Source organism: Salvelinus fontinalis, chromosome 21 (assembly GCF_029448725.1).
Source record: "Salvelinus fontinalis isolate EN_2023a chromosome 21, ASM2944872v1, whole genome shotgun sequence".
Taxonomy (NCBI): domain Eukaryota; kingdom Metazoa; phylum Chordata; class Actinopteri; order Salmoniformes; family Salmonidae; genus Salvelinus; species Salvelinus fontinalis.
Window position 1 is genome coordinate 5419595 of NC_074685.1, and position 119688 is coordinate 5539282.

Genomic DNA, 119688 nt, shown 5'->3' on the forward strand with positions numbered 1-119688 from the left:
TAGACAACTAGCCTACAGCTAGATATCAATATCACAAGACAACTAGCCTACAGCTAGACACCAACATCACTAGACAACTAGCCTACAGCTAGACATCAATATCACTAGACAACTAGCCTACAGCTAGACACCAACATCACTAGACAACTAGCCAACAGCTAGATATCAATATCACTAGACAACTAGCCAACAGCTAGACACCAATATCACTAGACAACTAGCCTACAGCTAGATATCAATATCACTAGACAACTAGTCTACAGCTAGACACCAACATCACTAGACAACTAGCCTACAGCTAGATATCAATATCACTAGACAACTAGCCTACAGCTAGACACCAATATCACTAGAAACCTAGCCTACAGCTAGACACCAATATCACTAGACAACTAGCCTACAGCTAGACACCAATATCACTAGACAACTAGCCTACAGCTAGACACCAATATCACTAGACAACTAGCCTACAGCTAGACACCAATATCACTAGACAACTAGCCTACAGCTAGATATCAATATCACTAGACAACTAGCCTACAGCTAGACACCAATATCACTAGACACCAATATCACTAGACACCAATATCACTAGACAACTAGCCTACAGCTAGACACCAATATCACTAGACAACTAGCCTACAGCTAGACACCAATATCACTAGACAACTAGCCTACAGCTAGACACCAATATCACTAGACAACTAGCCTACAGCTAGACACCAACATCACTAGACAACTAGCCTACAGCTAGACACCAATATCACTAGACAACTAGCCTACAGCTAGACACCAATATCACTAGACAACTAGCCTACAGCTAGACACCAATATCACTCGACAACTAGACACCAATATCACTAGACAACTAGCCTACAGCTAGACACCAATATCACTAGACAACTAGCCTACAGCTAGACACCAATATCACTAGACAACTAGCCTACAGCTAGACACCAATATCACTCGACAACTAGACACCAATATCACTAGACAACTAGTCTACAGCTAGACACCAATATCACTAGACAACTAGTCTACAGCTAGACACCAACATCACTAGACAACTAGCCTACAGCTAGACACCAATATCACTAGACAACTATATAACTAACTGTAAAGAACCCCTAGGCCTCAACATCACGTCAAAGGACTAGACAAGAAACAGTATGTCTACCTGAGACGATAGGGTGCAGCCCATTTGAATGGGGGTTAAAATGCAGATAAGGTTCCTTCGGAGAGTAATCAGACCCCATTACTTTCCCCACATTTTGTCACATTACAGCCTTATTCTAAAATGGATTACATAATTTTTTCCCCCGCATCAATCTGCACACAATACCCCATAATGACAAAGCAAAAGCAGGTTTTTAGAAATGTTTGCAAATGTATTAAAAATAAAAACTGAAATATTACATTTACATAATTATTCAGACCCTTTAATCAGTACTTTGTTGAAGCACCTTTGGCATTGATTACAGCCTTGAGTCTTCTTGGGTATGACGCTACAAGCTTGGCACACCTGTATTTGGGGAGTTTTCCCCCATTATTCTCTGCAGATCCTGTCAAGCTCTGTCGCTGCACAGCTATTTTCAGGTCTCTCCAGAGATGTTAAATCGGGTTCAAGTCCGGGCTCTGGCTGGGCCACTCAAGGACATTCAGAGACTTGTCCCAAAGCCACTCCTGCGCTGTCTAGGCTGTGTGCTTACGGTTGTTGTCCTGTTGGAAGTTGAACCTTCGCCCCAGTCTGAGGTCCTGAGCTCTCTGGAGCAGGTTTTCCTCAAGGATCTCCCTGTACAGTGCTCCGTTCATCTTTCCCTCGATCCTGACTAGTCTCCCAGTTCCTGCCGCTGAAAAACATCCCCACAGCATGATGCTGCTACCACCGCACTTCACCGTAGAGATGGTGCCAGGTTTCCTCCAGATGTTACGCTTGACATTCAGGCCAAAGAGCTCAATCATGGTTTCATCAGACCAGAGAATCTTGTTTCTCATGGTCTGAGAGTCCATTAGGTGCCTTTTAGCAAACTCCAAGCAGGTTGTCATGTGCCTTTACTAAAGAGTGGTTTCCGTCTGGCCACTCTACCATTAAAGGCCTGATTGGTGGAGTGCTACAGAGATGATTGTCCTTCTGGAAGGTTCCCCCATCTCCACAGAGGAACTCTAGAGCTCTGTCAGAGTGACCACCCGGTTCTTGGTCAACTCCCTGACTAAGGCCCTTCTCCCCCAATTGCTCAGTTTGGCCGGGTGGCCAGCTCTAGGAAGAGTCTTGGTGGTTACAAACTTCAGTTCTTGGGGACCTTCAATGCTGCAGAAATGTTTTGGTATCCTTCCCCAGATCTGTACCTCGACACAATTCTGTCTTGGAGCTCTACGGTCAATTCCTTCGACCTCATGGCTTGGTTTTTGCTCTGACATGAACTGTCAACTGTGGGACCTTATATAGACAGGTGTGCCTTTCCAAATCATGTCCAATTAAATTAATTTACCACAGGTATTGAATTTACCACAGACTCCAATCAAGTTGTAGAAACATGTCAAGGAAGATCAGTGGAAACAGAATGCACGTGAGCTCAATTTCTAGTCTCATAGCAAATGGTCTTAATACTTTCCGAATGCACTGTAATTACCGTAAATCACTGAGATGATAGAAACAGCAAAGGCAAGGTTGACAAATGACTAGAACGTCAAGAGACACAATTTAGCTAAATGTTGCTATTTTTGACAGCAGCCCTTTAATATCGTAAAAATAATAATAGCATATCATTAATAATAAGTGACAGACAACGGTGCAAAAAATATAATTATTTAGCTTACGCTACTAAATTAATAAAAACCTCCTTTTCTATGTAGGAAGCATCCAGGCCAATGTTGGTTGACTGAATTGTAAATGGTATTTGACACCTTCCCTCAGCGGACCACACAAGCGCCGCCTGAAACTGTTAGAAGTAGCTGGCGTGACATCATCATCATCACCCACACGTTTACAATCATCGTATATGCAATTCATATACCCGAAATCTAACTCTGCAAAAAGTTTCAGCCCGTCTTTCCTTTAGCAACGGATCGTCGCGGACTGCTCCATTAACGATGAATGACTTCCGCCGGAACGTAAAAGGTTTGATGCATCTGGTTGTATCACGTGTCCAGCAGTCAAGCAATACATTCCGTTTATGACATGTTTTTTGTAATGTACCCTGACATTTAAAATATACTATTCTTTTAATATGTTGCCCCCCCACCCCCCAATATTTCTCACCCAAACAGGAGTTCCAACTAAGCGAGAAATAGTTGAACTGCACTAAATTCTTGTTGATGTTGCAAATTACTCTAATATATTACTGAATATATTGTAATGAAACAGCAGGGAGCAGGTCTCGAACCCTCGACCTCCTAGCCCGAGGTCCGGCGCGCTATCGACTGTGCCGCAAAAGCATGCTGAACGGCAGAGTCGATTTCCGTGCTTATAAACCCAGGGTCGTTACACTATGTAACCGATGTGAAATGTCTAGCTAGTTAGCGGTGGTGCGCGCTAATAGCGTTTCAATCGGTGACGTCACTCGCTTTGAGACCTTAAAGTAGTGGTTCCCCTTGCTCTGCAAGGGCCGCGGCTTTTGTGGCGCGATGGGTAACGATGCCTCGTGGGTGACTGTTGTTGATGTGTGCAGAGGGTCCCTGGTTCGCGCCCGGGTCGGGGCGAGGGAACAGACTAAAGTTACATATATACTACAGAGAGGATTTAGCATCGAATTGTAAATGATGTGTAGCAACCACAGTCTGAGGGGCAGATTTAATCATGTTATGGTTACATGATCAACAATAAACCTAGACTTTGTCCCAAATACACACCCTAATTCCCTATATAGTACACTACTTTTGACCAAAGTCTTATGTGCCCTGGTCAAAAGTATTGCAGGTCTATATGGAATAGGGTCCACGTGGGACACAGACAGAGACTGACTAACTAGACTGACAGTGATTTTAAATACAAATAAACCCAAATGCAGTACCATGATAATACCAACAAGATGCTTTTTGAATCTCTGGTTTCATTTAAAAAAAAAAAATCATGTTTGTGTTTTCAATCCAACAAATCTCAACACGTACCCAACTACTCCATACTATACCTTATTATTACAGTATAGATCAAATGAAGCTTGATTTGTTGGCTGTTAACATGCAACGAAGTAAATATTTAAAGTAAAGAATGGGGGCAGAACTAATATCACAGAGCCAGGACTCATTTTTACTGGGTTCTGAGTACTGTGTACCAGTACTTTCAGTTGTGATTCAAAATAGCCTTCCCAGGTACGACAATTCATAGGAAGGCCAATTCCATTCTAACCCATAACAGACGGGTTTCCCATAACCCAGGTGAAGGCTATTCCTGGATTAAAAAGCACTTTCAGTAGAGATTGCCCAAGTAGGGTTTAATCTGTGTCTGACGGGATAACAGTTAGGACCAGAGACAGACGATGAGCATCTATAATAACAGACTATACAACCCTGCCTAACCCTTGATGTGTCTGTCCCTAGTGGCACACTATATAGTGCACTAGTTTGACCAGAAGTGGCGCACTATATAGTGCACTAGTTTTGACTAAAAGTGACACACTATATAGTGCACTAGTTTTGACTAAAAGTGACACACTATATAGTGCACTAGTTTTGACCAGAAGTGGCACACTATATAGTGCACTAGTTTTGACCAGAAGTGGCACACAATATAGTGCACTAGTTTTGACCAGAAGTGGCGCACTATATAGTGCACTAGTTTTGACCAGAAGTGGCACACTATATAGTGCACTAGTTTTGACCAGAAGTGGCACACTATACAGTGCACTAGTTTTGACCAGAAGTGGTGCACTATATAGTGCACTAGTTTTGACCAGAAGTGGCGCACTATATAGTGCACTAGTTTTGACCAGAAGTGGCACACTATATAGTGCACTAGTTTTGACCAGAAGTGGTGCACTATACAGGGTTCCATTTAGGATACGGACTTCGTAATAAGAACAGTTCCTCCAGGCAGGTTTTAAATACATCGTCTGACTCTCTCACACCATGAGCTTTTCCCTGTAGAGCAGAAAGGTCATATTATGAAAGGCGTCACATATACCAGCAGAGGTTGGGGCTAGAAAGTTCTATCTACATATACTTCACAGTACTCTAAATACAATGTTCTCTACATATACTACACAGTACTCTAAATACAATGTTCTCTACATATATAGTACTCTAAATACAATGTTCTCTACATATACTTCACAGTACTCTAAATACAACGTTCTCTACATATACTTCACAGTACTCTAAATACAATGTTCTCTACATATACAACGTTCTCTACATATACTTCATAGTACTCTAAATACAATGTTCTCTACATATACAACGTTCTCTACATATACTTCATATTACTCTAAATACAATGTTCTCTACATATACTACTCTAAATACAATGTTCTCTACATATACTTCACAGTACTCTAAATACAATGTTCTCTACATATACAACGTTCTCTACATATACTTCACAGTACTCTAAATACAATGTTCTCTACATATACTACTCTAAATACAATGTTCTCTACATATACAACGTTCTCTACATATACTTCACAGTACTCTAAATACAATGTTCTCTACATATACAACGTTCTCTACATATACTTCACAGTACTCTAAATACAATGTTCTCTACATATACAACGTTCTCTACATATACTTCATAGTACTCTAAATACAATGTTCTCTACATATACAACGTTCTCTACATATACTTCATAGTACTCTAAATACAATGTTCTCTACATATACAACGTTCTCTACATATACTACACAGTACTCTAAATACAATGTTCTCTACATATACAACGTTCTCTACATATACTTCATAGTACTCTAAATACAATGTTCTCTACATATACAACGTTCTCTACATATACTACACAGTACTCTAAATACAATGTTCTCTACATATACTTCATAGTACTCTAAATACAATGTTCTCTACATATACTACATAGTACTCTAAATACAATGTTCTCTACATATACTACACAGTACTCTAAATACAATGTTCTCTACATATACTTCACAGTACTCTAAATACAATGTTCTCTACATATACTACTCTAAATACAATGTTCTCTACATATACTACATAGTACTCTAAATACAATGTTCTCTACATATACAACGTTCTCTACATATACTTCATAGTACTCTAAATACAATGTTCTCTACATATACAACGTTCTCTACATATACTTCATAGTACTCTAAATACAATGTTCTCTACATATACAACGTTCTCTACATATACTTCATAGTACTCTAAATACAATGTTCTCTACATATACTTCATAGTACTCTAAATACAATGTTCTCTACATATACTACACAGTACTCTAAATACAATGTTCTCTACATATACTACACAGTACTCTAAATACAATGTTCTCTACATATATAGTACTCTAAATACAATGTTCTCTACATATACTACATAGTACTCTAAATACAATGTTCTCTACATATACTACACAGTACTCTAAATACAATGTTCTCTACATATACTACATAGTACTCTAAATACAATGTTCTCTACATATACTATATAGTACTCTAAATACAATGTTCTCTACATATATAGTACTCTAAATACAATGTTCTCTACATATATAGTACTCTAAATACAATGTTCTCTACATACATAGTACTCTAACTACAATGTTCTCTACATATACTACACAGTACTCTAAATACAATGTTCTCTACATATACTACACAGTACTCTAAATACAATGTTCTCTACATATATAGTACTCTAAATACAATGTTCTCTACATATATAGTACTCTAAATACAATGTTCTCTACATACATAGTACTCTAACTACAATGTTCTCTACATATATAGTACTCTAAATACAATGTTCTCTACATACATAGTACTCTAAATACAATGTTCTCTACATATACTACATAGTACTCTAAATACAATGTTCTCTACATATACTTCATATTACTCTAAATACAATGTTCTCTACATATACTTCATAGTACTCTAAATACAATGTTCTCTACATATACTACACAGTACTCTAAATACAATGTTCTCTACATATACTACACAGTACTCTAAATACAATGTTCTCTACATATACTACACAGTACTCTAAATACAATGTTCTCTACATATATAGTACTCTAAATACAATGTTCTCTACATATACTACATAGTACTCTAAATACAATGTTCTCTACATATACTACACAGTACTCTAAATACAATGTTCTCTACATATACTACATAGTACTCTAAATACAATGTTCTCTACATATACTATATAGTACTCTAAATACAATGTTCTCTACATATACTATATAGTACTCTAAATACAATGTTCTCTACATATATAGTACTCTAAATACAATGTTCTCTACATACATAGTACTCTAACTACAATGTTCTCTACATATATAGTACTCTAAATACAATGTTCTCTACATACATAGTACTCTAAATACAATGTTCTCTACATATACTACATAGTACTCTAAATACAATGTTCTCTACATATACTACATAGTACTCTAAATACAATGTTCTCTACATATACTACACAGTACTCTAAATACAATGTTCTCTACATATACTACACAGTACTCTAAATACAATGTTCTCTACATATACTACACAGTACTCTAAATACAATGTTCTCTACATATACTACATAGTACTCTAAATACAATGTTCTCTACATATATAGTACTCTAAATACAATGTTCTCTACATATACTACATAGTACTCTAAATACAATGTTCTCTACATATACTACACAGTACTCTAAATACAATGTTCTCTACATATACTACATAGTACTCTAAATACAATGTTCTCTACATATACTATATAGTACTCTAAATACAATGTTCTCTACATATATAGTACTCTAAATACAATGTTCTCTACATATATAGTACTCTAAATACAATGTTCTCTACATACATAGTACTCTAACTACAATGTTCTCTACATATACTACACAGTACTCTAAATACAATGTTCTCTACATATACTACACAGTACTCTAAATACAATGTTCTCTACATATATAGTACTCTAAATACAATGTTCTCTACATATATAGTACTCTAAATACAATGTTCTCTACATACATAGTACTCTAACTACAATGTTCTCTACATATATAGTACTCTAAATACAATGTTCTCTACATACATAGTACTCTAAATACAATGTTCTCTACATATACTACATAGTACTCTAAATACAATGTTCTCTACATATACTACACAGTACTCTAAATACAATGATCTCTACATATACTACATAGTACTCTAAATACAATGTTCTCTACATATACTTCATATTACTCTAAATACAATGTTCTCTACATATACTTCATAGTACTCTAAATACAATGTTCTCTACATATACTACACAGTACTCTAAATACAATGTTCTCTACATATACTACACAGTACTCTAAATACAATGTTCTCTACATATACTACACAGTACTCTAAATACAATGTTCTCTACATATATAGTTCTCTAAATACAATGTTCTCTACATATACTACATAGTACTCTAAATACAATGTTCTCTACATATACTACACAGTACTCTAAATACAATGTTCTCTACATATACTACATAGTACTCTAAATACAATGTTCTCTACATATACTATATAGTACTCTAAATACAATGTTCTCTACATATACTATATAGTACTCTAAATACAATGTTCTCTACATATATAGTACTCTAAATACAATGTTCTCTACATACATAGTACTCTAACTACAATGTTCTCTACATATATAGTACTCTAAATACAATGTTCTCTACATACATAGTACTCTAAATACAATGTTCTCTACATATACTACATAGTACTCTAAATACAATGTTCTCTACATATACTACATAGTACTCTAAATACAATGTTCTCTACATATACTACACAGTACTCTTAAATACAATGTTCTCTACATATACTACATAGTACTCTAAATACAATGTTCTCTACATATACTATATAGTACTCTAAATACAATGTTCTCTACATATACTACATAGTACTCTAAATACAATGTTCTCTACATATACTACACAGTACTCTAAATACAATGTTCTCTACATATACTACACAGTACTCTAAATACAATGTTCTCTACATATACTACATAGTACTCTAAATACAATGTACTCTAAATACACTACGTATCTAGTACTCTACATACCACAATTCGTGTTAAGTTCCAAAGAATACAAGATTTAAAAAAAATAGCCAACACCTTTCAAACCAATGAGGGTTCAGAACTTTAAAGCCAATTATCTCAGAATGATCTTTTTGCAGATAGAGCCTTCTAGTCCCCAGCTCTCGATATGCTGTATAAGGCTTCAATACATCTTATTAGTTATACAGTAGTACCTTTCACCGGCTTTAAACATCCCCAATACAATATCTATGAAAATAACTCTCCATACAAACAGGCATTATTGTCAATCGTCTGTACACACACACACACACCAGTCGACGTATTCACAAACTCTCAGGTATGCAAACAGTGTATCTGTGTAACACAGTGTGTTTGTATATATTTTATCACAGTGTATCTCTTTTCCACTTTGTTACGTTACAGCCTTTTCTAAAAAATTTATTGAGTTTTTATTTCCTCAATCTACACAAGGTTTTTAGACATTTTTGCAAATGTAATAAAAATAAAAACAGAAATACCTTATTTACATAAGTATTCAGACCATTTGCTATGAGACTCAACATTGAGCTCAGGTGCATCCTGTTTCCATTGATCATCCTTGAGATGTTTCTACAACCTGATTGAAGTCTGTGCTAAATTCAACTGATTGGACATGATTTGGAAAGGCACACACCTATCTATATAAAGGTCCTACAGTTGACAGTGCATGTCAGAGCAAAAACCAAGCCATGAGGTTGAAGGAAATGTCCGTAGAGCGCCGAGACAGGATTGTATTAAGGCACAGATCTGGGGAAGGGTACCAAAACATTTCTGCAGCATTGAAGGTCCCCAAAAACACGGTGGCCTCATTCTTAAAATGGAAAAAAAGTCTGGAACCACCAAGACTCTTCCTAGAGCTGGCCGCCCGGCCAAACTAAGCAATCGGGGGAGAAGGGCCTTGGTCAGGGAGGTCACCAAGAACCCAATGGTCACTCTAACAGAGCTCCAGAGTTTCTCAGTGGAGATGAGAGAACCTTCCAGAAGGACAACCATCTCTGCAGCACTCCACCAATCAGGCCTTTATGGTAGAGTGGCCAGAAGGACAACCATCTCTGCAGCATTCCACCAATCAGGCCTTTATGGTAGAGTGGCCAGATGGAAGCCACTCCTCAGTAAAAGGCACATGACAGCCTGCTTGGAGTTTGCCAAAAGGCACCTAAAGGACTCTAAGACCATGAGAAACAAGATTCTCTGGTCTGATGAAACCAAGATTGAACTCTTTCCCTGAATGCAAAGCGTCACATCTAGAGGAAACCTGGCACCATCCCTACGGTGAAGCACGGTGATGGCAGCATCATGCTGTGGGGATGTTTTTCAGCGGCAGGGACTGGGAGACTAGTCAGGATGGAGGGAAAGATGAACGGAGCAAAGCACAGAGAGATCCTTGATGAGAACCTGCTCCAGAGCACTCAGGCCCTCAGACTGGGGTGAAGGTTCACCTTCCAACAGGACAATGACCCTAAGCACACAGCCAAGACAAGGCAGGAGTGGCTTCGGGACAAGTCTCTGAATGTCCTTGAGTGGCCCAGCCAGAGCCCGGACTTGAACCTGATCAAACATCTCTGGGGAGACCTGAAAATAGCTGTGCAGCAACGCTCCCCATCCAACCTGACAGAGCTTGAGAGGATCTGCAGAGAAGAAATGGGAGAAACTCCCCAAATACAGGTGTGCCAAGCTTGTAGCGTCCTACCCAAGAAGACTCGAGGCTGTAATCGCTGCCAAAGGTGCTTCAACAAAGTACTGAGTAAAGGGTCTGAATACTAATGTAAATGATTTTTTTATTTTTATACATTTGCAAAAAAAATCTAAAAAACTGTTTTTGCTTTGTCAATATGGGGTATTGTGTGTAGATTTCTTAAATATTTTTTCCCATCAATTTTAGAATAAGGCTGTAACGTAACAAAATGTGGAAAAAGTAAAGGGGCCTGTATACTTTCCCAATGCACTGTATCGGTATAACACAGTGTGTATCTGTATATATTGCCACAAGTCAGGTGTGATTATTGATCGGCATGTCGTCAATCGTCAATAAAAGTGAGCCGTCCCGGTCCTTCATTCTTCATCCACCGTCGGTACCTCTTCCACCTGGGATCCAGGGCCATCTTCGTCTTCATCTCTTCCTCCTGTTCTTCCTTGTACACCTGTACAACAACATCAGGCAATATAAATATATAAACACATGAAAAAAAAAAAAAGGCACCAAAGAGAAAGCATCAGTATTTTTTTAATGGAGATACTCTAATGAGCTTCTTTTTGTACCAGTACTAGGCTTAATCTCTGTCCAGGAAACCACACCTTGGGCTTTTACATCTCATTTTCCATAATATGAAAGTGGAATGCTTTGCAACAGATAATGTTCACGTATAGAATGTGTGTGTGTGTGTATTCACGTATAGAATGTGTGTGTGTGTGTGTATTCACGTATAGAATGTGTGTGTGTGTGTGTATTCACGTATAGAATGTGTGTGTGTGTGTGTATTCACGTATAGAATGTGTGTGTGTGTGTGTATTCACGTATAGAATGTGTGTGTGTGTGTATTCACGTATAGAATGTGTGTGTGTGTGTTCACGTATAGAATGTGTGTGTGTGTGTGTTCACGTATAGAATGTGTGTGTGTGTGTGTTCACGTATAGAATGTGTGTGTGTGTGTTCACGTATAGAATGTGTGTGTGTGTGTTCACGTATAGAATGTGTGTGTGTGTGTTCACGTAGAGAATGTGTGTGTGTGTGTGTTCACGTAGAGAATGTGTGTGTGTGTGTGTTCACGTAGAGAATGTGTGTGTGTGTGTGTTCACGTAGAGAATGTGTGTGTGTGTGTGTTCACGTAGAGAATGTGTGTGTGTGTGTGTTCACGTAGAGAATGTGTGTGTGTGTGTGTTCACGTAGAGAATGTGTGTGTGTGTTCACGTAGAGAATGTGTGTGTGTGTTCACGTAGAGAATGTGTGTGTGTGTTCACGTAGAGAATGTGTGTGTGTGTTCACGTAGAGAATGTGTGTGTGTGTTCACGTAGAGAATGTGTGTGTGTGTTCACGTAGAGAATGTGTGTGTGTGTTCACGTAGAGAATGTGTGTGTGTGTTCACGTAGAGAATGTGTGTGTGTGTTCACGTAGAGAATGTGTGTGTGTGTTCACGTAGAGAATGTGTGTGTGTGTTCACGTAGAGAATGTGTGTGTGTGTTCACGTATAGAATGTGTGTGTGTGTTCACGTATAGAATGTGTGTGTGTGTTCACGTATAGAATGTGTGTGTGTGTTCACGTATAGAATGTGTGTGTGTTCACGTAGAGAATGTGTGTGTTCACGTAGAGAATGTGTGTGTGTTCACGTAGAGAATGTGTGTGTGTTCACGTAGAGAATGTGTGTGTGTTCACGTATAGAATGTGTGTGTGTTCACGTATAGAATGTGTGTGTGTTCACGTATAGAATGTGTGTGTGTTCACGTATAGAATGTGTGTGTGTTCACGTATAGAATGTGTGTGTGTTCACGTATAGAATGTGTGTGTGTTCACGTATAGAATGTGTGTGTGTTCACGTATAGAATGTGTGTGTGTTCACGTATAGAATGTGTGTGTGTTCACGTATAGAATGTGTGTGTGTTCACGTATAGAATGTGTGTGTGTTCACGTATAGAATGTGTGTGTGTTCACGTATAGAATGTGTTCTGTTGTAATAACATTGTAATATCTGGTGCAAAGTGTTCCACTGTTTGTGTGTGTAGTCTACTACTACTACTGCTACTACTACCACTGCTGCTACTAATACTGCTACTACTACCACTGCTGCTACTAATACTGCTACTACTACCACTGCTGCTACTAATACTGCTACTGCTACTACTACTACTACTAATACTGCTACTGCTACTACTACTACTACTAATACTGCTACTACTACTAATACTGCTACTGCTACTACTACCGCTACTACTACTACTAATTCTGCTACTACTACTAATACTGCTGCTACTATTACTGCCCCCTCTACTACCGCCCCCTCTACTACCGCCCCCTCTACTACCGCCCCCTCTACTACCGCCCCCTCTACTACCGCCCCCTCTACTACCGCCCCCTCTACTACCGCCCCCTCTACTACCGCCCCCTCTACTACCGCCCCCTCTACTACCGCCCCCTCTACTACCGCCCCCTCTACTACCGCCCCCTCTACTACCGCCCCCTCTACTACCGCCCCCTCTACTACCGCCCCCTCTACTACCGCCCCCTCTACTACCGCCCCCTCTACTACCGCCCCCTCTACTACCGCCACCTCTACTACCGCCACCTCTACTACCGCCACCTCTACTACCGCCACCTCTACTACCGCCACCTCTACTACTGCCACCTCTACTACTGCCACCTCTACTACTGCCACCTCTACTACTGCCACCTCTACTACTTGTGCTACTACTACTACCACTAATACTGCTGCTACTACTACTGCTACCTCTACTACTTGTGCTACTACTACTACTACCTCTACTATGTTTGTTACTACAGACCTCATAGTTGTCTTTGATCCAGAGCTGCCTCTCCAGTAAGGTGTCTCTCTGCTCCTCCTCCAGACTGTCAAACTGAGACTGAGACATCTTCATGTTCTTCCTGATGACGTACAGCTTCTCCTCGTCTCCGTACTCCTCTCTGCAGATGGTGAACCTGTAGATCCACTTACAGTACCAGACCACATAGGCACACAGGCAGTAAGGGAACAGGACAATCTTACAGAGCAGGATGTCCAAGATTTTAGGCTTCTGGTAGCCTCCCTTGATGTCGATCTTGTTCTTGATGATGTCACGGATGATTTCTTCTTCCTGTTCCCGGATCTCCTCTTTGGACCGTCGGTTCTTGCCCTTCTCTTTTGTCTTGTTCAGGAGACCCAGCTGTTTGGCTATCTCTGTCGCCTGGATACGGTACTTGGGGACCGTTGATAGGTAGTTGATGGCTTCAGCGTAGCTGGCCCACCAACTGTAGTACTGAAGGAGGAAAATTAAGTCACAATCAGGCAGTGGTGTAAAGTAATGAAGTAAAAAATACTTTAAAAAGAACTACTTACTGTAAGTAGTTTCTGGAGGTAGCTGTACTTTAGTATTTATAATTTTTTTTAACGATTTAAAAATCAAAACATTAGAACACAGAGATAGAACGTCTGAAATAGTGGAACTGATGGAATGTTGGGGTTGTGTGTTGATATCCTGGGAGAGAATGGAATGAATAACCATGACAACAGCTCCAAGGCAGATACGGATCTATGTAAGAGACTACAGGGAAAATAGTGGATATGTGATGTGTGTCTGGACCGTTGCACGACCGACCGACACACACGGTTGAGAAAACTTTACTTCACTACGTTCCTAAAAAGAAAAGGATGTGCTTTTTACTCCATGCACTTAAAAGCACTCTTTACATTTTGAACGCTTAGCAGGAAAATAGTCCAATTCACACACTTATCAAGAGAACATCCCTGGTCATCTCTACTGCCTCTGATCTGGAGGACTCACTAAACAGAGAACATCCCTGGTCATCCCTACTGCCTCTGATCTGGAGGACTCACTAAACAGAGAACATCCCTGGTCATCTCTACTGCCTCTAATCTGGAGGACTCACTAAACAGACAACATCCCTGGTCATCCCTACTGCCTCTGATCTGGAGGACTCACTAAACAGAGAACATCCCTGGTCGTCCCTACTGTCTCTGATCTGGAGGACTCACTAAACAGAGAACATCCCTGGTCATCCCTACTGCCTCTGATCTGGAGGACTCACTAAACAGAGAACATCCCTGGTCGTCCCTACTGTCTCTGATCTGGAGGACTCACTAAACAGAGAACATCCCTGGTCATCCCTACTGCCTCTGATCTGGAGGACTCACTAAACAGAGAACATCCCTGGTCATCTCTACTGCCTCTGATCTGGAGGACTCACTAAACAGAGAACATCCCTGGTCATCCCTACTGCCTCTGATCTGGAGGACTCACTAAACAGAGAACATCCCTGGTCGTCCCTACTGTCTCTGATCTGGAGGACTCACTAAACAGAGAACATCCCTGGTTATCCCTACTGCCTCTGATCTGGAGGACTCACTAAACAGAGAACATCCCTGGTCATCTCTACTGCCTCTGATCTGGAGGACTCACTAAACAGAGAACATCCCTGGTCATCCCTACTGCCTCTGATCTGGAGGACTCACTAAACAGAGAACATCCCTGGTCATCTCTACTGCCTCTGATCTGGAGGACTCACTAAACAGAGAACATCCCTGGTCATCCCTACTGCCTCTGATCTGGAGGACTCACTAAACAGAGAACATCCCTGGTCATCCCTACTGCCTCTGATCTGGAGGACTCACTAAACAGAGAACATCCGTGGTCATCCCTACTGCCTCTGATCTGGAGGACTCACTAAACAGAGAACATCCCTGGTCATCCCTACTGCCTATGACCTGGCAGACTCACTAAACAGAGAACATCCCTGGTCATCCCTACTGCCTCTGATCTGGAGGACTCACTAAACAGAGAACATCCCTGGTCATCCCTACTGCCTCTGATCTGGAGGACTCACTAAACAGAGAACATCCCTGGTCATCTCTACTGCCTCTGATCTGGAGGACTCACTAAACAGAGAACATCCCTGGTCATCCCTCCTGCCTCTGATCTGGAGGACTAACTAAACAGAGAACATCCCTGGTCATCTCTACTGCCTCTGATCTGGAGGACTCACTAAACAGAGAACATCCCTGGTCATCTCTACTGCCTCTAATCTGGAGGACTCACTAAACACACATGATTCGTTTGTAAATTATGTCTGAGTGTTGGAGTGTGCCCCTGGCTATCCGTAAATAAATAAAAACAAGAAAATAGGTGCATTTTGGTTTGCTTAAAATAAGGAATTGGAAATTATTTATACTTGTGATACTTAAGGATATTTTAACAATTACATTTACCTTTGATACTTAAGTAGATTTAAAACAAAAATACTTTTAGACTTTTAATCAAGTGGTATTTTATTGGGTGACTGAGTCATTTTCTATTAAGGTATCTTTACTTTTACTCAAGTATGACAGTTGGGTAGTTTTTCCACCGCTCTGCAGTCAGCATAGTTATTCTGTAGCCTAAACAGTTACCACTGGAAAAAATGTATGCCATTTAGAGAGTTCATGGAGTGCATCCCAGGAGGAGGAAATGGGTTCCTATGGGTCCATCAGAACCATTCTGATTACTCACATACTGCTATGTACCAAACGGTGCCACTCGTAACCTCACATGACCAAACGGTGCCACTCGTAACCTCACATGACCAAACGGTGCCACTCGTAACCTCACATGACCAAACGGTGCCATTCGTAACCTCACATGACCAAACGGTGCCATTCGTAACCTCACATGACCAAACGGTGCCATTCGTAACCTCACATGACCAAACGGTGCCATTCGTAACCTCACATGACCAAACGGTGCCATTCGTAACCTCACATGACCAAACGGTGCCATTCGTAACCTCACATGACCAAACGGTGCCATTCGTAACCTCACATGACCAAACGGTGCCATTCGTAGCCTTACATGACCAAACGGTGCCATTCGTAACCTTACATGACCAAACGGTGCCATTCGTAGCCTTACATGACCAAACGGTGCCATTCGTAGCCTTACATGACCAAACGGTGCCATTCGTAGCCTTACATGACCAAACGGTGCCATTCGTAACCTTACATGACCAAACGGTGCCATTCGTAGCCTTACATGACCAAACGGTGCCATTCGTAACCTTACCAAACGGTGCCATTCGTAACCTTACCAAACGGTGCCATTCGTAACCTTACCAAACGGTGCCATTCGTAACCTTACCAAACGGTGCCATTCGTAACCTTACCAAACGGTGCCATTCGTAACCTTACCAAACGGTGCCATTCGTAACCTTACCAAACGGTGCCATTCGTAACCTTACACGACCAAACGGTGCCATTCGTAACCTTACACGACCAAACGGTGCCATTCGTAACCTTACATGACCAAACGGTGCCATTCGTAACCTTACATGACCAAACGGTGCCATTCGTAACCTTACATGACCAAACGGTGCCATTCGTAACCTTACATGACCAAACGGTGCCATTCGTAACCTTACATGACCAAACGGTGCCATTCGTAACCTTACATGACCAAACGGTGCCATTCGTAACCTTACATGACCAAACGGTGCCATTCGTAACCTTACATGACCAAACGGTGCCATTCGTAACCTTACATGACCAAACGGTGCCATTCGTAACCTTACATGACCAAACGGTGCCATTCGTAACCTTACATGACCAAACGGTGCCATTCGTAACCTTACATGTCCAAACGGTGCCATTCGTAGCCTTACATGACCAAACGGTGCCATTCGTAGCCTTACATGACCAAACGGTGCCATTCGTAGCCTTACATGACCAAACGGTGCCATTCGTAACCTTACATGACCAAACGGTGCCATTCGTAGCCTTACCAAACGGTGCCATTCGTAGCCTTACCAAACGGTGCCATTCGTAACCTCACATGACCAAACGGTGCCATTCGTAACCTTACATGACCAAACGGTGCCATTCGTAGCCTTACCAAACGGTGCCATTCGTAGCCTTACCAAACGGTGCCATTCGTAACCTCACATGACCAAACGGTGCCATTCTACTGCCGTTTCTCATGATTGGTATTAAAAAAAACACAGTGTGTTCCAAATGCCACCCTATTCCCCTTATAGTGCACTATGTGATTATGTGTGTGTGAAAATAAATATGATCCTACCTGGAAAATGGATATAGCAACCACAGTGACCAGAATGACTATCCGTACGTCCACTTTAGGTGCCAGTCGTCTCCTGTAGTAGGTGTAGTAGTGGCTGTAGTACTCTTCAGGGTTGTCCAGCATGTAGTCATAGTCTCTACGGGAGTCCTCATCCTGAAACACAGGAGGAAATTACCCGTATAAAACTATTATTACTATTAGCTATAGGCCTAGTACTAAAGACACAAGAAGATATCTCCTTATCAGAATGATTGAGGGCAGCATGTTCAGTACTAATCAAAGGTGTGGACACACCTACTCATTCAAGGGTTTCTCTGTATTTTTGTACTATTTTCTACATTGTAGAATAATAGTGAAGACATCAAAACTATGAAATAACACATGTGGAATCATGTAGTAACCCCCCCCAAAAAGTGTTAAAACAAAATCAAAATATATTCTCTATTCTAGAATCTTCAAAGTAGCCACCCTTTGACTTGATGACAGCTTTGCACACTCTTGGCATTCTCTCAACCAGCTTCATGAGGAATGCTTTTCCAACAATCTTGAAGGAGTTCCCACATATGCTGAGCATTTGTTTGCTGCTTTTCCTTCACTCTGCGGTTCAACTCATCCCAAACCATCACAATTGGGTTGAGGTCGGGTGATTGTGGAGGCCAGGTCATCTGATGCAGCACTCCATGACCCGCCTTCTTGGTCAAATAGCCCTTGCACAGCCTGGAGGTGTGTTTTTGCCCATTGTCCTGTTGAAAAACAAATGATAGTCCCACTAAGTGCATACCAGATGGGATGGCGTATCGCTGCAGAATGCTGTGGTAGACATTCTGGTTAAGTGTGCCTTGAATTCTAAGTAAATCACTGTCAGTTTCACCAGCAAAGCACCCCCCACACCTCCTCCTCCTCCATGCTTCACGGTAGAAACCACACATGCAGAGATAATCCATTCACCTACTCTGCGTCTCACAAAGACAGGGCGGTTGGAACCAGAAATCTCACATTTCCACCGGTCTAATTTCCATTGCTTGTGTTTCTTGGTGCAAACAAGTCTCTTCTTCTTATTGGTGTCCTTTAGTAGTAGTTTCTTTGCAGCAATTCGACCATGAAGGCCTGATTCACACAGTCTCCTCTGAACAGTTGATGTTGAGATGTGTCTGTTACTTGACCTCTGTGAAGCATTTATTTGGGCTGCAATTTCTGAGGTGCAGTTAATTGACCATTTCTGAGGCTGGTAACTCTAATGAACTTATCCTCTGCAGCAGAGGTAACTCTGGGTCTTCCTTTCCTGTGGCGGTCCTCATGAGAGCCAGTTTCATCACAGCGCTTGATGGTTTTTGTGACTGCAGAAATGTTCAAAGTTCTTGAAATGTTCCTTATCGACTGACCTTCATGTCTTAAAGTATTGATGGACTGTTGTTTCTCTTTGCTTATCTGAGCTGTTCTTGACATAATATGGACTTGGTCTTTTACCAGATAGGGCTATCTTCTGTATACCACCCCTACCTTGTCACAACACAACTGATCTAACTGCTCAAACGCATTAAGGAAAGAAATTCCACAAATGAACATTTAACAAGGCACACCTGTTTATTGAAATGCATTCCAGGTGACTACCTCATGAAGCTGGTTGAGAGAAAACAAAGACTGTGAAAAGCTGTCATCAAGGCAAAGGGTAGCTACTTTGAAGAAAAAACAAATATAAAATATATTTTGATTTGTTCCAACAATTTTTTGGTTACTACATGATTCCATATGTGTTATTTCATAGTTTTGATGTCTTCACTGCTATTATACAATGTAGAAAATAGTACAAAATAAACAAAACATATGAATGTTCTAAAAGTTGACTGGTACTGTATGTATCAAGCCTATCAGAGTTGGAGTGCAGTTTCGCCTTTAAGATAACATGCACATTTCTGCGTCAGACCGAGGCTCTGCATCTGTCCTCGTGCTACTAGACCTTAGTGCTGCTTTTGATACCATCGATCATCACATTCTTTTGGAGAGACTGGAAACACAAATTGGTCTACACGGACAAGTTCTGGCCTGGTTTAGATCTTATCTGTCGGAAAGATATCAGTTTGTCTCTGTGAATGGTTTGTCCTCTGACAAATCAACTGTACATTTCGGTGTTCCTCAAGGTTCCGTTTTAGGACCACTATTGTTTTCCCTATATATTTTACCTCTTGGGGATGTCATTCGAAAACATAATGTTAACTTTCACTGCTATGCGGATGACACACAGCTGTACATTTCAATGAAACATGGTGAAGCCCCAAAATTGCCCTCGCTAGAAGCCTGTGTTTCAGACATAAGGAAGTGGATGGCTGCAAACTTTCTACTTTTAACTCGGACAAAACAGAGATGCTTGTTCTAGGTCCCAAGAAACAAAGAGATCTTTTGTTAAATCTGACAATTAATCTTGATGGTTGTAAAGTCGTCTCAAATAAAACTGTGAAGGACCTCGGCGTTACTCTGGACCCTGATCTTTTGACGAACATATCAAGACTGTTTCAAGGACAGAAATTTGATCATATTACTCCAGTGCTAGCCTCCCTACACTGGCTTCCTGTTAAGGCAAGGACTGATTTCAAGGTTTTACTGTTAACCTATAAAGCATTACATGTGCTTGCTCCTACCTATCTTTCCGAGTTGGTCCTGCCGTACATACCTACACGTACGCTACGGTCACAAGACGCAGGCCTCCTAATTGTCCCCAGAATTTCTAAGCAAACAGCTGGAGGCAGGGCTTTCTCCTATAGATCTCCATTTTTATGGAATGGTCTGCCTACCCATGTGAGAGACGCAGACTCGGTCTCAACCTTTAAGTCTTTACTGAAGACTCATCTCTTCAGTAGGTTATATGATTGAGTGTAGTTTGGCCCAAGAGTGTGAAGGTGAACGGAAAGGCTCTGGAGCAACGAACCACCCTTGCTGTCTCTGCCTGGCCGGTTCTCCTCTCTCCACTGGGATTCTCTGCCTCTAACCCTATTACAGGGGCTGAGTCACTGGCTTACTGGTGCTCTTTCATGCGTCCCTAGGAGGGGTGCGTCACTTGAGTGGGTTGAGTTACTGACGTGATCTTCCTGTCTGGGTTGGCGCCCCCCCTTGGTTTGTGCTGTGGTGGAGATCTTTGTGGGCTATACTCAGCCTTGTCTCAGGATGGTAAGTTGGTGGTTGAAGGAATCCCTCTAGTGGTGCGGGGGCTGTGCTTTGGCAAAGTGGGTGGGGTTATATCCTTCCTGTTTGTGTATCCTGACCCCTCCTGTCTCAGCCTCCAGTATTTATGCTGCAGTAGTTTATGTGTCGGGGGGGCTAGGGTCAGTTGGTTATATCTGGAGTACTTCTCCTGTCTTATCCAGTGTCCTGTGTGAATTTAAGTATGCTCTCTCTAATTCTCTCCTTCTCTCTTGGAGGACCTGAGCCCTAGGACCATGCGTCAGGACTAGGCATGATGGCTCCTTCCCGGGCATGATGACTCCTTGCTGTCCCTAGTCCACCTGGCCTTGCTGCTGTTCCAGTTTCAACTGTTCTGCCTGCGGTTATGGAACCCTGACCTGTCCACCGGACGTGCTCCCTGTCCCAGACCTGCTGTTTTCAACTCTCAATGATCGGCTATGAAAAGCCAACTGACATTTATTCCTGATTATTATTTGACCATGCTGGTCATTTATAAACATTTTGAACATCTTGGCCATGTTCTGTTATAATCTCCACCAGGCACAGCCAGAAGAGGACTGGCCACCCCTCATAGCCTGGTTCCTCTCTAGGTTTCTTCCTAGGTTTTGGCCTTTCTAGGGAGTTTTTCCTAGCCACCGTGCTTCTACACCTGCATTGCTTGCTGTTTGGGGTTTTAGGCTGGGTTTCTGTACAGCACTTTGAGACATCAGCTGATGTAAGAAGGGCTATATAAAATAAACTTGATTTGATTTCTCTCTGATAACTCATGTAAAACATAAGTCTTGCATGTCACTGTGAAAAAGGGTATTCGCTTTGCCCTCTCATAACGCCTCTGTGTGATCGACAGTGTCATTGCAATTTGGTACACCAGAATTACATTAATGTCCAGTGGAACGCCTTGTAGCATTGCGTTGCAGCGTTGCGTTGCAATGCGTTCTGTGTGGTTCATACTTTGGATTTATCGAACGTATGCGTCAAACTGCGCAGACGAATTGTCTTGAACTGTTTCATAAGATAAATGTTGAACATTTGTCACACACATATCTAGATGATGCTGCGTACCATTTTCCAAAATAACACCGTAGTGGTTATCGAAGCCAAGGACACACAAAAAACGGATACTGTTTTTTTTAAAGGCCAAGGTTGAGTTTCCGACTTTTCTGTACCCCGCTTTTCGGCGGCGCAAAATAGGCAATAGGAACTTTAAAAAAAAATACCTACCACTTCTTTATGAAAGGACCCTCTCCCATGCCTCACGAGTCAACGTAAAATCACTATTATCTGGAGTGGTAAGCATGAACCCTCCAAACATTGCCTTATCTGACAAAACACACTTCAGTGGATCCTGTCTTATTAGATACGGATCATTTGATTCAGAGATGACCATGTCAACATCCAGTTACATTCTGCTTATCTGATTCAGTTGTCATAAGAGTTTACGATTTCCTCATCGGATAAACCGATACAACAACTTTTCCCAACATCTGAAATTTCACTGCATGCGGGGAAAAAAACCCATCACAATGATAACTTGACTTTGAACCTGTTCAGGTCTATAAACACAGTCATTGACAGTATTTGTACACTATGAGACAAAACGGTCAAATTGACTGAAGGCCTCTTTGACGGAGTTGAGAAAAGTGCCACATTGGCATACAACATAAGTTGACGTCAGCGAGCGCCGCCGGTAAGCTAACTGGCCAGAGAAGAAATCGGCGTTTTACTTTGGAAAGGTTAGCTGAAACGAATCAAACGTGAGGTTTCTCCACTTACCTTCAGAGTTTCATACGCAGTCGCAATGAGCAGAAATTTTTGATGAGCACTTTCTCGAGTCTCGCCTGCAAGACTTGAGAATCTGTCCGGGTGATACTTTCTGGCTAGCTGTCTGTAAGCCCGGGCTATGTCCGATTTAACCGCTTCCCTCGATACTCCGAGCACATCGTAACAAATCTCGGTGCCACAATACAGTCCCTCGATAAGCGCCGTGGCAGAGGGTACGAAAACCACCACAATGAATATAATGCCTATCCATTGACCAGAGTGTCGGCCGTACTCAGTGAGTACAGCCATTTCACCACTTGATGAGTCGCAGAATTTGATCCGCGTCTCGTCAGCAACATTTAAAAAAGTACTTCCGGGTTACGGATTTCGGAAACGTTCCCCCAAAAGTTCCACACGTAATGGTTGAAAAGTTTCAGTAACCTGTATTTATTAATGATATATGACAAATAATTACACTAAACATGAATAATGATTCATATGTGTTAATATTTAAGTTACATTTGCATGACATTTCGGTTTTAAAACATGTTCCAATGCAAATCACTGTATATGGAATAGAGCAAGAACTATTGTAATTTTGCTGCAAAAGTATTGTAGGGAATACTCAGTAGGGTCTGTCGACTGTATATATGGTGTCATTTCATGGGACTCTGAATAATCCGGAGTGTTGCTGGCCTTTTACTGTGGTCAAAGTACAGGAAAACCGATTATATGTGCCAATGGAGAGTACCTAGTAGGGTCTGTAGAATGGATATATGGTGTCATTTCATGAGGGGACTGAAGTCTATATTCCCAGCAACACTTTTTACTCCACCCACTCCATTGGTCCCAATGCAATACACTGTAGGCCAATACAAGAAACAATTCTATGTGCAGAGGTTTAAAATGTGGTTGGGAGTACTCAGTATAGTCTGTAGAAACCACCTTCAAATGACTCGGTACTATCCATGGTCCTGAACATACATTCAACTATTCATGGTCCTGAACATACATTCAACTATTCATGGTCCTGAACATACATTCAACTATTCATGGTCCTGAACATACATTCAACTATTCATGGTCCTGAACATACATTCAACTATTCATGGTCCTGAACATACATTCAACTATTCATGGTCCTGAACACACATTCAACTATTCATGGTCCTGAACATACATTCAACTATTCATGGTCCTGAACATACATTAAACTATTCATGGTCCTGAACATACATTAAACTATCCATGGTCCTGAAGTCAGTACCTCTATATACTGTACATTCAACTATTCATGGTCCTGAAGTCAGTACCTCTATATACTGTACATTCAACTATTCATGGTCCTGAAGTCAGTACCTCTATATACTGTACATTCAACTATTCATGGTCCTGAAGTCAGTACCTCTATATACTGTACATTCAACTATCCATGGTCCTGAAGTCAGTACCTCTATATACTGTACATTCAACTATTCATGGTCCTGAAGTCAGTACCTCTATATACTGTACATTCAACTATTCATGGACCTGAAGTCAATACCTCTATATACAGTCGTGGCCAAAAGTTTTGAGAATGACACAAATATTAGATTCCACAAAGTTTGCTGCTTCAGTGTCTTTAGATATTTTTTGTCAGATGTTAATATGGAATACTGAAGTATAATTACAAGCATTTCATAAGTGTCAAAGTCTTTTATTGATAATTACATGAAGTTGTTGCAAAGAGTCAATATTTTCAGTGTTGACCCTTCTTATTCAAGACCTCTGCAATCCGCCCTGGCATGCTGTCAATTAACTTCTGGGCCACATCCTGACTGATGGCAGCCCATTCTTGCATAATCAATGCTTGGAGTTTGTCAGAATTTGTGGGTATTTGTTTGTCCACCCGCCTCTTGAGGATTGACCACAAGTTCTCAATGGGATTAAGGTCTGGGGAGTTTCCTGGCCATGGACCCAAAATATCGATGTTTTGTTCCCCGAGCCATTTAGTTATCACTTTTGCCTTATGGCAAGGTGCTCCATCATGCTGGAAAAGGCATTGTTCATCACCAAACTGTTCCTGGATGGTTGGGAGAAGGTGCTCTCGGAGGATGTGTTGGTACCATTCTTTATTCATGGCTGTGTTCTTAGGCAAAACTGTGTGAGCCCACTCCCTTGGCTGAGAAGCAACCCCACACATGAATGGTCTCAGGATGCTTTACTGTTGGCATGACACAGGACTGATGGTAGCGCTCACCTTGTCTTCTCCAGACAAGCTTTTTTCCGGATGCCCCAAACAATCGGAAAGGGGATTCATCAGAGAAAATGACTTTACCCCAGTCCTCAGCAGTCCAATCCCTGTACCTTTTGCAGAATATCAGTCTGTCCCTGATGTTTTTCCTGGAGAGGTGGCTCCTTTGCTGCACTTCTTGACACCAGGCCATCCTCCAAAAGTCTTTGCCTCACTTTGTGTGCAGATGCACTCACACCTGCCTGCTGCCATTCCTGAGCAAGCTCTGTACTGGTGGTGCCCCGATCCCGCAGCTGAATCAACTTCAGGAGATGGTCCTGGTGCTTGCTGGACGTTCTCGGGCGCCCTGAAGCCACAACAATTGAACCGCTCTCCTTGAAGTTCTTGATGATCCGATAAATGGTTGATTTAGGTGCAATCTTACTGGCAGCAATATCTTTGCCTGTGAAGCCCTTTCTGTGCAAAGCAATGATGACGGCACGTGTTTCCTTGCAGGTAACCATGGTTGACAGAGGAAGAACAATGATTCCAAGCACCACCCTCCTTTTGAAGCTTCCAGTCTGTTATTTGAACTCAATCAGCATGACAGAGTGATCTCCAGCCTTGTCCTCATCAACACTCACACCTGTGTTAAAGAGAGAATCACTGACATGATGTTAGCTGGTCCTTTTGTGGCAGGGCTGAAATGCAGTGGAAATGTTTTGGGGGGATTCAGTTCATTTGCATGGCAAAGAGGGACTTTGTAATTAATTGCAATTCATCTGATCACTCTTCATAACATTCTGGAGTATATGCAAATTGCCATCATGCAAACAGAGGCAGCAGACTTTGTGAAAATTAATATTTGTCTCATTCTCAAAACGTTTGGCCATGACTGTACATTTAAACTATCCATGGTCCTGAAGTCAATACCTCTATATACAGTAAACTATCAGAACTCAAAAAACAATCACATAAGGCAAATCTTTTAGTCAAAACGAAAATCTCAATTATTTACAATTTAATCGTAATGAATATCAACCAGGCTATAGGTACACAGTCACCACAGTCACCACTACAGTCACCACGACAGTCACCATAGTCAGCACTACAGTCACTAGTCACCACTACAGTCACCACTACAGTCACCAATTTGTAAAATAAAAATTCATGGTTTAACACACTTTATGATACATTCATTAGTTGCAATCCCTCATCAAATAAATCTATTCTATTAGTGATGGGCACCGATATGGAAAATCTATACACATATCAGTTGCATTTTACGATTCCATATTGATAACATATAGTTTTGTAGAAAATACATTGCAACTGTGTAAATGTTCACTTTTCTGGACCAGACGACTGCTTTTAATACAATGGGAAGCCCATCCACAATTCATGGACCATCAGTAGGCAATTAAGTATGCTAAGCAGCCTGTTTTACTGTGTTTTTTATAGTATGCTAAGCAGCCTGTTTTACTGTGTTTTTTATAGTATGCTAAGCAGCCTGTTTTACTGTGTTGTTTATAGTATGCTAAGCAGCCTGTTTTACTGTGTTGTTTATAGTATGCTAAGCAGCCTGTTTTACTGTGTTTTTTATAGTATGCTAAGCAGCCTGTTTTACGGTTTGTTGTTTATAGTATGCTAAACAGCCTGTTTTACTGTTTGTTGTTCATAGTATGTGTAACGGCTTGTGCTCTCCTCATCCTCGGACGAGGTGAGGAGAGAAGGATCTTCAGACCAATACGCAGCATTTGGGAAATAAGCCATCTTTATTATAAATGCGATAGCAACACGAAACGAAACAAAACACTTTCCAAACTACAAAACAAGAAAACGACGTTGACGAAACCTGAACATAAACTTACATAACTAAACATAAACTTACGTACAGGAAACAGACGACATCGAAAACGAAACGAAACAAACAAACGCTACAGTCCCATGTGGTACGAACATACATACAGACACAGGAGACAATCACCCACAAACAAACAGTGAGAATGCCCTACCTAAATATGACTCTTGATTAGAGGAAAACGCAAACCACCTGCCTCTAATCAAGAGCCATACCAGGCAAACCAAAACCAACATAGAAACAAATAACATAGACTGCCCACCCAAAACTAACGCCCTGACCATAAACACATAAAAACAACATAAAACAGGTCAGGACTGTTACAGTATGCTAAGCAGCCTGGTTTACCGTTTGTTTTTTATAGTATGCTAAGCAGCCTGGTTTACTGTTTGTTTTTTATAGTATGCTAAGCAGCCTGGTTTACAGTTTGTTGTTTATAGTATGCTAAGCAGCCTGGTTTACTGTGGTTTTTATAGTATGATAAGCAGCCTGTTAGAAGGTCTATGAGAGGGCTATGTGCCTGCAGAAACAGTCATGTATGCTTTATTACAGAATAGTGTACGTCAACAGGAAGAATAAAGCAATATCACAATACGCCATGATCATATCGATATCAAACAATAGCAATATTATATATAATCATCTATATTAGTGCCCACCACTATATGAAATAAATAAGACATTTATATTTAAATAAATACTGAACAAAAATATAAACGCAATGTAAAGTGTATGTAGTGTATGTAAAGTGTTGGTCCCATGATTCATGAGCTGAAATAAAAGATCCCAGAAATTTTCCAAGCTTACTTCTCTCAAATTTGTTTACATTCATTAGTGAGCATTTCTCCTTTGCCAAAATAATCCATCCACCTGACAGGTGTGGCATAACAAGAACCTGATTAAACATGATCATTACACAGGTGCACCTTGTGCTGGGGACAATAAAAGGCCACTCTAAAATGTGCACTTTTGTCAAACATGTCTCAAGTTTTGAGGGAGCGGGCAATTGGCATGCTGACTGCAGGAATGTCCACCAGTTGTTTCCAGAGAATTTAATGTTAATTTCTCTACCATAAGCCAATGTTGTTTTAGAGAAGTACGTCTAACCGGCCTCATGACCACAAACCACGTGTAACCACGCTAGCCCAGTACCTCCACATCCGGCACCTTAACCTGCGGGATCGTCTGACACCAGCCTCCCGGATAGCTGATGAAACTGAGTATTTCTGTCTGTAATAAAGCCCTTTTGTGGGGAAAAACTCATTCTGATTGGCTGGCCTGGGAGGGCATAGGCCCACCCACTGGGGAACCAGGCCTACCCATGGCTGCGCTCCTGCCCAGTCATGTGAAATCCATAGATTAGGGCCTAATTTATTTATTTCAATTGACTGATTTCCATATGAACTTTAACTCAGTAAAATCGTTGAAATTGTTGCATGTTGCGTTTATATTTTTGTTCAGTATAATTTAATTATCAAGCATATATCTTCATTTCATCAGTCTGCTGTATCATTCAAGCTTAACATTTTAACTTCTTTCCACAAAGTAATTTCCTCTCTGATAACTAATGTAAAACATAGTCTTGGATGTCATTGTGAAAACGTGTATTTATACTGCCCTCTCAGAAGACTGCTTTAGAGAACAAGCACACAATCACCAACTGCTACTGGTTTCTAAAAGGCCGAGGCTGCGGATCCGACCTTTCTGGACCCCGCTTTTCAGTGGTACAAAATAGGCCGTAAGAACTCTTTAAAATACCTACCACTTCTTTCTGAAAGGACCCTCTCCTATTCCTCACGAGTCTGAACACTTTCCGAATGCACTGTATGTCCAATATGAAAGAACTGTTGGATTTAAGATGATTTGCCACTTTTAAGGGCCGCACAATGAGAAGCCACGGTCCTCTGGGTGTAAACTCGGTGGATTTGGAAACTAAAAGTTTTCCAGACTAGAATGGACCCCCCTTTTACCGTGACAAAAAGTACAGAACATAGTGTACGGTGCAATATATATATATATGTCCAATATACATTTTAGGGCAGATTTAAACTGATTGTACAAGATGGGTTGCAAGATGACCCTTTTACCGTGACAAAAAGTACAGAACATAGTGTACGGTGCAATATATATATATATGTCCAATATACATTTTAGGGGAGATTTAAACTGATTGTACAAGATGGGTTGCAAGATGAGCAGTGACTCTCCTCGGTGTGGAAACTCTGGATTTGGAACATAGAATAGCTCCTGAGTAGAATGGACCCCACTAGCTCCTGAGCAGAGTGGACCCCACTAGCTCCTGAGCAGAGTGGACCCCACTAGCTCCTGAGCAGAATGGACCCCACTAGCTCCTGAGCAGAATAGACCCCACTAGCTCCTGAGCAGAATAGACCCCACTAGCTCCTGAGCAGAATGGACCCCACTAGCTCCTGAGCAGAATGGACCCCACTAGCTCCTGAGCAGAATGGACCCCACTAGCTCCTGAGCAGAATGGACCCCACTAGCTCCTGAGCAGAATGGACCCCACTAGCTCCTGAGTAGAATGGACCCCACTAGCTCCTGAGCAGAATGGACCCCACTAGCTCCTGAGCAGAATGGACCCCACTAGCTCCTGAGTAGAATGGACCCCACTAGCTCCTGAGCAGAATGGACCCCACTAGCTCCTGAGCAGAATGGACCCCACTAGCTCCTGAGCAGAATGGACCCCACTAGCTCCTGAGTAGAATGGACCCCACTAGCTCCTGAGTAGAATGGACCCCACTAGCTTCTGAGTAGAATGGACCCCACTAGCTCCTGATTAGAATGGACCCCACTAGCTCCTGAGTAGAATGGACCCCACTAGCTCCTGAGTAGAATGGACCCCACTAGCTCCTGAGCAAAATGGACCCCACTAGCTCCTGAGCAGAATGGACCCCACTAGCTCCTGAGTAGAATGGACCCCACTAGCGCCTGAGTAGAATGGACCCCACTAGCGCCTGAGTAGAATGGACCCCACTAGCTCCTGAGTAGAATGGACCCCACTAGCTCCTGAGTAGAATGGACCCCACTAGCTCCTGAGCAAAATGGACCCCACTAGCTCCTGAGCAAAATGGACCCCACTAGCTCCTGAGCAGAATGGACCCCACTAGCTCCTGAGTAGAATGGACCCCACTAGCGCCTGAGTAGAATGGACCCCACTAGCGCCTGAGTAGAATGGACCCCACTAGCTCCTGAGTAGAATGGACCCCACTAGCTCTTGAGTAGAATGGACCCCACTAGCTCCTGAGTAGAATGGACCCCACTAGCTCCTGAGCAGAATGGACCCCACTAGCTCCTGAGCAGAATGGACCCCACTAGCTCCTGAGTAGAATGGACCCCACTAGCTCCTGAGTAGAATGGACCCCACTAGCTTCTGAGTAGAATGGACCCCACTAGCTCCTGAGTAGAATGGACCCCACTAGCTCCTGAGTAGAATGGACCCCACTAGCTCCTGAGCAGAATAGACCCCACTAGCTCCTGAGCAGAATGGACCCCACTAGCTCCTGAGCAGAATGGACCCCACTAGCTCCTGAGCAGAGTGGACCCCACTAGCTCCTGAGCAGAGTGGACCCCACTAGCTCCTGAGCAGAGTGGACCCCACTAGCTCCTGAGCAGAATGGACCCCACTAGCTCCTGAGCAGAATAGACCCCACTAGCTCCTGAGTAAAATGGACCCCACTAGCTCCTGAGCAGAATGGACCCCACTAGCTCCTGAGTAGAATGGACCCCACTAGCTCCTGAGTAGAATGGACCCCACTAGCGCCTGAGTAGAATGGACCCCACTAGCGCCTGAGCAGACTGGACCCCACTAGCTCCTGAGCAGAATGGACCCCACTAGCTCCTGAGCAGAATGGACCCCACTAGCTCCTGAGCAGAATGGACCCCACTAGCTCCTGAGCAGAATGGACCCCACTAGCTCCTGATTAGAATGGACCCCACTAGCTCCTGAGCAGAATGGACCCCACTAGCTCCTGAGCAGAATGGACCCCACTAGCTCCTGATTAGAATGGACCCCACTAGCTCCTGAGCAGAATGGATCCCACTAGCTCCTGAGCAGAATGGACCCCACTAGCTCCTGAGCAGAATGGACCCCACTTTCACTGCGACAGCAGAGGCAATTATGTACAGTGCAATAAATGAAGCGTATACACACAAAAAATATTGACCATTTAGGCTTGAAAAAGTGTATACATGAATTACATATCTAAAAGAGATTGAATTATTCTTTGTATGGTAACGAGTATAAAATATACAGATAATTTTGCAAAATTTCTCCCCTAAGGATTCATTTACAAACAGGAGTTGGGTAAATTACCTTCTAAATGCAATCTGTTACAGTTACTAATTACCTGTCCAAAATGTTCATCAGTAATGTAACGTTTGGATTACTCAAACTCTGTAAAATAAATCAGATTATTTTGTTACTTTTAGATTACAGAAGACGAAAAGGAATACTACCAATTGAAAGATCAATCAATAGAGTTTATATGCACTACATTGACAAAAGTATGTGGACACCTGCTCGTCGAACGTCTCATTCCCGAAATCATGAGTATTAATATGGAGTTGGTCTCCCCCTTTGCTGCTATAACAGCCTCCACTCTTCTGGGAAGGCTTTCCACTAGATGTTGGAACATTGCTGCTATAACAGCCTCCACTCTTCTGGGAAGGCTTTCCACTAGATGTTGGAACATTGCTGCTATAACAGCCTCCACTCTTCTGGGAAGGCTTTCCGCTAGATGTTGGAACATTGCTGCTATAACAGCCTCCACTCTTCTGGGAAGGCTTTCCACTAGATGTTGGAACATTGCTGCTGTAACAGCCTCCACTCTTCTGGGAAGGCTTTCCACTAGATGTTGGAACATTGCTGCTATAACAGCCTCCACTCTTCTGGGAAGGCTTTCCACTAGATGTTGGAACATTGCTGCGGGGACTTGCTTCCATTCAGCCACAAGAGCATTCGGCAGGTCGGGCACTGATTTTGGGCAATTAGGCCTGGCTCGCAGTCGGCGTTCCAATTCATCCCAAAAGTGTTAGATGGGGTTGAGGTCAGGGCTCTGTGCAGGCCAGTCAAGTTCTTCCACACCGATCTCAACAAACCATTTCTGTATGACCTCGCTTTGTGCACGGGGACATTGTCATGCTGAAACTGGAAAGGGTCTTCCGAACGGTTGCCACAAAGTTGGAAGCACAGACTCATCTAGAATGTCATTGTATGCGGTAGCGGAAAGATTTCCCTTCACTGGAACTAAGGGGCCCGAACCATGAAAAACAGCCCCAGACATTTATTCGTCCTCCACCAAACTTTACAGTTGGCACTATGCATTCGGGCAGGTAGCGTTCTCCTGGCATCCACCAAACCCATATTCGTCCGTCGGACTGCCAGATGGTGAAGCGTCATTCATCATTCCAGAGAGCGCGTTTCCACTGCTCCAGATTCCAATGGCGGCAAGCTTTACACCACTCCAGCCGACGCTTGGCATTGCGCATGGTGATTTTAGGCTTGTGTGCAGCTGCTCGGCCACGGAAACCCATTTCATGAAGCTCCTGATGAACAGTTCTTGTGCTGACGTTACTTCCAGAGGCAGTTTGGAACTCGGTTGTGAGTGTTGCAGCCGGGGACAGGCGGTTTTTACGTGCTTCGCGCTTCAACACTTGGCGGTCCCGTTCTGTGAGCTTCTGTGTCCTACCACTTCGTGGCTGAGCCGCTGTTGCTCCTTGATGTTTCCACTTCACAATAACAGCACCTACCCTTGACCGGGGAAGCTCTAGCAGGGTAGAAATTTGACTAACTGACTTGTTGGAAAGGTGACATCCTATGACGGTGCCACGTTGAAAGTCACTGAGCTCTTCAGTAAGGCCATTCTACTGCCAATGTTTGTCTATGGAGATTGTGTGGCTGTGTTCTCGATTTCATACACCTGTCAGCAACGGGTGTGGCTGAAATAGCCAAAATCCACTAATTTGAAGGGATGTCCACACAAATACACCTGTACATTTGTGAACAGCCACAATCTGTAAAAGCGAGAATAATTGAGAGCATGAGATCCACATCACTGCCATGTAGATATCAATAACATGTCTAAAAGTGATACTTGCGTGTCGGCCGTGTCCTCCTTACCGCCAAGCATTTATTCAAGTTTGTTGTATAATCTTTAGATGAAGACAGAAGTCGCATAATTTAAAGACATAGCTTGCACTATAGCCCAAAAGAATTTGGCGTCACCATCTCTGATTTATGGTCGGGAATCACTCGGAAACAAACGTAAAACTTTGACAGTGGAGAAAACAAAAGTAATCAAAGTAGCAATGTAGTTGTTCAAAAGTATTGGTCATCTGATTACAATAGTTGTCTGGTACCGTTAAACCGTTAATCCCCAACCCTGTTTACAGGACGGGACTCTTATTCTGAAAATCCGCGACCAGGAAGTGCTTAGTTATTCTTGTCTCCTTCATAACGGTCACAAGTTTGTGTCAACTTTCTGTGGCCACCCCAAAACAACGGCCTACCCCGGCCAAACCCTCCCCTAACCCGGATGACCGTGGGCTAATTGTGCGCCACCCTCTGGGACTCTCGATCACAGCCGTTTGTGATATAGCCCGGGATCGAACCAGGGTCTGTAGTGACTCCTCTAGCACTGAGATGCAGTGCCTTAGACCGCTGAACCAGGGTCTGTAGTGACGCCTCTAGCACTGAGATGCAGTGCCTTAGACCACTGCGCCACTCGGGAGCCCAACCATAAGGCCTAAAATGTAACCAGATTTTCACAAACATTTCAATCTGACCGATGTGTATTGCCATTGTTGATCTTACGATTAGTATTTCCTCTGCAAACCAGCAGAAAGTACAGGGTAAAACCCGTTTAATGTAAAGTGAATCAATCCAACCATCTTTTACTCAAACTGACGACAGTAGTAAAACACTCAATAGTATTTAATTTTCTTTTGTACAAAACAGTCATCCAAGACAAGCGATACCTTATTCCCCGCCCCCGACAAACATTGCAGGTTCTCTAAACTTTCCAGCACTGATTGGAATCTCGGTTTAAACTTCAGAAAGGAAAAGGGATTGATCTAGACATAACAACAATATTGCTTTTTACTTCCAGATCAGACAAACACAAGAAAAAACAACAACAAAATGGCTTGAAATTAAAAAAAGGCGAAAAGAGGGACTGGCAACAACACTGCCAGTCAGATTCAACACAATTTTAGTAGAGATCTTCATTTGAACCACGTACGATCATGAACAGCACAAAGACAAAATGTGACAAGTGCAGGATCAATCCCTTCTTAAAAAAAAAAAAAATACACGCAAAAGACTGGCATTAAAAACTGAAAGTCGGGGACAGGAAGAAGAAACGAAAACCAGCTCCAAATAGTTAAATGCTCTTAACCGCGTCTCCTCCAAAATAAGATGAACTAAAAATGTGTATTTTGGGTTGTTAACCCCCCCCCCCCCCCCTCCAGTTAGTTCAGTTACACTGCATGCATGATAGACATGAGGCGACTTCACAGCACGATGTAGAACAGAACACAATCACTCAGAACAGAACAGTTCAGCTTCTTTAAAAATAAAAAATAAATGTGAGGGAAAAAAAATTAAAAATTAAAATGAAAAAATAAAAATACTAGGTCAGAGAAACTACCACAGGACGTGCTGTTTGATTTGATTTAGTTAGTCCCTGATTATCTCCTGTAGCGCCCCCTCTCCCTGTCCCTGATCCTGTCTCTCTCTCGGTCACGTTCGCGTCCGCGGTCTCTGTCGCGGTCCCGGCGGGCATCCCGGGGCCGTTCTCGCTCCCTCTGCCTGTCTCGTTCTCGGGGGCGGCTGCGGCGACCTGTTACCACGGCCTGGGTCCGTCTCAGGAAGTCATCCACCCGCATGTCATAGTCATGCTTCAGAGGGAGAGAGATGGCGGTGTTCAGGTTATACAAAGGCTACGTCCCCAATGACTCCCTATTCCATGTATAGTACACTACACATTTAACTTCTTTGGGATAGGGGGCAGCATTTTCACTTTTGGATGAATAGCGTGCCCAGAGTGAACTGCCTCCTCTGTCCCAGATGCTAATATATGCATATTATTATTAGTACTGGATAGGAAACACTCTGAAGTTTCTAAAACTGTTTGAACGATGTCTGTGAGTATAACAGAACTCATATGGCAGGCAAAAACCTGAGAAAAAAATCCAAGCAGGAAGTGGGAAATCTGAGGTTTGTAGTTTTTGAACTCAGCTCCTATCGAATACACAGTGGGGTTATTTTTCACTTCCTAAGGCTTCCACGAGATGTCAACCGTCTTTAGAAAGTTATTTCAGGCTGCTCATGTGAAGGGAGGCCGGTTGAGAGATGTTTGACTAAGGGGTCTGCCTACAGCCTCGTTCTCAGTCACGCGCTTTCACTTGAGAGGTAGCTCTCGTTCCATTGCTTTTCTACAGACAATGGAATTCTCCGGTTGGAACAATATTGAACATTTATGATAAAAACATCCTAAAGATTGATTCTATACTTAGTTTGACAAGTTTCTTCGACCTGTAATATAACTTTTTGAACTTTTGGGCCGACTGGACCTGAACGCGCTTTTGGATTTGTTTACCTAACGCCCTAAAAAAAGAAGCTATTTGGACATAATTGATGGACTTTATGGAACAAATCAAATGTTTATTGTCGAACTGGGATTCCTGGGAGTGCATTCTGATGAAGATCATCAAAGGTAAGTGAATATTTATAATGCTATTTCAGACTAATGTTGACGGCGCAACATGGCGGATATTTCTTCTGGCTGTTTTGGGCTGTGAGCGCCGTAGTCAGATTACGCTTTTTCCGGAAAGTTAAAAAAAAAAATCTGACACAGCAGTTGCATTAAGGAGAAGTTTATCTATAATTCCATGTATAACACTCGTATTTTCATCAACATTTATGATGAGTATTTCTGTGAATAGATGTGGTTTTCTGCTAATTCACAGCATGTTTTTTAACTACTGAACGTAACGCGCCAATGTAAAATGAGATTTTTGGATATAAATATGAACTTTACCGATCAAAACATACATGTATTGTGTAACATGAAGTCCTATGAGTGTCATCTGATGAAGATCATCAACGGTCAGTGATTCAGTTTATCTCTAATTGTGCTTTTTGTGACTCTTCTCTTTGGCGGGAAAAATGGCTGGGTTTTTTCTGTGACTTGGTGGTGACCTAACATAATCGTTTGTGGAGCTTTCGCTGTAAAGCATTTTTGAAAATCAGACACTGCGGCTGGATTAACGAGAATGTTAATCTTTAAAATGATGCCTAATACTTGTATGTTTGAAAAATTAGATTTATGAGATTTCCTTTGATTTGTATTTGGCGCCCTGCAATTTAATTTGCTGTTGGCGAGGGGTTCCAGTCCTAAACAGGTTAACCAGGACAGAAAGGAGCTGTACCAGGGTAGAGCTGAAGGACCGTACGACTCTCTTCTCCCTGAAGCGGGCGTCGTGTGGTACAGGGTGGTGCCCGGTGTACGGGGGATGTGCCTGGGGAGGAGGAGGATGGTGCTGGTAGAACGGGTGATGAGGTGGCTGCTCCATCCCAGGGTACGGTGCCTACAGGGGAGATGGTTTGTAAATGACACTATGAATGAAATCAGTGGCAAGAAAACCTCTTATAATGGCAGGTAGGATCAATTAAAAATAAAAAGTTCTTGCTATGTAACTACGGTATACAACAATTGAAGAGCCGTGTATATAAAATGTGTGGCATGTAAATTTAACAAAATAAATATTAGCTATTGTCTTCTGAAGAGATGAGCCAATAACAATAGAGACTATGATGAAACTTCAGAGAACTATTCACCCAAAATATTGACTAATATACAGACAGGAGCAGATCAGTGTCACATATTAACAGGTGATAAATGGTAACGTGTTTCGACCAGACAGGTATTTCTCAGATCAGTGTCACATATTAACAGGTGATAAATGGTAACGTGTTTCGACCAGACAGGTATTTCTCAGATCAGTGTCACATATTAACAGGTGATAAACTGTAACGTGTTTCGACCAGACAGGTATTTCTCAGATCAGTGTCACATATTAACAGGTGATAAACTGTAACGTGTTTCAACCAGACAGGTATTTCTCAGATCAGTGTCACATATTAACAGGTGATAAACTGTACCGTGTTTCAACCAGACAGGTATTGCTCAGGTAGCGTTAATAGGTATTTTAGTCTTATGTCTATATTAAACCATATTACTTAGAGGGCTCTATAGCTCTATGAACCAAACTTCTAGAACATACCATTCCTTGCCAAGGAGGAGGCGGCCCGATGGTGTGGTGGAACTCTCGCATGTAATCGTTGTAGGACTGGGGATCACAAACCACATGATAATATCAATAGGACTGAATCAAATTAACTCTATGTTAATATCAATGACTACACACACAACATATACAAAAGTATGTGGACACCCTTTCAAATTAGTGGATTCAGGAGAATGCTATCTGCCACTAATGAATAGTGCCAACTGTAAAGTTTGGTGGAGGAGGAATGATGGTCTGGGGCTGTTTTTCATCGTTCGAGCCCCTTACGCTATAGCATACAATGACATTCTAGATGATTCTGTGTGTCAACAGTTTGGGGAAGGCCCTTTCCTGTTTCAGTATGACAATGCCCCCGTGCACAAAGCGAGGTCCATACAGAAATGGTCTGTCGATCGGTGTGGAAGAACTTGACTGGCCTGCAGAGAGTCCTGACCTCAACCCCATCGAACACTTTTGGGATGAACTGGAACGCCGACTGCGAACCAGGCCTAATCGCCCCAACATCAGTGCCCGACCTCACTAATGCTCGTGGCTGAATGGAAGCAAGTCCCCGCAGTAATGTTCCAACATCTAGTGGAAAGCCTTCCCAGAAGAGTGGAGGCTTTTAATAGGACTAAAGGGAGGACCAAGTCCATATTAATGGCCGTGATTTTGGAATGAGATGTTTGACAAGTAGGTGTCCACATACCTTTGGTGATGTAGTACACTGCTCAAAAAAATAAAGGGAACACTTAAACAACACAATGTAACTCCAAGTCAATCACACTTCAGTGTTCCCTTTATTTTGTGTATATTTACTGAACTCACCCCATTGAGGAACACATCTCTTCTCACTCCAGCTGGGAAGCGCCTGGGGAAATGAAGTTACTAGTTAATGTCTGGGGAGGGGGGAGCGCCTGGGGAAATGAAGTTCCTAGTTAATGTCTGGGGAGAGGGGAGGGCCTGGGGAAATGAAGTTACTAGTTAATGTCTGGGGAGAGGGGAGCGCCTGGGGAAATGAAGTTACTAGTTAATGTCTGGGGAGAGGGGAGCGCCTGGGGAAATGAAGTTACTAGTTAATGTCTGGGGAGAGGGGAGCGCCTGGGGAAATTAAGTTACTAGTTAATGTCTGGGGAGAGGGGAGGGCCTGGGGAAATGAAGTTACTAGTTAATGTCTGGGGAGAGGGGAGCGCCTGGGGAAATGAAGTTACTAGTTAATGTCTGGGGAGAGGGGAGGGCCTGGGGAAATGAAGTTACTAGTTAATGTCTGGGGAGAGGGGAGGGCCTGGGGAAATGAAGTTACTAGTTAATGTCTGGGGAGAGGGGAGCGCCTGGGGAAATGAAGTTACTAGTTAATGTCTGGGGAGAGGGGAGGGCCTGGGGAAATGAAGTTACTAGTTAATGTCTGGGGAGCGCCTGGGGAAATGAAGTTACTAGTTAATGTCTGGGGAAAGGGGAGGGCCTGGGGAAATGAAGTTACTAGTTAATGTCTGGGGAGAGGGAAGCGCCTGGGGAAATGAAGTTACTAGTTAATGTCTGGGGAGCGCCTGGGGAAATGAAGTTACTAGTTAATGTCTGGGGAGAGGGGAGGGCCTGGGGAAATGAAGTTACTAGTTAATGTCTGGGGAGAGGGAAGCGCCTGGGGAAATGAAGTTACTAGTTAATGTCTGGGGAGCGCCTGGGGAAATGAAGTTACTAGTTAATGTCTGGGGAGAGGGGGAGCGCCTGGGGAAATGAAGTTACTAGTTAATGTCTGGGGAGGGCCTGGGGAAATGAAGTTACTAGTTAATGTCTGGGGAGGGCATGGGGAAATGAAGTTACTAGTTAATGTCTGGGGAGAGGGGAGCGCCTGGGGAAATGAAGTTACTAGTTAATGTCTGGGGAGAGGGGAGCGCCTGGGGAAATGAAGTTACTAGTTAATGTCTGGGGAGAGGGGAGCGCCTGGGGAAATGAAGTTACTAGTTAATGTCTGGGGAGGGGGGAGGGCCTGGGGAAATGAAGTTACTAGTTAATGTCTGGGGAGAGGGGAGCGCCTGGGGAAATGAAGTTACTAGTTAATGTCTGGGGAGAGGGGAGCGCCTGGGGAAATGAAGTTACTAGTTAATGTCTGGGGAGAGGGGAGCGCCTGGGGAAATGAAGTTACTAGTTAATGTCTGGGGAGAGGGGAGCGCCTGGGGAAATGAAGTTACTAGTTAATGTCTGGGGAGAGGGGAGGGCCTGGGGAAATGAAGTTACTAGTTAATGTCTGGGGAGAGGGGAGCGCCTGGGGAAATGAAGTTACTAGTTAATGTCTGGGGAGAGGGGAGCGCCTGGGGAAATGAAGTTACTAGTTAATGTCTGGGGAGAGGGGAGCGCCTGGGGAAATGAAGTTACTAGTTAATGTCTGGGGAGAGGGGAGCGCCTGGGGAAATGAAGTTACTAGTTAATGTCTGGGGAGAGGGGAGGGCCTGGGGAAATGAAGTTACTAGTTAATGTCTGGGGAGAGGGGAGGGCCTGGGGAAATGAAGTTACTAGTTAATGTCTGGGGAGAGGGGAGCGCCTGGGGAAATGAAGTTACTAGTTAATGTCTGGGGAGAGGGGAGCGCCTGGGGAAATGAAGTTACTAGTTAATGTCTGGGGAGAGGGGAGCGCCTGGGGAAATGAAGTTACTAGTTAATGTCTGGGGAGAGGGGAGGGCCTGGGGAAATGAAGTTACTAGTTAATGTCTGGGGAGAGGGGAGCGCCTGGGGAAATGAAGTTACTAGTTAATGTCTGGGGAGAGGGGAGCGCCTGGGGAAATGAAGTTACTAGTTAATGTCTGGGGAGAGGGGAGCGCCTGGGGAAATGAAGTTACTAGTTAATGTCTGGGGAGAGGGGAGCGCCTGGGGAAATGAAGTTACTAGTTAATGTCTGGGGAGAGGGGAGCGCCTGGGGAAATGAAGTTACTAGTTAATGTCTGGGGAGAGGGGAGCGCCTGGGGAAATGAAGTTACTAGTTAATGTCTGGGGAGAGGGGGAGGGCCTGGGGAAATGAAGTTACTAGTTAATGTCTGGGGAGAGGGGAGCGCCTGGGGAAATGAAGTTACTAGTTAATGTCTGGGGAGAGGGGAGCGCCTGGGGAAATGAAGTTACTAGTTAATGTCTGGGGAGAGGGGAGGGCCTGGGGAAATGAAGTTACTAGTTAATGTCTGGGGAGAGGGGAGGGCCTGGGGAAATGAAGTTACTAGTTAATGTCTGGGGAGAGGGGAGCGCCTGGGGAAATGAAGTTACTAGTTAATGTCTGGGGAGGGCCAGGGAAGGACTGGTGGAGAGAGGGAGGGCCAGGGAAGGATTGGTGGAGAGAGGGAGGGCCAGGGAAGGATTGGTGGAGAGGGGGAGGGCCAGGGAAGGATTGGTGGAGAGGGGGAGGGCCAGGGAAGGATTGGTGGAGAGGGGGAGGGCCAGGGAAGGATTGGTGGAGAGGGGGAGGGCCGGGGAAGGATTGGTGGAGAGGGGGAGGGCCGGGGAAGGATTGGTGGAGAGGGGGAGGGCCGGGGAAGGATTGGTGGAGAGAGGGAGGGGGAGGGAAGGATTGGTAGAGAGCCAGGGAAGGGTTGGTGGAGAGGGAGGGCCAGGGAAGGATTGGCGGAGAGAGGGAGGGCCAGGGAAGGATTGGTGGAGAGAGGGAGGGGGAGGGCTAGGGCGGTCATTACATTTTGTCAGCCGGATATTGTCATACAAATGACTGCCGGTCTCACAGTAATTTACCGTTAATTAACCAACACATCTCCCAGCTTCCACACATAGCCTACAAGCCACTGATGCAGATCTCTGTAAAATCTACGTTTAAAAAATAGTCACTTTATTTTACAACATCACAATAAATCCATTATTTTAGGCAGGTTTAAAGAAACTTTATGATTTGAAGAAAATGTATATCAGAAGAACAGAATATGAGTTGGCGTACAGTATGTTATCTGGCTATGATATAGGCTGTAGACTTGTTCATTTATCAGACTAGATACTGTATGTTATCTATGATATAGACTGTAGACTTGTTCATTTATCAGACTAGATACTGTATGTTATCTGACTATGATATAGACTGTAGACTTGTTCATTTATCAGACTAGATACTGTATGTTATCTATGATATAGACTGTAGACTTGTTCATTTATCAGACTAGATACTGTATGTTATCTATGATATAGACTGTAGACTTGTTCATTTATCAGACTAGATACTGTATATTATCTATGATATAGACTGTAGGCTTGTTCATTTATCAGACTAGATACTGTATGTTATCTATGATATAGACTGTAGACTTGTTCATTTATCAGACTAGATACTGTATGTTATCTGGCTATGATATAGACTGTAGACTTGTTCATTTAGCTGAAATGCTCATAAATCCCCGTAACATTATCTTATAGTATTTGTGCGCATATGAAGTGGCTATGTTGAGCCTCAAAGTGATAATTTGAAACGGGTCCTAAACATTAGATTTAGAGTTATTTGGCAACTTTATTATTGAACGATTACAAACCTCAGTATGTCTTAGAAATCAAAACAGAAATGGGCTGCATGATGCGACCAAAATCGGCTATTTGAAAAAGGTTGCAAAAAAAAATAAAAGAAGCTTGTGCCTTGCCTCAAGTGATCACCTTTTCACCCATCAACCTATACTCAATTTAATCTCTTCTTTACTCATATGTACAATTTGTTTGGATTTAGGGGGAAAATGGCCCATTATCAAATAGGGGGGGGGGGGGGAGCATGTCACCCGTATGCACGGGGAATGGAGGCCGCTTTCCATTGTAAAATCATGCTGGGTCGGGGCGTGATATTAAAGAGCGCCGAGCATGCTGGGTCGGCTACTCCGGTTCATAGAGGAGCAGCTGAACTAACTATAGTAGCAGCTGGGATTCTACGGTTGCTTATGGCAACCACCAAAACTCTGCTTTCACTCGTTACGCCACAGGTGATATTCCCGCCCAAACTCTGTATGCCATGGGCTCTCCAACCCTGTTCCTGCAGCTACCCAGTACTCTGTATGCCATGGTCTCTCCAACCCTGTTCCTATCCAGTACTCTGTATGCCAAGGTCTCTCCTACCCTGTTCCTGCAGCTACCCAGTACTCTGTATGCCATGGGCTCTCCAACCCTGTTCCTGCAGCTAACCAGTACTCTGTATGCCATGGTCTCTCCAACCCTGTTCCTGCAGCTACCCAGTACTCTGTATGCCATGGGCTCTCCAACCCTGTTCCTACCCAGTACTCTGTATGCCATGGGCTCTCCAACCCTGTTCCTGCAGCTACCCAGTACTCTGTATGCCATGGTCTCTCCAACCCTGTTCCTGCAGCTACCCAGTACTCTGTATGCCATGGTCTCTCCAACCCTGTTCCTGCAGCTACCCAGTACTCTGTATGCCATGGGCTCTCCAACCCTGTTCATGTAGCTACCCAGTACTCTGTATGCCATGGGCTCTCCAACCCTGTTCTAGTAGCTACCCAGTACTCTGTATGCCATGGGCTCTCCAACCCTGTTCCTGCAGAGAGTGTAGAGAGTGTAGAGTGTAGGGACGGCAGGTAGCCTAGTGGTTAGAGTGTAGGGACGGCAGGTAGCCTAGTGGTTAGAGTGTAGGGACGGCAGGTAGCCTAGTGGTTAGAGTGTAGGGACGGCAGGTAGCCTAGTGGTTAGAGTGTAGGGACGGCAGGTAGCCTAGTGGTTAGAGTGTAGGGACGGCAGGTAGCCTAGTGGTTAGAGTGGAGGGACAGCAGGTAGCCTAGTGGTTAGAGTGGAGGGGCGGCAGGTAGCCTAGTGGTTAGAGTGGAGGGGCGGCAGGTAGCCTAGTGGTTAGAGTGGAGGGGCGGCAGGTATCCTAGTGGTTAGAGTGGAGGGGCGGCAGGTAGCCTAGTGGTTAGAGTGGAGGGGCGGCAGGTATCCTAGTGGTTAGAGTGGAGGGGCGGCAGGTAGCCTAGTGGTTAGAGTTAGGTTAGGCAAGTCAGTTATTTCATTATTATTATATATATATATATATATATATTTTTTTTTAATTTTTTTTTTTAAATGACAGTTAATTAACAAACACATTTAGCATCTCCTGGCTTCCACACAGAGCCACTGATGAAGACCTTTGGGACATCTACATTTTAAAAAGTCTAATAAATCCATGTAATATAGTCTACACCTTCACAATACATACATTATTTATTTTAGACAGGTCAAAAAAAAAAAAAAAGTTTTATTTAATTTTTTTTTAAACCATGAAGAAAAGGTAGTGTATTTCAGAAGAAACAGAATAGCGTACTCTGAGTTGTCTTAATGTTAGGTCCTGATCTGGCTGTGGGCTACACTAGTTCATTTAGCAGGTCCTGATCTGGCTAGGCCATATGGCTGTGGGTTACACTAGTTCATTTAGCAGGTCCTGATCTGGCTGTGGGCTACTCTAGTTCATTTAGCAGGTCCTGATCTGGCTATGCCATACGGCTGTGGGCTACACTAGTTCATTTAGCAGGTCCTGATCTGGCTGTGGGCTACACTAGTTCATTTAGCAGGTCCTGATCTGGCTGTGGGCTACACTAGTTCATTTAGCAGGTCCTGATCTGGCTATGCCATACGGCTGTGGGCTACACTAGTTCATTTAGCAGGTCCTGATCTGGCTGTGGGCTACACTAGTTCATTTAGCAGGTCCTGATCTGGCTGTGGGCTACACTAGTTCATTTAGCAGGTCCTGATCTGGCTGTGGGCTACACTAGTTCATTAAGCAGGTCCTGATCTGGCTGTGGGCTACACTAGTTCATTAAGCAGGTCCTGATCTGGCTATGCCATACGGCTGTGGGCTACACTAGTTCATTTAGCAGGTCCTGATCTGGCTGTGGGCTACACTAGTTCATTTAGCAGGTCCTGATCTGGCTGTGGGCTACACTAGTTCATTTAGCAGGTCCTGATCTGGCTGTGGGCTACACTAGTTCATTTAGCAGGTCCTGATCTGGCTGTGGGCTACACTAGTTCATTTAGCAGGTCCTGATCTGGCTGTGGGCTACACTAGTTCATAGAGCAGGTCCTGATCTGGCTATGCCATGTGGCTGTGAGCTACACTAGTTCATTTAGCAGGTCCTGATCTGGCTGTGGGCTACACTAGTTCATTTAGCAGGTCCTGATCTGGCTGTGGGCTACACTAGTTCATTTAGCAGGTCCTGATCTGGCTGTGGGCTACACTAGTTCATTTAGCAGGTCCTGATCTGGCTGTGGGCTACACTAGTTCATTTAGCAGGTCCTGATCTGGCTGTGGGCTACACTAGTTCATAGAGCAGGTCCTGATCTGGCTATGCCATGTGGCTGTGAGCTACACTAGTTCATTTAGCAGGTCCTGATCTGGCTGTGGGCTACACTAGTTCATTTAGCAGGTCCTGATCTGGCTGTGGGCGACACTAGTTCATTTAGCAGGTCCTGATCTGGCTGTGGGCGACACTAGTTCATTTAGCAGGTCCTGATCTGGCTGTGGGCGACACTAGTTCATTTAGCAGGTCCTGATCTGGCTATGCCATACGGCTGTGGGCTACACTAGTTCATTTAGCAGGTCCTGATCTGGCTGTGGGCTACACTAGTTCATTTAGCAGGTCCTGATCTGGCTATGCCATATGGCTGTGGGTTACACTAGTTCATTTAGCAGGTCCTGATCTGGCTGTGGGCTACACTAGTTCATTTAGCAGGTCCTGATCTGGCTGTGGGCTACACTAGTTCATTTAGCAGGTCCTGATCTGGCTGTGGGCTACACTAGTTCATTTAGCAGGTCCTGATCTGGCTGTGGGCTACACTAGTTCATTTAGCAGGTCCTGATCTGGCTGTGGGCTACACTAGTTCATTTAGCAGGTCCTGATCTGGCTGTGGGCTACACTAGTTCATTTAGCAGGTCCTGATCTGGCTATGCCATATGGCTGTGGGTTACACTAGTTCATTTAGCAGGTCCTGATCTGGCTATGCCATATGGCTGTGGGTTACACTAGTTCATTTAGCAGGTCCTGATCTGGCTGTGGGCTACACTAGTTCATTTAGCAGGTCCTGATCTGGCTGTGGGCTACACTAGTTAATATAGCAGGTCCTGATCTGACTATGGGCTACACTAGTTCATTTAGCAGGTCCTGATCTGGCTGTGGGCTACACTAGTTCATTTAGCAGGTCCTGATCTGACTATGCCATGTGGCTGTGGGGCTGCACTAGTTCATTTAGCAGACAAGATTATTTTATAGAATTAAGAATACAATTGAACAAAGCTGAATAAATAAGAAAGGTTAAAAGAAACAGGTCCTCCTAAATGCTTAATAGAGTTATTTACGCAACTTTAGTTTATGTTTGGATGTTTAACACATTGCAAGGCTGCATGATGCCATTAACGATGACTTGAAAAAAGTTGCATGATAGGCATGAGCTCTGCTTTGTTGTTTTGGCGCAGGCTGTACACACTTCATCAGTCTCTCACTCACAATTTGACAAGCACTTTGATAATGCCTTGAATTTCCCGGAGACATCCCCTTTGTGTAATGTCCCCCCCCCCCCCCCCCAAAAAAATCCATGCCTTTTGTGGCCAGTGGCCGCAATATAAATCATGATAATTCCCTTCTCCCCTGAGTGCTGTGCGCTACTAAGCACCACTCACATGGCTCTCCATCACGTAACTGGTCTTTCCTCACAGGCTACGAGTGAATACAGACACGTCGGGGACCGAACGGTGCACGTCCTTATCCAATTCCGAGGCTCATATTGAAGATATTGGTAGAACCACAGCACAAAAAAAAGTTGTCCTATTCTAGTCGACGCAATAAATTAATATTCAAAACAGTCTGGGACAGTTGTGGGACGCTATAGATCCCATATTAATATAACCACTAGCATCAACAACAAAAAAACTTTAAGCAATGAGGTTCGGTATGAATACGTGTACTGTATTCGGATATCACTTATTGATATCTACATAACGCATTGATGTGAATTGCTGCTTTTTCATTTAGCTATTTGTGTCTAACGAATTGTGGTTGTTGTGGCCAAAATCTAAATGTGTATTTTGAACCCAATTAAATGGTTGAATTCAAGGAGTTTAAGGTGCCTATCAATCATTGTTTTTAAAACCAGCGGATAGTCAATGAAAAATGCGCTCTTGAAAACAGCCTATGGAATAAAAGTCTGGCTTTTATTTGCTCAATCTAATTTACGCTAATAGAAAATACAAAAATGGCCTAATGAACACATGCTCAAACTCACACTTTAAGTCTATCTGTAGTTGCTACATCCATTTTTGGACACCTACTTATTCAAGGGTTTTTCTTTATTTTTAAAAAACTATTTTCTACATTGTAGAATAATAGTGAAGACATCAAAACTATGAAATCATGTAGTAACCAAAAAAAGTGTTAAACCAAAATATATTTTAGATTCTTCAAAGTAGCTACCCTTCGCCTTGACAGCTTTGCACACTCTTGGCATTCTCTCAACCAGCTTCATGAGGAATGCTTTTCCAACCGTCTTGAAGGACGTATCAAAGTGTCACCAACTAAAAGGTAAATAGGCCCTATAGCATAAGACATTCATTTTCCACATGTAAGTAGCACTTTTCAGTAGTGCTCAAAGCCATTCCATGAGCGTAGCATTTATTTTTCAACTTGAATCAATGAGCACAATCAGCCCTCCATGCCAACTAAATCATAAACAACAGAGTAGGGCTGGCTAAAACATTCCTAGTTTTGGCTTTATGCTCAGGTAAAACAATTTGGCTGATCTATACTTCCATATTTCCAAGTCCTATTCTTGAAAATCAAGGGGTTTAACATTTATTGGAATGACTAATTCTGATAGACTTTGGTTTTTAATGTAAAGATGTAATTTAATCATATTATTATAATGTAGTAGAAAGTGATGGGTTAGATGAAGCCTACATAACTAACCCAATTTAACATCCATATATAGCCAGCTATTTAAACTTTAACATTGATTTATCCTGCAAGAGATGTCGTTCAATTGGTACCATGCATTAGAAAACGACAAATGTCTCTTAAAGGGGATAGTAATCTAAAAGTGAACGTAATCAGATTACCTTACTGAGTTTGGGTAATCCAAAAGTTACGTTAATGATTACAATTCAGAAAGTAACCTAGCCAACCCTGATGCTAAATAAATAGGATAAAGACGGCATTGGGGCTAAGTAATAGGATAAAGACGGCATTGGGGCTAAGTAATAGGATAAAGGCGGCATTGGGGCTAAGTAATAGGATAAAGACGGCATTGGGGCTAATAGGACAAAGACGGCATTGGGGCTAAGTAATAGGATAAAGGCGGCATTGGGGCTAAGTAATAGGACAAAGACGGCATTGGGGCTAAGTAATAGGACAAAGACGGCATTGGGGCTAAGTAATAGGATAAAGACGGCATTGGGGCTAAGTAATAGGATAAAGACGGCATTGGGGCTAAGTAATAGGACAAAGGCGGCATTGGGGCTAAGTAATAGGATAAAGGCAGCATTGGGGCTAAGTAATAGGATAAAGGCGGCATTGGGGCTAAGTAATAGGACAAAGACGGCATTGGGGCTAAGTAATAGGATAAAGACGGCATTGGGGCTAAGTAATAGGATAAAGGCGGCATTGGGGCTAAGTAATAGGATAAAGGCGGCATTGGGGCTAAGTAATAGGATAAAGACGGCATTGGTGCTAAGTAATAGGATAAAGACGGCATTGGGGCTAAGTAATAGGATAAAGACGGCATTGGGGCTAAGTAATAGGATAAAGACGGCATTGGGGCTAAGTAATAGGATAAAGACGGCATTGGTGCTAAGTAATAGGATAAAGACGGCATTGGGGCTAAGTAATAGGATAAAGACGGCATTGGGGGTAAGTAATAGGATAAAGGCGGCATTGGGGCTAAGTAATAGGATAAAGACGGCATTGGGGCTAAGTAATAGGACAAAGACGGCATTGGGGCTAAGTAATAGGATAAAGACGGCATTGGGGCTGAGTAATAGGACAAAGACGGCATTGGGGCTAAGTAATAGGATAAAGACGGCATTGGGGCTAAGTAATAGGATAAAGACGGCATTGGGGCTAAGTAATAGGACAAAGACGGCACTTCTAATTTGCAAGATACATTTTCATTTGGTTTTCGGGCACAAATGAAAACGTGTCACTGACTTGCCCATGGATTGATGTTTCAGCATTGTCTCAATGAAGAGTTTGGCGCTCGACTAACCATGACCGAAACACACACACGCAGTTACAAGACTGCTAGTTAGCGGCAGGCGGACGAGTGACATCCACCGTCGTAGTACAGATGAAGCCGTAGCTGGAATGCGAAGCTAACCGAAGCGATCATCGATCTACACTAGAGCCTAGAGGGTTTAGATTTTGGGGTCCCCGCGGTCATCGATCTACACTAGAGCCTAGAGGGTTTAGATTTTGGGGTCCCCGCGGTCATCGATCTACACTAGAGCCTAGAGGGTTTAGATTTTGGGGTCCCCGCGGTCATCGATCTACACTAGAGCCTAGAGGGTTTAGATTTTGGGGTCCCCGCGGTCATCGATCTACACTAGAGCCTAGAGGGTTTAGATTTTGGGGTCCCCGCGGTCATCGATCTACACTAGAGCCTAGAGGGTTTAGATTTTGGGGTCCCCGCGGTCATCGATCTACACTAGAGCCTAGAGGGTTTAGATTTTGGGGTCCCCGCGGTCATCGATCTACACTAGAGCCTAGAGGGTTTAGATTTTGGGGTCCCCGCGGTCATCGATCTACACTAGAGCCTAGAGGGTTTAGATTTTGGGGTCCACGGTGAGTGATGTCAGGTACTTACCGGTCAACTGGTGGGTTACGTGGAACTGGCATAAAGCCTGTATAAAGAGAGAAAGATGACTTACTCCGACTGGTGAGTCATGTCCCTATGGAACATCTGTGTTTACAGACACACAAGTTGCCCTTTCAACATGTTTTGTTCTAACACGGTTACATCAGTAGTCAATAAGTCAAATCAATACTTTACCTACGAGTCGCCACTTACAACCTCCTACTCTTGATTCATAACATCCAAAGAGGAAAATATCACACAGAAATTGGGACATTAAATCTAACCTCTTGCCACTACAGTAAACTGATAGTTGTTAACAGTAATACGTTAACTAGGCAAAACATCAGTCATCTGGATCTGAACTCTGTTCGTATGGATCCAAAATGAGCTTTACTTGGAAACTCAAAAAAGCATTTTTTTTTCATTAGCACATTCTATCGTTCAAACACCATTCCAATAAAAAAAAGGACAAGACGGACCAAAACAAACGTCGGCCGTGCATATGCGGCCGTACTATCACCTCTGAACACAATGGCCGTCATTTCCTGTTCATTTCCAGACGTTTCTTCACGTTTGATCAGAACCGTTCGTCAACACCCAGCAGGTGATCTACTGCACACGGCCGACGTTCCCGTTGGTCCAGCTCGGCCTTATAACTGACATTGACTGGTACCAAAACAATTACTAGTTCCCAGTTCCATATATATATATGGCACCCTACCCTATTATATATATATATATATATATATATATATATATATATATATATATATATATATATATATATATATATATATATATATATATATATATATATATATATATATATATATATATATATATATATATATATATATATATATATATATATATATATATTAGGAAACTGCTTTTAACCAGAGCCATTTGGACCCTGGTCAAAAGTAGTGCACTATATAGGGGAATAGGGTTCCATAGGGCTCTGGTCTAAAGTAGTGCACTATATAGGGAATAGGGTTCCATAGGGCTCTGGTCTAAAGTAGTGCACTATATAGGGGAATAGGGTGCCATAGGGCTCTGGTCAAAAGTAGTGCACTATATATGGAATAGGGTGCCATAGGGCTCTGGTCAAAAGTAGTGCACTATATAGGGGAATAGGGTGCCATAGAGCTCTGGTCAAAAGTAGTGCACTATATATGGAATAGGGTGCCATAGGGCTCTGGTCAAAAGTAGTGCACTATATATGGAATAGGGTTCCATAGGGCGCTGGTCAAAAGTAGTGCACTATATATGGAATAGGGTGCCATAGGGCTCTGGTCAAAAGTAGTGCACTATATAGGGGAATAGGGTGCCATAGGGCTCTGGTCAAAAGTAGTGCACTATATAGGGGAATAGGGTGCCATAGGGCTCTGGTCAAAAGTAGTGCACTATATATGGAATAGGGTGCCATAGGGCGCTGGTCAAAAGTAGTGCACTATATATGGAATAGGGTGCCATAGGGCTCTGGTCAAAAGTAGTGCACTATATATGGAATAGGGTGCCATAGGGGATACATTTCCATGCTGTACCAATACATATGGTAGTAATAGTAACCTGGTCTCTGTGGGAACTCGGCCGGATAGTCAATCCTCGGGCGTTTCCTGTTGCGAATGTCATATTCCTCGGGCCGACGCCTACATGAATTAGGTAAACAATTGAGACAAGCACCACAGCACAGCGTCCTAGTAGAACAGTCTAAAACATCTAGTATCATCTGAAAAGCATATCTACACACCAAAACATTTACATGAAGAAAAAAAAAAAATCACCTATTGACAGATTGAGAAACAAATTGATTTAAGCCATATCACCATTCTGATCTCATCCATCTCCATAAAGGGGGAAACTTAATTTATGAGCAAAATTCAGGATGCATTTCATTGAATCTGGACATTATTTCCAAATACTTCTTAAAAAAAAAAAATACTAAACATGTATATACAATTATAATGAGCAGACTGCATCAATCAACCATTATATTCTGAATGATATCTTACTGCTTGACCAACCATTATATTCTGAATGATATCTTACTGCTTGACCAACCATTATATTCTGAATGATATCTTACTGCTTGACCAACCATTATATTCTGAATGATATCTTACTGCTTGTGGACAGTTACATTATATTCTGAATGATATCTTACTGCTTGTGGTCAGTTACATTATATTCTGAATGATATCTTACTGCTCGTGGACAGTTACATTATATTCTGAATGATATCTTACTGCTTGTGGACAGTTACATTATATTCTGAATGATATCTTACTGCTCGTGGACAGTTACATTATATTCTGAATGATATCTTACTGCTTGTGGACAGTTGCATTATATTCTGAATGATATCTTACTGCTCGTGGACAGTTACATTATATTCTGAATGATATATTCTGAATGATATCTTACTGCTTGTGGTCAGTTACATTATATTCTGAATGATATCTTACTGCTTGTGGACAGTTACATTATATTCTGAATGATATATTCTGAATGATATCTTACTGCTTGTGGTCAGTTACATTATATTCTGAATGATATCTTACTGCTCGTGGTCAGTTACATTATATTCTGAATGATATCTTACTGCTCGTGGACAGTTACATTATATTCTGAATGATATCTTACTGCTTGTGGTCAGTTACATTATATTCTGAATGATATCTTACTGCTTGACCAACCATTATATTCTGAATGAGATCTTACTGCTTGTGGTCAGTTACATTATATTCTGAATGATATCTTACTGCTTGTGGTCAGTTACATTATTGACCAGTAGGTTTTTGTTCAGATTGGTCGGATGATAGTTCAACTCATTCTGTAGCTCAAACAGGATATTTACAATACTGTAACTATTGGAAGTGGCACCCTTGTTATATTACCTGTTTGGGGATAGTTTGAGGCAACATCTGTCTCCAATAGGGAGCTAGACCTCTATTCTAAAAGCTTCTGACTAGCCATCAATAACCACCTTAGCACTAAAGTGAATGATCATTACTCCACAACACAACGTTCCATGTTCAATTCAAAATCAAAACCAGAGAGTGAAATGTTTTTTTTGTTTTGTTTTCACAGCTGGGATAAATGACTGTCTACAGGGAAATAAAAGGAAAGAGCCGGGTAAAATTGTAACATACCGCGTTCTTGTAGTTTTGTGACCTGTTACCGTTGACATATATATTAAGATATCAAAAAGAGTTCATATAGACAGTCCATCTTATGGTTTAGGGTCTACAGCCACAAAGACATTACAAGGAGGGGCCGGGCTGCGAGGGCAAAGGGGGATGATTGATAAGGGTGATTGATGCAGTCCATTGCAATCGAAAACGAAAAGACCAGGGGATGAACTTCACTTCGGCCATTTTATAAAAACCAAAAAAAGGTGACGGACCCCCCCCCCCCCCCCCCTTTTGGCTTAGAACTTCCCGTCCTCGCGGTGTCATTCTCAGTCCATTGAGGCCTTTAAAAGGGAAGGAGTGGGTTTGTATCATTCTGCCAGTGGGTTTCCTCCTACTTTATTCTCAGTCCTTTAGGTTAGGGTATGGAAACACTCCTGTCCTTTAGGAAACACTCCTTACCTAGTCCTTTAGGTCAGGGTATGGAAACACTCCTGTCCTTTAGGGAACACTCCTTACCTAGTCCTTTAGGTTAGGGTATGGAAACACTCCTGTCCTTTAGGAAACACTCCTAACCTAGTCCTTTAGGTTAGGGTATGGAAACACTCGTCCTTTAGGGAACACTCCTTACCTAGTCCTTTAGGTTAGGGTATGGAAACACTCCTGTCCTTTAGGAAACACTCCTAACCTAGTCCTTTAGGTTTGGGTATGGAAACACTCCTGTCCTTTAGGAAACACTCCTTACCTAGTCCTTTAGGTCAGGGTATGGAAACACTCCTGTCCTTTAGGAAACACTCCTTACCTAGTCCTTTAGGTTAGGGTATGGAAACACTCCTGTCCTTTAGGAAACACTCCTAACCTAGTCCTTTAGGTTAGGGTATGGAAACACTCCTAACCTAGTCCTTTAGGTTAGGGTATGGAAACACTCCTGTCCTTTAGGAAACACTCCTAACCCCCTAACCACCTACCACCAGATGCCATTCCTTCCAGATGAAGACATTTTAACAAGGAACGGCTGGCAGGCTCTCTCAGCACCACAACCATCTTCAGTCCTGTTGGGTTGTGGGGGAGGGCAGTGACCGACCGACCGCTAGCCAAAATGTTATTTTTTTTGCGGGTATATGATTTCTTGGAGGGGATGTTGGGGGATTTGGATTGCTGGTGTAAATGGAGCATTGAAACAGGAAGTAGTGAGAAGCACACAGCAGAGCCAAGCCCTCTCTCTCTCTCTCGCGCTCTAGGTTGTCGTCAGGTCTCCCAAAGGCCAACGATTCTTTTTCCCCCACTTTGGCCTACCGCTTTCCAGAACTTTCCAACGCTTTATTACTCCCTTTCCAGCAGCTTTGTAGATAGACACCCACCCCTCCCACTCTGAGGCTACAGGGCACACACAGCAGTAGTGTAGATATCACCACAGGTATACGTGATGTATATTCAATAGATGGCCCATGGAGGGAGAGAAAAGTCCTCTGGAAGCATTTAAGACAGCATCATCATTCTCCCCCCCCCTCCTCAAATCCATGTGCCATCTTCTGTTTAAAATAGAACGGCTCCTTCTAAGTCCAATATATGACTAGGGTTTTTAACTCCCCAGGATACTCCTGAAAGAAAAAGGCTTCGGGAAACAAATTTAAAAACAACTTATCTAGACAAATTCATTCAAGCAACCGAAAAGACAATGTATTGGTGTATTAAACTCAACTACAACTTAAAATGGTTTTAAGTATATGACGGTTCAAAATGAAATTGAAAATGAAATCAATATCCTTATATTGAGAGATCAAACTAAACCTGTTTCTATACATTGAATTTAACCACCGTCACCTGCAGAGAGACAAGCCACACTCAGCCGACTACCACTGGCCCCGCCCATAGATACAGGGGTTAGCAATGGCCCCGCCCATAGATACTGGGGTTAGCAATGGCCCCGCCCATAGATACTGGGGTTAGCACCGGCCCGGCCCATAGATACTGGGGTTAGCACCGGCCCGGCCCATAGATACTGGGGTTAACACTGGCCCCGCCAATAGATACTGGGGTTAACACTGGCCCGGCCCATAGATACTGGGGTTAGCAATGGCCCCACCCATAGATACGGTGGTTAACACCGGCCCGGCCCATAGATACTGGGGTTAACACCGGCCCGGCCCATAGATACTGGGGTTAACACCGGCCCGGCCCATAGATACTGGGGTTAACACCGGCCCGGCCCATAGATACTGGGGTTAACACCGGCCCGGCCCATAGATACTGGGGTTAACACTGGCCCGGCCCATAGATACGGTCGTTAACACCTGCCCGGCCCATAGATACGGTGGTTAACACTGGCCCCGCCCATAGATACGGTGGTTAACACTGGCCCCGCCCATAGATACTGGGGTTAACACTGGCCCGGCCCATAGATACTGGGCTTAGCAATGGCCCCGCCCATAGATACTGGGGTTAGCAATGGCCCCGCCCATAGATACTGGGGTTAGCAATGGCCCCGCCCATAGATACTGGGGTTAGCACTGGCCCCGCCCATAGATACTGGGCTTAGCACTGGCCCCGCCCATAGATACTGGGTTTAGCAATGGCCCCGCCCATAGATACTGGGGTTAGCACTGGCCCCGCCCATAGATACTGGGCTTAGCAATGGCCCCGCCCATAGATACTGTGGAGCTGTGGTACGGGGTTCCTTAGCAACAGCCCAGAGGATGTCAGCCGGTTTCCCTCTTCGCTGGGATGTGACGAGAACATTCTGGGAGGGACGGTTAGACCATCGGATCAGAACCCTGCTCCGGCATCATGTCACGCCGACACAAGTAGCTCACTAGCAGGTCCAAAGAACATTTCTAACCTTCCCGGGTCGCCTCGGGCGGGTTCTCTGTGCGGCGGGCGCCCTCGAGAACGCGGCTCCGAAGGCATCCTCCGCTTGTGACGCATTTTATGAATAACTTGATACAAGTCAATGCTCTCGTCCTGGGGGAACAGCATGCACAGCTGCATCCCACACCCCGGTTCGATCTCCTGACGGTCCCGAGGAGGGGGGGGGGGGGGGGGGGGGAGAGGGGACAGATTAGTAGATAAAACTCAATTAGAGTTAGTGTGAAAATATAAATATATAATACAGAGCATTCAGAAAGTATTCAGACCCCATTCACATTGTTACGTTACAGCTTTATTCAAAAACATTTATTAAATAACCCCCCCCCCCCCCCTCAATACCACATAACGAAAAAGCAACTGGTTTAGACATGTTTCACATTTAAATTAAAGACAGAAAAACCTTATTTACATAAGTATTAAGACCATTTGCTATGAGACTCAACATTGAGCTCAGGTGCATCCTGTTTCCATTGATCATTCTTGAGATGTTTCTACAACTTGATTGGAGTCCACCTGTGGTGAATTCAATTGATTGGACATGATTTGGAAAGGCACACACCTGTCTATATTAGGTCCTACAGTTGACAGTGCTTGTCAAAGCAAAAACCAAGCCCTGAGGTCGAAGGAATTGTCCATAGAGCTCCGAGACAGGATTGTGTCGAGGTACAGATCTGGGGAAGGGTACCAAAACATTGATGCAGCATTGAAGGTCCCCAAAAACACGGTGGCCTCATTCTTAAATGGAAAAAAGTCTGGAACCACCAAGACTCTTCCTAGAGCTGGCCGCCCGCCCAAACTGTGAAATCGGGGGAGAAGGGCCTTAGTCAGGGAGTTGACCAAGAACCCGGTGGTCACTCTAACAGAGCTCCAGAGTTCCTCAGTGGAGATGGGAGAACCTTCCAGAAGGACAACCATCTCTGCAGCACTCCACCAATCAGGCCTTTATGGTAGAGTGGCCAGACGGAAGCCTCTCCTTAATAAAAGGCACATGACAGCCTGCTTGGAGTTTGCTAAAAGGCCCCTAAAGTCTCTCTGACCATGAGGAACAAGATTCTCTGGTCTAATGAAACCAAGATTGAAATCTTTGGCCTGAAGGCCAAGCGTCACGTCTGGAGGAAACCTGGCACCATCCCTACGGTGAAGCATGGTGGTGGCAGCATCATGATGTGGGGATGTTTTTCAGCGGCAGGGACTGGGAGACTGGTCAGGATCGAGGGAAAGATGAACGGAGCAAAGTACAGCGAGATCCTTGATGAAAACCTGCTCCAGAGCGCTCAGGACCTCAGACTGGGGCGAAGGTTCACCTTCCAACAGGACAACGACCCTAAGCACACAGCCAAGACAAGGCAGGAGTGGCTTTGGGACAAGTCTCTGAATGTCCTTGAGTGGCCCAGCCAGAGCCCGGACTTGAACCCGATCTAACATCTCTGGAGAGACCTGAAAATAGCTGTGCAGCGACACTCCCCATCCAACCTGACAGAGCTTGAGAGGATCTGCAGAGAAGAATGGGAGAAACTCCCCAAATACAGGTGTGCCAAGCTTGTAGCGTCATACCCAAGAAGACTCGAGGCTGTAATCGCTGCCAAAGGTGCTTCAACAAAGTACTGAGTAAAGGGTCTGAATACTTATGTAAATGTGATGTTTCTGTTCTTTTGCTAATATTTCTCAGAACATGTTATTGATTTGTCATTATGGGGTATTGTTTGTAGATGAGGTGGGAAAACGATTTAATCTATTTTTAGGATCGGGCTATAACGTAAAACAAAATATGTGGAAAAAGTCTGGGGTTCTGAATACTTAGCGAACGCACTCATATGCCATTCAGTAGATGCTTTTATACAAAGCAACTTAACAAAATGTATGCACACATGGATTGTATGATTGACCCCAGCAGGAATCAAACCCACAATCCTAGAGTGACGAGCTCTAGAACGTGATCGACGCAGAACCAAAAGACAAGGATAGTTTTCACAAATGAAGAAAGTTTACCTGTCCGTCTCGGCCGATCTTTACAGGTTTGTGTTCGTTCCAAGGGTTGGAGAGGTGAGCCGTTTTAGTGAACGGTAACTCCCGTCTGAAAACAAGAGATTTAAGATTATTCGTTTACACCGGATCATGGGATGCACAAGTCTTAAAACAGATCTGAGATGACAAAAACACTGAACTGGCTGAAGAAACAAAAAAATCATCATATTCATATTTCTGGCTGCTACCACAATGCCAGTAAAGACATGAGACGCGTTCCAAATGGCACGCAAAACTCCCTATGCAGTGCACTACTTTTGACCCAAACCTTATGGGCCCCGGGGCAAAAGTAGTGCACTATATAGGGAATAGGGTGCCATTTGGAACGTTCCCACGTCTTTTGAGGATAAGCCAGAAGCAGCGCGTTTACCTGCAGATCCAGTGGATTTTGAACACCCCACCCAGCATTTTGGCGTTCATCCCAGCAGGCAGGACCCAGTGGATGGGAGACCCTCCGTGATGGGACTCAGAGGACAGCCTGGCAAAACCTACACACACAGGAGGACAGGCCATATTCACTACACACAGGAGGACAGACCATATTCAGGACGCTACCCACAGGAGGACAGACCATATTCAGGACGCTACACACAGGAGGACAGACCATATTCAGGACGCTACACACAGGAGGACAGACCATATTCAGGACGCTACACACAGGAGGACAGACCATATTCAGGACGCTACACACAGGAGGACAGACCATATTCAGGACGCTACACACAGGAGGACAGACCATATTCACTACACACAGGAGGACAGACCATATTCACTACACACAGGAGGACAGACCATATTCACTACACACAGGAGGACAGACCATATTCACTACACACAGGAGGACAGACCATATTCACTACACACAGGAGGACAGACCATATTCAGGACACACAGGAGGACAGACCATATTCAGGACACACCACACAGGAGGACAGACCATATTCAGGACACACAGGAGGACAGACCATATTCAGGACACACAGGAGGACAGACCATATTCAGGACACACAGGAGGACAGACCATATTCAGGACACTACACACAGGAGGACAGACCATATTCAGGACACTACACACAGGAGGACAGACCATATTCAGGACACACAGGAGGACAGACCATATTCAGGACACACAGGAGGACAGACCATATTCAGGACACACAGGAGGACAGACCATATTCAGGACACACAGGAGGACAGACCATATTCAGGACACACAGGAGGACAGACCATATTCAGGACACTACACACAGGAGGACAGACCATATTCAGGACACACCACACAGGAGGACAGACCATATTCAGGACACACCACACAGGAGGACAGACCATATTCAGGACACACCACACAGGAGGACAGACCATATTCAGGACACACAGGAGGACAGACCATATTCAGGACACACAGGAGGACAGACCATATTCAGGACACACAGGAGGACAGACCATATTCAGGACACTACACACAGGAGGACAGACCATATTCAGTACACACAGGAGGACAGCCCATATTCAGGACACACAGGAGGACAGACCATATTCAGGACACACAGGAGGACGGACCATATTCAGTACGCTACACACACAGGAGGACGGCCCATATACAGGTCGACCTCCGCGCGGGGCGATAGCGTACATCGACCTCCGCACAGCATGATAACATCAGGGATGTGATCCAAGATAGAAAATCAAAATGCTGTCTAAGGTAGGGCTGTTAATTCCTGGAAGATCCGGGGGGTCTGCAGGTTTTGGCTCCTCCCTTGTACTTGCGTGATTTCTAAAGGTTATTGATTAGTTAGGAAGTACAATAGGGCTCTGGGGGCCTCATCAACCGTGTCTGGACGGCATTATCATGAGCCTACCGTCATTATAAATACTGTGCGTTCAACACCTCCGTTTCCCTCAAAATAAACTATATTTGGTTGCAATACAATTGATCAACAACAACAAGCTGAGATTGGTGTGGAGATACGCACACTTTTCCCCCGTCGAGTTCAAAAAAATGGACCAATCCCAAACCTTTGTGGGGGGAAAACCGTCTCGCGCGCTAGCTTTAGAGTCATATTTGTGCCCGCGCACCTTTGAACGAGGCTCCTAGAGGCTCCTAAAACGAGGCTCCTAAAACGAGGCTCCTAGTGGCTCCTAAAACGAGGCTCCTAGTGGCTCCTAAAACGAGGCTCCTAGTGGCTCCTAAAACGAGGCTCCTAGTGGCTCCTAAAACGAGGCTCCTAGTGGCTCCTAAAACGAGGCTCCTAGTGGCTCCTAAAACGAGGCTCCTAGTGGCTCCTAAAACGAGGCTCCTAGTGGCTCCTAAAACGAGGCTCCTAGTGGCTCCTAAAACGAGGCTCCTAGTGGCTCCTAAAACGAGGCTCCTAGTGGCTCCTAAAACGAGGCTCCTAGTGGCTCCTAAAACGAGGCTCCTAGTGGCTCCTAAAACGAGGCTCCTAGTGAAAAGTAGTGCACTATTAATAGGGAATAGGATTCCCCTTTAAGACGTAGCCTTGTTTACCTTGGAACTTTCCGCTCTCCCTGACGGAGAAGACCAGGATGACGCTGCGGGCAGAATGGAAGGCGGCGTTCAGCTTCTTCTCGTTAACGGGCAGAGTGGACCACACTCCCTGGAGACAACAACCGACATATAACAGCTGACTTGTTTGTTTGTGTTCAGCATCAGTTAACAGTACCGTGTACAATAACAGACAATTCGATTTTGGGCGGTAATTTGTGTTTTGTACATTCAGAAATTAAATCTTTTTTTACTAAAGCCCTTTTCACATCAGAAGTTATCACCACATGCTTAACCGTTACACAGCCTAGAACCAAACAGCCGGGCAAAGCAGAAGTCAAAGCACAGTGGCTAGGAAAAACTCCTTAGAAGAAACCTAGAGAGGAACCAGGCTCTGAGGGGTGAGCCAGTCCTCTACTGGCTGTACCAGAGGAACCAGGCTCTGAGGGATGGGCCAGTCCTCTACTGGCTGTACCAGAGGAACCAGGCTCTGAGGGATGGGCCAGTCCTCTACTGGCTGTACCAGAGGAACCAGGCTCTGAGGGATGGGCCAGTCCTCTACTGGCTGTACCAGAGGAACCAGGCTCTGAGGGGCGACCAGTCCTCTACTGGCTGTACTGGGTAGAGAGGAACCAGGCTCTGAGGGGCGACCAGTCCTCTACTGGCTGTACTGGGTAGAGAGGAACCAGGCTCTGAGGGGTGGCCAGTCCTCTACTGGCTGTACCAGAGGAACCAGGCTCTGAGGGATGGCCAGTCCTCTACTGGCTGTACTGGGTAGAGAGGAACCAGGCTCTGAGGGGTGACCAGTCCTCTACTGGCTGTACTGGGTAGACCAGAGGAACCAGGCTCTGAGGGGTGACCAGTCCTCTACTGGCTGTACTGGGTAGACCAGAGGAACCAGGCTCTGAGGGATGACCAGTCCTCTACTGGCTGTACTGGGTAGAGAGGAACCAGGCTCTGAGGGATGACCAGTCCTCTACTGGCTGTACCAGAGGAACCAGGCTCTGAGGGGTGAGCCAGTCCTCTACTGGCTGTACCAGAGGAACCAGGCTCTGAGGGGTGAGCCAGTCCTCTACTGGCTGTACCAGAGGAACCAGGCTCTGAGGGATGGGCCAGTCCTCTACTGGCTGTACCAGAGGAACCAGGCTCTGAGGGATGGGCCAGTCCTCTACTGGCTGTACCAGAGGAACCAGGCTCTGAGGGGCGACCAGTCCTCTACTGGCTGTACTGGGTAGACCAGAGGAACCAGGCTCTGAGGGGTGACCAGTCCTCTACTGACTGTACTGGGTAGAGAGGAACCAGGCTCTGAGGGATGACCAGTCCTCTACTGGCTGTACTGGGTAGACCAGAGGAACCAGGCTCTGAGGGGCGACCAGTCCTCTACTGGCTGTACTGGGTAGACCAGAGGAACCAGGCTCTGAGGGATGACCAGTCCTCTACTGGCTGTACCAGAGGAACCAGGCTCTGAGGGGAGACCAGTCCTCTACTGGCTGTACTGGGTAGACCAGAGGAACCAGGCTCTGAGGGGTGACCAGTCCTCTACTGACTGTACTGGGTAGAGAGGAACCAGGCTCTGAGGGATGACCAGTCCTCTACTGGCTGTACTGGGTAGACCAGAGGAACCAGGCTCTGAGGGGTGACCAGTCCTCTACTGGCTGTACTGGGTAGAGAGGAACCAGGCTCTGAGGGATGACCAGTCCTCTACTGGCTGTACTGGGTAGAGAGGAACCAGGCTCTGAGGGATGACCAGTCCTCTACTGGCTGTACTGGGTAGAGAGGAACCAGGCTCTGGGGGATGGGCCAGTCCTCTACTGGCTGTACTGGGTAGAGATTGAGAGACTCTAAGTTAAGATAGAGAAGTGCACCTTCGCCTTGGCCAGGGAGACATTCTCATGGTTGTTGCTCTTGATCAGGAAGAAGCGTGCGTCTCGCAGGATGTACTTCAGCTTGCTGGTCTGGTCCTTGCGGACGGCTCGGACAGAGGACGATAGTTTCTCATGCTTCTTCTCAGAACCTGAAGAACAAAAATAAACAAAAATCACATCATAAAATCAAAGTAATTACAGCAGCAATGCCAAGCGTCGGCTGGAGTGGTGTAAAACTCGTCGCCATTGGACTCTGGAGCAGAGGAAACACGTTCTCTGGAGTTGACGAATGACGCTTCACCATCTGGCAGTCCCGACGGACAAATCTGGGTTTGGCCGATGCCAGGAGAACGCTACCTGCCCCAATGCATAGTGACAACTGTAAAGTTTGGTGGAGGAGGAATAATGGTCTGGGGCTGTTATTCATGGTTTGGGCCCCTTAGTTCCAGTGAAGGGAAATCTTAACGCTACAGCATACAATGACATTCTAGATGATTCTGTGTGGCAACAGTTTGGGGAAGGCCCTTTCCTGTTTCAGCATGACAATGCCCCCGTGCACAAAGCGAGGTCCATACAGAAATGGTTTGTTGAGATTGGTGTGGAAGAACTTGACTGGCCTGCACAGAGCCCTGACCTCAACCTTTGGGATGAATTGGAACACCAACTACGAGCCAGGCCTAATCGCCCCAACATCAGTGCCCGACCTCACTAATGCTCGTGGCTGAATGGAAGCAAGTCCCCGCAGCAATGTTCCAACATCTAGCGGAAAGCCTTCCCTGAAGAGTGGAGGCTGTTATAGCAGCAATGTTCCAACATCTAGTGGAAAGCCTTCCCAGAAGAGTGGAGGCTGTTATAGCAGCAATGTTCCTACATCTAGTGGAAAGCCTTCCCAGAAGTGTGGAGGCTGTTATAGCAGCAATGTTCCAACATCTAGTGGAAAGCCTTTCCAGAAGAGTGGAGGCTGTTATAGCAGCAATGTTCCTACATCTAGTGGAAAGCCTTCCCAGAAGAGTGGAGGCTGTTATAGCAGCAATGTTCCAACATCTAGTGGAAAGCCTTCCCAGAAGAGTGGAGGCTGTTATAGCAGCAATGTTCCAACACCTAGTGGAAAGTCTTCCCAGAAGAGTGGAGGCTGTTATAGCAGCAATGTTCCAGCATCTAGTGGAAAGCCTTCCCAGAAGAGTGGAGGCTGTTATAGCAGCAATGTTCCAACATCTAGTGGAAAGCCTTCCCAGAAGAGTGGAGGCTGTTATAGCAGCAATGTTCCAGCATCTAGTGGAAAGTCTTCCCAGAAGAGTGGAGGCTGTTATAGCAGCAATGTTCCAACACCTAGTGGAAAGTCTTCCCAGAAGAGTGGAGGCTGTTATAGCAGCAATGTTCCAACATCTAGTGGAAAGCCTTCCCAGAAGAGTGGAGGCTGTTATAGCAGCAATGTTCCAACACCTAGTGGAAAGTCTTCCCAGAAGAGTGGAGGCTGTTATAGCAGCAATGTTCCAGCATCTAGTGGAAAGCCTTCCCAGAAGAGTGGAGGCTGTTATAGCAGCAAGGGGGGGGGGGGGGGGGGGGACTCCATATTAAATACCCATGATTTTGGAAAGAGATGTTGGATGAGCAGATGTCCACATACTTTTGATCGTGAAGGCATCTGGATTGACGAGAGGCGTGTTTCAGAAAGCATGTTGATGAGTTCATTCTTAACTAACACGGCCTTCCTTTATAAAGAACAGGTGGGTTTCAAGATTTTTGTTACAAAAACTCCTAATATAATGTGAGCAGTGGCTCGATATGCATAGTATTTTACTAGACCCCCCCCTGTACAAATAGTTAGAATGCCACAAACTCCCTAAAAGCATGATCTTGTTTCTCTCACTGCTAAACTAGTTTGGGTTCTTGTGAAGTTTTGAACTTCTGCTCCACGGGAGGTTTCTGTCCTCCCTGAGCTCGCCTTAGGACACCTGCGTTACCGTTTGACAGGTGTACCGCCCCAGTCAAACTCCCCACCTGCCACTGTGTCATTAGATAGCAGAAAACTAATTATTCAGTTGATATTCATACGGCTTATAGACTATGGGGATATCATTTATATGAATGTAGCTGCCACTGTATTGAAAGCTAGCAGTTCATGATAAACACACTAGGCTTTTACGACAGGGCACCAGGTTTAGGACACATCATAGCTTTCTGTATCAGAAAGTAGCCTGGTCCTCTTTGAAAGCAAGATTGATGAATTGCACTGTTTATGTAAATCCCTCCTACATAAACCTCTGCGGTACCATCATAGGACAGAGATACCAGACCCAGTTGAGAGATGTCTAACTCTGGAGACACTTTCCATATCCAACCAGTTAGGTACATCTGCTGTTAGAGTTTTGGCACCTTACTGGTGGAATAATCTCCAAGGCTCTCTAAATGGGATGGATTGGTGTCTCTAGGACAGTCCAAGGCTCTCTAAATGGGATGGATTGGTGTCTCTAGGACAGTCCAAGGCTCTCTAAATGGGATGGATTGGTGTCTCTAGGACAGTCCAAGGCTCTCTAAATGGGATGGATTGGTGTCTCTAGGATAGTCCAAGGCTCTCTAAATGGGATGGATTGGTGTCTCTAGGACAGACAGTCCAAGGCTCTCTAAATGGGATGGATTGGTGTCTCTAGGACAGACAGTCCAAGGCTCTCTAAATGGGATGGATTGGTGTCTCTAGGACAGTCCAAGGCTCTCTAAATGGGATGGATTGGTGTCTCTAGGATAGTCCAAGGCTCTCTAAATGGGATGGTTTGGTGTCTCTAGGACAGACAGTCCAAGGCTCTCTAAATGGGATGGATTGGTGTCTCTAGGACAGACAGTCCAAGGCTCTCTAAATGGGATGGATTGGTGTCTCTAGGACAGACAGTCCAAGGCTCTCTAAATGGGATGGATTGGTGTCTCTAGGACAGTCCAAGGCTCTCTAAATGGGATGGATTGGTGTCTCTAGGACAGACAGTCCAAGGCTCTCTAAATGGGATGGATTGGTGTCTCTAGGACAGGCAGTCCAAGGCTCTCTAAATGGGATGGATTGGTGTCTCTAGGACAGACAGTCCAAGGCTCTCTAAATGGGATGGATTGGTGTCTCTAGGACAGACAGTCCAAGGCTCTCTAAATGGGATGGATTGGTGTCTCTAGGACAGTCCAAAAGGCTGATTGAGGACCATTTCACTGAAGAATGTGTCTGTTTTCTAAGACTTGTGTTTTGCTTTTAGTGTATTGATGTTTGATACAGGGTTATCTGTGAAAGAGACCTTGGTCTCAGCATGACTCTGTCAAAATAAAGGCGACATAAATACACGGGGCCTCCCGAGTGGCACTGCATCGCAGTGTTACGGAGTCACTTCAGCCTGGGGTTTCCATCCCAGGCACTCGTTCACATACGAATCAACATTGGATCGGTGTAGACGTGGGCTAGAGAGGCCGTTTCACCCATTTTCTGATACCAGTCATTTCCTTCTTAATCCATGAAGGGAAGTGAACAGACGTCGGGAGAATGAGATGCAACCAGGATAGTGAAAAGAGAAACAAAATGTGTTGAGCGGATGTTTGTTTACCTGAGGCGTCAGAACCAGACCCAGAGTGAACCGACTCCCCCTCAGAGAACGACACGGAATCAGACTGGGAATCGCTGGCTTCACTGCGAGTGTCGTAATCAGGCGGTTCATTCACAACTCTCTGATCCCCTTCCTCCTGTTCGTACTCTTCCTCCTCCTCTTCCTCGTCTTCCTCTGGGCCCTTCTCTCCCTCCTCCTCCTCTTCCTCTTCCTCCATCACCTCTTCTCCCTCCATGTTGGACCTGTCTCCCTCGGAGGAGTCGGCCGTGCTGCCCGTCTCCTGGTCTGATGCCTCTTCTTCTGCCTCTTCCTTGGAGGTGCTGACCCTGCTAACGTTCCCCTCGATGGGACGCATCAGCTTCTAGACAAGAGGAGAACAGAAAGGCATCAGGGTCTGTATCGCAAATGGCACCCTATTCCCTATATAGTGCACTACTTTTGGCAAAGGCCAACAGGCTTTGGTAAAAAAAAAAAAGTGGACCATAGGACTCTGTTCAAAACCAATGCACTTTAAGTGTTTTCCGTAAGTAGAAAAGCAGCAAGGCAGGGAGTCGTCCCCCCCAGACATGTTTTTTTTTGCAGAACGAGCTCCATTTGTGACGGCCTCTTGTCTTCCAATGGCTTGATTCACAGCTAAATTATAATAGACTTTAACGACTTCACCTCCCAAATTGGTACAATTAGTTGTGGTATTTAGAAAGACATGACGTCAGTGTGTTGGTTGTTTTGGATATGGACTAGGGCCTATATGACTTCAGTGTGTTGGTTGTTTTGGATATGGACTAGGGCCACTATGACTTCAGTGTGTTGGTTGTTTTGGATATGGACTAGGGCCTATATGACTTCAGTGTGTTGGTTGTTTTGGATATGAACTAGGGCCACTATGACGTCAGTGTGTTGGTTGTTTTGGATATGGACTAGGGCCTATATGACTTCAGTGTGTTGGTTGTTTTGGATATGGACTAGGGCCTATATGACTTCAGTGTGTTGGTTGTTTTGGATATGAACTAGGGCCACTATGACGTCAGTGTGTTGGTTGTTTTGGATATGAACTAGGGCCACTATGACGTCAGTGTGTTGGTTGTTTTGGATATGGACTAGGGCCTATATGACGTCAGTATGTTGGTTGTTTTGGATATGGACTAGGGCCTATATGACTTCAGTGTGTTGGTTGTTTTGGATATGGACTAGGGCCACTATGACTTCAGTGTGTTGGTTGTTTTGGATATGGACTAGGGCCTATATGACTTCAGTGTGTTGGTTGTTTTGGATATGAACTAGGGCCACTATGACGTCAGTGTGTTGGTTGTTTTGGATATGGACTAGGGCCTATATGACTTCAGTGTGTTGGTTGTTTTGGATATGGACTAGGGCCTATATGACTTCAGTGTGTTGGTTGTTTTGGATATGAACTAGGGCCACTATGACGTCAGTGTGTTGGTTGTTTTGGATATGAACTAGGGCCACTATGACGTCAGTGTGTTGGTTGTTTTGGATATGGACTAGGGCCTATATGACGTCAGTATGTTGGTTGTTTTGGATATGGACTAGGGCCTATATGACGTCAGTATGTTGGTTGTTTTGGATATGGACTAGGGCCACTATGACGTCAGTGTGTTGGTTGTTTTGGATATGGACTAGGGCCACTATGACGTCAGTGTGTTGGTTGTTTTGGATATGAACTAGGGCCACTATGACGTCAGTGTGTTGGTTGTTTTGGATATGAACTAGGGCCACTATGACTTCAGTGTGTTGGTTGTTTTGGATATGAACTAGGGCCACTATGACGTCAGTGTGTTGGTTGTTTTGGATATGGACTAGGGCCTATATGACGTCAGTGTGTTGGTTGTTTTGGATATGGACTAGGGCCACTATGACTTCAGTGTGTTGGTTGTTTTGGATATGGACTAGGGCCACTATGACGTCAGTGTGTTGGTTGTTTTGGATATGGACTAGGGCCACTATGACGTCAGTGTGTTGGTTGTTTTGGATATGGACTAGGGCCACTATGACTTCAGTGTGTTGGTTGTTTTGGATATGAACTAGGGCCACTATGACTTCAGTGTGTTGGTTGTTTTGGATATGGACTAGGGCCACTATGACGTCAGTTTGTTGGTTGTTTTGGATATGAACTAGGGCCACTATGACTTCAGTGTGTTGGTTGTTTTGGATATGAACTAGGGCCACTATGACGTCAGTGTGTTGGTTGTTTTGGATATGGACTAGGGCCTATATGACTTCAGTGTGTTGGTTGTTTTGGATATGGACTAGGGCCACTATGACTTCAGTGTGTTGGTTGTTTTGGATATGGACTAGGGCCTATATGACTTCAGTGTGTTGGTTGTTTTGGATATGAACTAGGGCCTATATGATCACTAAGATAACCTTTACAATTAAACCAGCCTTCAAGATTATAGTCATGTTTACAGTTCCATGAATTGCCACAATTGTGTTTGTTTGTCAAATTCTGTATTTTATTGGCTCTGCTGCTGTGGACACTTGGGGGCTAAGGAAACGAATGTCATTTTCTTTATTTGTGTGAACTATCCCTTTAACAGTTTGGCCTGTCAATCAAATACTGTGGGTGAGAATGTCAGGGAAAGGATAGGATGTTTAAGATAAACTGGTAGGGTTTCAAACCCATCAATCAAACCCTGTGGGTGGGACTTTGAGGGAAGGCAGGAAATAAGTAATCTAGTCAGAAACGAATCTAGTCCTTCCATTTAGTTTATTGTGGCAAAAAAACTAAGACAAAAGCTTGAATTCTATCAAGTAAACATATATCCCCTGTTGAGAAACAATATAGAATTGAAGGAAAATGGTGTAAAAATATATTTTGAGGGGGAAGGACCCCCAGACCCCACGCTAGATTGTATAAAAGTGGGGGGAGTGCACAAAGTCAGTCACCCGTACACCTATAGGTCTGATTAATGCATGAAGCCGGGTGTAAAAACGTGCTTTGTTACACAGACAACAGCAGTTGACTACTACTCTAGTTGACCCTACATCAATCTCTTTAATAATACCATACAGATACAATGACATCAGCTTTTATAACCTTCAAAATAGTTTTTTTCCCCTTCTTTCTTTCATCCTATTTTGCACCAGAATGAGGTTCTCCACGACCTATTGTTCCAGCAGTGATGATTCACCTTCTTTATCAAAATGATTCTCTAAATGTATCTGCTGATATCCACCAAGAAGCAGTAGTAGCCTACCAGTACGCAAATTAGGGAGCCGAATGAACGGCTCTCTCACCGATTCGATTCACCTTCAAAAGATCAGCTCAAAAAGAAAAGAGCCGTTCATTCGCAAACAACCAATCACTAGGCTACGCTGACGAGTCACTTCAGCGGTCACTGGCAAGTCTCGACACGGTGCTTTGAATACTAGGAAAAATACAAGATTTTTGGTTTACTGTCCTGATACGACATAATTACGTTGTACGATTTGGAGTTTGTCTTTATTTCAGTCAGTAATGCACCTTCTATAAAACTAGTCACCACAAGCTGATCAGCTGCCAATCAAAGAACCGGGGAATATGAATAGAATCAAAGGAATCGTAAATAGCCTCCATATCCCGACTCCGCGGTGGAAACACATAAAAATAAATTCACGTGCCAGAAAACAATAATGAAGTGGACCTCAACTCATCGTTCCCAGTTACATAACATGGGATGTGGAAATTCACTGACAGAAGATACAGCATCATGTCCTCTCCTCCGTTCATTTCTATTGTTGACTGCAGCCAACCACAGTGCACAAAAATAGCTACCGAGAAGCGGGACAGACTGACAAACCAGTAGTGTTTCCCCGTCGTCGCTGGCTTTGTGACCGACAGGGGACCTGTCCTACAAACCAGCAGTGTTTCCCCTGTCGTCGCTGGCTTTGTGACCGACAGGGACCAGTCCTACAAACCAGTAGTGTTTCCCCGTCGTCGCTGACCTGTCCTACAAACCAGTAGTGTTTCCCCGTCGTCGCTGGCTTTGTGACCGACAGGGACCTGTCCTACAAACCAGCAGTGTTTCTCTGTCGTCGCTGGCTTTGTGACCGACAGGGACCTGTCCTACAAACCAGTAGTGTTTCCCCGTCGTCGCTGACCTGTCCTACAAACCAGTAGTGTTTCTCTGTCGTCGCTGGCTTTGTGACCGACAGGGGACCTGTCCTACAAACCAGTAGTGTTTCTCTGTCGTCGCTGGCTTTGTGACCGACAGGGACCTGTCCTACAAACCAGTAGTGTTTCTCTGTCGTCGCTGGCTTTGTGACCGACAGGGACCTGTCCTACAAACCAGTAGTGTTTCTCTGTCGTCGCTGGCTTTGTGACCGACAGGGACCTGTCCTACAAACCAGTAGTGTTTCTCTGTCGTCGCTGGCTTTGTGACCGACAGGGGACCTGTCCTACAAACCAGTAGTGTTTCTCTGTCGTCGCTGGCTTTGTGACCGACAGGGACCTGTCCTACAAACCAGTAGTGTTTCTCTGTCGTCGCTGGCTTTGTGACCGACAGGGACCTGTCCTACAAACCAGTAGTGTTTCTCTGTCGTCGCTGGCTTTGTGACCGACAGGGGACCTGTCCTACAAACCAGTAGTGTTTCTCTGTCGTCGCTGGCTTTGTGACCGACAGGGGACCTGTCCTACAAACCAGTAGTGTTTCTCTGTCGTCGCTGGCTTTGTGACCGACAGGGGACCTGTCCTACAAACCAGCAGTGTTTCCCCCTGTCGACGCTGGCTTTGTGACCGACAGGGACCTGTCCTACAAACCAGTAGTGTTTCTCCGTCGTCGCTGGCTTTGTGACCGACAGGGACCTGTCCTATCTATAGATCACTAGAAGATGCATCTCATTTCATTATAACAAGAAAAGGCTATACTGACTAGCGAAGTGAAAAGACATTTACATTTACGTCATTTAGCAGACGCTCTTATCCAGAGCGACTTACATTTAACCTTTTTTAATTTAACTAGGCAAGTCAGTTAAGAACAAACTCATATTTTTCAATGACGGCCTAGGAACAGTGGGTTAACTGCCTTGTTCAGGGGGCAGAACGACAGATTTGTACCTTGTCAGCTCGGGGATTTGAACTTGCAACCTTTCGGTTACTAGCCGAACGCTCTAACCACTAGGCTACCCTGCCTCCCCGAGCTGGACTACAACAGCCCTGCAGATATGCTAAAGTAACTTCCCCTCGTGACCCCTTAGTTTAGCCGCTCCTACCTCTGTGGTTAGCTCAGGCATGAGGGGCTTGATCCTGTGTCTGTCTGGCTCTCTCCTGCGGCCCAGAGGCTTGTCAAGGTGGGATGCTTTGGGAGGGTCCCCCCTCTGCGCCCCACCAGCTCGGATGGAATGGGTCTTCCGGTCGTCGTAGTAATCTTCAGTCTTGTATTCGGAGAGGTGCCGTCCCCCCCTGAGGTGGACCAGCTTTTTCCCGCTGGCGCCAGCCGAGGGGGCAGATCTTTTAGTGGCCTGCCTGGTGGTGGTGTGAGCCGAGGGCCGAAGACGTTTCAGCTCGTGGTCATCCCCTCGGTCATTCTTCCTCTTAGATCCTGCAGGAGGGGGGAAAGTCATATTAAATCTTCAATATTACATTTTGAAAATGTGTCCATGTTCTTAAACCCTTCTGCCTTGGACTGTCTTAAAATCTCACTTTATTTTTTCCACCGGAGAAGCATCTGTTCTGACTTTGTGGCTGTGTTATGTGATAGAAAAAATTACATCCACTACCATTAAAACGTTTGGGGTCACTTAGAAATGTCCTTGTTTTTTGAAAGAAAAGCTCATTTTTAATCCATTAAAATACAGTCAAATTGATCAGAAATACAGTGTAGACATTGTTTATGTTGTAAATGACTATCGTAGCTGGAAATTTTTTACTGGAATATCTACATAGGTGTACAGAGGCCCATTATCAGCAACCATCACTCCTGTGTTGCAATGGCACGTTGTCTTAGCTAATCCAAGTTTATAATTTTAAAAGGCTAATTGATCATTAGAAAACCCTTTTGCAATTTTCATAGAACGATACAGGTGTCTCATGTTGAGGGATTGGCACGCGGACTGCAGGAATCAAAAACCAGAGCTGTTGCCAAAAAATGTAATGTTCATTTCTCTACCATAAGCCGCCTCCACATAATTTTTGAGAATTTGGCAGTAAGTGCAACTGGCCTCACAACCGCGTGTAACCACGTCAGTCCAGGACCTCCACATCAAGCTTCTTCACCTGCGGGATCATCGGAGACCACCCACCCAGACAGCTGATGAAACTGTGGGTTTGCACAACCGAAGAATTTCTGCACAAACTGTCAGAAACCGTCTCAGTGAAGCTCATTTGCACGATCGTAGTCCTCACCAGGGTCTTGACTTGACTGCAGTTTGATGTCGTAACCGATTTCAGTGGGCAAATAGCCACTGACACGCTGGAGAAGTGTGCTCTTCACGGACGTAGTTCGGTTTCAATTATACCGGGCAGATGGCGTTGTGTGGGTGAGCTGTTTTCTGATGTCAACATTGTGAACAGAGTGCCCCATGGTGGCGGTGGGGTTATGGTATGGGGCAGGCATAAACCACGGACAACGAACACAATTGCATTTTATCGATGGCAATTTAAATGCAGAGATACCGTGATGAGATCCTGAGGCCCCATTGTCGTGCCATTCACCCGCCGCCATCACCTCATGTTTCAGCATGATAAGTCACGGCCCCATGTCGCAAGGATCTGTACGCAATTCCTGGAAGCTGAAAATGTCCCAGTTCATCAACGGACTGCATACTCACCAGATTTGTCACCCATTGAGCATGTTTGGGATGCTCTGGATCGACGTGTACAACAGCGCGTTCCAATTCCCGCCAAAATATCCATCAACTTCACACAGCCATTGAAGAGGAGTGAGACAACATTCCACAGGCCACCAATCAACAGCCTGATCAACTCTATGTGAAGGAGATGTGTCACGCTGCATGAGGCAAACGGAGGTCACACCAGATACTGACTGGTTTTCTGATCCACACCCCTACCTTTTCTTTAAGGTATCTGTGTCCAACAAATGCATATATGTATTCCCAGTCACGAAATCAATAGATTCATTTATTTAAATTGACCAGTATCCTTATATGAACTAAATAAAATCTTTAAAATTGTTGCATTTTGCGTTTATATATATATATATATAATTGTTCAGTGTACATTGCAAAAAGGGATGACAAAGAGTAAGTGATTTGGACATGATGGTACAGATTGTCAATGAGGCTCGCTCATATAACCTTTTAACCTTTTAAAAATGACCAGAAGTGCACTGTTAAAGCGGTACCTTTTTTCTGGTTGACGTGCTGTTCACTCTCAGGGTTATAGAGCTCGTCATCCTGGTCAGGGGCCTCGGTGAGGATGTCATCCAGGACGTTGAGTTCTCCCTCTGGGACGACAGATTCAACCACGGTTAGACATAGCAAATTACAACTTAACAGAGTGCAGAGTCCATTTAGGGCAAATTACAACTTAACAGAGTGCAGAGTCCATTTAGGGCAAATTACAACTTAACAGAGTGCAGAGTCCATTTAGGGCAAATTACAACTTAACAGAGTGCAGAGTCCATTTAGGGCAAATTACAACTTAACAGAGTGCAGAGTCCATTTAGGGTAGCTAACTTGGACCAAAGCCCATAGAGCTATAGAGCTCTGGTAAAAACAAGTGCACTGTGGAGGGAATAAGATGCCGTAGCTAGCATAAATGTTTTTAAATCAACTTTGAGAATTAAGAGTTGAGTGGCTAGACTTGTTAGAGCCGACTAAACTCAACGAGTTATGGAGTTGAGCGGGCAAATATTCTGGGTGGAGCTCCGACCAGGTCCCGGATGATCAAATCATAGGGCCAGGGGGCTTTGGGTGATGAAATCAGTATTTTACATGTGTGACGTCAGAGCTCCAGTCCGCCAACACTAGTCAACGCTCAACTCCATCATAAAATGGTGAAGTTGAGTTTAGTCAGCTAGTTAGAGGCATGATTGTACTTGTTATCCCCCGTGCATCTAAGCCACTAGTCTCAGATAGTACTTTTCACTCATCGTCCAATCAAAATGACGTTTAGAACACTAGCGTTTGATTTTAGTGTGAATATAGAAGTTTGTTATCGTATGTAGTAGAAAGCAAAGCTTTTTGTTGATGATCAGACCTGAAATTGCTTTATAGTAGTTGGCAGGGTGAATGAACGAGCTGCTCCATTCACTAAGGAAGCTTTTCTAGAGCACCTGGTTCAATTGTGAATTGGAGAATAAAAAACAAAAAAAAACTCTAACTGGTTCAACTAGTGAGAAAAATGTGATTGTGGCAAGAATGTGTGGGTGGGAAACACTGTCAGCCCATGTCCAATCAATTGAATTTATCACAGATGGGCCTCCAATCAAGTTATAGAAACATCTAAAAAGGAGGATCAATGGAAACAGGATGCACCTGAGCTCAATGTTGAGTCTCGTAGCAAAGGGTCTGAATACTTATGTAAATAAAAGCATGTCTAAAAACCTGTTCTTGCTTTGTATTATGTAGTGTGTGTAGACGAGGGGGAAATAAGTCATTTAAATCAATTTTAAGAATAAGGCTGTAACGTATCAAAATGTGTAAGGGTATGAATACATTCCAAAACGCACCGTACATATAATTAGCGGATTCTGTGTTTTTTTTCTAAGGTTAGTTAGAACAGGACAGGAAATGCCTAATTACCCAACATCAGTGCCGGGCCTCACTAACGCTCGTGGCTGATTGGAAGCAAGTCCCCGCAGCAATGTTCCAACCCCATAGTGGAAAGTCTTCCCATTAGAGTGGAGGCTGTTATAGCAGCAATGTTCCAACATCTAGTGGAAAGCCTTCCCAGAAGAGTGGAGGCTGTTATAGCAGCAATGTTCCAACATCTAGTGGAAAACCTTCCCAGAAGAGTGGAGGCTGTTATAGCAGCAATGTTCCAACATCTAGTGGAAAGCCTTCCCAGAAGAGTGGAGGCTGTTATAGCAGCAATGTTCCAACATCTAGTAGAAAGCCTTCCCAGAAGAGTGGAGGCTGTTATAGCAGCAATGTTCCAACATCTAGTGGAAAGTCTTCCCAGAAGAGTGGAGGCTGTTATAGCAGCAATGTTCCAACATCTAGTGGAAAGTCTTCCCAGAAGAGTGGAGGCTGTTATAGCAGCATTGTTCCAACATCTAGTGGAAAGCCTTCCCAGAAGAGTGGAGGCTGTTATAGCAGCAATGTTCCAACATCTAGTGGAAAGCCTTCCCAGAAGAGTGGAGGCTGTTATAGCAGCAATGTTCCAACATCTAGTGGAAAGTCTTCCCAGAAGAGTGGAGGCTGTTATAGCAGCAATGTTTCAACATCTAGTAGAAAGCCTTCCCAGAAGAGTGGAGGCTGTTATAGCAGCAATGTTCCAACATCTAGTGGAAAGTCTTCCCAGAAGAGTGGAGGCTGTTTTAGCAGCAATGTTCCAACATCTAGTGGAAAGTCTTCCCAGAAGAGTGGAGGCTGTTATAGCAGCAATGTTCCAACATCTAGTGGAAAGCCTTCCCAGAAGAGTGGAGAAACTCCATATTAATGGCCATGATTTTTGGAATGAGATATTCGACGATCAGGTGTGCACATAATGTTAATCGTGTCGGGTACATTATCTTTTCTACATAAGTTATATGACTAACACCAGATATAAAGTAACAAAGCATTTTTCCATTGTGAAATAAATATACAAACACTGGACTTAGGTGTCCCGGGGGGAAAAAACTGTCTTGAGAGGTGTTAGCCTAGTTCGAGAAGCCAAATAGCGTATGTTTGATGTGCGCGTGAAAAGATAAGACTAACGAAAACACTAAATGATGCTAATTAACCAAATCTATTTTCTGCAGCTAACCGTTAACTTCCCTAATGTGTAGGTAGTTTGTGATATATTGAAAACATTAAAATTGACTGTTTCGGCATATTGATTACGAGACATTCGTAAAACAGTCCTAATGATGGAAAAATGCATCACCCAGAGACACATGTTAATTTTGCAAGCTATAGCACTCAATATTGTACTGCAAGCAATACCACACTATATTTTACAAAAGTAGGATTGAAAAGGACCATAGAGTTTAGTCTGCTTTGTGTTCTTTTTTTTTTTTGCCAAGGAAAATCTGGTATGCAGCTGCATGGACCGATTCATAACTAAAACATTGTCCATTCAAGGTTTAGTCGATTTCCTCCTAAACTAAAACGCACCATGTAAAGTGTGGGTCCCATGTTTCATGAGTTGGAATATTAGATCCCAGTAAATGTTAATATGCAGAAAAAAGCGTATTTCTCTCATTTCGTGCCCAAATTTGTTTTCACATCCCTGTTAGTGAGCCGTTCTCTGATTAAAAAGCATGATCAATACACAGGTGCACCTTGTGCTAGGGACAAAAATGCAATTGGCATGCTGACTGCAGTAATCTCCACCAGAGCTGTGTCATTGAATTTAATGTTCAAGCTGAATCCAATGCCGTTTTAGAGAATTTGGCAGTAAGTCCAACAGGCCTCACAACCACATGTAACCACGCCAGCCCAGGACTTCCACATCTGGGTTCTTCACCTGTGGGATCATCGGAGACCAGCCACCCGGAAAACTGTGGAGTATTTCTGTCTGTAATAAAGCACTTTTGTTTGGAAAAACTAATTCTGATTGGTTGGGCCTGGCTCCCAAGTGGGTGGGCCAATGCCCTCCCAGGTCTATCCATCGCTGCGCCTCTGCCCAGTCATGTGTGAAATCCATAGATTAGGACCTAGTGAATTTATTTCAATTGACCGATTTCCTTATATGTAACGAAATAAAATAATTGAAATTGCTCCATGTTGCGTTTATATTTTTGTTCAGTATAGATTTAAAATGACGAGTAGGCTGAAAAAAAGGGGTTAAATATGCGTACTTTCTTTGGGAAACATAGGTTTCCACCGCCATGCTAGAGACTAATGTTACTTCCTGATGTCGCACGGCTGCGTTCTGTCAGGGGTAAACAGACTGCTGAAACCTGATTGGCTTAAACAGATAAGCGACATCCCTGACTAGCATTCCTAGGCATTAGCCATTTTAGCGTTGTGTTGGAAAATGTCTCAAAGAAAGCGCACATATTTTGCCCGCCATAAACTATTGTTAAGGAGTTACTCGAAGACTTTGCAGCATGAATGGATCATGTACGTACCGGTACACCGGGGATAATAGTAGAATTTCGCTACACACGCAATAACATCCGCTAAATATGTGTTTGCGATCAATAACATCTGCTAAATATGTGTTTGAGACCAATAACATCCGCTAAATATGTGTTTGAGTACCAATTGTATTAATGCAATTCCAGATGTGTTTGGATCGTAAGATATCGCCATACGCCGGAATATTAATCGAATATAACGTTACATTTAACTTTCATCATACATTTCCAATAGTATTCTACTTAATTAGGTCAAAACTGCTGAATGAGTCCAATAACGTGATTTATTTTGGTGATCTACCATATTTATATTTAACTAGGCAAGTCATTTAAGAACAAATTCGTATTTCCAATGACGGCCCTGGAATGGGGGTTGACTTGGCTACTAGAGCCAGGTAAGGGGTGCACAAATCGGGTACTTGAATTCAGTGCACAATTCTGCTTGATAGCTAATGCGACATACTAGCGGTTAACCATCGCTGTAGATAACGTTACCTAATACCTCAATAGTTAGCTAGCTATGGCCCGAGTGTATAAACATGGGTGTACTTTTAGCTATCAATAGTTAGCTACCAAGCTATGGCGATGTCGTTAGCTAATGTAGCTAACTAGTAAGACGTGGTCGCGTTAACCTAGCTAATGAGCTAACTGGCTGTGTCCAAATTAATTTGATAAAGTTTAAATTAACCACTCTTTTTAGGCAAATTGTGAGTAACTGGACTACTGTCAACGATGGCTTTCTAGCTAGCATAATTGACAAAGGAATAGGAGGGCCACACGGGACAATGGTTAGCAAGTTAGAGGCGTTGCTAGCTAGCCAACGTTACTGCGACGAACGCGCCGTACCTTTCTCGTCTCGTCTGTCGACCGCCATCTTCCGCCCCTTTCCCTGCTTTCCGCTAACCTTTAGAGGACTCGTTTTGTCACCTCTCACGGTTGCCCTATACCTAACTACTAAAAAAAATGGGTAAATTGATGGTCCCCTCTCAATGTTAACTGGAAGTAGGTCTCATCGTAGCTACTGAAATGGCGGATTACTGCATCCCTCCTGCTGCAAAGGGTCGTTACCACAGCCACAAAGTCTTAGACCCCTCCTATTTCGGCACGTTATCGTCTTTAAATGTGATGAAACCTAACATTAAACACAACCTTATTAGCCCTAACGTTGACCACACTGGTAACCTTATATTAAAAACATAAAGAAGATGTTTGTGTTCAAGAATTGTTAAGATATCGTTAACTTTGAGACTGTGCTATCTAGTGGACCGCTACAAAGCGTTTTACCCACAATTCCGAGGGCTGGGCGGTAAGCAACTGTACACCGATTATCCATATCTAAGAGGAAGAGAGAGGCCCAACTTGTTTCCCTCCACCAGGTGGCGTATTTTCGCCCACCAAGCAAGGAATTAGTTTTTGTATGGAGATCAATAAGTGTTGAATTTGGTCAACAACAAAAATGAATGGCTTTTTTTTTTTTTTTTTTTTGCTACGTGAGGTTTATTTGATCGAATAGAAGTTTCATAATGCTCAAACAGTTAGGCGTGAAACGCCACCTTCGTTTTTACACTGCTGCTACTCGCTGTTTATTATCCATACATAGTCACTTTACCCCTACCTACATATACAAATTACCTCGACTAACCTGTACCCCGCACGTTTACTCGGTATCGGCGCACCCTGTATATAGGTCCGTTATTGTTATGTAATTATACTGTGTTACTTTATATTTTTATTGATTAAATATTATATCTTAACTCCATTTCTTCGACTGCACTGGTGGTTAAGGGCTTGTAAAGTAAGCATTTCAGGAAAGTTATATTCCGCGCATGTGACAAATAAACACATATGGGCGGATTGATTTCCACATTTTTAGAATACATTTTTTCCAGATGAGTTATGAGAAGAGAATCGTCCAGCCCTTTGCCTATCTCACTACACCCCTATATGCCATGTTTTGAATTATGCAGATTGTAATATTACATTCTATACATTAGTTTATACTGGATTAAGTGTACATTTTCGTTAGCTGTAATTTTCGTTAGTTATGCTCCAACTTCCCCTCCATCTTGTGTCAACATCAGTTCTTTTTAAGTCTTGGTTCCGATAGCTTATATATTTTTTCTAAGTGATCGTCAGTTGGATATGCTCTCTGCAAGGTTTTATATAGCTTACCTATCATATGAACATCCTTTTCGGACTCAAATAAGATTACCTCAAGGTTGCTTTGATGTCCAAAATATTTCAAATCGAAATTGTGATGTAACTTTTAAGTTAAATGTAATTCGTTTTAATTCTACAGGCTTTCAATAGTGTGGTACCTAATTCCTTTTAAAAAGTCGGTTCTGTTTGGCAACGTTGATTAGTTTGTCACTGCCTCTACTTTAGTACCTTAATTTCCCATGGATTGTGTATCCACACATTGATAGGATCTCATTGATTTAACAATATTGATGTGATTTCTTGCCCAACGGATCTGTTTTAACAGAAAACAGAATGATAGTTTCTCAGTCAACACATTTATGGACTGAAATTATTCGTTTACCATGTACTCAAAAGTTTGGGGCCAGCTAGAAATTTCCTTGTTTTTGAAAGAAAAGCACAGTGCTTTTATTTAAAACACACGGACATTTCTAAGTGACCCCAAACTTTTGAATGGTAGTGTACGTATCCATGTCTTTAACACTCAATGGAGCTTCTCCTGGCCGGTCCTTTCCTTACCTCCACCCTACTACAACACCTGGAACTTCCAGGAGTTCTGGTCTTTGTAGTCCAGGCAGTCAGCTGCATTGAAGTTGAGTTTCCAGGAGGCAGCTTGGTCCTTGTAGTCCAGGCAGTCAACTGCATTGAAGTTGAGTTTCCAGGAGGCAGCTTGGTCCTTGTAGTCCAGGCAGTCAACTGCATTGAAGTTGAGTTTCCAGGAGGCAGCTTGGTCCTTGTAGTCCAGGTAGTCGTCAGCCCAGAAGCCCAGCGAGGAGATGAAGGGGAGATGAAGGCATGGCTCCAGATGAACACGGTGGCGTTGGCACTGCTAGAGCTGGGGATAATGGAGGGCTCCAGATGAACACGATGGCGTTTTGTACTGCTAGAGCTGGGGATAATGGAGGGCTCCAGATGAACACGATGGCGTTGGCACTGCTAGAGCTGGGGATAATGGAGGGCTCCAGATGAACACGGTGGCGTTGGCACTGCTAGAGCTGGGGATAATGGAGGGCTCCAGATGAACACGATGGCGTTGGCACTGCTAGAGCTGGGGATAATGGAGGGCTCCAGATGAACACGGTGGCGTTGATACTGCTAGAGCTGGGGATAATGGAGGGCTCCAGATGAACACGGTGGCATTGGCACTGCTAGAGCTGGGGATAATGGAGGGCTCCAGATGAACACAGTGGCGTTGGCACTGCTAGAGCTGGGGATAATGGAGGGCTCCAGATGAACACGGTGGCGTTGGCACTGCTAGAGCTGGGGATAATGGAGGGCTCCAGATGAACACGGTGGCGTTGGCACTGCTAGAGCTGGGGATAATGGAGGGCTCCAGATGAACACGGTGGCGTTGGCACTGCTAGAGCTGGGGATAATGGAGGGCTCCAGATGAACACGGTGGCGTTGGTACTGCTAGAGCTGGGGATAATGGAGGGCTCCAGATGAACACGGTGGCGTTGGCACTGCTAGAGCTGGGGATAATGGAGGGCTCCAGATGAACACGGTGGCGTTGGTACTGCTAGAGCTGGGGATAATGGAGGGCTCCAGATGAACACGGTGGCGTTGGCAGAGTGGTGGTTAAAGTACCCAATTTTTATACTTGAGTAAAAGTAAAGATCCTTAATAGAAAATAACTCAAGTAAAAGTCATCCAGTAAAATACTACTTGAGTAAAAGTCTAAAAGTTTTTGGTTTTAATTATTCTTAAGTATCAAAAGTAAATGTAATTGCTAAAATATTCTTAAGTATCAATAGTAAATGTATATATCATTTCAAATTCCTTATATCAAGCAAACCAGATGGCGCGATTTTCTTGTTTTTTTATTTACGGATATCCAGGGGCACACACCATTTACAAACAAAGCATTTCTGTTTAGTGAGTCCTCCAGATCAGAGGCAGTAGAGATGACCAGGGATGTTGTGTGTTTAGTGAGTCCTCCAGATCAGAGGGAGTAGGGATGACCAGGGATGTTCTCTGTTTAGTGAGTCCTCCAGATCAGAGGCAGTAGGGATGAGCAGGGATGTTCTCTGTTTAGTGAGTCCTCCAGATCAGAGGCAGTAGGGATGACCAGGGATGTTGTCTGTTTAGTGAGTCCTCCAGATCAGAGGCAGTAGGGATGACCAGGGATGTTCTCTGTTTAGTGAGTCCTCCAGATCAGAGGCAGTAGAGATGACCAGGGATGTTCTCTGTTTAGTGAGTCCTCCAGATCAGAGGCAGTAGGGATGACCAGGGATGTTGTGTGTTTAGTGAGTCCTCCAGATCAGAGGCAGTAGGGATGACCAGGGATGTTGTGTGTTTAGTGAGTCCTCCAGATCAGAGGCAGTAGGGATGACCAGGGATGTTCTCTGTTTAGTGAGTCCTCCAGATCAGAGGCAGTAGGGATGACCAGGGATGTTGTGTGTTTAGTGAGTCCTCCAGATCAGAGGCAGTAGGGATGACCAGGGATGTTCTCTGTTTAGTGAGTCCTCCAGATCAGAGGCAGTAGGGATGACCAGGGATGTTGTGTGTTTAGTGAGTCCTCCAGATCAGAGGGAGTAGGGATGACCAGGGATGTTGTCTGTTTAGTGAGTCCTCCAGATCAGAGGCAGTAGGGATGACCAGGGATGTTCTCTGTTTAGTGAGTCCTCCAGATCAGAGGCAGTAGAGATGACCAGGGATGTTCTCTGTTTAGTGAGTCCTCCAGATCAGAGGCAGTAGGGATGACCAGGGATGTTGTGTGTTTAGTGAGTCCTCCAGATCAGAGGCAGTAGGGATGACCAGGGATGTTGTGTGTTTAGTGAGTCCTCCAGATCAGAGGCAGTAGGGATGACCAGGGATGTTCTCTGTTTAGTGAGTCCTCCAGATCAGAGGCAGTAGGGATGACCAGGGATGTTGTGTGTTTAGTGAGTCCTCCAGATCAGAGGCAGTAGGGATGACCAGGGATGTTCTCTGTTTAGTGAGTCCTCCAGATCAGAGGCAGTAGGGATGACCAGGGATGTTGTGTGTTTAGTGAGTCCTCCAGATCAGAGGCAGTAGGGATGACCAGGGATGTTGTGTGTTTAGTGAGTCCTCCAGATCAGAGGCAGTAGGGATGACCAGGGATGTTGTGTGTTTAGTGAGTCCTCCAGATCAGAGGCAGTAGGGATGACCAGGGATGTTGTGTGTTTAGTGAGTCCTCCAGATCAGAGGCAGTAGGGATGACCAGGGATGTTCTCTGTTTAGTGAGTCCTCCAGATCAGAGGCAGTAGGGATGACCAGGGATGTTGTGTGTTTAGTGAGTCCTCCAGATCAGAGGCAGTAGGGATGACCAGGGATGATCTCTGTTTAGTGAGTCCGCCAGATCAGAGGCAGTAGGGATGATCAGGGATGTTCTCTGTTTAGTGAGTCCGCCAGATCAGAGGCAGTAGGGATGACCAGGGATGTTCTCTGTTTAGTGAGTCCATCAGATCAGAGGCAGTAGGGATGACCAGGGATGTTCTCTGTTTAGTGAGTCCACCAGATCAGAGGCAGTAGGGATGAGCAGGGATGTTCTCTGTTTAGTGAGTCCTCCAGATCAGAGGCAGTAGGGATGGCCAGGGATGTTTTGTGTTTAGTGAGTCCTCCAGATTAGAGGCAGTAGAGATGACCAGGGATGTTCTCTGTTTAGTGAGTCCTCCAGATCAGAGGCAGTAGGGATGACCAGGGATGTTCTCTGTTTAGTGAGTCCTCCAGATCAGAGGCAGTAGAGATGACCAGGGATATTCTCTGTTTAGTGAGTCCTCCAGATCAGAGGCAGTAGGGATGACCAGGGATGTTGTGTGTTTAGTGAGTCCTCCAGATCAGAGGCAGTAGGGATGACCAGGGATGTTGTGTGTTTAGTGAGTCCTCCAGATCAGAGGCAGTAGGGATGACCAGGGATGTTCTCTGTTTAGTGAGTCCTCCAGATCAGAGGCAGTAGGGATGACCAGGGATGTTGTGTGTTTAGTGAGTCCTCCAGATCAGAGGCAGTAGGGATGACCAGGGATGATCTCTGTTTAGTGAGTCCGCCAGATCAGAGGCAGTAGGGATGATCAGGGATGTTCTCTGTTTAGTGAGTCCGCCAGATCAGAGGCAGTAGGGATGACCAGGGATGTTCTCTGTTTAGTGAGTCCATCAGATCAGAGGCAGTAGGGATGACCAGGGATGTTCTCTGTTTAGTGAGTCCACCAGATCAGAGGCAGTAGGGATGAGCAGGGATGTTCTCTGTTTAGTGAGTCCTCCAGATCAGAGGCAGTAGGGATGGCCAGGGATGTTTTGTGTTTAGTGAGTCCTCCAGATTAGAGGCAGTAGAGATGACCAGGGATGTTCTCTGTTTAGTGAGTCCTCCAGATCAGAGGCAGTAGGGATGACCAGGGATGTTCTCTGTTTAGTGAGTCCTCCAGATCAGAGGCAGTAGAGATGACCAGGGATATTCTCTGTTTAGTGAGTCCTCCAGATCAGAGGCAGTAGGGATGACCAGGGATGTTGTGTGTTTAGTGAGTCCTCCAGATCAGAGGCAGTAGGGATGACCAGGGATGTTGTGTGTTTAGTGAGTCCTCCAGATCAGAGGCAGTAGGGATGACCAGGGATGTTCTCTGTTTAGTGAGTCCTCCAGATCAGAGGCAGTAGGGATGACCAGGGATGTTGTGTGTTTAGTGAGTCCTCCAGATCAGAGGCAGTAGGGATGACCAGGGATGATCTCTGTTTAGTGAGTCCGCCAGATCAGAGGCAGTAGGGATGATCAGGGATGTTCTCTGTTTAGTGAGTCCGCCAGATCAGAGGCAGTAGGGATGACCAGGGATGTTCTCTGTTTAGTGAGTCCTCCAGATCAGAGACAGTAGGGATGACCAGGGATGTTCTCTGTTTAGTGAGTCCTCCAGATCAGAGGCAGTAGGGATGACCAGGGATGTTTTCTGTTTAGTGAGTCCTCCAGATCAGAGACAGTAGGGATGACCAGGGATGTTCTCTGTTTAGTGAGTCTGCCAGGTCAGAGGCAGTAGGGATGACCATGGATGTTCTCTTTAAGTGCGTGAATTGGACCATTTCCCCATCATGTTAAGCATTCAAAATGTAACGAGTACTTTTGGGTGTCAGGGAAAATGTATGGAGTAGAAAGTACAATATTTTATTTCGGAATGTAGTGAAGTAAAAGTTGTCAAAAATATAAATAGTAAAGTACAGATACCCCAAAAAACAACTTAGGTAAAAATCTTTGAAAGTACTACTTAAGTACTTTCCACTGCTGGAACTGGGGGTAATGGAGTAGCTCGGAGTAATGGAGGTGTCAGGGGTAGAGGTGCTGGGCTGTAGGACCCATTGGTGTTGATAGTTGCCTCAGAGTTGGCCTCCCCGGATGGAGAGGCCTTCTTCTTGGGTGGATGAGGTTTAGACTGGCCAGTGATCTGCTGTGCCTGCTGGCTGCATGTATTTAGAGCCAGTGGGGGGAATACTACTGATTCAAATAGTTCAAATGTGAGCTGTGAGCGTTCAGGCAGAAAAGCCGCTAGAATCAACAAAAAGGAAAGCCGAAAGGAATTCGCCCCCAGTTGTGAGTCTCTACTGGTGTGGATGGAATGAGAGGAGAAGGCTACATCATTTAGGGAAGGGTGGACGTGCTACCACCCCCCCCCCCCCCCCCCCCCCCCCAGAATCCCAAAAGGCATTGTAAGAAAATAAATAAGGCCATGCCTGTGCAGGTGACTTTGCCCACAGTCCTGTTAGACAGCTGAGAAGGGGAGAAATCACCCTATCACAGCCTCCTGGTTTCCACCAATCAGAATGTCCGAATGCACATTTGAACTTTGCCCCCCGGCAGATGAAGACTCAAGTTTGGTTGCCGAGCAACTTCAGTGTGTTTTCCTAACCCTAAACCACAAAGATCACGTCAATGTGTGCGCGCTAATGTATGGCGGTGAACTAAAGAATACAACTCTGAATATGGACACATCTGACTGGTTCTTTTCCGACCGCGTGTAGTGGGTCAGACGAAAATAGAGTCAGCATTAAGTACTAGCGAGTGAGGGCATTCATAGCCGACCACTCAGACGATGTCCAGCTAGCCGTTTTTACAGGCCTCCTTTCTGGTTCGATCTGGTTCATGTTGAATTACAATTCGTCTCTAGTGTGCGGGGCTCGTAGTCCTCCGGTCGGGTCCATGCCGCAGCTGTAAATTCCATCCACAGGTGCTCTCAGGGGTGCCGCCAGAGATTTTGGGCCTCCGCCACAGGCCACACCAACCCTGTGCAATTGCTGTAACCACACACCTCCAAAACCCAATCGACCCATTCCACCTCCAAAACCCAATCGACCCGTTCCACCTCCAGAACCCAATCGACCCGTTCCACCTCCAGAACCCAATCGACCCGTTCCACCTCCAAAACCCAGTCGACCCATTCCACCTCCAGAACCCAATCGACCCATTCCACCTCCAGAACCCAATCGACCCGTTCCACCTCCAAAACCCAGTCGACCCATTCCACCTCCAGAACCCAATCGACCCATTCCACCTCCAGAACCCAATCGACCCGTTCCACCTCCAGAACCCAATCGACCCGTTCCACCTCCAGAACCCAATCGACCCGTTCCACCTCCAGAACCCAATCGACCCGTTCCACCTCCAGAACCCAATCGACCCGTTCCACCTCCAAAACCCAGTCGACCCATTCCACCTCCAGAACCCAATCGACCCATTCCACCTCCAGAACCCAATCGACCCGTTCCACCTCCAAAACCCAGTCGACCCATTCCACCTCCAGAACCCAATCGACCCGTTCCACCTCCAGAACCCAATCGACCCATTCCACCTCCAGAACCCAATCGACCCGTTCCACCTCCAAAACCCAGTCGACCCATTCCACCTCCAGAACCCAATCGACCCGTTCCACCTCCAGAACCCAATCGACCCGTTCCACCTCCAGAACCCAATCGACCCGTTCCACCTCCAGAACCCAATCGACCCGTTCCACCTCCAGAACCCAATCGACCCGTTCCACCTCCAGAACCCAGTCGACCCGTTCCACCTCCAGAACCCAATCGACCCGTTCCACCTCCAGAACCCAGTCGACCCATTCCACCTCCAGAACCCAATCGACCCGTTCCACCTCCAGAACCCAATCGACCCGTTCCACCTCCAGAACCCAATCGACCCGTTCCACCTCCAGAACCCAATCGACCCGTTCCACCTCCAGAACCCAATCGACCCGTTCCACCTCCAAAACCCAGTCGACCCATTCCACCTCCAGAACCCAATCGACCCGTTCCACCTCCAAAACCCAGTCGACCCATTCCACCTCCAGAACCCAATCGACCCGTTCCACCTCCAGAACCCAATCGACCCGTTCCACCTCCAGAACCCAATCGACCCGTTCCACCTCCAGAACCCAGTCGACCCGTTCCACCTCCAGAACCCAATCGACCCGTTCCACCTCCAGAACCCAATCGACCCGTTCCACCTCCAGAACCCAGTCGACCCGTTCCACCTCCAGAACCCAGTCGACCCGTTCCACCTCCAGAACCCAATCGACCCGTTCCACCTCCAGAACCCAATCGACCCGTTCCACCTCCAGAACCCAATCGACCCGTTCCACCTCCAGAACCCAATCGACCCGTTCCACCTCCAGAACCCAATCGACCCGTTCCACCTCCAGAACCCAATCGACCCGTTCCACCTCCAGAACCCAATCGACCCGTTCCACCTCCAGAACCCAATCGACCCGTTCCACCTCCAGAACCCAGTCGACCCGTTCCACCTCCAGAACCCAGTCGACCCGTTCCACCTCCAGAACCCAGTCGACCCGTTCCACCTCCAGAACCCAGTCGACCCGTTCCACCTCCAGAACCCAGTCGACCCGTTCCACCTCCAGAACCCAGTCGACCCGTTCAAAGCTTTAAATATCTCTACCTTTGCAGGCTTTCAACTCTCTTGTAGTCCAATATTTACTGGATGATATTTACTGACGGTGAGCAGTGAAAATATAACACTGTGCAGACAGACATGTAACATTCTGCATACAGTGGAATTCACTCTTTGATGGAAGACTGATAACCTCTAAGAAATGTGCTAAAAGCCATCTTTTACAGTCTACGTGTCATTTTTAATGGTACAATTCTCTTAACGTTAATGAATAACTTAAAATAAATATAATTTAAATATACATTAACCTCTTCGATTAAAATAAAATTAACATGATCATCTATAGAATGATATAACAAACAAAATAATAAAATCTGCAGCAGTTATTTTAACTAAGTATACGTACCAACGAGACAATAAGCAGCTGGAAAAGTGGAAATGGAAAACAACATGGAAATGAAAAGGCCTGATGGTGGCGCTAGAGGAAAGGTCAAGAGGTCACCAAATCAACAGGTTTCTTCCACTTGGGGTCTTGATTGTGCACAACAAATGTTATGTCAATCCAGCCATTACTTTGAGATATATCTTGTTCTCAGTCTCGTTCTCAGCCTGTGGGCATCGTGTGTAGTATTTTACGCCTAAGTATTTTACGCCTAAAAATCATGTAATTTTTTTTTCAATTTATGGGTGATTCACGATACAGTACCAGTCAAAAAAATTGGACACACCTACGGTACTCATTCAAGGGTTTTTCTTTATTTTTTACTATTTTCTACATTGTACTATAAGTGAAGACATCAAAACTGTGAAATAACACATGGAATCACGTAGTAACCAAAAAAGTTTTAAACAAATCTAAATACTTTATATTTAAGATTCTTCAAAGTAGCCACCCTTTGCCTTAACAGCTTTGCACACTCTTGGCATTCTCTCAACCAGCTTCATGAGGAATGCTTTTCCAACAGTCTTGAAGGAGTTCCCACATATGCTGAGCATTTGTTTGCTGCTTTTCCTTCACTCTGTGGTCCAACTCATCCCAAACCATCTCAATTGGGTTGAGGTCGGGTGATTGTGGAGGCCAGGTCATCTGATGCAGCACTCCATCACTCTCCTTCTTGGTCAAATAGCCCTTAAACAACCTGGAGGTGTGTTTTGGGTCATTTTCCTGTTGAAAAACACATGATAGTCCCACTAAGCACAAACCAGATGTGATGGCGTGTCATTGCAGAATGCTGTGGTAGCCATGCTGGTTAAGTGTGCCTTGAATTCTAAATAAATCAACGACAGTGTCACCAGCAATGCAGCCCGATACCATCACACCTCCTCCTCCATGCTTCACGGTGGGAACCACACATGCAGAGATCATCCGTTCACCTACTCTACGTCTCACAAAGACACAGCGGTTAGAACCAAAAATCTCAAATTGTGACTCATCAGACCAAAGGACAGATTTCCACCGGTCTAATGTTCATTGCTCGTGTTTCTTGGCCCAAGAAAGTCTCTTCTTCTTATTGGTGTCCTTTAGTTGTTGTTGTTGCAGCAATTGGACCACGAAGGCCTGATTCACGCGGTCTCTCTGAACAGTTGATGTTGAGATGTGTCTGTTACTTGAGTCACGTGGGTCGCGTCAGCATGACTAGTTAATCACAGCAACCAGAATCAAATTCAAGTCTAATGTTTCTGCGAAAAATCTAACCCACCATGCCTGGAGTATCCATGCAGACGTGGAGACTGTCAGACTATCTTGACCCCATTCTGTCTGGTCCACTTAGCCTTCTGGATCGTGGTCTCTATGTACTCCACATACTGGTTGGTCAGCCAGATGTTGTTCAGCCACTTAGTCATTTGACTGTTATGAGCACAAAGTATACAATTCATTATAAATTCCTTTTAACAAATCCGATTTTAAAATAGACAAAATCTTTCAACATGTACCTGGCAAGACCCGCCGACTGCTCAGTGCTTGGTGTGTCCACAGTCCTATGTATTCGTGTGTGTGTGTGTGTCCCAAGGACCTCCCCCTCATGTATAACAAAAAGATGTTTACAGAATATTCACTGCGTGAATCAGAGGTGCGGAGGGGCTGCCTTAAATCGACATCCACGTCTTCAGTACCCGGGGAACTGTTGTTGTCGGGGGTTAACTTGCCTTGTTCAAGGACAAAAACTGCAGATTGTTCCACATAGCGGGTTCGGGGAGTCGAACCAGCGACTTATCAGTTACTACTGGCCCAATGCTCTTAACTGCTCGGATCTAGGGGAGGGGGAGGTGTTAAGGGAAAAGTTTTCACCCACGGGCTGCAGTAGCTTCCAGGTTAGAAAGACAGGCCGTTATTCAAACCACCAAGCTGCCTGCAGGGAAATCTGAAAACTGACAGACTCATTTATTCGACATGAACAGCGAGGTGATTTCGAGGTAAGAAATCCTTCCATTGACCAATAGCCTGTGGGAATAGGCTACTGAGGATGGGGTCGTAATTCCAATCACCGAATCAAATATGAATAACATGGATATGAAGTGAATAGGCCTATGCTGAGTGTTCTACTAAGCTAACATATGTAATTGGTCATACCAGGGATCATGTAGCCATTTTGATTGGTGGATGCGGTGGATTGAGGCGTATAAAACTCGTAGCTGCCACGATCTTGAACGTGTCATAGCGCTCACTCCACAGTCAGCAGAAAGTCATACCGCTCACTCCACAGTCTCTCCAGCAGCTCTGATAACAGCACTTCCTGGTTCTGTCTCACACCAAACATCTATCACGGCCTTGACCTTCACTGACGACTGGAATAAATTGTCATTGGGCATATCGTATTTCCAGTATCTCAGCATCTTATCCATGTACCCCTGGACTTCCTGCCTGGTGGAGGGAACCTGGAGGATAGCCGTCGGGGGAAATGTTGCTGATGGTGGACTCTCCGTGACAGCTCCTCCACCAGGGTCTTCAAGTTAACTTTAAAGTTACCAAATGTTGTGTATAAATAAGATTTCCCATTATATTTTCATACTGAGCACGTGTTCTCAATTTCAGTGGCACATTCACTGACCAAAAGTTTATTTACAATTCAAAACATATAGCATCATGTCAATCTGGGAGCAACTTCAATTGTGTTGATCCGAAGCACTGTCTGTGGTTGCTCAATAACTGAAAAAGGGTGTATCGTCAAGAGTGGGTGGATCGTCACGAGTGGGTGGATCGTCACGAGTGGGTGTATCGTCACGAGTGGGTGGATCGTCACGAGTGGGTGGATCGTCACGAGTGGGTGGATCGTCACGAGTGGGTGGATCGTCACGAGTGGGTGGATCGTCACGAGTGGGTGGATCGTCACGAGTGGGTGGATCGTCACGAGTGGGTGGATCGTCACGAGTGGGTGGATCGTCACGAGTGGGTGGATCGTCACGAGTGGGTGGATCGTCACGAGTGGGTGTATCGTCACGAGTGGGTGGATCGTCACGAGTGGGTGGATCGTCACGAGTGGGTAGATCGTCACGAGTGGGTGGATCGTCACGAGTGGGTGTATCGTCACGAGTGGGTGTATCGTCACGAGTGGGTGTATCGTTACGAGTGGGTGGATCGTTACGAGTGGGTGTATCGTCACGAGTGGGTGTATCGTCAAGAGTGGGTGTATCGTCAAGAGTGGGTATATCGTTACGAGTGGGTGGATCGTTACGAGTGGGTGGATCGTTACGAGTGGGTGGATCGTTACGAGTGGGTGGATCGTTACGAGTGGGTGGATCGTTACGAGTGGGTGGATCGTTACGAGTGGGTGGATCGTTACGAGTGGGTGTATCGTCAAGAGTGGGTGTATCGTCAAGAGTGGGTGTATCGTCAAGAGTGGGTGTATCGTCAAGAGTGGGTGTATCGTTACGAGTGGGTGGATCGCTACGAGTGGGTGGATCGTTACGAGTGGGTGTATCGTTACGAGTGGGTGTATCGTCAAGAGTGGGTGTATCGTCAAGAGTGGGTGTATCGTCAAGAGTGGGTGTATCGTCACGAGTGGGTGTATCGTCACGAGTGGGTGTATCGTTACGAGTGGGTGTATCGTCAAGAGTGGGTGTATTCTCCCGGCCAAATCCGCACCTTGGTCCCCGGGTACACACAGACTGGAGCAGGCCCAGTGCAGGCAACAGCAGCACCAACATAGCAGGCGTGATGAGGCAATGAGAAAACACCGACTGAGGAGACCTGGGTACTTCATGACTAATAAGACAGCGTCCCAAACAGAGCCCCTATTCCCTGAACATAATGTCCACTCCCAATATAGTGCACTACTTTTTGACCAGAGCCCATTAAAAAAGTAGTGCACTATTTAGGATGCAGACATGATGTAAAGACTTGTCACATGGTCTGAGACAAACACTACTGGCAGACCTATAGCAATATCAGGACTACATAATCTCTCCCATTCAGGAATGTTTTGAAGGGAAAACCAGCATACCACGTAAAGGTAGCCTTAAAAATGCATTTTTTGGGGCCTCCCGGGTGGCGCAGTGGTCTAGGGCACTGCATCGCAGTGCTAACTGCGCCACCAGAGTCTCTGGGTTCGCCCCCAGGCTCTGTCGCAGCCGGCCGCGACCGGGAGGTCCGTGGGGCGACGCACAATTGGGCTAGCGTCGTCCGGGTTAGGGAGGGTTTGGCCGGTAGGGATATCCTTGTCTCATCACGCTCCAGCGACTCCTGTGGCGAGCTGGGCGCAGTGCGCGCCAACCAAGGGGGCCAGGTGCACGGTGTTTCCTCCGACACATTGGTGCGGCTGGCTTCCGGGTTGGAGGCGCGCTGTGTTAAAGAAGCAGTAAGGCTGGTTGGGTTGTGCCTCGGAGGACGCATGGCTTTCGACCTTCGTCTCTCCCGAGCCCGTACGGGATTTGTAGCGATGAGGCAAGATAGTAATTACTAGCGATTGGATACCACGAAAATTGGGGAGAAAAGGGGATAACATTTATTTATTTAAAACAAAAATAAAAAAATGCCTTATTTTTTTTAGGTGTTTTTTTTATTTAATGAAGTTGCTAAAACCATGAAATACAGCAACGTATAGATCAGGATACATTTGGTGTAGTATAGAAAACAGTTCCATGTGCTGTGTACCAACTATACAGTCATGCACAGCATTTTGATTCTAATCAAATCAAACTTTATTAGTCACATGCACCCGAAAACAAAAAGTGTAGACCTTACAGTGAAATGCTTACTAACGAGCCCCTAACCAACAATGCAGTAAACAAAATAAGATGGATAAGAATAAAAAATAAAAGTAACAAGTAATTAAAGAGCAGCAGTAAAATAACAATAGCAAGACTATATACAGGGTGTTACGGTACAGAGTCAATGTGGAGACTATATACAGGGAGGTACCGGTACAGAGTCATTGTGAAGGCTATATACAGGGAGGTACCGGTACAGAGTCAATGTGGAGGCTATATACAGGGGGTACCGGTACAGAGTCAATGTGGAGGCTATATACAGGGGGTACCGGTACAGAGTCAATGTGGAGGCTATATACAGGGGGTACCGGTACAGAGTCAATGTGGAGGCTATATACAGGGGGTACCGGTACAGAGTCAATGTGGAGGCTATATACAGGGTGTTACGGTACAGAGTCAATGTGGAGGCTATATACAGGGGGGTACCGGTACAGAGTCAATGTGGAGGCTATATACAGGGGGTACCGGTACAGAGTCAATGTGGAGGCTATATGCAGGGTGTTACGGTACAGAGTCAATGTGGAGGCTATATACAGGGGGGTACCGGTACAGAGACAATGTGGAGGCTATATACAGGGTGTTACGGTACAGAGTCAATGTGGAGGCTATATACAGGGGGTACCGGTACAGAGACAATGTGGAGGTTATATACAGGGTGTTACGGTACAGAGTCAATGTGGAGGCTATATACAGGGGGTACTGGTACAGAGTCAATGTGGAGACTATATACAGGGTGTTACGGTACAGAGTCAATGTGGAGACTATATACAGGGGGTACCAGTACAGAGTCAATGTGGAGCCTATATACAGGGTGTTACGGTACAGAGTCAATGTGGAGGCTATATACAGGGGGTACCGGTACAGAGTCAATGTGGAGGCTATATACAGGGGGTACTGGTACAGAGTCAATGTGGAGGCTATATACAGGGGGTACTGGTACAGAGTCAATGTGGAGGTTATATACAGGGTGTTACGGTACAGAGTCAATGTGGAGACTATATACAGGGGGTACCGGTACAGAGTCAATGTGGAGGCTATATACAGGGGGTACCGGTACAGAGTCAATGTGGAGGCTATATACAGGGGGTACTGGTACAGAGTCAATGTGGAGGCTATATACAGGGTGTTACGGTACAGAGTCAATGTGGAGGCTATATACAGGGTATTACGGTACAGAGTCAATGTGGAGCCTATATACAGGGTGTTACGGTACAGAGTCAATGTGGAGGCTATATACAGGGGGTACCGGTACAGAGTCAATGTGGAGGCTATATACAGGGGGTACTGGTACAGAGTCAATGTGGAGGCTATATACAGGGGGTACTGGTACAGAGTCAATGTGGAGGTTATATACAGGGTGTTACGGTACAGAGTCAATGTGGAGACTATATACAGGGGGTACCGGTACAGAGTCAATGTGGAGGCTATATACAGGGGGTACCGGTACAGAGTCAATGTGGAGGCTATATACAGGGGGTACTGGTACAGAGTCAATGTGGAGGCTATATACAGGGGGGTACTGGTACAGAGTCAATGTGGAGGCTATATACAGGGTGTTACGGTACAGAGTCAATGTGGAGGCTATATACAGGGGGTACCGGTACAGAGTCAATGTGGAGGCTATATACAGGGGGTACTGGTACAGAGTCAATGTGGAGGCTATATACAGGGTGTTACGGTACAGAGTCAATGTGGAGGCTATATACAGGGGGTACCGGTACAGAGTCAATGTGGAGGCTATATACAGGGGGTACCGGTACAGAGTCAATGTGGAGACTATATACAGGGGGTACCGGTACAGAGTCAATGTGGAGGCTATATACAGGGGGTACTGGTACAGAGTCAATGTGGAGGCTATATACAGGGTGTTACGGTACAGAGTCAATGTGGAGGCTATATACAGGGGGTACCGGTACAGAGTCAATGTGGAGGCTATATACAGGGGGTACCGGTACAGAGTCAATGTGGAGGCTATATACAGGGGGTACCGGTACAGAGTCAATGTGGAGCCTATATACAGGGGGTACCGGTACAGAGTCAATGTGGAGGCTATATACAGGGGGTACCGGTACAGAGTCAATGTGGAGGCTATATACAGGGTGTTACGGTACAGAGTCAATGTGGAGGCTATATACAGGGGGTACCGGTACAGAGTGAATGTGGAGGCTATATACAGGGGGTACCGGTACAGAGTCAATGTGGAGGCTATATACAGGGTGTTACGGTACAGAGTCAATGTGGAGCCTATATACAGGGGGTACCGGTACAGAGTCAATGTGGAGGTTATATACAGGGTGTTACGGTACAGAGTCAATGTGGAGGCTATATACAGGGGGTACCGGTACAGAGTCAATGTGGAGACTATATACAGGGGGTACCGGTACAGAGTCAATGTGGAGGCTATATACAGGGGGTACCGGTACAGAGTCAATGTGGAGGCTATATACAGGGTGTTACGGTACAGAGTCAATGTGGAGGCTATATACAGGGGGTACCGGTACAGAGTCAATGTGGAGGCTATATACAGGGGGTACCGGTACAGAGTCAATGTGGAGGCTATATACAGGGGGTACCGGTACAGAGTCAATATGGAGGCTATATACAGGGGGTACCGGTACAGAGTCAATGTGGAGGCTATATACAGGGGGTACCGGTACAGAGTCAATGTGGAGGCTATATACAGGGTGTTACGGTACAGAGTCAATGTGGAGGCTATATACAGGGTGTACCGGTACAGAGTCAATGTGGAGGCTATATACAGGGGGTACCGGTACAGAGTCAATGTGGAGGTTATATACAGGGGGTACCGGTACAGACTCAATGTGGAGGTTATATACAGGGGGTACCGGTACAGACTCAATGTGGAGGCTATATACAGGGTGTTACGGTACAGACTCAATGTGGAGGTTATATACAGGGGGTACCGGTACAGACTCAATGTGGAGGTTATATACAGGGGGTACCGGTACAGACTCAATGTGGAGGCTATATACAGGGGGTACCGGTACAGAGTCAATGTGGAGGCTATATACAGGGTGTTACGGTACAGACTCAATGTGGAGGCTATATACAGGGGGTACTGGTACAGAGTCAATGTGGAGGCTATATACAGGGGGTACTGGTACAGAGTCAATGTGGAGGCTATATACAGGGGGGTACCGGTACAGAGACAATGTGGAGGCTATATACAGGGTGTTACGGTACAGAGTCAATGTGGAGGCTATATACAGGGTGTACCAGTACAGAGTCAATGTGGAGGCTATATACAGGGGGTACTGGTACAGAGTGAATGTGGAGGCTATATACAGGGGGTACCGGTACAGAGTGAATGTGGAGGCTATATACAGGGGGTACTGGTACAGAGTCAATGTGGAGGCTATATACAGGGGGTACTGGTACAGAGTCAATGTGGAGGCTATATACAGGGTGTTACGGTACAGAGTCAATGTGGAGGCTATATACAGGGGGTACCGGTACAGAGTCAATGTGGAGGCTATATACAGGGGGTACCGGTACAGAGTCAATGTGGAGGCTATATACAGGGGGTACCAGTACAGAGTCAATGTGGAGGCTATATACAGGGGGTACCAGTACAGAGTCAATGTGGAGGCTATATACAGGGTGTTACGGTACAGAGTCAATGTGGAGGCTATATACAGGGGGTACCGGTACAGAGTCAATGTGGAGGCTATATACAGGGGGTACCAGTACAGAGTCAATGTGGAGGCTATATACAGGGGGTACCGGTACAGAGTCAATGTGGAGGCTATATACAGGGTGTTACGGTACAGAGTCAATGTGGAGGCTATATACAGGGGTTACGGTACAGAGTCAATGTGGAGGCTATATACAGGGGGTACCGGTACAGAGTCAATGTGGAGGCTATATACAGGGGGTACTGGTACAGAGTCAATGTGGAGGCTATATACAGGGGGTACCGGTACAGAGTCAATGTGGAGGCTATATACAGGGTGTTACGGTACAGAGTCAATGTGGAGGCTATATACAGGGTGTTACGGTACAGAGTCAATGTTCGGGGGCACCGGTATCAAGGTAATTGAGGTAATATGTACATGTAGGTAGAGTTATTAAAGTGACTATGCATAGATGATAACAACAGGGAGTAGCAGCGATGTAAAGAGGGGGGGGGAGCAATGCAAATAGTCTGGGTAGCCATTTGATTAGATGTTCAGGAGTCTTATGGCTGGGGGGGTAGAAGCTGTTTAGAAGCCTCTTGGACCTAGACTTGGCACTCCGGTACTGCTTGCCGTGCGGTAGCAGAGAGAACAGTCTATGACTAGGGTGGCTGGAGTCTTTGACAATTTTTAGGGCCTTCCTCTGACACCGCCTGGTATAGAGGTCCTGGATGGCAGGGAGCTCGGCCCCGGTGATGTACTGGGCCGTACTCACTGCCCTCTGTAGCGCCTTACGGTCGGAGGCCGAGCAGTTGCCATACCAGGCAGTGATGCAACCGGTCAGGATGCTCTCGATGGTGCAGCTGTAGAACTTTTTGAGGATCTGGGGACCCATGCCAAATCTTTTGTCTCCTGAGGGGGAAAAGGTTTTGTCGTGCCCTCTTCACGACTGTCTTGGTGTGCTTGGACCATGTTAGTTTGTTGGTGATGTGGACGCCAAGGAACTTGAAGCTCTCAACCTGCTCCACTACAGCCCCATCAATGAGAATGGGGACATGCTCGGTCCTCCTTTTCCTGTAGTCCACAATCATCTCCTTTGCCTTGATCACGTTGAGGGAGAGGTTGTTGTCCTGGCACCACACGGCCAGGTCTCTGACCTCCTCCTATAGGATGTCTCGTCGTCGTCGGTGATCAGGCCTACGGTTCTGGTCTGGGTTGTTTTATGGAACACTGCATATTTCTCATCTGTCTCATCATGTCAAAGCTTTTATTCATTTTAAAAGTTGGGAGTTGTCAGCTGATGAGCATAGCCTGGTCTCAGATCTGTTTGTTCTCTTGATAACTTCAATGCGGTCATTGTCAAGCTAAATGAGTGACAAGGAGTTGGCATGATAGCACAGACAGACTGGCACTCAGGCTAGAACTCAGGCTAGCATGATCGTGGTTCCCTTCAACCACGATGACAAAACTCAATCCAAAGGAAAGTAAGATACAATTTGTTGGCAAATCAATGATTCCTGAAACACAAGAGGCATAAAATATATACAATATGAACATAATGTCCACTCCCAATGTAGTGCACTACTTTTGGCTCTGGTCTAAAGTAGTGCACTATGTAGGAAATATGGTGCAATTTGGGACACACACAATAATCAAGTTCAGTCCGTGGTCATCACCACCACCTAGCACTTCAAGTAACCAAGGCCATAATAACTCGATATCAAGTAACCAAGGCCGTAATAACACAATATCAAGTAACCAAGGCCGTAATAACACGATATCATGTAACCAAGGCCGTAATAACACGATATCATGTAACCAAGGCCGCAATAACCCGATATCAAGTAACCAAGGCCGTAATAACACAATATCAAGTAACCAAAGCCATAATAACACGATATCAAGTAACCAAGGCCGTAATAACCCGATATCATGTAACCAAGGCCGCAATAACCCGATATCAAGTAGCCAAGGCCATAATAACACGATATCAAGTAACCAAGGACGTAATATGGTCTTACCCTGGGCCTACCCAACATGTCAGTAGTAATAGTAATGTCAGTAGTAATGTCAGTAGTAATAGTAATGTCAGTAGTAATGTCAGTAGCTATGTCAGTAGTAATGTCAGTAGTAATGCCAGTAGTAATGTCAGTAGCTATGCCAGTAGTAATGTCAGTAGCTATGTCAGTAGTAATGTCAGTAGCAATGCCAGTAGTAGTGTCAGTAGCTATGTCAGTAGTAATGTCAGTAGCTATGTCAGTAGTAATGTCAGTAGCTATGTCAGTAGTAATGTCAGTAGCTATGTCAGTAGTAATGTCAGTAGCTATGTCAGTAGTAATGTCAGTAGTAATGCCAGTAGTAATGTCAGTAGTAATGTCAGTAGTAATGTCAGTAGTAATGTCAGTAGTAATGTCAGTAGTAATGCCAGTAGTAATGTCAGTAGCTATGTCAGTAGTAATGTCAGTAGCTATGTCAGTAGTAATGTCAGTAGCTATGTCAGTAGTAATGTCAGTAGCTATGTCAGTAGCTATGTCAGTAGTAATGTCAGTAGCTATGTCAGTAGTAATGTCAGTAGCTATGTCAGTAGTAATGTCAGTAGCTATGTCAGTAGCTATGTCAGTAGCTATGTCAGTAGCTATGTCAGTAGCTATGTCAGTAGTAATGTCAGTAGTAATGTCAGTAGCTATGTCAGTAGCTATGTCAGTAGCTATGTCAGTAGTAATGTCAGTAGCTATGTCAGTAGTAATGTCAGTAGCTATGTCAGTAGCTATGTCAGTAGCTATGTCAGTAGTAATGTCAGTAGTAATGTCAGTAGCTATGTCAGTAGTAATGTCAGTAGCTATGTCAGTAGTAATGTCAGTAGCTATGTCAGTAGTAATGTCAGTAGCTATGTCAGTAGTAATGTCAGTAGCTATGTCAGTAGCTATGCCAGTAGTAATGTCAGTAGTAATGTCAGTAGTAATGTCAGTAGCTATGTCAGTAGTAATGTCAGTAGTAATGCCAGTAGTAATGTCAGTAGTAATGTCAGTAGTAATGTCAGTAGTAATGTCAGTAGTAATGTCAGTAGTAATGCCAGTAGTAATGTCAGTAGCTATGTCAGTAGTAATGTCAGTAGCTATGTCAGTAGTAATGTCAGTAGTAATGTCAGTAGTAATGTCAGTAGCTATGTCAGTAGTAATGTCAGTAGCTATGTCAGTAGCTATGTCAGTAGTAATGTCAGTAGCTATGTCAGTAGTAATGTCAGTAGTAATGTCAGTAGTAATGTCAGTAGCTATGTCAGTAGCTATGTCAGTAGCTATGTCAGTAGTAATGTCAGTAGTAATGTCAGTAGTAATGTCAGTAGTAATGTCAGTAGCTATGTCAGTAGCTATGTCAGTAGCTATGTCAGTAGCTATGTCAGTAGTAATGTCAGTAGTAATGTCAGTAGCTATGTCAGTAGCTATGTCAGTAGCTATGTCAGTAGTAATGTCAGTAGTAATGTCAGTAGCTATGTCAGTAGTAATGTCAGTAGCTATGTCAGTAGTAATGTCAGTAGCTATGTCAGTAGTAATGTCAGTAGCTATGTCAGTAGTAATGTCAGTAGCTATGTCAGTAGCTATGCCAGTAGTAATGTCAGTAGTAATGTCAGTAGTAATGTCAGTAGCTATGTCAGTAGTAATGTCAGTAGCTATGTAAATGTCAGTGACATGTTTTTGTCAACGTAATACAGTATTTCAAACAAGGAACACAGTACATATCAAGACAGTTGCTTCAGTCCAAAGGATGAAGAGAGTCCAGTATTGGTGGTCTGCAGTTTACAACCAAATAGCCAATGGTAAGCCACCAGCCAAATGGTAAGCCACCGGCCAATGGTAAGCCACCGGCCAATGGTAAGCCACCGGCCAATGGTAAGCCACCGGCCAAATGGTAAGCCACCGGCCAAATGGTAAGCCACCAGCCAAATGGTAAGCCACCAGCCAAATGGTAAGCCACCGGCCAATGGTAAGCCACCAGCCAAATGGTAAGCCACCGGCCAATGGTAAGCCACCGGCCAATGGTAAGCCACCGGCCAATGGTAAGCCACCGGCCAAATGGTAAGCCACCGGCCAAATGGTAAGCCACCAGCCAAATGGTAAGCCACCAGCCAAATGGTAAGCCACCAGCCAAATGGTAAGCCACCAGCCAAATGGTAAGCCACCAGCCAAATGGTAAGCCACCAGCCAATGGTAAGCCACCAGCCAAATGGTAAGCCACCAGCCAAATGGTAAGCCACCAGCCAAATGGTAAGCCACCAGCCAAATGGTAAGCCACCAGTTCAGACTCACACCCTTAGTAGTAGTCTTTAAAGTTGCTACTTTGGTGTAGGGTTTTCAGGTGTAGTGTACTTCGGAAGAGTGTACTCAGGGTCGTATAGTGCACGCCGTAGCAAAACGTACAAAGACAGGATCGACGGTCCGGATCGACGGTCCGGATCGACAGTCCGGATCGACGGTCCGGATCGACGGTCCGGATCGACGGTCCGGATCGACGGTCCGGATCGACGGTCCGGATCGACGGTCCAGATCGACAGTCCAGATCGACAGTCCAGATCCACAGTCCAGATCCACAGTCCAGATCCACAGTCCAGATCCACAGTCCCTCCCTGTTTCAGTCCATTTTCTTCCGTGTGGTTTAAGTGTACTCCAAATGTAGTCTACTCATATGCAGTGTCGTGTTACATCAGTACACCTGGATGACCTCATCCCACTCCCTGACAGGCCACACCCCGTTGTCCTGCACGTTGGGCGGAGAGCTCTTCCAGTCCCAGGTCTTTACAGGTGTGTTCCAGGTAGGCCCGTAGTTAGCCGACACGTAGTCTACTGTCTCACAGGGGACACGCACCTTTAGGTCCATCAGCTCAGTCCAGCAGAGCGTAAACTTGGGGAACACATACCTAACAGAATGGGTAGGAGTCTCTGGTTAGTACGTCTGGAATGGTATCAAAAACATCTTTATCAATATACACTATATACAGTTGAAGTCGGAAGTTTACATACACCTTAGCCAAATACATTTTAACTTTTTCGCAATTCCTGACATTTAATCCTCGTAAAAATTCCCTGTTTTAGGTCAGTTAGGATCACCACTTTATTTTAAGAATGTGAAATGTCAGAATAATAGTAGAGTGATTTATTTCAGCTTTTATTTCTTTCATCACATTCCCAGTGGGTCAGAAGTTTACATACACTGAGTTAGTATTTTGGTAGCATTTCCTTTAAATTGTTACTGACTGTTACTTTTGATTTTGAACCCCCTTTGCTCAGGGATACATTATTCCATTTCTGTTAGTCATTAATTCATGTAAATAAAACAGGAGAAACGACAGGGATTATCCAGTCGTAGTACATTAAAAGCATGATATTTCTACCTTTTCGATTTTGTGGCTTAGAGAAAGTTAAGACATCAGACAGAGGTGATATTAATAATACTCTGAGTAAAAGAGAATGTTTTGTGATTTCCACCCTCCAGACATTATTTCCTAGAGGTCTTCCTGACGAAACGCCCATACGTGTTATGTTGTAAACGTGAACGTGAACTAATGCCACCACTACTCTGACGTTTTTTTTCTTGCGCCGTTACCCAAGGATTTATAAAAACTCACTTGATAGGTCGATGTCCCCATTGTGGTTTTTACAGACGTGTTTAATACCTTTTATGTCGGTAATACTTCTGAAATGCATATTGTTATATTTAGTAACATACACTCATTGTCCCCTCAACTAAAACCCCATTCGACGCGGATGTGGGTGGAGCTATGTCTACATAAGGGTGTAATTTATAAAACACTCACAAAAGCTCTGAGGAAGGCCGATACGTAAAGCTTATTAAAGAGCAGTGTTTGGGTTCTTTATCCTCATCTTCTTCAACTGTTACCAGGCAACACGCAACAAAGATAGCTCAGATGTGCGAGTGCTTTTTGAATTTCTAAATACATGGTTTTTTTTTTAAAAGCCCGAAGCTCAATAAACTGAAGACTTCTTAGCAGTAGTTTGTTATAGTCTATTACTAAGCAACAGTGACTCAGCTCCATAACAACCAGCATAGTGAAAACAGAGACTTAACTTGAATTTCTTCCCACTCTTAGCTTGGGTTCCTCCGTTCCACACAACGTCTGTTTCCTCATAGAAGAAGAAAATGTCCAGTTTAACATCCAAACCCTGGAAGGAAAGTTCCAGGCTATCCTCCACCTGCACAGACACATAACACGATAACATTAACCCTGGAAGGCCGGTTCCAGGCTATCCTCCACCTGCACAGACAGAAAACACGATAACAGTAACCCTGGAAGGACAGTTCCAGGCTATCCTACACAGAGACACATAACATTAACCCTGGAAGGAAAGTTCCAGGCTATCCTCCACAGAGACAGATAACATTAACCCTAGAAGAACGGTTCCAGGCTATCCTCCACAGAGACACATAACATTAACCCTAGAAGGACAGTTCCAGGCTATCCTACACAGAGACACATAACATTAACCCTAGAAGGACGGTTCCAGGCTATCCTCCACAGAGACACATAACATTAACCCTAGAAGAACGGGTCCAGGCTATCCTCCACAGAGACACATAACATTAACCCTAGAAGGACGGTTCCAGGCTATCCTCCACAGAGACACATAACATTAACCCTAGAAGGACGGTTCCAGGCTATCCTCCACAGAGACACATAACATTAACCCTAGAAGAACGGGTCCAGGCTATCCTCCACAGAGACACATAACATTAACCCTAGAAGGACGGTTCCAGGCTATCCTCCACAGAGACACATAACATTAACCCTAGAAGGACGGTTCCAGGCTATCCTCCACACAGACACATAACATTAACCCTAGAAGGACGGTTCCAGGCTATCCTCCACAGAGACACATAACATTAACCCTAGAAGGACGGTTCCAGGCTATCCTACACAGAGACAGATACTACACATTGACTGGGTATCTGAAATTGCACCCTATTCACTATTTAGTCCACTACTTGTGACCAGGACACAGGTCAAAACTAGGGCTCTGGTCAAAAGTAGTGCACTATAGAATAGGGTGCCATTTGAACCAAACATAATGAACCAACATGATGTTTCTAATAATATAATGTTATGAACTGAAACACCTTTCCAAACTTGTGTTTCAACGGAAGGCCAGCCTTTTGAAAAGCTTGAGTGATATCGTGTCTGTAGTCTTTAATCCAGATGCCCAGGTCCACATCTTTACTGTAGGGAATGACGCCACACTGCCGAAACCAACCTGAGGAGAGAGGAGTAGACGTGTTAACTCGAAATGACAAGGTTCCAGTTTAACAAAGTTTACTCTACTATATGAACACACTACAAGGTAGCCATTACACTCCAGGCTAGGTCCAACAACCACTAGACTTCCTGCGCATGCGCACTCTTGACTGAGTGATAGCCCCGTAATAACAGAACTATAGGGATACTTAAAACATGAACTTAACAGACGAAGGCCATGTTAACCTGTAGGTAATGAAACTGTAGGTAATGATACTGTAGGGAGTGATACTGTAGGGAGTGATACTGTAGGGAGTGATACTGTAGGGAGTGATACTGTAGGTAATGATACTGTAGGGAGTGATACTGTAGGGAGTGATACTGTAGGGAGTGATACTGTAGGGAGTGATACTGTAGGGAGTGATACTGTAGGTAGTGATACCGTAGGGAGTGATACCGTAGGGAGTGATACCGTAGGGAGTGATACCGTAGGGAGTGATACCGTAGGTAATGATACTGTAGGGAGTGATACTGTAGCTAATGATACTGTAGCTAATGATACTGTAGGTAATGATACTGTAGGTAATGATACTGTTGTGAGTGATACTGTAGGGAGTGATATCGTAGGGAGTGATATCGTAGGGAGTGATATCGTAGGGAGTGATACCGTAGGGAGTGATACCGTAGGTAATGATACTGTTGTGAGTGATATCGTAGGGAGTGATACCGTAGGGAGTGATACCGTAGGGAGTGATACCGTAGGGAGTGATACCGTTGGGAGTGATACCGTTGGGAGTGATACCGTAGGTAATGATACCGTAGGTAATGATACTATAGGTAATGATACTGTAGGGAGTGATACTGTAGGGAGTGATACTGTAGGGAGTGATACTGTAGGTAATGATACTGTAGGGAGTGATACTGTAGGGAGTGATACTGTAGGGAATGATACTGTAGGGAGTGATACTGTAGGGAGTGATACTGTAGGGAGTGATACTGTAGGGAGTGATACTGTAGGGAGTGATACTGTAGGGAGTGATACTGTAGGGAGTGATACTGTAGGTAATGATACTGTAGGGAGTGATACTGTAGGTAATGATACTGTAGGGAGTGATACTGTAGCTAATGATACTGTAGCTAATGATACTGTAGGGAGTGATACTGTAGGTAATGATACTGTAAGGAGTGATACTGTAGGGAGTGATACTGTAGGTAATGATGCTGTAGGTAATGATACTGTAGGTAATGATACTGTTGGGAGTGATACTGTAGGTAATGATACTGTAGGTAATGATACTGTAGGGAGTGATACTGTAGGTAATGATACTGTAGGTAATGATACTGTAGGTAATGATACCGTAGGGAGTGATACCGTAGGGAGTGATACCGTAGGGAGTGATACCGTAGGGAGTGATACCGTAGGGAGTGATACTGTTGGGAGTGATACTGTTGGGAGTGATACTGTAGGTAATGATACTGTAGGTAATGATACTGTAGGGAGTGATACTGTAGGGAGTGATACTGTAGCTAATGATACTGTAGCTAATGATACTGTAGGGAGTGATAATGTAGGGAGTGATACTGTAGGGAATGATACTGTAGGTAATGATACTGTAGGTAGTGATACTGTAGGTAATGATACTGTAGGGAGTGATACTGTAGGGAGTGATACCGTAGTGAGTGATATCGTAGGGAGTGATATCGTAGGGAGTGATACCGTAGGGAGTGATATCGTAGGGAGTGATATCGTAGGGAGTGATACCGTAGGGAGCGATACCGTAGGGAGTGATACCGTAGGTAATGATACTGTAGGTAATGATACTGTTGGGAGTGATACCGTAGGGAGTGATACCGTAGGGAGTGATACCGTAGGGAATGATACTGTAGGGAGTGATAATGTAGGTAATGATACTGTAGGTAATGATACCGTAGGTAATAATACTGTAGGGAGTGATACCGTAGGGAGTGATACCGTTGGGAGTGATACTGTTGGGAGTGATACTGTAGGTAATGATACCGTAGGTAATGATACCGTAGGGAGTGATACCGTAGGGAGTGATACCGTAGGGAGTGACACTGTAGATAATGATACCGTAGGGAGTGATACTGTAGGTAATGATACCGTAGGTAATGATACCGTAGGGAGTGATACTGTAAGGAGTGATACCGTAAGGGGTGACACTGTAGGGAGTGATTCCGTAAGGGGTGATACTGTAGGGAGTGATACCGTAGGGAGTGATACTGTAGGGAGTGATACCGTAGGGAGTGATACTGTAGGTAATGATACTGTAGGGAGTGATATCGTAGGGAGTGATACTGTAGGTAATGATACTGTAGGGAGTGATACTGTAGGTAATGATACTGTAGGGAGTGATACGGTAGGTAGTGATACTGTAGGGAGTGATACCGTAGGGAGTGATACCGTAGGAAATGATACTGTAGGTAGTGATACTGTAGGTAGTGATACTGTAGGTAATGATACTGTAGGGAGTGATACTGTAGGTAGTGATACTGTAGGTAATGATACTGTAGGTAGTGATACTGTAGGCAATGATACTGTAGGGAGTGATACTGTAGGGAGTGATACTGTAGGGAGTGATACTGTAGGTAATGATACTGTAGGGAGTGATACGGTAGGTAGTGATACTGTAGGGAGTGATACCGTAGGGAGTGATACCGTAGGGAGTGATACCGTAGGTAGTGATACCGTAGGGAGTGATACCGTAGGGAGTGATACCGTAGGGAGTGATACCGTAGGTAGTGATACTGTAGGTAGTGATACTGTAGGTAATGATACTGTAAGGGGTGACACTGTAGGGAGTGATACTGTAGGTAATGATACCGTTGGGAGTGATACCGTAGGGAGTGATACTGTAGGTAGTGATACTGTAGGTAATGATACTGTAAGGGGTGACACTGTAGGGAGTGATACTGTAGGTAATGATACTGTAGGGAGTGATACTGTAGGGAGTGATACTGTAGGGAGTGATACTGTAGTGAGTGATATCGTAGGGAGTGATATCGTAGGGAGTGATACCGTAGGGAGTGATACCATTGGGAGTGATACTGTAGGGAGTGATACTGTAGGTAATGACACTGTAGGGAGTGATACTGTAGGTAATGATACTGTAGGGAGTGATACTGTAGGTAATGATACTGTAGGTAATGATACTGTAGGGAGTGATACTGTAGGGAGTGATACTGTAGGTAGTGATACTGTAGGTAATGATACTGTAGGTAATGATACTGTAGGTAATGATACTGTAGGGAGTGATACTGTAGGGAGTGATACTGTAGGGAGTGATACTGTAGGTAGTGATACTGTAGGTAATGATACTGTAAGGGGTGACACTGTAGGGAGTGATACTGTAGGTAATGATACCGTTGGGAGTGATACCGTAGGGAGTGATACCGTAGGTAGTGATACTGTAGGTAATGATACTGTAAGGGGTGACACTGTAGGGAGTGATACTGTAGGTAATGATACTGTAGGGAGTGATACTGTAGGGAGTGATACTGTAGTGAGTGATATCGTAGGGAGTGATATCGTAGGGAGTGATACCGTAGGGAGTGATACCATTGGGAGTGATACTGTAGGGAGTGATACTGTAGGTAATGACACTGTAGGGAGTGATACTGTAGGTAATGATACTGTAGTGAGTGATACTGTAGGGTTAGGGTTATATAGGGTCTTACCCAGGCAGGTACCACTACTCAGCCAGAAGGGTTAGGGTTATGTAGGGTCTTACCCAGGCAGGTACCACTACTCAGCCAGAAGGGTTAGGGTTATGTAGGGTCTTACCCAGGCAGGTACCACTACTCAGCCAGAAGGGTTAGGGTTATGTAGGGTCTTACCCAGGCAGGTACCACTACTCAGCCAGAAGGGTTAGGGTTATGTAGGGTCTTACCCAGGCAGGTACCACTACTCAGCCAGAAGGGTTAGGGTTATGTAGGGTCTTACCCAGGCAGGTACCACTACTCAGCCAGAAGGGTTAGGGTTATGTAGGGTCTTACCCAGGCAGGTACCACTACTCAGCCAGAAGGGTTAGGGTTATGTAGGGTCTTACCCAGGCAGGTACCACTACTCAGCCAGAAGGGTTAGGGTTATGTAGGGTCTTACCCAGGCAGGTACCACTACTCAGCCAGAAGGGTTAGGGTTATGTAGGGTCTTACCCAGGCAGGTACCACTACTCAGCCAGAAGGGTTAGGGTTATGTAGGGTCTTACCCAGGCAGGTACCACTACTCAGCCAGAAGGGTTAGGGTTATGTAGGGTCTTACCCAGGCAGGTACCACTACTCAGCCAGAAGGGTTAGGGTTATGTAGGGTCTTACCCAGGCAGGTACCACTACCCAACCAGAAGGGTTAGGGTTATGTAGGGTTAAGGATAAGTAGAGTTAGGGTTATGTAGGGTCTTACCCAAGCAGGTACCACTGCTCAGCCAGAAGGGGACTCTGAGCTCAGTGAGGATCCTGGCAGCGAGGTGGAGCAGAGCCTTAGCCTTCATCCTGAAGTTCATTGCCTCAGGAGACGTGTCATCAGGGTACAGCTGATCCAACAGGGAACAACACTGGTTAGATGTCGTGGACTAAACCAAAGGCTGGAATCTTAAAACTTGAGATACAGCTGATTCAACAGCAGGCAACAACACTCAGCTAGTGGACGAAACCAAAGTCCAAAGGCCTTGTGGGTCCTGCCTTGAGAAAGTATTCAGACCCCTTGAAGTTTTCCAAATGTTATTACATTACAGCCTTATTACAAAATGGATGAAATATTATTATATACACACACACACAATACCCATAATGACATCACAATACCCCATAATGACATCACAATACCCCATAATGACATCACAATACCCCATAATGACAAAGCGAAAACAGGTTGATAGAAATGTTTGCTAATGTATTAAAAGTTAAAAACAGAAATAACGTATTGACATAAGTACCCTTTGCTATGAGACTGGAAATGGAGCTCAGGTGCATCCTGTTTCCACTGATCATCCTTGAGATGTTTCTACATCTTGATTGGAGTCAACCTGTTGTAAATTCAATTGATTGGACATGATTTGGAAAGGCACACCTGTCTATATAAGGTTGACAGTTGACAGTGCATGTCAGAGCAAAAACCAAGCCACGAGGTCGAAGGAATTGTCCGTAGAGCTCCGAGACAGGATTGTGTCGAGGTACAGATCTGGGGAAGGGTACCAAAAAATGTCTGCAGCATTGAAGGTCCCCAAGAACTGAAGTTTGTAACCACCAAGACTCTTCCTAGAGCTGGCCGCCCGGCCAAACTGAGCAGTCAGGGGAGAAGGGCCTTAGTCAGGGAGGTGACCAAGAACCGGATGGTCACTCTGACAGAGCTCCAGAGTTCCTCTGTGAAGATGGGAGAACCTTCCAGAAGGACAACCATCTCTGCAGTACTCCACCGATCAGGCCTTTATGGTAGAGTGGCCAGACGGAAGCCACTCCTCAGTAAAAGGCACATGACAGCCCACTTGGGAGTTTTCCAAAAGGCACCTAAATGATTCTCAGACCATGAGAAACAAGATTCTCTGGTCTGATGAAAACATGATTGAACTCATTAGCCTGAATGCCAAGCGCCACGTCTGGAGGAAACCTGGCACCATCCCTACGGTGAAGGATGGTGGTGGCAGAATCATGCTGTGGGGATGTTTTTCAGCGGCAGAGAGACTAGTCAAGATCGAGGTCAAGATGAACGGAGCAAAGTACAGAGAGATCCTTGATGAAAACCTGCTCCAGAGCGCTCAGGACCTCAGACTGGGGTGAAGGTTCACCTTCCAACAGGACAACAACCATAAGCACACAGCCAAGACAAGGCAGGAGTGGCTTTGGGACAAGTCTCTGTATGTCCTTGAGTGGCCCAGCCAGAGCCCGGACTTGAACCCGATCAAACATCTCTGGAGAGACCTGAAAATATCTGTGCAGCGACGCTCCCCATCCAACCTGACAGAGCTTGACAGGATCTGCAGAGAAGAAATGGGAGAAACTCCCCAAATACAGGTGTGCCAAGCTTGTAGCGTCATACCCAAGAAGACTCGAGGCTGTAATCGCTGCCAAAGGTGCTTCAACAAAGTACTGAGTAAAGTGTCTGAATACTTACGTAAATGTGATAGAAATTAGCAAACATTTTGAAAAAACAGTTTTGCTTTGTCATTATGGGGTATTGTGACATCATTATGGGGTATTGTGATGTCATTATGGGGTATTGTGATGTCATTATGGGGTATTGTGTATAGATTGATGAGGGGAAAAAACAATTTAATCAATTGTAACGTAACAAAAGTCTGTAACGTAACAAAATGTTGCAAAATAGTGAGACTTGAAGGTACAGACCTGGAAGAAGGAGCGTGCATCTCTGTATCTACACTCCAGAAAACGAGCGTGGGAATATTCAGTCAGGAATCCAGAGATGTTCCTGGGGATCCGGACATCTAGCCCGTCCAAGGTGGTCAGTACCAGCTCTGGCCTGACGGGAGAGAGACAACCAAGCTAAGTTTTCTTGCAATCTACAGCCTTCTGTGGTTATTGACAAATACTCAACATCTGCAGTTATAATGCATTGTACGACTTGTCATGAGCATGTATGACCCCTTGCGATGTTTTTTCTGGACTACGGAGGTTTACAGAAGAAGAAAGAAGGGCTGGGGTGTATTCACTAGAAACCAAAAGGGAAGCAAACTGGAAGGGACTAACTTTAACTTATCCAATAAGAAACTATTGTTTCCGTTGTAAAAGTTCTGTTTTAAAAGGTTTGCTACTATGTGCACTAATGAATACACACTCCTGGTGTCTACCTACCTGTCATAGGCTCCAGCGTTGCGGCCGTAGTCCAGCCTTCTGAATGGGGCGAACTTCCTGTCCATGTTTGGTTTGAGTCGCAGGACACCATGCCACAGGTAGTTCCCGCTGCGCTCGTACAGGACCACCACATGGACCACGTAACCTTGGAGACGGAACAGGAAGTGGAGGGGGATCTCGTTTCCTGACAGGTCGTCCATGCTGACCAATCGAGGGTCTTTCCCTCGCACCTCCAACAGTTCAAAGCCCTTCTCTTCAGCTGCTGCCACCAAACCAGCCTGATCAAAACAGACAGATACCAGGGTTGTGTTCATTAGGCACCAAATGGAAGAAAAAGAACAGAAACTTGTCCAATAGTTAATTTTCCGTTGAAAAACATTTAGCTACGGTGTGTACTAATGAATACAACCCAGACTTCTGCTCAAATAACTACTGGACAAGTCAGAGAAGTCAAACACATCAAAGACGTTATCAACTATAATGAAAACAAAGCTCTGCTTAGAATCAAATGAGGACATAATTAGACAAACAGTTCTACATCTAGCTCCATCTCTCTATATTTAGCTCTATATATCTCTATCTCGCTCTACATCTCTATCTCGCTCTACATCTCTATCTCGCTCTACATCTCTATCCCGCTCTACATCTCTATCTCGCTCTACATCTCTATCTCGCTCTACATCTCTATCTCGCTCTACATCTCTATCTCGCTCTACATCTCTCTCTACATCTCACTCTACATCGCACTCTACATCGCACTCTACATCGCACTCTACATCGCACTCTACATCGCACTCTACATCGCACTCTACATCGCACTCTACATCGCACTCTACATCGCACTCTACATCGCACTCTACATCGCACTCTACATCGCACTCTACATCGCACTCTACATCGCACTCTACATCGCACTCTACATCTCACTCTACATCTCACTCTACATCTCACTCTACATCTCACTCTACATCTCACTCTACATCTCACTCTACATCTCACTCTACAGCTCTATAACTAGCTCTAAATCTAGCTCTATAACTAGCTCTAAATCTAGCTCTATAACTAGCTCTACAACTAGCTCTACAGCTCTATAACTAGCTCTACAGCTCTATAACTCGCTCTACAACTCGCTCTACAACTCGCTCTACAGCTCTATAACTCGCTCTACAGCTCTATAACTCGCTCTACAACTCGCTCTACAGCTCTAAATCTCACTCTACAGCTCTATAACTAGCTCTACAGCTCTATAACTAGCTCTATAGCTCTATAACTAGCTCTACAACTAGCTCTACAACTAGCTCTACAACTAGCTCTACAACTAGCTCTACAACTAGCTCTACAACTAGCTCTACAACTAGCTCTACAACTAGCTCTACAACTAGCTCTACAACTAGCTCTACAACTAGCTCTACAGCTCTATAACTAGCTCTACAACTAGCTCTACAGCTCTATAACTAGCTCTACAGCTCTATAACTAGCTCTACAGCTCTATAACTAGCTCTACAGCTCTAAATCTAGCTCTACAGCTCTAAATCTAGCTCTACAGCTCTAAATCTAGCTCTACAGCTCTATAACTAGCTCTATAGCTCTATAACTAGCTCTATAACTAGCTCTACAGCTCTATAACTAGCTCTACAGCTCTATAACTAGCTCTACAGCTCTATAACTAGCTCTACAGCTCTATAACTAGCTCTACAGCTCTATAACTAGCTCTACAGCTCTATAACTAGCCCTACAGCTCTATAACTAGCCCTACAGCTCTATAACTAGCTCTACAGCTCTATAACTAGCTCTACAGCTCTATAACTAGCTCTACAGCTCTATATCTCACTCTACAGCTCTATATCTCACTCTACATCTCGCTCTATAGCGCTATATTTCGCTCTATATTTAGCTCTTGTTATCTGTAGCCGAGTGTCGCTTAAGTCCTTACGTCGTATTTCCAAAGGTTGTTGAGCAGAGCGAAGGTGAGGACGTCTCTGTTAGTGCAGAGGAAAGCACAGTGGGGTTCTTTAACCAGGCTGTCTCTCAGCAGCATAGAGTCCTGAGACAGGAGGCCTAGGGAGGCTGTGTCCACCAGGAACACTGGCATGTTGTACTTATGGACAAGACCCATGAACTTCTTCACCACCTGCTGTATTAGTAGACAGGGTCCCGATTCAACAACAACAACAAACCCATTTGAACATATGGCTCAGAGGACTGGAAATTAACAGGTTACTCACATAGACTATTCATACATTTTAACCCAACATAAATGATATTCAAAAGACTAGCGGAAAGTCATTTTGTATACAAGCATTTCGCTACACTCGCAATAACATCTGCTAATCCTGTGTATGTGACCAATAATATTTGATTTGATTATACAGTTGAAGTCGGAAGTTTACATACACTTTGGTTGGAGACATTAAAACTCGTTTTTCAACCACTCCACAAATTTCTAGAGTTTTGACAAGTCAGTTAGGACATCTACTTTGTGCATGACAGATTATTTCACTTATAATTCATTGTATCATAACTCCAGTGGGTCAGAAGTTTACATACCCTAAGTTGACTGTGCCTTTAAACAGCTTGGAAAACTCCAGAAAATGATGTCATGGCTTTAGAAGCTTCTGATAGGCTAATTGACATAATTGGAGTCAATTGGAGGTGTACCTGTAGATGTATTTCAAGGCCTACCTTCAAACTCAGTGCCTCTTTGCTTGACATCATGGGAAAAATCAAAAGAAATCAGCCAAGACCTCAGAAAAAAAATGTAGACCTCCACAAGTCTGGTTCATCCTTGGGAGCAATTTCCAAACGCCTGAAGGTACCACGTTTATCTGTATAATGACCATCGTTATGTTTGGAGAAAAAATGGGGACGCTTGCAAGCCGAAGAACCTCATCCCAACCGTGAAACACGGGGGTGGCAGCATCATGTTGTGGGGGTGCTTTGCTGCAGGAGGAACTGGTGCACTTCACAAAATAGATGGCATCATGAGGTGGGAAAATTATGTGGATATATTGAAGCAACATCTCAAGACATCAGTCAGGAAGTTAAAGCTTGGTCGCAAATGGGTCTTTCAAATGGACAATGACCCGAAGCATACTTCCAAAGTTGTGAGAAAATGGCTTGAGGACAACAAAGTCAAGGTATTGGGAGTGGCCATCACAAAGCCCTGACCTCAAACCTACAGAAAATTTGTGGGCAGAACTGAAAAAGCATGTGCGAGCGAGGAGGCCTACAAACCTGACTCAGTTACACCAGCTCTGTCAGGAGGAATGGGCCAAAATTCACCCAACTTATTGTGGGAAGCTTGTGGAAGGCTACCTGAAACATTTGACCCAAGTTAAACAATTTAAAGGCAATGCTACCAAATACTAATTGAGTGTATGTAAACTTCTGACCCACTGGGAATGTGATGAAAGAAATAAAAGCTGAAATAAATCATTCTCTCTACTATTATTCTGACATTTCACATTCTTAAATTAAAGTGGTGATCCTAACTGACGTAAGACAGGGAATTTTTACTAGGATTAAATGTCAGGAATTGTGAAAAACTGGGTTTAAATGTATTTGGCTAAGGTGTATGTAAACTTCCGACTTCAACTGTATGTGTTGCTTATCTGTGGTGAAAACGGTAATGGAATAGAAGGTCTAGCCTATAAAGAGCTTACCCATTGAGTATCCTTTCCTGACAGATGAACTGTCCTGCCAAAGATATGTGGTCCATTCTAAAACGAAATCAAAAGTTAAACATTGTGGTGCACACAACGTCCAGTTTGTATGGAAAAATATGCCAGCCAGTGGGTCAATATCCATGCATAGATTTACAGCAAAACCTATGTTGTCAAGTTCAACTCACCTGAGAGACGTGCTGTCTGTAGTGATAGAGCTGAAATAGGAGGAAAACAGAGCTGGTAGCTATGAGGAGGGCCAGAACCGCTGTTTTGTTAAAGCGAAGCATCAGTCCTCCTTAGTTGCTCTGGCACAGAGCCAAAGATGTCATCTGTAGTAGAGTAGTAGTGTTGAGGTGGTCCTCTACTGTGGTAGAGTAGTAGTGTTGAGCATGTTCATCAGATGGCAGGGATACTGAGAGAGAGAGACAGAGAGAGAGAGACAGAGAGAGAGAGACAGAGAGGGAGAGACAGAGACACACAGAGAGAGAGAGACAGAGAGAGAGACACACAGAGAGAGAGAGAGAGAGAGACAGAGCGAGATGCTCACTACAGCAGGCAACTGGCAGGACCCCCACCTTTTGTATGCTTGCTGATCAATTTTCAAAAACTGAAGGAAAAAATATATATAATGGCCTGTTTTAATGTTTTATTTTTATTAACTCGGTCTGGGTCTCAACTTACTGTTGACAGTTAGAATAGTATAATACACAAGGTGCAATTTTGAAATTTGTCTGCGCATCACATCAGCAGTTTCTTCTCTTATGTTAAAACTACGCTAACCTGCGAGCCACTGCGGAACCCTCATGATGAGTTCATATTTTATTGCTGGCCCCCACCACCATCAAAGTTTCCCATCCCTGGTATAGGTACTATATAGTCTCCATCTAACGTTACTCTTCTGCAAAAATATAGCACTGCATCTCATGTTGACACACATGTCACTTTGAAGTAGCTACATTTAGTGTAACCGAGAGAAGATATTACAGCCTGAAATGACAGTATTCGGACATCAATAACGGTACGATGTTACCGGTGCGTTAGCCTAGACAGCCGATGGGCCCAGCAAACAACAATCATTCTCAGGGATATCCTGATAAAACCGAGATTGAAAAAGCCAGCTAACTGGATAATAATGGTCCAAGATGTAACATTAATGAATTCACATGTTAACTTACCAAAGCCAGTTTAGTCTTTGTAGCTTCAACGTCCGAACAAAAAATAAAAATCTAAACAAACTACTGACTTCTTCTATGACAGTGACGTTGTTCAGCATCAGGCTACATCTAGTTACATCGCCTCCTGCTGGGCTGGAAGAGTACACGCTGTATTCTGTGAGAGTATGACCAAATATATTTAGAACTAACCTCTTGTGTCTATTTTATGACATTCTATGACAGTATGAAGGAAAACAACAAGGTGACTGACTCATATGCCCCACATACAATAACAGCCACACATAATTGAGCTAAACTCTGCAATCCATGTCAGATGGGTGCAAGCATTTCATAGGCCGTGTTCGAGAGCGTTAAAACCGAAATGTATCATGGGTAAATTGTGACTGACTGATCTACAAATGAGGATGAGTAGTTATTTATGATGCTATGTGATTTGTAAATCAGTCAGGCAGTCGCCTGCAGTCGTTTTGAAGCTCTCGACGGCCGTCTGCGCTGAGCTGTCTGATGGGGTCTTGGCTAGACGGAACCAGCTTTTGTCTAATTAACTTCAGAATCAGATTTTTCGTAGCAAATTAGGATAATTTACGCAGCAGTTTAGAATAATTCAAGTAGCAGGTTAGGATATTTAGGTAAAATGTTAAGGTTAGCGTTTGACGTTAATTTGATAAATGCTGGTTTCCTTCTAGTCATGACCGTCTTCTGGTCGTCACTAGTTACCACAGCCACAAAGTCAGAAGCCGCCTACTCGACCAATCAGACGAGGGAGTGTGAAACGAGGCATTTCGCGGGAAATGACATATCTGGAGTTCAAGTTTAAGCACCAAATAAGTAACTAAATACATTTAGGAACAAGAGTTGCACAATTGGCAACATGTACAAAAATTCAAAATAATAATACACCAATCTAATTTGCGACCGTCTCACTAGACTAATCCATATGGTTAAATTATGTCATTGCGGTTTTTTAAAACAAAATATGCATGTCAATATAAAAGTGTCACGGTTCAGTAGCATGTTAGCTAGGACAACAGCTGAGCTAGCAACAAAATGAGTCGATTTGACATCAGAGTAAAACTTCCCTGTAGCAGATGGATACCCTTCTCCTAGCCGTGGTGTTGGAGGAGGCTGTATTGGGAGGAGGATGCATCGACACCCTGGAGAGATGTTCCTGGTACGCTCCCTCATAAAGCCTTTCTTGAGTGATAAATGAGTATATATCGTCTTTCCAGATTGACAAGGTAAGTAAATGCAGGTATTATTCTCATAAATGCTGCAGATACATTCATTCTTTGTAACGATTAGATCTTTCATTGCAATAAAACTAGTAGCTAGCTCATCGTGATCATTGGAAGTACAGAAATAATGTGCACCAGACAGGTCAAGGCTTCTTGCAAGTTACAAGTCAACAAAATGTTGGGTTTTTTGGATGACCTAATTGCTGGGTTGCAGGCACTGGGGTCAATAGTTGTGTTGTTTTCTGTAAATATAGCGAGGTTGTTGGTGCTGGGTTATTACGTTTTGGCTATTTGACTCGGACAGTGGGTTAATTCTCCCGCCACTAGCGCGTGAAGTCCACCAGTACGAGTGGAAAACGGCCAAAAATTATTTCGACAGACTAAATGTGTTTTGGCTGACAAAACGGTAAGTAACAAACATTAAGAATGATTAAATTTGATGGTCATTCAGGTTAAATACTGTAGGTTGTCCGATCATAATTATGTAGATAGCTTTAGTGTTAGCTAGTTAGCTACCTTTAGCTAGCCATTTTCTGTGCTAATATCTCTGGCTGTGGTAAGGTTAGCAACTTTTGCAGCGATTACAGCCTCAAGTCTTCTTGTGTATGACACTACATGCTTGGCACACCTGTATTTGGGGAGTTAATCCCATTTTTCTATACAGATCCTGTCAAGCTCTGTCAGGTTGGATGGGGAGCATCGCTATACAGCTATTTTTAGGTCCCTCCAAAGATGTTTGATCGGGTTCAAGTCCGGGCTCTGGCTGGGCCACTCAAGGACATACAGAGACTTGTCCCAAAGCCACTCCTGCGTTGTCTTGGCTGTGTGCTTATGGTCGTTGTCCTGTTGGAAGGTGAACCTTCACCCCAGTCTGAGGGCCTGAGTGCTCTGGAGCAGGTTTTCATCAAGGATCTTTCTGTACTTTGCTCCGTTCATCTTTCCCTCGATCCTGACTAGTCTCCCAGTCACTGTCGCTGAAAAACATCCTAACAGCATGATGCTGCCACCACCATGCTTCACCGTAGGGATGGTGCCAGGTTTCCTCCAGATGTGACGCTTGGCGCTCAGGCTAAAGAGTTCAATCTTGGTTTCATCAGACCAGAGAATCTTGTTCCTCATGGTCAGAGTCCTTTCGGTGTCTTTTGGCAAACTCCAAGCGGGCGGTCATGTGGCTTTCGTCTGGCTACTACCAGCCTAGTGGTTAGAGCGTTGGGCCAGTAACTGAAAGGTCAGCTAGCAACAAGGTAAAAATATGTAGTTCTGCCCCTGAACAAGGCAGTTAACCCACTGTTCCTAGGCCATCATTGTAAGTAAGAATTTGTTCTTAACTGACTTGCCTAGTTAAATGAAAAATACATCTCTAGAATAGCCCTAGTCTACCATCTGTGGAAGAATAGATGATAACAGGTCACACTAGAATAGCCCTAGCCTACCATCTGTGGAAGAATAGATAATAGGTCACACTAGAATAGCCCTATCTGTGGAAGAATAGATGATAACAGGTCACACTAGAATAGCCCTAGCCTACCATCTGTGGAAGAATAGATGATAGGTCACACTAGAATAGCCCTAGTCTACCATCTGTGGAAGAATAGATGATAACAAGTCACACTAGAATAGCCCTAGCCTACCATCTGTGGAAGAATAGATAATAGGTCACACTAGAATAGCCCTATCTGTGGAAGAATAGATGATAACAGGTCACACTAGAATAGCCCTAGCCTACCATCTGTGGAAGAATAGATGATAGGTCACACTAGAATAGCCCTAGTCTACCATCTGTGGAAGAATAGATGATAACAAGTCACACTAGAATAGCCCTAGCCTACCATCTGTGGAAGAATAGATGATAACAGGTCACACTAGAATAGCCCTAGCCTACCATCTGTGGAAGAATATATGATAGGTCACACTAGAATAGCCATCTGTGGAACAATAGATGATAACAGGTCACACTTGAATAGCCATCTGTGGAATACATTTAAAATAGATAGCTCATTGCATTTCAAAATGTTTGTAAGCGAAAACATAGAAATTCTTCACTTACATTTTTTTTTTTTAATGAAATCAAGCTGCCTCAATACCCTAGAATAAGGGGTCAATTATTTATAATCGAGGGTATGAAGATAAAACACTTGGCTAGGGGTGAAACAGTTTATTTGGTGTTCAACAAAGAGGAGGAGATATCTATAGAGTCACATGCACCGTGCTTCTACATCTGCACTGCTTGCTGTTTGGGGTTTTAGGCTGGGTTTCTGTACAGCACTTTGTGACATCTGCTGATGCAAAAAAGGGCTTTATAAATACATTTGATTGATTGATTGATGTCACGGTCAAATATCAAACAAATATTTATGTAAAGTGTGAATGTGTCTCAAAAAAGGTTGGCCCACTTGAAGACAACAGGAGAGATGTCACTCACCCCCCCCACCACCAGGGCCAAACACAGAACAGAACAGCAGCATGGGAAAATATAGTAGAAAATGAAATAACCAAACATTGAAAAGAGTTGGACCATTATACATGATGTACAGATGAAAACGATGGGTCTGTTATTTTAATGAATCAATCTGGCTCAATAATCAAGGTAAATGTCTCCAGCGTTCAGACCACTGAGAACTAAATTGTGTCAAGTTAGATAATTATTTCAAAACAAAATCAAGAATGTTGTTATGTATGATGAAATATGTTTTCTTGTCGGCGGTGGTTAGATCTGCCGCCCGCTTGGTTGTTTTCTGGAATTATTTCCAAGGCATTGTCCAGACACCAGAAGACAGTATCCTATTTACATTTCTCTTCTCCACTAAAAACAATCTTAGGTGGTGGTTTTGACACAATTATTTGACAGACTCCTTCCAACTGATGATGACCATATGATTATCAATATCTATATATCTGTATAATACCCTTTTCAAATCTCATTTTAAGACCTGCCGTTCCTGAGCCTTAATCATGAGATGAAATTCAGTTTAAATGCTTTGAAGGTACAGTAATAGGAAACTGACTGAGGATGCTTCCTAGGAAACTAATAGGAAACTGACTGAGGATGCATCCTAAGGTACAGTAATAGGAAACTGATTGAGGATGCATCCTAGGAAACTAATAGGAAACTGATTGAGGATGCATCCTAGGAAACTAATAGGAAACTGACTGAGGATGCATCCTAAGGTACAGTAATAGGAAACTGACTGAGGATGCATCCTAGGAAACTAATAGGAAACTGACTGAGGATGCATCCTAAGGTACAGTAATAGGAAACTGATTGAGGATGCATCCTAAGGTACAGTAATAGGAAACTGACTGAGGATGCATCCTAAGGTACAGTAATAGGAAACTGACTGAGGATGCATCCTAAGGTACAGTAATAGGAAACTGACTGAGGATGCATCCTAAGGTACAGTAATAGGAAACTGACTGAGGATGCATCCTAGGAAACTAATAGGAAACTGACTGAGGATGCATCCTAAGGTACAGTAATAGGAAACTGACTGAGGATGCATCCTAGGAAACTGACTGAGGATGCATCCTAAGGTACAGTAATAGGAAACTGACTGAGGATGCATCCTAAGGTACAGTAATAGGAAACTGACTGAGGATGCATCCTAGGAAACTGACTGAGGATGCATCCTAGGAAACTGACTGAGGATGCATCCTAGGAAACTGACTGAGGATGCATCCTAGGAAACTGACTGAGGATGCATCCTAGGAAACTGACTGAGGATGCATCCTAGGAAACTGACTGAGGATGCATCCTAGGAAACTGACTGAGGATGCATCCTAGGAAACTGACTGAGGATGCATCCTAGGAAACTAATAGGAAACTGACTGAGGATGCGCTATTTGAGGAGAATAAGAACAACAGACACAGACAGACAGGTAAGAACAAGACAGACAGGTAAGAACAAGACAGACATAAGAACACCACAGACAGATAGACAAACAAACAGACAGGGATAAGAACACGACAGACAGACAGGGATAAGAACACGACAGACAGACAGGGATAAGAACACGACAGACAGACAGTATTATACAGCACCATACAGTATTATACAGCACCATACAGTATTACACAGTATCACACAGTACCACACAGTATTACACAGTATCATACAGTACCATACAGTATCATACAGTACCATACAGTATTACACAGTATTACACAGTATCATACAGTACCATACAGTATCACACAGTACCACACAGTATTACACAGTATCATACAGTACCATACAGTATCATACAGTACCATACAGTATTACACAGTATTACACAGTATCATACAGTACCATACAGTATCACACAGTACCACACAGTATTACACAGTATCATACAGTACCATA

At 44.5% G+C, this 119688-nt stretch overlaps 3 protein-coding genes across 3 annotated transcripts; all 3 read right to left on the minus strand.

The window, feature by feature from the left end:
• Positions 1–3771: 3771 nt before the first annotated feature.
• dnajc25 (DnaJ (Hsp40) homolog, subfamily C, member 25) lies at positions 3772–23368 on the minus strand. Its single transcript, XM_055873627.1, has 4 exons — positions 23025–23368; positions 18075–18227; positions 13797–14267; positions 3772–11442 (listed from the first exon to the last, which is right to left on the minus strand). Exons 1-4 carry the CDS (start codon positions 23319–23321, stop codon positions 11320–11322), a joined length of 1044 nt encoding a protein of 347 aa, XP_055729602.1. The 5' UTR covers positions 23322–23368; the 3' UTR covers positions 3772–11319.
• A 10651-nt stretch (positions 23369–34019) lies between these two features.
• On the minus strand, positions 34020–77575 carry LOC129818077 (YTH domain-containing protein 1-like). Its single transcript, XM_055873628.1, has 15 exons — positions 77182–77575; positions 72448–72549; positions 70358–70686; positions 65147–65507; positions 61572–61720; positions 59710–59818; positions 57574–57691; positions 57168–57252; positions 55150–55319; positions 50749–50828; positions 49186–49222; positions 38222–38264; positions 37391–37456; positions 36536–36694; positions 34020–35002 (listed from the first exon to the last, which is right to left on the minus strand). The coding sequence occupies exons 1-15, from the start codon at positions 77207–77209 to the stop codon at positions 34793–34795; spliced, it is 2046 nt and encodes a 681-aa protein (XP_055729603.1). The 5' UTR covers positions 77210–77575; the 3' UTR covers positions 34020–34792.
• An 18878-nt stretch (positions 77576–96453) lies between these two features.
• fktn (fukutin) lies at positions 96454–114433 on the minus strand. The gene is made up of 10 exons (XM_055873634.1): positions 114111–114433; positions 113121–113347; positions 112933–112989; positions 111204–111404; positions 109271–109548; positions 108806–108938; positions 106866–106995; positions 102334–102467; positions 101287–101411; positions 96454–100117 (listed from the first exon to the last, which is right to left on the minus strand). The coding sequence occupies exons 2-10, from the start codon at positions 113220–113222 to the stop codon at positions 99904–99906; spliced, it is 1374 nt and encodes a 457-aa protein (XP_055729609.1). The 5' UTR covers positions 113223–113347; positions 114111–114433; the 3' UTR covers positions 96454–99903.
• Between the last annotated feature and the right edge of the window lie 5255 nt (positions 114434–119688).

Coding starts and splice junctions, on each gene's coding strand:
- dnajc25 (XM_055873627.1), bottom strand. CDS start 23,321: ATGGCTGTACTCACTGAGTACGGCCGACACTCTGGTCAATGGATAGGC. Junction 18,228..23,024: donor CTGCGTATGAAACTCTGAAG/GTAAGTGGAGAA, acceptor CCTGTGTTTCAG/GATGAGGACTCCCGTAGAGA. Junction 11,443..13,796: donor GGATCAAAGACAACTATGAG/GTCTGTAGTAAC, acceptor GTTGTTGTACAG/GTGTACAAGGAAGAACAGGA.
- LOC129818077 (XM_055873628.1), bottom strand. CDS start 77,209: ATGGCGGTCGACAGACGAGACGAGAAAG. Junction 70,687..72,447: donor GCACGTCAACCAGAAAAAAG/GTACCGCTTTAA, acceptor CCCCTCCTGCAG/GATCTAAGAGGAAGAATGAC. Junction 55,320..57,167: donor AGATCGGCCGAGACGGACAG/GTAAACTTTCTT, acceptor CGGGACCGTCAG/GAGATCGAACCGGGGTGTGG.
- fktn (XM_055873634.1), bottom strand. CDS start 113,222: ATGCTTCGCTTTAACAAAACAGCGGTTCTGGCCCTCCTCATAGCTACC. Junction 102,468..106,865: donor GAGCAGTGGTACCTGCTTGG/GTAAGACCCTAC, acceptor CTCTCTCCTCAG/GTTGGTTTCGGCAGTGTGGC. Junction 100,118..101,286: donor AAGAGTGGGAAGAAATTCAA/GTTAAGTCTCTG, acceptor CCATTCTGTTAG/GTATGTGTTCCCCAAGTTTA.